The 144,179-nt window shown below is 39.6% G+C and overlaps 1 protein-coding gene across 1 annotated transcript; it reads left to right on the top strand.

Annotated features, from left to right (window-relative positions):
- The first annotated feature begins 38,404 nt into the window (after positions 1-38,404).
- LOC126426433 (putative zinc finger protein 66) lies at positions 38,405-133,491 on the top strand. Its single transcript, XM_050088350.1, has 8 exons — positions 38,405-38,492; positions 39,657-39,745; positions 54,926-54,988; positions 64,605-64,697; positions 65,620-65,700; positions 102,595-102,632; positions 131,166-132,688; positions 133,361-133,491. The coding sequence occupies exons 2-8, from the start codon at positions 39,674-39,676 to the stop codon at positions 133,489-133,491; spliced, it is 2,001 nt and encodes a 666-aa protein (XP_049944307.1). The 5' UTR covers positions 38,405-38,492; positions 39,657-39,673.
- The last annotated feature ends 10,688 nt before the right edge of the window (positions 133,492-144,179 follow it).

Here is a 144,179-nt window from a genome sequence, read left to right as displayed (position 1 = left end):
ACCATGTGACTAGTATACCTGGATAACACAGTTGTCTTTTCAAATTCGGTGAGAGAACATGCAAAGTAACTATAAAACATACAAACCAATGTTAGTGATGCTAATCTAAATTTGAAATTAAAAAACTGCGATTTTGCACTATCATGATTGCACTATCAGGGCCATATAATTTTAGCAGATGGTTAAGACCAGAATCACAATTAAAAAATGCAGTGAATGATTTTCCAGCATCGAGGAACATTAAAGAATTGCAACTGATTTCTCAGGTTAATAAACCACTATCGCCGTTTTGTGGAGAACTATCCGGTCACCACAAAATGGCTTGCAAAATTACTAACGAAGGGAGTTGCTCCTGTCTGGACAATGTTAAAACTGAAAGACATTCTTAACAAGTGCACCTGTCTTGGGTTATTGGCATTTTGCTCTACCTTTAATCTTGTTGTGTGATGCTAGCAATGTCTCAGCTGGTCGTATTTTGAGTCAGATACAAAATGGTGAAGAAAAACCAATTGGTTATACTTCATGTCAGCTGTAGCAGCTGTGCAAAATTACACCACCACACAAAATGAACTTCTGATTCTTGTTTTTGGCACCCATTACTGTCAGTGTTACCTATAGGCATGACAGTTCACAGTAATTGCAGATCGTGTTGGTTTACAGTGTCTTATGAGTTTAAAGGATCCCAGCAGTGGACTTGTTAGATTGGCCTTAAAACTCTGTGAATATGACTACATAACCAGACTTAAGCCTGGAAAGTTAAGTCAGAATCCAGGTGCCTTGAGTACAAAAATTAAGATCCTGCAAGTAGATGATGTGCTTACTGAGGAATTAAAGAAGGCACAAGAATCCCGAGACTACTGGTAAGTATATACTGCGACAAAGTCATGAGTGTATACAGACACATTGTAATGGGGAAAGTGCCACGCAGGTACACAGGGCAGGCCATTATTGGTGGTCAAAATAAAACGAAAATAAATAAATAAATAAATAAATAAATTAGGATATTAAGTTCAAAATTGTCTTTTTGCAGAGAGTGCAAGAACAAAAACCAAATGTACCTCTTCAAACTATATTTGAGGTAGCTGGACCTTTCAAAGTCTTAGCACTCTATATTGCAGGACCATTTGCCTTAACAGTAAAAACATAAATTTTATCTGTCGGTGACCATTTCTCTCACCATCTTATTGTGTGACCCACTGGAGACATGGCCGCTGAGATGGTTGTGAGAGCACTGGTAACTTATTTTGCACTACAATCTAGAAGTCCAGAGGCCATTATAGCAGACTGAGGGACAAACGTTATGGCCAATCTTATCATACAGTTATCTTGACTATTTAAAATAAAGAAGTACAGATCTACATCATTTCATTCTAAGAGTAATGGCAGGGTTGAACACATTCATAAAACAGTACCTAGAATCTTATCTTATAACATGATTAGCTTCCCCTCAGACTGGGATTGTCTATTACCATATGTGATTTCGTCATACAACACCAGAATACATGAAACCACAGTGTCGATTCCCTTTGAGGTTGTATATCACCACAAAATCCATTCATGTTTCAAGACTTATAAGCTGTTACCTGAAATGAATTTCAGCAAAGTGAAGTACCTGGCTAAAAGATTAACATTTATTTTGAAGAGAATTCAGCAGAACAATGCAGCTGAACATGGAGACAGCTCCATAGTTGAAAGGATGCTAGGATGCTGATATACCCATTAGGAGATCATGGGGTGTTATGACAAACTGCCATAAAATTGGGCAGAACTAAGAAATTTACATGACCCTGCACTAGATAATTACAGACTGTTCAGCAGAACAATGCAGCTGAACATGGAGGCAGCTCCATAGTTGAAAGGATGCTAGGATGCTGATATACCCATTAGGAGATCATGGGATGTTATGACAAACTGCCATGAAATTGGGCAGAACTAAGAAATTTACATGACCTTGCACTAGACCATTACAGATATTGTATTTTACATTGCCTGTCAACATTGAATTACAGATCAGAAGATTATAGCTCAATTTGATCGGTTGACCAAGTATAAAGATATATAGCATCTACTGTAGTGGATCCAGAAAATCTCAGAAATGTTTAGAACAGATTTTGTTATAATTTACTTTCTGTTACCCCATCAATTTACAGTCTAGGGATTAAAAACAATTTTTATCTTAAGTGGGAGACTGATGATTATGCTCTGTGTTTTCGCCTCGTGGCCTCTTCAGCCCCGTTTCACTCTTATTTATTCTTCTATATTTCATTACCTGCATCTGCAACTAAATGGTTTTGTCACATGTTTGCATTATTTCACTACAAAGAAACATTGTCACTACATAACTGTCTAGGTTGTCTGGTGTGGCAAAGTTACATTAAAATTTATGAAATTAGGAAATCTGCATTACCACACAAGTGCAGATTGTAAAAGCCAGTATCATGGATAAGACTAACGTGTTGTTAGGAAAGGTCTGCAGAAATAAGATCCCACTCTCTGTGAACCAAAACACCTATTGTTAAACCACAGCCCAAGAAGCACAATCCAGCACTGCTCCACACACCTGGCCTCCAAGTAGACATTGATGATACAGTGTAGTTTTACACTTGAGTGGCACAATTCAGCACCTTATGTAGATTCCATTTCTTCTTGGAACATACTGAAGACAGTTTGTCTCTTACACAACAAACTTGAATGGTCCCAGATTGATAGTTGAATTAACCAAACGTTGGTTCCACTTCATAAGAATCAACTAGATATATGCCAACCCCTATGTCGTTTTGGTTTCACTTGTGTTTTCTAATCGGAATTTCACTCTCCATAAGTACCAAGTAACAATGAATAGTAGTAGATTTCTATTCAAAGCATCCTGTTGCAATACTCTGGGAGATGAATTTCTGTTCTCAGCACAAATGAAAGAAATTTGAAATGTCGCTATCGAACCATTCCTGTCATCCATTCCAAAAATTAGCTTATCTCTCAGTACACATCCTGTCTCATCACTTTTTCCAGATACTAGCAACAATGAACTGTTCTAGTCCTTAAAATAGTTGATGACACAGGAGCAGCAACAAGTCACTAGATAGAGGTGCCACATGTATTATGGATTCCACCAGCCCAATATTTTATTTAACATAACAGGCCCAGTAGTGACTTCCACACTGCTTGCTATTGTGATACTCAGCATGACCTTATACTGCTGTTTCACACCCGAAGTTATGTAGCAGAACACACACAGCCACTCCAGCTTATCATGTTTCATGGCAATTTCCAACACATTGTGTGAGGTGGAGTGGAAAAGTTGAGATATAACACATCATTTTAGGGAAAATGATGAGTTACACTCTCTGTCCTAATATATGAAATGTGATTGAGATATTTCATTTAAAAAAATACTTAAGTTTCACACAGTGAATTGTGGGAGAAGTGGTTTATTAATATTTGCAGGTAATACGGGGTATATGGGTGCAGCATATCTGTAAGATGGGATGACAAGTTCAGTGTCTCCACCTGGTGTGGGCCATTAGTTCTTAGAAGTCAAACTTTGAGATGCGTTGCAACCATTAAAGAATGGTGCTCACAATAACCATAGAGACAATATATGAGCAAAAACAAATGTGTGTTTAAACTGTCATTCTGATATTATTTCTCAATCTGACATTTTGCTTTGTCAAAATGTATTTTTGTTGTGCAGTCTAATGAGACAAGACATCTATAACTCAAACAATTGTAATATGATTGTGTTAAATATATCTTAGGGGAGCTATCTTCAATGTATAAAGGAGCTTTAATTTTCTTGGTCACAGATTCCATCTCTCTCTCACCTTCTAGCACTTAAGACACTGCAAAGGAAATGAAGTCCACTAAGAAGGGCAGAAGCACATTTATTCGGATCTGATCAGCAGGTCCAAATTACAATTACTTCACATCATAGGCGACCATAAAAACAATAATATCTACCATTTACTGATCAAGTCAATATGTGTATAAACAATACCTCAAAGTTAATAAGATTTATTTTTCTGCTGCCACAAACTGTCATCTTGTAATTTCAAAATTGCTCTGAGCACTATGGGATTTAACTTCTGAGGTCATCAGTCCCCTAGAATTTAGAACTACTTAAACCTAACTAACCTAAGGACATCTCAATCATCCATGCCCAAGGCAGGATTTGAACCTGAGACCATAGCGGTCGCGTAGTTCCAGACTATAGCTCCTAGAACCGCTCGACCAGCCATCTTGTAATTTCACCTAGGATTGTTTTCTTTAATTAAACTACATGGTGTGCATAAAGCCTGCAAACACTTTCAATTATTTATAGCATTAGAACCAAACATTGTACAGATATCATACACATGTTACTTTGAAGAGAAACCCAGACTTCTTTTTTCTTTTTTTTTCCATGTATACGGCCACAGCATAGTTTGGTAATTTTGCTGATAGTCAGTGCTAGTCGCAAACATGGCCAGTTCAGGTGCAGAGCGAGCTTTCTGTCTGTCGGAGATGAAAACAGGTGGGCTACCGCTGTTCAAAGATCTTTAGAACCAAGTACAGTAAGAAGCTACCAACAAGGAAGGCTATTTACCACTGGCACAATAAATTCCACCCCATTTTCATCGTGAAGTTCATGGGTACCTGAGCGCGGAGCTGCCGCATCAATGGATCGGCTGTGCTACAGAAGAGGACAGCTATTTTATGAAATGGCCTCCCCAATCACCAGATCTCGGTCCGTGTGATATTTTTCTGTGAGTACACATCTGGTTTATGTACCGCCTCTACCATGTGATGTAGCAAAGCACCAGGAGAGAATACGAGAAGCGACTGCCACAGTCGACGATGTCATGTTGGGACAGGTATGGCAAGAATTTGATTACCATATTGACTTCTGCCGGGTCACTCATGGTTCACATATCAAATGTTTATAAAAAGAAAACTTTCAATTATGAAAGTGTTCCCAGACTTTATGTACACCCTGTATTATTATTTGGTATCTGTCTTGTAAACTGTTTATTTGTGTTACTGTTTCAAACAACAGTCTTTTATTATTGTGCTTATTTGTTCATTTGATATTGTTTTAAGTTATTTTTAGAATTTGTTCATTAAATTTAACTGAACTTGATTACCTTGCTGTTGTTGTCATACAATCAGAGGGATCACCCTTTGTTGTTTATTGTAAATGATTTATTATTTGTGCATTAGGTCACAGAAGCATCAGGTTTCCCAGTTGTCTTTTTATACTTATGTTAGTTACGTCATTTTGCATTATGTTACTACAAAATCAAAGATTTCATGTTATGTTTTTGTTTCATTGTTGACACGCAATTTTCCTGTCTCTATCAATACATAATTTTCAAACATTTATCAAACAATGGAAAATCCAGGATGGAATGTAACAATAACATGAAAAGGAACTTTGCTGCAGTCTCTGGCAACTGATTTTGAAAATTTTAGATTGTTTAATAAGTACTTTATTTTAAGATAATTTGCAATGAGTTTTTTCTAGTTAAATAATGTTATTGTTGAATCTGAAATTTTACTCTGCAGAGGCATGTAACAAGGATGAGGAACCACTACACATGTTTTGTATTTTTGTTTTTTTATTATTCATTACATTTCACAAATATTTTGCTTCAAAGTACAACAAAATGACAAATTTTATGATTACACACGAGAAGAACTCTTTGTGCTTGCCAGCACCACTATGTTTTTATCCCCTAGGTACACAAAGACCTTAAGTTTAAATGTTCATACTATTCACTAGAACGTGTTGCTCATTTTACAGTGTGTTTACTACTAAGTGATTACTGACCATCCTTGTAAAAGCTAGCATCCAGTCATATAAATTGTTTTACGGATAAGATAGATGACTCCATACCTATGTATGACATGTTAATCCAAATCTTGATTAAGAATGATGTATAAATTGGAATGGACAGTTACAGAAAGTAGTCAGCTCACAACCTGTGACTTCCATGTATTTTTCATAGTCCATAATAGCAATTATACAACCTCAAAATTAAGTAAAAATTGGTGCATGACTTTACACCACACCCATTAACAATTTGATAAACCTGCAATATGATGCACAAGGCAAATAAAAATCATGGATTAAGAAGATCCTTATATTTTCCTTTTACTGGGTTCAGTGGTCCATGAGCAAAGAGGCCAACATACACAATTTATGTTAAACTCTAATAAAATGTTAGAGTACTTGCTAATGACCTAAGCAGATAGCCTAGAGACAGCATTTGATGCTAAGTGTATACTGATACAAATATTTGCTACAAGTTACTAAAGAGTGCAGACCTGAACCAGAATCATGTTTTGTAAACAGTGCATTTCCAATTCAGGCATTTGTTGGAAATGAATGGATAGGTCTTTGTAGTAAGCTGACATTTTGAATCAATCCTAAGGCCCTACTTATATGGTACAATTGGAGAAGATCTGTCCATACCAGACAGGTACCTGGAATGAACTCCTAGTCCAGACCAATGTTTTCACTTGTTTGAGAAAAGTTTCATGTTACCCTTTTAATTATAAACTGCACACCTAAATCAGATCTTGCAATGTAGTTCACTATGCACCAAGGATGAATAATACCGCCAAACTTTACAAGGATTAACAACTACATCATTGTTCAATACCATATGCACAAATGTCCTAGCAGTACTTGTAGAATGTTGAAAATAATTCACAAATAAAGAAGGTGTAGTAGCAAAACCTTCTCTTCTGAGCAATGCTACTGACATTAATGTCTGGCCACTATGCAGAAATACAGAAATTATTTTTTCTAAATCACAAAATAAAGCTATATACAAAAGCACTTACTTCGTTGGCAGTATTTAAATACTCAAGCCACATAGTTTCACCAAACTTCTTTACAGAACTGTGTAATTCAGAAGAACCATGCAGACCTCTTGAGTCATTGTATAAAATACTGTTACTTATAACACTTTCGTATAAACTTGCAGCATAGCTATAGTTACTGCATTTAGACTGTTGTGAAGAAAGTGATGTTGATGGGGAAGCAGATGCTACAGAAGACTTGAGTCTTGCATTGTAGTGTGTATCTTGTTGGCTAACCTTCAAGTTTTCCTTAGTGGAAACCATTCTGGCTTTTTCAAGGTGGCAATCGTTCATCAGGATAAGGTACTGAAATGAATGAATAAGCATACAGTGCATTGTGTGATACAAGAGTTACTTCTAATTACACAGCCAGTATTAAATAAATTGTAATAAATTACATACCAGCATTCCTTTCTAATGCTGAAAATATAATTAATCACAAAACAATGCCCTGAGCAAGAGTGAAGTTTACATGTTTTACTGGCCCATTTTCATTAATGTTTTACACGGGATCCCGGGTTTGATTCCTGGTCGGGTAGGGGATTTTTCTCTTCCCGGGGACTGGGTATTTGTGGTATCGGTATCATCATCATCATCATCATCATCATCATCATCATCATCATCATCATTTGTGTCAGTGGCTACAATGGACTGTGTAAAAAACTGGACTGTGTAAAAACTGGGACTTTGTACGGGCACTGATGACCGCGCAGTTGAACGCCCAACAAACCAAACATCATCATCATTAATCTTTTATAGAATCAAAGTAGTACTCAATTTGTTAACATGCATTCTCTTGCAGTGCACAATTCTCAGAACATCGGAGTAGAATTTATCTCAAAAGAAAAAACCACAAAAAGTGAAAATTTCAATAAAGGTTTTATGAATTGTCTACTAGAAAAATAGGGATAATTCAGAACAACTGATATGAATAATAAACTAATTTTATGGATACATAGAAAATGTACTAAACAAGATTCGGAGCCTTAAGAATCATTACTTAATTAAAGAACTGTTGCGCACAAATCATCTGCACTAACAATTGTGAAAATGCAACCCCAAGAAAGTCACATGTGCTTGCATTTTCTACCACCATTTATGTACGCTACTATACACAAATGATTACAATCACAGCACCGAATATTATCTCTGGCTTTGAGGATTGTGAAGACCCTGCACACTGAAATCAGAAAATACAAGTGCTGCGGAACACAATCAAGGAGACACTGGACATGTTGTGCGGACTCCCTCTCCACACAGTTTCTATGAGAGTCTACAAATAGTCTACAGTGTTCAATCAAGTATCCATAACAAACAAGTTGCTAACCAAAACATATCCAGGACACATTTTCCGGTTAACGTGTCATGTGAAAGTGCAGTCAAGTACACTGTGTATATGACATTACTCAAAGAGGTTTTCTGCATTCCTTGTCACACGTGGCTTGGCATAATCCTACTGAAGTACGCTGGGCGGTGTTGTCAGGAGGAAAAGATGTACGTGGGACTCAAAAATATATTGATGCAGGAGTTGCTGTTCACATTTTCAAAACATTTACAATATAAGCCAATATGTCATGCTGTATTGAAGGACCGTCAAATCATTGAACTCTTAGTCTGCTACATCACTCCACAACAAAATCAGCTGGACATGGATGGTTCAGTATGAAAGATTTCTCAGAGATGTATAAATAACCCACGCAAATTCAATTCCACATCTAGATAGACGGGATGTTCAAATCTATTAAATGCTACTCGTAGATGAAGGTAAATGTGCCATGGCACTCTGACATTCAGTTTCAAGACAGAAGCATAGACGGGTACATGGGCAGCAACTGAAGTCTGAAGTACACGAACACTTTTATGTTTAACACTAACATTCCCAGCTACAATTTGTAGTGTATCAGAATGATTTAGCAAGTATCCTGGTCGACTATGAAGAATCAGCTGAGCAAAAGATGATCACAATAGATGAAATAGGCACAAATAATGTGTAATGCAAAATTACAGACTCTCTACACTGCTCTGTTTTGGCACAGACATTGGCAGTGAACACACAGCACCTATCAGCTGGGCACACATGTTATGATGCCTCCAGTTGAAGTTGTCACAGACTACCTGGAACACATGCCTTACCGAAAACACAAGTTTCATCAGTATGCCAAATGAATTAGTTTTTACTGTACCACTGATTGTCTGTACAGCCTTTTTAAGTCTGCAGTGTTCTAATGACTGATGTCTGTTACCACATAGCCTATTTGAGCGGCTGTTAATAAGAAGTAATGCACTTTAAACTATAGAAGAGTTGAAATGAGAGTGCATTTTAAGTCATTTTGTGGCTCAGAGCAGAGATTGCTATCTTCCACTTAGTGTTCCCTGCAAGATGGAACGAAGTCTAAAAGAATTGGATGTTTGAGCATGGCCATGGCCTGAAGAATCCAGACCGCTAGAATGAGTTAGCAATACAATAATTCATCAAGAAGAGACGTATGAGGTAACAGACAACAATCTAAAATGGTGTTCAAGGAATACTCAAGCTATGTAATGCGTACCCACAGCTTTTACCACAGCCATTTCTCAGATTTTACACTTTACTTGGTAACCATGAGGGGAGATGAAACTGTTATGCTGGAAATATTCCAAGTTTCGCAAGAAAGTATACCAATTTTCGAGAAATATTGAGAAGATAACATTTGTTGCCTGTGGCAACTGAGAATTAAAAAAGTTACATTACTTGACGCATTACACCGGCTAAATATTTTGACAATTAATGAAGGATACTGAGGAAATATTATTGAGAAGTTCACAATAACATCATTCGTGAACAAAATACTTCAATAGAGGGTAGAAAACTGGCAGCCACGAATAACAACAGCACGGATGCATTACAGATATGCAACACAGATATAACACAACTATGATTTAGAAAAAAATTTGGTGAGTGTGACAGAGAAGACAGCCTGACTTATTTACTGCTGATGGACAAAACATCTACCATCTCAGCACATCCGTCGACTATGAGACTACATGTCGAACATGCCCAGTGCAATATTCATTGCACCGGTAGCCACCGAGCAGATGTTGGCACTGTGGTTGCTAGTTATCGTCAACACATCTGACACAACATAACTTCTCACCTTAATCCTGTGAGAAGTGACCAATTACTTCTCCTATTTGTTGTGTTGCACATGACTACATATCTGTGACTGAGATCACAGGAGGAATGTCATAAATTACAGGAGTAATAATAAAAAAGAATAAGTACAAAATTTCAAAAAGTTACTAGATGATAACAGTGAAGTATTAGAAGACAAGATCCTTAAAAACTGGGAGACAAAATTAAATCTAACTTTGTGTCTACATTGTCAAAACAAAATAACAGAATGATTACTTAGAATATAAAGTTAATGTACTAGAGGAGAACTTGCCATCATGAGTGCACAATATTGCTTGTAATGAGTTTTGTCATTATTTCACAGATGGAAATACACATTTTCATACAGTACAAACTGATATTTCAAATATGAAAGAGCACGTAGAGTCTTGCAACATGAAAGAGTCGAGTCCTCAGTTTACCTTAACCGGCTTAGAGGAAAGATTGCAAATGTTTGTTGAATGTGAGGTGTAATCCACTAGAGCAAAACCACTTTTGTCGAAAGCAGTACTGATCACAAAAATGAATCTGAAAAGATTTGGGATGTGTTAGAGGAAACTAAATGAGCTCTAGAAATTAGATAATTTCTAGAAAGTCTGGCAGTACTGAAAGAATTTTTTGAAGATTTACAGCTAGGAAATAGTATGAATTTGTGGAAACATATTTCCCAAATTTAAACCGCAAACTGGGGGCGATGGTCGGAGGAGGGGGCTTTGTTCAACTAATGTATTTCTTAGGTGTATTCTGATGTTCACCACCTAATAAGGGGAATGACTTGAAAAAGGTAGACTTCACACTAGATTACTTAGTTGGAAATTCAGCAGAAGGGGTAACACCCATTCAGAGGACTAAGTCATGGAATGATTTTCAGGAGAGTATTAAATCTAAGTACTGGTCTCCAAGCACTCAAGAGAAATTGATACTAAAATTATTAGACCCAAAACAATACAATAATTCTTGGGGCATGAACAAAAAGGTTTACTGAATGGCACCTTACGGGGTCATTCCATACCAAGCGGTCTAGGAAAAAAATAACTGGTTGCTCGAACATCTCAAAAATTTGATATTTACTGTGTGAGTTCCCTAATGTTCAGTCGGCTCAAAAATATTTTAATTTCTTTTTATTTTTTATCAATTGGAAACTGTGGCCATTCTTTTTCACACTGTAAGTGGCTTCTTGCATTAACATGCGTTATAGGATTTTTAAAATTATTTTGTAATGAGTTGCCCCAGACCTTTCAAACAAGAAGCATTTAATTAAGCACACACTGGACTATAAATTAAAACTGATCACCTAGCATAATGTATTCCTTAATTTTTAATATCTCAAAGCTACTGGTCACAAATGAAAAACCTAAATTTTTTTAACAGTATTCCTCTAAACGAGGAATTTATCAGCGTTAATATTTTTTTGCTATTACATTACACATTACTGTTACTTTTTATAGAGTATCAATGGTGAGAAGCTTACACACAAAACATACACTATTACAAAAAAGGATTTTGAATTTTTTCATTCTTTGGCCAGCAATATCTTTGTTACGGGACCAGATAAAAATCTGTAAATTACACCCTTGATAGATCTTCATGATATCAAACTTCAGGACAAACTTCAACTTTGAGATTGAATGGAAACTTACAGAATGGGAAAAAAATTGAACATGAAGAGTCAAAAATATGTTTCTTAAGATCTGCAATATCAGAACTAATGGAAGAAAATAGATCAATTACATAATTTACACACAAGAATAACACATAAAATTAAAATAAATGATTACTTGTTGAATTAATCCTCTGCAGACAGTTTCACCCAATCCTCTGCAGACAGTTTCACCAGGCTAGGTGACAGCATCTGAAAGTCTGTACAAGCTCACAGATGAGCCTGTACAAGTCTGTGCATTGTCTTCCCCTTCGACCATCATCTGATTACTCAACTTAGTTAACAATGAGCTCTTGAAGTGTGGCATTTACCAGTGGAGTCTCAGTGTTCTATTGGTGTTCTTATTAATCAAGCTTGGCATAAAGGTGTGTATGGATTGTTTCCTAAAGACATTACATTAATTGAAGATTATAGTGATGAAGAAAAAGTGTTGCTTTACTTACGAATTGGCTCAGAGGTTAACTCAACCTGCAAGTACCATGAAATTAAATACTTACATAAATCACCTTTTTGACCACTCTTTCTTGGACCCTTTTAAGAATCATAACAAAAGGTCTGAGAGAAATAACATCTGATAATTTTTTTTTTTTTAAATCTGTTTTATCAATATAATACCAGGGAAGTCATTATGTCCAACATGTTATTCTAAGATATTTGTTATTAACAAAGAAAGGGATGGTGAAGGTCTAGATAAAGAATTTTGTGACTTATCAGAGACTACAAAAAAGGATCGAGATTGTGAAATCCTATACGTATTTCTTGCTAGTAAAATTAGAAAAAAGACCTTTCGTTTTGAATGCAAAAACTGAGAATGTGGCAATTACTGTCACAAAGAATTTGGAAGTTTGATTTCAAAAGAAAAGTTGCACTAAACCAGATTGAAGTTCTAAGAATTCTCTGATCAAATATGATGATTTGACAGAAAAGCTAAAAACTAAGAATTGTATTTCAGACAAAGAGGATATAGTTAAGATTATCAGTTCACTACAAAATTCTTGGAGTCGAGCAAAAGTTAGTAATGAATTTAATGTGTCAAAATAATTGATTAAATTAACATGGCAGTTAATAAAAGAACACAGAATTTTACCTGCATTACAAAATAAAAATGCATCTAATTCCATAGATGAAAACACGACTGAAAACGCTATTACATTTTATGAATGAAGCAACAACAACTGTTTGATGGATGACAAAAAAGGTTGTTTCTGTGAAAGAAAATGGTACTAAGGTTCAGATATAAAAAAAGGTTGATATTGTGTAATTTAAATTAACTATTCACTGAACTCAAAAAAGAATATCCTGAACTTAAAATTGGAAGGTCGAAATATTGAGTTGAGATTAAAATGATGTATTGTTCGAGGGGCATCTGGCACCCATTGTTGGGAACATTCATATTTTACTCTTTGATGTGTTATATGTATGGTAGTTTATGTTTTCTCCTTGATCTTAGTTATGTAAAATGTTGAATAAATGGTCTCTAAAAATGTGTGTTCCTGGCAATATGTTGTATTGCGTATTTGATTAAAATGTCATCTTTATAATCTCACAGAGGAATAATTAGAGTCAATATCTAATAGGTTATGGGCCTAGGAGAGATTAGTGAACTTTTCGTACCAAAGGAATAAACTGATAAATCAAGGTTGCTATCGTATTTTTTTGCTTAGAAACTTTCAAGATTTATTTGTTTAACTATCTGAATGTATTCAAGATGGCTTTGGGTGGACAATCACTGTTTAATTTTGAAAAGTTGACCAGTATGACAAACTACAACGACTGGACATTCACGTTGGAAATATACCTGAAACATGAGGGACTATGGGAAACAATTGCTGGCACTGAGGATGATGAGAAGAATGTACAGAAAGTATTATCAAAATTATGTTTATCTGTAAATTCATCTGTGTATCCAAAACTTCGTGGAGCAACGACTGCTAAAGAAGCATGGCAAAATTTACAATCTGCATTTGAAAATAGGAGTTTATCTAGTTATATTGGGCTATTACAATGCTCAATGAATGTACGATTAGCTTCTGAGAAAAATATGGAGGCGTATTTGTCGAAAATTATGTCACTTTCTCAACAAATTCGAAGCATTGATATTTGGTAAGAAAATGGACGATGATTTCGTAGCTGCAATTACGCTAAGTGGACTCCCAGCAGATTTCCAACCCTTGATTATGGCAATTGAGAATTCGGGTGTCAAGATTACTAGTGATTTAGTAAGTCAGCGATTAATTCAAGAATCGACGAAACGTCAAATTTCATCCACAAATGAGACCACAGATTCGGCGCTGGTAGCTAGTAAGCAGAACAGTAAACACCAGAAGACGAATATCGAACGTGATGTTCGAAATATCAAGCCTTTTAAGTGTTATTGTCAGAAACCTGGCCACAAGGCGAATGGGTGTAGAACAAAGAAGAAACCAAATAAATTTTCAAATTCTGCGAATGCAGTGAGTACTGAAAACGAAACTGTGTTAATGGCTCTAACTGCATCTTTGTATCATAGTAATGGCTGGTATGTGGATTCGGGTATTCACGACACATGATGGATCAAAGAAACTCGTTCAACACTTTCCAATCGACCACAGCTGCTAAAGTGACAGTAGCAGATAATAGCAATCTTCAGGCTATTGGAGAAGGCGATGTTCATTTTCGAGTTACTTGTGACGACAAGAATAAACAGAGGACTGTTAATGATGTTGCGTATGTTCCAAGCCTTGCATACAACCTACTGTCGGTTAGTCAGATGACAAGACGTGTATTGTGTGTATTGTTTGACAATGCACAGTGCGGTGTATACAATATAAGTGATGTAATTGTTTCTCGAGCACCAGTAGCAACAGCAACTCAAATAAATGGTATGAAGTGCACCATTACGCAAATGTTGTAGAAATTGACAGTTATTTAGATACGTATATTCCCTGCATAAAAGGTAACAACCTTTTCCTAAAGCATCAGGTAGAAGAGTAAAAGATCTACTTGACATTGTGCATTCTGATGTTTGTGAACCAATGAGCATGGCATAGTGGGGAGGATCACGATATCTTCTCACTTTTACGGATGATCTGTCAAAACAATCTTTTGGTTATATGTTAAAATCAACAACAGTGACACATTCATCGAATTCAAAGCACGAGTAGAAAATGAAACTGGTCGAAAAATCAAAATACATCGAACAGACAATGAAAAAGAGTTTGTCAAGCGGCGCACGAAGTTATTTTTAAAGACGAATGGAATTCAACATGAAACAACAACTCCTTTCACGCCAGAACAGGGGCAATGGTGTTGCAGAACGCTTAAATCGGACAATAATTGAAAAAGCAAGATCAATGTTAACAGATGACAGTCCAAGCAGACAATTTTGGGCTGAACCTGTAAACATAGCAATTTATTTGAAGAATCGATCTCCAACAAAAGCTGTTAAGAATGTCACTCCTGAGGAAGTATGGAGTGTTGTCGTCGGATAAATTTGAGTCATTTACGAATCTTTGGACATCGAGCATTTGTATATATACTAAAAGAAAAAAAAGGACGAAATTAGAAGACAAATCTAAGGAACTTATCTCTGTTGGATATTGCAAAGATTCTAAAGCCTATCGTCTGACTGATCCAAATTCACCAAAGACAATTGTGAAAGACTGTGATGTGCAATTCATCGAAAACTCAAATTGCACTTGTGGAAACAGTAATCCAAACAGTAACCCAATTGACGATAATCGTACAGACAGTCATCAACATGGAGGTAGAATAAGGGGAGATGGCGCTACAGACTTCCGCTGTACGTTGTTTTGAAGCCAGTGGGTGGGGCCTGCCGCCATCTTGGATCCCCCAAAACATTAGCAGACGAGTGTTTACAATTCTTTCGTGTTCGTTATTTCTGTCGAGTGCACGCGATATTTATTTTATATAGTAAATGTTACACTGTTTTAGTGAACAACACAGCATAAGGAATGCAACTTCAATCGTTTTTCTGGTCTTAAATGCATATTCGATGCAGTAATACGACACCAAAATATGAAGCTTCTGGCCTCAGTACTGTAATTCCTTTTTGTTTATACAACGAATAACCGAGAAGAGAAGTATGTGCTGTGAAAATCGTGCTTTCATAATCCATTTCTGTTCACTTTCATTGTGTGTGTGCCGATAATTGATAAAGCCAGAACTCCAAAACAATGATTGATAGTTTACAGGCACCGATTTGTATTCGTTGCATTTTCAAATGTTCAGGTTTGCAAGAAACTTGCCTTATTTCCTTTGGTGTCCCATAGATGTATGCAGGGACGATATAAACAAGCCAGCTGTCATGTCAACAAAGTGAAAGGTTCGTTAAATTACGAAGGAAAAGAACGGAATTTAAGATTGTCAGGCCCATCGTAGTTTACACATCTACTTTGTTTTTAAATTGTACCTACCAAGTGACATTCAGTGTGGCAAATAACAGCAATTTACAGGTTAACACGACAACACAGTGATTAATGTAATGATCTAAGTAGCCTGGACATTGATAGGGAACTTTGCTTTAACAAATATGTAAACCTTAAGTACTCATAATTTAACCACTGTAACATGTGTTCCACAGATTTTACTGAAGATTTAATTAACTACATGAAGTTACACTACTTTTATATTAAATTATCGCATTTTAAAACATTAGTCTACATTTCCAGGATATTTATTGCCAGGACTTTTCAGTTACTTGGGAATAACCAAACAATGAAAACCAAGTGTATTGCTCACCTCCAGAGAGTTCTTCGCATCGGACTGATAGGAAATCTAAAGTCAAATCACAGAAATAAAACCGTACTGTATTACTTCACAGTGCATCAGAATTTCAAGTATATATAAGAAAATAGCGAGTAAATAAGTCCACTTAGGGATGAAACGTGATTTGTTTAAACTTTAGACTACAATCAGAACGATTAGTACACCAGTAAGCGACGCAAGCCGGCATTTTTTATCAAAACACTTCACTACTACACGAAATCAAACTACCAGAAGCGAATGTTTTGGGGTAGCTAACATGGCGGATCTTGACTTGGGTCGGCTTCAAGTTTGTGACGTCATGACAACTCCTCTTATTTTTACCTCCATGGTCATCAACTAGCGCCAGCAACTAACATCACTGAAGGGGCAACTGAACTGACACAATCGTTGACAGAAATGCAGTTTATCTTGAATTAACACAAAGTGACACTGAGAAAACAGTAAATAGCAAAGTACATAGTCGCACGGAAGTTGCATAGCCAGAAATGCAACCAGAAATTAGAAAATCATCACGTGAAAGAAAACCAAATACTAAATATTTTAATGATGATTTTGCTTGTCTTCCTTGTATTTCTGAACCAAATTCGTATGAAGAAGCAATGAATTGTGGTGACTGTGAAAAATGGAAGGAAGCCTTAGATAATGAATATAAATCTTTACTTGAAAATGAAACATGGACTTTGACTGATTTACCACCAGCCAGGAAGGAAATTAATTCGAAATGGGTGTTCAAGGTGAAATAAACTTCAAAAGGCGAATTTGAACGTTATAAGGCTCGTTTTGAAGCGAAAGGTTATTCCCAAATACAAGGAATAGACTTTGATGAAACGTTCTCGCCTGTTGTTCGTCATTCTTCACTTCGCATCCTGTTAGCTTTATCAGCTGAATTTGATCTTGACATTGAACATATGGATGCTCAAACTGCGTTCCCATACGGTGATCTCGATGAACAAGTTCACATTCGTCAACCTGAAGGCTACGTGAAGAACGGCGATGAGATGAAGGTTTGCAAGCTGACGAAGGCAATTTATGGTCTAAAACAGGCGTCACGAGTTTGGAATATGAAATTAGATGTGACATTACATAAAATGAATCTAAAGAAGTCAGAATACGATTCTTGCATTTACTTCAGAATTGAGAAACAAAATATACTCATTATAGCTGTTTATGTGAACGACTTATCATTTTCTCCAATAGAAATAATAGGTGGAAGAAAGACCTGAAGAAAGGACTAATGAATCAGTTTAAGATGAGAGATCTTGGTGAACTTAGTTGGTGTCTTGGCATGAGAATAAAATGTAACAGGAAACACGGGACGATTAGTATTGATCAAAGCAAATACGCAGCAAATTTGGTATGGAACATTGTAATCCGGTTGCATATCCATTTGAACCTGGCTCAAAGCTGCAAAAATGTGAAACTAAATTGACAGATGAGGAAAACCTTGTGTTACATCGCATTCTTTATCAGCAAGCCGTAGTATCACTACTGTATTTAGATCAAAGCACAAGACTGGACATTGCATATGCTGTGGGGTTTCTAAGTAGATTCAATTCTAATTATTGGAAAATCTACTGGGAAGCGGTCAAACGAATTATGCAATACATTAAAGGCACAGTCAATGTAGGAATAACTTTCCGAAAAAGTGGAACAACTAAAACTGAAGGTTTGTGTGATGCGACAGCAGTTTCCTTGACTTCAAAACGACAACAAACCGTCGTTCTATCAACTACAGAAGCTGAGTATATGGCTCTATCAGCAGCAGCGAAAGAATCGGTATAACTTCAAGGATTGCTTCGTGAATTGTGTGTTTCGCAGAGTGAAAAACCAGTTAAGTGTATGCTGTGACAATAGAGGTGCCATTGCACTGAGTCACAATGGTGTGCATCACGCTCGAACAAAACACATTGACGTGAGGCACCACTATACTCAACATTTAATTAAAACAGGAAAATTCAGTTGAAACCTGTAAGTACCGATAAGCAGAAAGCTGATTTTTTGAAAAAGGCACTGCCTAAAGGTAAACTTTCAGAGTTCACGAATTGACATCTCGAGAACTTGTGGGGGTGTTGGGAACATTCATATTTTACTCTTTGATGTGTTTTATGTATGGTAGTTTATGTTTTCTCCTTGATCTTCGTTATGTACACCATTGAATCAATGGTCTCTAAAAATGTGTGTTCCTGGCAATATGGTGTATTGAGTATTTGATTAAAATGTCGACTTTATAATCTCACAGAGGACTAATTAGAGGCAATATCTAATAACCATAATGTTTGAATTTGTTTGTATCATCAGAATGCAAAGTTCATGATAGATGGCGCTAATCTTAAAGAGTTGACCATAAAGACTTTTTGGAAGTCCTCATTTGCAATATTAACTGTTACAACTGTATGATCATGGGAAAATGTCAAGACTGTCCAGGCAAACAAGCTTTCCTTGACGTGTGTGAAGCATCAGAAGATGATTTGATGCCTGAAAATATAAAATACAAACAATGGGTGATAAAGACAGAATGGAAATGGTGACAATTACAAAACCACACAAAGAGTTTTTTGGAGTGTTAACCAGCAAAGCTTGAAAACCTGAATTACACCATTTTATTGCCAAAGTTCAGGACCAATTTCTGAAAGACAAAAAGCAAACCTTGGCAGCTGAGTGCTTAGTTCTTGCCCACTTTTCAGAAAACAATTCCTTTATTGTTCAAGATGAAGTACAAGAGTACAACTGGATAAACAAAGAACCCACAATTCATCCCTTTGTGTCCTATTATAAAGGTCAAAATAAAATCACAGTTTTTTATGTCATAAGTGACTACCCTGAGCACAATGCTACAGCAGTGCATGCTTTTCAACTGCAATTAACAAACTAGATAAAACAGGACAGAACCTCCATAAACAAACTGATCTACTTCTCTGACTGTGCTGCAAGTCAATATAAAAACAAAACAAAAGAATTATTAACATCTCCTTTGCAGGAGAAGGACATGGATTTGATGCAGAACGGCACATTTTTGCATTATGCTTCAGGAAAAATGCATGTGATTGAGTTGGGAGTGCAACAAAACAAGCTGTCACAAAATCTAGTCTTCCGTAGACCTAAGAGAACCAAATCCTGACACCTCAAGAAATGTTTAAATTATGTAAAGCAGAGGCAAAAGATTTACCAATGTTTTTAAAATGTGAGCAAATACAAGAACTCTACACCAATATCTTGGAGAAAAGATTCAAAACTTGTCAGAAGATTAAAGGCACCTGATCTTTTCATTGTTTCATACTTCAGTCAAACAACTTGCTGAAGTGTAAGATCACATCAACATTCCCTGATAGTGAACTTCCCCAGTGTGGAAAAGATGTACCACTGACACTTAAAAATAAGGACATAGTGGCAAGGTTTTATGGTGAACAATGATGGATTGGTGAAGTTGTTAATACTGATTGTAAAAACCAATATGTGCATGTTTCATTTTACACCTACCAGGACAAAGGACTGACTGAACTTTTAACCTAATGCCAAAACTGAGTGAGGAAACTTATCTGTTGTTCAATGAACAATGTAGTAAAAAAAATAAGGTGAGAACAAGATCAATGTAATTAGCTGGCTCATTTTTTTAAAAAAAAGTGATCATAGATATGCTTAAATTATGTAACTGATATACTTTATCTATTAGTCCAGATACTGCCGACAATAAGCAAAGTCTTTCCAAGTCATACCGGTAATTTTTTTTAGTAGCTTCCCATTGAGTCCCAAGGTTGAAATTTATACTGAAGTTCTAAATCATAAAGGTCTATTAAGTGGGTAATTTTCAGATTTTTAAATGGTCCCCCAACAAAGATACTGCTGGCCAGAGAATGAACAAATTTTTTTTTTTTTTTTTAGATAGTGAACTTTTTTAAGTGCAAGCTTCTCACAATTGACACTCCATTAAAAGTACACTATGTAGTATAGCACCAAAAATATTAAGACCAACAAATTACTCCTTCTTTGGAGAAATACTGTTCAAAAATTTAGTTTTTTTTAAATTTGCAACCAATAAATCTGACCCATTAAAAATATATTAAGAAATACATTTAGTTAGATGACCACGGTTTTAATTCATAATCCAGTGTATGTTGAATTACATGCTTATTTGAAAGGTCTGGGGCAACTGCTTACTGTATAATTTTTTTAAAAACATGATGCTTCTAAATGCAAAAGAATGGTTGCAGCCCGAAACAAAATGAATGCTCTTTCTACATGATAACAAATTTAAAAAAAAAATTAGAATCCACCAAAAATGAGAGAATTCACCAACTGAATATCAGTTCCTTCTGAGATGGTCAAGCTACCAACACTGGACCACTTGATATGGATTGACCCAAGAATTAATATCTTTAAGTACAGAGAAAGATTTTTTCCCAATACTACCATTAACTGGAGTATATATTATCAGAGAGAAAGGTATAAAGAGTAAATTAATTAAAAGGGAAACAAGAGCAACTATCAAAATTGGACCATTTACATTTCCATGAATTTTATTAGTGGACTTAATATAAATATTCAGGTGTTATATGGAGCAGATTGATTGAAGAAGTACAAAGCGAATTTAGATTTCCATGCATCATCAATGAAGTGCAATGTGGACAATCACCACGACGAAATACAATTTACATCATCACCTTAGCAAGTACTAAATATGTGAGGCTAAATCACATCCGTTTAGTAAATAATACAAAAGTAGTGGAGAAAGAAAATGTTAATCAGCTACAATAAACGTCACTTACATTCATAAAAATTGTATATGAGTCTGATTTATTAACTAATATGTGAAAGGAAGCATTGTACCATGTTTTATGTACCCATGAGAAAATGTTTCCAACAAACTAGGGGTCATAGGCAATCATACATGTAATTTTAAATTTAAGAATAAAGGACTATTTTTCTGCAAATCCTAACCAGTACTGATACATTTAAAACCTTAAGCACAAGAAGATATTAATAAGATGACAGATAATGATATAGAATGCAGCATAAGTGCCTTCAACAATCCTTTACTGATAGTACGAAAGGTTACAGACAGGGTTCACCTCATGCTACATGCATGAGTACATATAGAGACTGAGGGAGATACATCAGTGTATATCAATGAACTATTAGTACATTTTGAGGAAGCGAAGTACTTTAGTTTGATGGATTTGGCAATTGGCAGATGAGATTAAATGACAATTCAAAACCATACTCAGCATTTTTATATGATGGAATAAACTTTCAGTTTAAAGTATTTCCATTTGGGCTAAAGATATTTGTTTCAGTATTTATACAAGCCTTAGGTCAAGCTCTTAGCAGTCAGTTACTGGAAGAACTTTCAATCTACGTCGATCTTTCAGCTGGTCGGTGATGACATAATCGAGGCACATGCCCTGCAATGTTTTTAAATGATTTTACAGAAACTATTTGCTAAAAAAATCATTTTTGCTTTACTTGCAGCTTTATATGTCAGGTTCATTATGAGGTGCCCAACATTTCATTACTGGTCATAATTGTTGTGATATTTACGTGGAAGTAAGACACAGCACGAAATTCGAAAAAATTTGCAATGAAAAATTGGTGTCGCTATGACTTTGTGATCGGTGCATGTTACATAATACATTGCTGTGCATTGAAATTTAGCTAACATATTGAATTTTCCTTTAAACTTGGTGAAGGTCTGTAATTGTCACCAATCTCGAGAAAATTGATCTGATGTAGCATACTCATTTGTGGTCACACAGTGCCAGCAATAATGCTAAGGTGATATATCCAGAACATTCCTCATATTTCATAAATGGTTTGAGATACCAAATGAGAGTTTGACAAACGACAGCACACAAACAGGAGAGTATTTTGCCATACGGTTATTATGTAATTCTCCATTATCTACCATATTGTTCCACTAACTACAGACATTTCCAGTGAAGGAATGTTATTTTTAAGAGCCATCAACAGCTGGTGAAGCAAGAAATGGTATGGGCTTTGGAACAACATAAATGAACTCATTACATGTTTATTTCATACTGAGGATGTGCTTTTTTCATAAAATGCTCACCTTAGTTTTCACCAGTTCCTCTCTTGATAAATTTAATGAACCACTGTGTACGGATTCTCTCACAACTGTGTCTGCACAACACGTTAGTGAGGTTAGACTGTGTAAACTCTGATGAGTTTTGGCAAAAGAAGCACATTTTAACATGGCAACAAGAAAATGTGTAGGTTTTCCTCAAAATTCCCCATTTATGACACTTCTCTGAAAGTTACAAATGGTTAACAAACAAGGAGAAAATTAATCGTTGTATTTTTGGTGGAATTCTTTTTGGATACTAACCACAGAAGAGGTGACAAATCTTTTTGAATAGGCACCATGCAAATGTGGGCATGAGGGGCGTCTCTTAATATTTACAAAACATGTGAGTGTAGGATTCAGTTTAGAATAGCACTTACCCTCCAGCACTCAGTATTTACCCTACAGTGCCTGCCCAGAGCCCCACCACCACTGATCTCCCCCATTGTCTGCGCATCTACCAGCTATGGTACTCTGCCTGCACCAGCCAAAACACAGTTCTTGGGTCACAACTGGCAGAATTTCAATAGTCCTATCTCCAGTCCTGGGTTTCTCATCTTTGAATGCCTGATACAGTTAATGCAGGTTTCCCAACACAAGTCATTTTTGTGTATGAACCCTGAAACCCTGCTCATTAACAGAAGCAAAATCCTTCTTCCCAGGCAAATAGTGGCTTATTATGTCTGTTGTAGAATATGACACCATTCACAATTGTTCACTTAAGACACATGTAGGTCTTGGCTTGGGATTCTCTAAGATACCACATCTGTTTTGCTTTTCTCACTAAATAATTAGAGGATTCACATTCATTTTCAATCCTTCGAAAGCTCCAACTTTTCAGAAGAAGTGTCAGCATCTGCATCTTCTCACTGTCTGCGGTGCTGGTGCTGAATTTCTCTTTCAATAGCTGTACCATTTCAGATTCAACATTTGTTTCATAATCTGCATTTTTTCCACACTAGGTATGTATTTACTTTGCAATAACTCAGAACTTGCTCAATGTTTTTCTGCACATATGTTTTCTTTTCCAGTCTGTTCTTTATCACTGGGGATTTGCCAAGAGATAAACTATCATTTAATGCATCTACAGCAACTTTTGGGGCTGCAGATGTGTGACTCATCTGAAGAGCAATACACGTTCGTGGTTTCCACGTGTTTCATGTAGCTGAGTCGGCCACCCACCCTTGTCCCAGAGTTAATTTTTTTCTACATTTACCACATATTTTGTAATCTGTCATTATGCCACTAATCATCTGCATTTGCACTTTACATAGATTTTTCTTACATCTGCTGTGTCCATCTTTCCTGAATGGGTTACAGCAATACATGATGATCTCAAACTTCATCTCCAAGAGGATTTGTATAATTTCAACACACAAGACCTATTGCAGCAACTATCTGTGTACACGTTGCAGACATGCTACCATCCAATATTTGTTAGGTTGTTAACGCCCCGCCTACATCGTTACCTTCCAGTGCATTGTTAGACCACCACTTTTTTTTGACAATAAACATGTTTTTCAGTGCTTTGTGTCATATTGTCAGACTCTGAACACAATTTATTTTGCATGAACAACACATTCCTGTATGTATTAATTAATACCTCATAAAGCCATTATCACCCCAACTTGACTTTTTACTGTTGTACAGTGTAACATGAAGAAGAAAATATATTATTTCATCAGTTTCATAGCTGGCATGTTTCTCAATATTCAAGGTCAAAGGTCAAGGTCACTGACGTTAATTGTGTACATTCTTCAACTATGGCAATCTCACATATCATTGAAAAGCTTGTTTCAAGAACTTTCCAAAATTACCTGATTCACTCTTGTGTCTTTATTAGAATGGAAATTTCAGCTGGTTTTGTCAGCAGTACTTGTCGAATTATCAGCACATTTTTAGAGCTTCAAGTAGCCATTACTCCTGTCTTACTTGTGCTAAAATTCTGTAATTTGTTATTTTTCATTCTCTTGTCATAAGCAATGAACACACCAAATTTCATGAATATTGAAATAGATCAGGTTGAAAATTGTACTTTTCTGTGTTTATCTGACATGGAATGACTCGTTTTTATCTTTTTTCCTTTTAATCCTTTCCTTTTCACCTTTTGTATGAAGCAGAAAACTATCACCATAATCATGATACTAAGACCTTATAATAGGAGAGCAGGTTATACAGGGTGTTACAAAAAGGTATGGCCAAACTTTCAGGAAACAATCCTCACACACACATAAAGAAAAGATGTTATGTGGACATGTGTCCGGAAACACTTAATTTCCATGTTAGAGCTCATTTTAGTTTCGTCAGTATGTACTGTACTTCCTCAATTCACCGCCATGATTTCATATGGGACACTCTACCTGTGCTGCTAGAACATGTGCCTTTACAAGTACGACACAACATGTGGTTCATGCACGATGGAGCTCCTGCACATTTCAGTCGAAGTGTTCGTATGCTTCTTAACAACAGATTCGGTGATCGATGCATTGGTAGAGGTGGACCAATTCCATGGCCTCCACGCTCTCCTGACCTCAACCCTCTTGACTCTCATTTATGTGGGCATTTGAAAGGCCTTGTCTACGCAACCCCGGTACCAAATGTAGAGACTCTTCGTGCTTGTATTGTGGATGGCTGTGATGGAATACGCCATTCTCCAGGGCTGCATCAGCGCATCAGGGATTCCATGTGACGGAGGATGGATGCATGTATCCTTGCTAATGGAGGACATTTTGAACATTTCCTGTAACAAAGTGTTTGAAATCATGCTGGTACGTTCTGTTGCTGTGTGTTTCCATTCCATGATTAATGTGATTTGAAGAGAAGTAATACAATGAGCTCTAACATGGAAATTAAGCGTTTCTGGACACATGTCCACATAACATATTTTCTTCCTTTGTGTGTGAGGAATATTTCCTGAAAGTTCGGCCGTACCTTTTTGTAACACCCTGTATAATAACCATTTTGATTTTTCCAGCATAATTATTCATAGTTTTCTTATCAGGTTGCCTACTAGACTGAAAAACCATCATGACAATGTATCTAATTGACTGCCATTTCATATGAGATGCTATTTCTCAATAATGACATGCCTCGCTACTTCATTTTCATCACTGGCACCACAGCACACACACAATGCATTAGGAACAGCATTGATGTGCCTGGTACATATGTCACTCCATATTTTGATCTACATAATATTGCTATCTCCAAAAACAGTATCAATCAATAGCTCACAGAGTAAATTTTATACATGAGATATTTCATCTACCTTTTTTCAATTACTGTAGAAGTAACATGGGGTCAAATTTCTGACACTACTCTGTTTGTTTTAGTGTAACTCAAACCATGTACACAAAATATGAATCATTCTGTATAGAAAGTGAACATTTCAGAAGTAATTTTCTGTTAATCAGTAATGCAACAAAACAAATCTGTAAGCATGCAAAACTCTGAAACCCTTAACATGGGATTATAAAAGAAAGAAGTTATTTTGAAATAACAAATGAATGGAGAGGTGAAACAATTAGTAATAGGGTAAAAGGAACTACTACTATCAATAAGTAAGATATTATGTAACAGACTACTGCACACAATGAAGTAGAGGAGTATATATGTAAAATAAGTTACAAATGTAAGACAGGACACAAGATAAGATAAAAAATACAACATTATAGCAAGGTTTATGATACATTAATAAATAATATAGAGAAAATTTATAACTGGTAGAAAATAAACTTTTTCTCGCTTGCATTGAAATTTCAATACAAAACTTTCCAAGAAGAGACTTAACTCTGTCAAAATTTTAGGTCTGGTACTAATTTTATATTAACCACAACAGAGCAGAAAGTAAAAAAGAAGTCCATAAATGGAAAAAAAGTCGTTAAGACTTGAGCGTGATGCTATGTCATCACTAAAAGCATGTACAGTATAAGTGCTATCTTACGTCAATTTCGCCTCAACTTTCCAAAGTATCTAAAGAATCAAGAGTTGTACTCTTATACAGAATGGGTAATGCTGAATATATAAACTTGTACTTAGGAAACTCGGGCAATAGCCTCAGACCACAGGGCACATACAGCTACTTCTGCATTTGATCACTTGGGCCTTAGAAACACAAATGTCTCTACAACTTCTTAAACAGTGACAACAAACTGCAGAACTCTGGGATCATGATCTAAGTTAGTGGCGTTGCAAAAGGAGTTAATTAAGACCAAATAATATGTAGAAAGGTTATCAGAAGCGTTGAAAAAATCCAGACCAAATGGAATTAAAATCATGCCGTATGTTTTATTACAGATGAAAAGAGTGGAAGTAAATACAAGTGTAGCCTTTGTAGCAAATAAGAAAATTAAAAATACTACAGGTATTAAAGGAAACACAAATATTATATTAAAACTGGTTTTAAAAATAAGAAAGAGATATACTGTGGCAATCACTTGAACCTATGGACCAACACTTAGATGCTGTTGAGGTATAACACCTCTACAAATATTTACAGTTATTTCAAGCAGAATGACCTCCTCCAAACCAACAAGCACGAATTCTGAAAACCTCCATCACACAACACCCCCCTACACTTTTTTGTATTTATTTATTTGTTTTACTCCACATACCATCCTCAAAGACAAAGATTGAGGGAATAAGGTAGATGGAATATTTCCTGATTTATAAAAACAATTCGACTTAATACTGTACCAATGTTTATTATCAAAAGTATGGTGATATGGGTATCAGACAACATTTGTGGCTGGGTTGATGTTTTCTATGTAAACAGGGTACAGCATGTTTTATCTTGAGACTCTTCAACAAAAGTACTTTCTGGTGCACACAACACAACAGCAACACCAGAAATCCTGGAGCAGGTACATAAATACCACAGCCAACTGTTTCCCTATAGATCTTGCATGTCATTCTGACGGACAAAGACAAATTGAACCTGGAAAGAAGTATGGAAAAAGATGATGTCCATACCACCGTTAAATCCAGCACAGCTGGAAAATCGCCAGGATACATGGGATTCCCATTTAATTCTACCATATGTACTGGGATATCATCAGGGACATCTTCACCAGTCATAAATGATGTGATTGGTGGTCAGAAAATACCAGAAGATTTCAAAAAGTAACACACTATCTTAATGCTGAAGAAAGCAGCATTGTGAAAAATGGAGGATTACAGACATATCACACTGACTACAATACAGCAGCACAATGCACGGCAGACAAATTAAAAGTGCTGATGAAGAAAATGATACACCCTCACCAGACATGTGCCATGCCCAGAAGGGCCACCTATGAGGCTTTAGCCGAATATAGAGAAGTCATCGGCATTACAGCAGTAAACAAATTCGACGCTGCGATTGTGCCGATGGACTTTGATAAGGCCTTCACTAGAGTGAACCACGGCTATCTTTACAAGATTCTAGAAAAACTATGCCTGGATACTCTTTCATCTGAATAATAACGAATATACTTAAGAGCACCACCTCCAGGCCATAAATAAACGGCCGTAACACAAAACTGATGGAAGTTCAGAGGTTGGTGAGACAAGGCTGCCCACTCTCAGTGGCATTATTTGCAATGGCCCTGGATCCCCTGCAGCGGAAAACCAACACCATCACTGGAATCAAGTTGCCCGGCACTACAGTGAAATGTAAAGCTTACACTGACAACATAGGATCCTTCATAAAGACAAGACAGACTTTCCAAGAATACAAGAACCCACCAAAATGTTGAAAAAGTGGCAAGGCCCAAAATAAATCCACACAAAACTTCACTCGTATTTATCAGAAACCACAAACTTAACAAAGGGAGCACATGGTACTTGAGACACACAAATGCCAGTGAAAATGGCAGCCAAAAGCTGGCAATCAGCTCTGCACAAAATAAGAGAAATTGCAAGATCTACATCTACATCTATACTCCGCGAGCCACCTTACGGTGTGTGGCGGAGGGTACTTATTGTACCACTATCTGATCCCCCCTTCCCTGTTCCATTCACGAATTGTGCGTGGGAAGAACGACTGCTTGTAAGTCTCCGTATTTGCTCTAATTTCTCGGATCTTTTCGTTGTGATCATTACGCGAGATATATGTGGGCGGTAGTAATATGTTGCCCATCTCTTCCCGGAATGTGCTCTCTCGTAATTTCGATAATAAACCTCTCCGTATTGCGTAACGCCTTTCTTGAAGTGTCCGCCACTGGAGCTTGTTCAGCATCTCCGTAACGCTCTCGCGCTGACTAAATGTCCCCATGACGAATCGCGCTGCTTTTCGCTGGATCATGTCTATCTCTTCTATTAATCCAACCTGGTAAGGGTCCCATACTGATGAGCAATACTCAAGAATCGGACGAACAAGCGTTTTGTAAGCTACTTCTTTCGTCGATGAGTCACATTTTCTTAGAATTCTTCCTATGAATCTCAACCTGGCGCCTGCTTTTCCCACTATTTGTTTTATGTGATCATTCCACTTCAGATCGCTCCGGATAGTAACTCCTAAGTATTTTACGGTCGTTACCGCTTCCAATGATTTACCACCTATGGCATAATCGTACTGGAATGGATTTCTGCCCCTATGTATGCGCATTATATTACATTTATCTACGTTTAGGGAAAGCTGCCAGCTGTCGCACCATGCATTAATCCTCTGCAGGTCCTCCTGGAGTACGTACGAGTCTTCTGATGTTGCTACTTTCTTGTAGACAACCGTGTCATCTGCAAATAGCCTCACGGAGCTACCGATGTTGTCAACTAAGTCATTTATGTATATTGTAAACAATAAAGGTCCTATCACGCTTCCCTGCGGTACTCCCGAAATTACCTCTACATCTGCAGATTTTGAACCGTTAAGAATGACATGTTGTGTTCTTTCTTCTAGGAAATCCTGAATCCAATCACAAACCTGGTCCGATATTCCGTAAGCTCGTATTTTTTTCACTAAACGTAAGTGCGGAACCGTATCAAATGCCTTCCTGAAGTCCAGGAATACGGCATCAATCTGCTCGCCAGTGTCTACGGCACTGTGAATTTCTTGGGCAAATAGGGCGAGCTGAGTTTCACATGATCTCTGTTTGCGGAATCCATGTTGGTTATGATGAAGGAGATTTGTATTATCTAAGAACGTCATAATACGAGAACACAAAACATGTTCCATTATTCTACAACAGATTGACGTAAGCGAAATAGGCCTATAATTATTCGCATCTGATTTATGACCCTTCTTGAAAATGGGAACGACCTGCGCTTTCTTCCAGTCGCTAGGTACTTTACGTTCTTCCAGCGATCTACGATAAATTGCTGATAGAAAGGGGGCAAGTTCTTTAGCATAATCACTGTAGAATCTTAAGGGTATCTCGTCTGGTCCGCATGCTTTTCCGCTACTAAGTGATAGCAGTTGTTTTTCAATTCTGATATCGTTTATTTCAATATTTTCCATTTTGGCGTCCGTGCGACGGCTGAAGTCAGGGACCGTGTTACGATTTTCCGCAGTGAAACAGTTTCGGAACACTGAATTCAGTATTTCTGCCTTTCTTCGGTCGTCCTCTGTTTCGGTGCCATCGTGGTCAACGAGTGACTGAATAGGGGATTTAGATCCGCTTACCGATTTTACATATGACCAAAACTTTTTAGGGTTCTTGTTTAGATTGTTTGCCAATGTTTTATGTTCGAATTCGTTGAATGCTTCTCTCATTGCTCTCTTTACGCTCTTTTTCGCTTCGTTCAGCTTTTCCTTATCAGCTATGATTCGACTACTCTTAAACCTATGATGAAGCTTTCTTTGTTTCCGTAGTACCTTTCGTACATGATTGTTATACCACGGTGGATCTTTCCCCTCGCTTTGGACCTTAGTCGGTACGAACTTATCTAAGGCGTACTGGACGATGTTCCTGAATTTTTTCCATTTTTGTTCCACATCCTCTTCCTCAGAAATGAACGTTTGATGGTGGTCACTCAGATATTCTGCGATTTGTGCCCTATCACTCTTGTTAAGCAAATATATTTTCCTTCCTTTCTTGGCATTTCTTATTACACTTGTAGTCATTGATGCAACCACTGACTTATGATCACTGATACCCTCTTCTACATTCACGGAGTCGAAAAGTTCCGGTCTATTTGTTGCTATGAGGTCTAAAACGTTAGCTTCACGAGTTGGTTCTCTAACTATCTGCTCGAAGTAATTCTCGGACAAGGCAGTCAGGATAATGTCACAAGAGTCTCTGTCCCTGGCTCCAGTTCTGATTGTGTGACTATCCCATTCTATACCTGCTAGATTGAAGTCTCCCCCTATTACAATCGTATGATCACGAAACTTCTTCACGACGTTCTGCAGGTTCTCTCTGAGGCGCTCAACTACTACGGTTGCTGATGCAGGTGGTCTATAGAAGCATCCGACTATCATATCTGACCCACCTTTGATACTTAACTTAACCCAGATTATTTCACATTCGCATTCGCTAATAACTTCACTGGATATTATTGAATTCTTTACTGCTATAAATACTCCTCCACCATTGGCGTTTATCCTATCCTTGCGGTATATATTCCATTCTGTGTCTAGGATTTCGTTACTGTTCACTTCCGGTTTTAACCAACTTTCCGTTCCTAATACTATATGCGCACTATTTCCTTCAATAAGAGATACTAATTCAGGAACCTTGCCCTGGATACTCCCGCAGTTTACCAATATTACGTTGACTTTTCCTGTTTTTGGTCTCTGAGGGCGGACGTTCTTTATCAACGATGATAATGTCCTCTCTGGTAAGCCGTCAGGTATTTTATCGTTTCGCCCAAGGGGGGGGTCCCTCTAACCTAAAAAACCCCCGTGTGCACGCCACACGTACTCTGCTACCCTAGTAGCTGCTTCCGATGTGTAGTGCACACCTGACCTGTCTAGGGGGGCCCCACAGTTCTCCACCCAATAACGGAGGTCGATGAATTTGCAACCATTATAGTCGCAGAGTCGTCTGAGCCTCTGGTTTAGACCCTCCACACGGCTCCAAACCAGAGGACCGCGATCGACTCTGGGCACTATGCTGCAGATATTAAGCACAGCTTGCACTCCGCGTGCGATGCTGGTTGTCTTCACCAAATCAGCCAGCCGCCGGAAAGAACCAAGGATGGCCTCAGAACCCAAGCGGCAGGCGTCATTCGTTCCGACATGTGCTACTATCTGCAGCCGGTCACACCCAGTGCGTTTAATAGCTGCCGGAAGGGCCTCCTCCACATTACAGATGAGACCCCCCGGCAAGCACACCGAGTGCACACTGGCATTCTTCCCCGACCTACCCGCTATTTTCCTAAGGGGCTCCATAACCCGCCTAACGTTGGAGCTCCCTATAACTAATAGGCCCGCCATCTGTGACTGTCGGGACCTTGCCGGAGAATCGGCCACTGGCCCAACAGGCGAGGCATCCTGTGCTGGCTCGGAAACGATGTCATCACCACTAGGAAGCACCCCGTACCTGTTGGAAAGGGGTAAGGCAGCTGCCACGCGGCCAGATCCCACCTTCGCCTTTCGGCCAGGCACGCGCGAGCCCACCACTGTCCGCCATTCACCCTGGAGTGATGGCTGACCGGTAAGATGCTCACTGCCGGAAGACGCAGCGACATCAGGGGTTCCATGTGATTCCAAGGCCATCGAAGTAGGCATAGGTCTCACCACAGTTGCCCCAACGCCACTACGAGCAGACGCCTGCGCCTCGAGCTCGATGAGCCTAACAGACAAAGCCTCCACCTGCCCCCGAAGAGTGGCCAATTCTCCTTGCGTCCGCTCACAACCACAGTCCCTACACATGACTATGTTTACCCTACTCTATACGGTGACAAATTCCCAAGATAATCTTCTGATGAGCTACTCTGATAATCAAGAAACACTCACTGAAATACGAGACGCGAAAACTACGCTAGGTTTTCCCAGAAAAACTATTTAAAAGCTAAGCGCAGCAAATAAGTACAAAAACGCTTTATACAAACAGTACTCGCTGCTGCTGGTGCTCTCGCTCTGGCTGTCACAAGACAACTGCTGATTCAAGTGACTAGTGGCTAGTGGCTAACGGCCGCGAAACAAACAAAAGACGGTTTTAGGGTGCTTTCTGTTCTAAACGATCAAGAAAACACTAAGAAATCTAACACGAAAACTACGTAAAGTTTTATCAAGAACTGTTAGTTACTATGCAGAGCAGATAAACACAAATAGAATCCCTTCCCTAGTGGAAGGTCGTAAACAAAATGCAAAATAAACGCTTAATACAAACAGTACTCGCTGCTGCTGGTGCTCTCGCTCTGGCTGTCACAAGACAACTGCTGATTCAAGTGACTAGTGGCTAGTGGCTAACGGCCGCGAAACAAACAAAAGACGGTTTTAGGGCGCTTTCTGTTCTAAACGATCAAGAAAACACTAAGAAATCTAACACGAAAACTACGTAAAGTTTTATCAAGAACTGTTAGTTACTATGCAGAGCAGATAAACACAAATAGAATCCCTTCCCTAGTGGAAGGTCGTAAACAAAATGCAAAATAAACGCTTTATACAAACAGTACTCGCTGCTGCTGGTGCTCTCGCTCTGGCTGTCAAACGGAAACAGACTGATGAACGTATTCCTGAACACAAGTCTCATCAGCGAACAACTACTCTCAAAAGTGTGGTTTCTGGCTGTCAAACTTCCTACTGCTACCGATTGGCACTTCCAAGATCAGCAAAACTGTAATGTCCTTCTTCTATGCCAAGGCAGAATTCTTCACTACGTGAAAGCGAGGCGACACAGAACTGTCTGATATAGCAGTCAATATTTGTTGATAATGTCCGCTCTTGGCACTTATGTGCGTCTGTATTTGGGGTTACAAAATTAAGTCACTTTAGCAAGCAAGCTTAGATTCAAATTATTACTATCAGCTAGTTGCATTGTTCAGTGGTTGCCACCAAAGTTGCTCATTAACAGATACTAGGTGGTCAATTCACATTTCAAAATGAATTGATATCATTGATTGGCATAGCACATGTACAATGAATTAATTAATTTCTTCGAATGACACAGGCTTCAGTTAACGCAGCATGATGTTTTGTCTGTTGAAAATTATTTCCTTTAATATTAATGTGGAATACTACATCATTATCATCATCTTTATTGTTATTCTTATTGTCCAGGGATAAGCCATACTTGGTTCACTTCTTGTGATGCTCGGTTCGAAAACGTAGGACACTACAGTTTTCCCTTAACTTGGTTTTTATTAACACAGTTTTTTTTAATATGATTCACTACTATGAATGGACACATTTGTTTTTGGGCATGATGCAGTATGAAACTGACCAACTGAGCTATATACAAAATGACAATTTCAGGGCCTACCCTCCAAATAAATTTCTTGGCCAGCCACTGTCTCATCTGTCCTTAGTCCTTTAACTGTTGTTGTTGAGTGCTGTCTTCATGTTCTGCCGGTCACCAGGTACTTTTGACGAGTTTAAGCACAGCTTGTGGGTTTTCCTTGAGCGCTATTGATGAGTTAACTTATGCCATCCTGCTGCCCCCTGACCACTAATGACGAGTATAAATGTGCAACTTCGCAGGCAGCTGTGTACTGTTCATGTATTTAAGTGCACAATAGAGCTTTGAACCTATTTTTTAGCAGTTTCTCACAGTTCTGGCTACTAAGTTGGTAGTAGTACTGTGTCTACTACGATATTATTTCACTGCATTCAATTTTACTTCATCTTACTGTTCATCAAGATTAGAATAAAAATGTTTGGGATTACGGAAATGTCCGATTCCACCCGTATGCTTTGACCAATGACGTCATCAATATGGCGGACACGACCATTCACAATGTCTCCAATATGGCGCCTATGAGGTCATTATGTAAACACGATTACAAAATCCATAAATATAATCAAACTAACGGGACCAGCGCGGGAAATTGGGTTTTTTTTGGGTGGGGACAATCTAAACACACACACACAAATAAAAATTTCCCCAATTCCACTACATTCACAATATTCACAGGAATCTGCCACTTCCCTTCATCTACATAGCTCAACCACAATTGCCGATACCACTAAAGAACAATTGACATCTAGAAAAATTCGAACACTGCGACTACACATACCATCAAAAATGGGAATCGGACCTATATAGGTCAACAGCAGCTCACAATACCAAAACACGTAGCTACGACGAGTCATTGGAATCGGACACTTCCCTTGACCTATATAACTCAAATACAACTGACGATACCAAAAAAATTGAAATAAAGTACTTCTCCTAAGATACATAAATCAACCACAAGTGCTGATAACAAAACACCAACCACCAACACATGCAGTAAATAACACTGACCCAACAACACACAAATACCCCACCAATCATCATAACATGCAAACAATAGATCCAAAAAAATGGCTACTTACCACAAAAAAGTTCCAGCGCTACATACTAGGTCAGCAACCCCAATCCCCCCACCTCCGCCAAACAAACAAACAAAAACACATCCAAAACAAACCAGCCCCCCCCTCTCCCTCAACCTTAACCCAATTAAACTTGGAAAACATATCCATACCAAACAAAAGAAGCCACAAATTAAATTAAATGACTTACCACTCGACAAACAGCAAATGACACCACAATAACATAAACACAACACAAACTTAATTCTTAACTCACTGAAACCAATTTCTGTTCTTCTATAACAGTCATGACCAATAAATGCACACTTCAAGCAGTGATAACCAAATGAACCCACTACACCACATAATACGCGGACCATACACACGCCACTTGAGGACACCTCCAACTGCAACAAGACGACAGCTACAAACACAACACACTCATAAACTAAACTCCGCACCGTCATGACGTCACACACCACAACATCCTTACGTCACAGATCAAGGCCAATGGGTGGGATCGGACGCCTCTGTTGATCCAAATGTTTTTATCTTCAGCCCTTCTATTGAATATGTTGTTGTTGTTCCATTCCATTGAGGAAGACATTATGAAGATATGAAGCATGACAGTGGGGATGAATTAGTCGATGTTGATACAAGTGGTAGCTCCTCCACAGATTCTGACCATGACAGTCTTGAAGTCATGTACCTCAACAAGTGTAACATGTAGTCTTGTGTCTACAAGATGTAATTGATAGTCTGTCTGAGGAAGAAAGGGTGGTGACAAATTTGACTAGAAAAAAAATCATTTTAGTCAACTTAATCATGCATTTGAAGACTTGTCCTGAGGACACAGCAATCAGCCAGGGAATGATCCATGCTCTCTGTCATACTTCATGTTATTTTTCAGGAAGATACTGTACTGACTAATACACAAACAGGAGGTTTGGAGTCCCTTGATGTCTGTTTTACACGTGTGAAGTGCACAGGAGTGAAAGTACCGCATACACTGCATCAGACAGACAAAAATTATAAATGATCCTCTGTTTATGGTATTGAAATATTCATAAATCAATAAAGATATTTCATACACTTGGATTTACATTTCTTTGAAGATTTTATTGCACAATTGGGCATAAAACAGATCATTTTCTTTCATTTCATGAACTGATGGTTTTAAAGTTTCCTTGAGGTGTATGAGTCTCAGCTTTATCTTTAATAATGATAGAAGCTGAAGAAATTAATTAAAATTTGTATCAGAGCCATGACTTGAACCTTTTTTCAACTTTATTCAAGTGACTGTATACATACAAATAGAGCACATTAATAAGAAATGACACATTATATTTACTTTCAGATTTTCTTTTTAAAAATTTATCCTTTATTACATTTTTGTTGACTATCTTTTCAGTGTTGGGAGTTCATTTTGGTTTTACATTTAGGATATTTTTCCATGTGTGTGCTTTTGTAATGCTTTCAGTCTTTTTATGAAGTTTTTGAGTTAGCTTTGTTGACTTCTTTCCTCATTGATGATTAATGGCAGCAAATAAACAGTTTTATGTTACTAGTGTAGGTCGGCTCAGTGACAGAGAGCTGTGACATCTCTCCCCCGCCCCCTCCCCGCACATCTAGTACAGCAAAGGCTGCCCCAGGTACCCCATCCCCACCGCACCTCAAGGTGGCACTCTGGAGCCAGTTGACTGTCGCCAACAAACCTTTCAGCTGCATTTGGACTGTGGCTAACTCCTCCTGCATCCGCACACAACAGACACAGTCCCTATCCATCTAGCTAATATGTGATTTACTATAAGAAACTTAAGGAAACCTACTGCCACACAAGGTTAACAACTACACTCTAGGTGGCAGAAAGGACACTCAACAATGAAAAACAATAAAAATTTATGGTAGAAGCTAGATCTGGTGCTTATTTTGGTGCTAGGGGCTATCAGGTGGATACTACAGGAAAAAACAGTGACCTACAGTATACTGCTAGAGGCTATATTGTGAATGTTAGTTATAAATGTTAAACAGTAACCAGCGGTAAACTACACCTACTGGTTATCCCTCGCATTTACAGTGTAATCAAACGTTTACGTACACGCGAAAATGACCTAATAAAACTATTAAAACGGCTACATTCAATGTATCGAGTCGAAATGACACAAATAAACGTAAATACTGAGTATTGTACACTGACAGATGCAGGTACAAAACAAAACCTTTAGCTAACAATAACAGTTCAGAATGAAAAGCACAAATACGAGCTCTACTTTATAGGAACCCATAGGCTCACAGTACACGATCACTAATGCCCACAACAAACTAAGGAAAATAAGCAGACGGCGAGGAGAGTATTAGCTTTCTGCTAACTAAACCGTATGTAAGAAGGGCTCAGAAGTTTTATTGTAACATTGATTTACGCAGACATTTTAGTGTAACACTAATTTACCACGTATTTTACGTCTACTTAAGCGTTAACGCTCGCAGGTTGCGCTAGTCAAACGTATGCAAGTGGCGTTAGAGTTCACCGTCAGTATCACTTTTCCTAATAAAACGTATAAAAACTGCTACCTTCAATGTAACGAGCCTAAATGACACTAATATGCGTGAATACTGAGCATCCAACACTAACTTAAACTGATTAACCCTCGTATTTAGAATGTAAACAAACGTTCACGTACACGCGAAAAATGACCTAATAAAATGTATAAAAACTGCTATCTTCAACGTATCGAGTCTAAATGACACTAATAAACGTAAATACTGAGTATTGTGCACTACTTAATTGATGATCCCGCGCATTTAACAATGTAATTTAAGAATGTAAACAAACGTTTGCGTACACGCGAGGCTGTCCTTCGCTTTTCCTATTCAAACGCAAATAAAAACTGAAACCTTCAATTTATCAAGTCTATTTCACACTAATACACGCAAATACTATAGAAAATACAGAAAAAACTGTTAATTACATATCTCGTAACACTCACTGAAAAAGACGTAAAATTTTGCTGTTGGCCACACGAGCGACAAGATTCACACTGGTTTTGAATGCATCTGCTGGTTCTGCGATACTGTCACCCTTCGTGTACTGTGTTGTCAGCAGTAACCTCGTGGTGTCGTGGAAATTTGTGTGTGACATTCTCCAGGTAATTTATAAGCGTTTATAAACTGCAAACAAGAATAAGTGAAGAAATGTGTTTCGGAAGTAAATTAACATGGTACTTAATTTCTATCACAGTAACAGTTGAGTTTGATGAGCGTAATAGTTCGCGAATATCTTGTGATGACTCTGCTGTTTGAGGCTGCTGTCTTTTTTATGTTTTAATTTTTAATGGGTACATAAGGATGAGATTTTATTCTGTATTTAATTGTGATCACATCACCTATAGTGTCCTTGGTGACGGTGTGTGAACGTTGTAATTTTTCAGGTTATGTTCATAACAACTAAATACCTGAGTTGTTTGTGCTTGTTTTTGGCCTGACCGGTAAAATCGCTACGTGTATTTAAGTAAAAGAAACGGCTGAGTGTGTGACGTGCTGTCAGGAGCAGTTTGTCTGCGAAGTAATCTCCTCATATACTTCGTGGCTAACGAGAAAAGGCGGACAGTGAAATTCAAAGGTTGTCCATGTTAGTACGGTTATTTTGACTTACTTAGCAGTAATAATGATTGTGATGATAATTTTCTGTGATGTGATGTAGACATATAGCGGCTCCAGATTTTAGGGCTAACGTAAGCATTTTTTAAAGTGCCCACAGTTACTACATCATTTCATGGTTTGAGGATGTTCGCATGAAAGGAAATGCTGCAATTCTGTTGCATTTTGTTAGTTTTCACTGTGCTTTGATTATTCGTGTCGTTAGTATTCGTGTAATCATATGTAAATACCAGTTTGTTGTAGTGTGTGGGTTTTAATGGAGTTCTGTGTAAGAGTACTGTAACATCATTTACGAACTGGCGAGATACAAGGTACAGATTAACTATAATCTGTCTAACATAAAGCATTACATGTCATCAGCACTCAATAGATCATTCATCATGTTTACAGTTAGAATGAAGTCGTTTAAGTAAATCAGTTTCGTTAGAAAATGCTAACCAATGTTTAATCTTGATGGTAATCAAGAATGAGAACTTCCGCATTGCAATGTGCAGTCTACAGTGCAGGTATTGGTTTCCTTTAATAGCAGGTAAAGATTCTAAAATGATGACGCTTCCTCTAAATTGAGCATACATCCGTGAATGAATACAGATGAAGTAAGTTTCAAGGTAATGCCTATGTTGAAAATGCATATTCACTGATAAACAATCCGTATGTCCGGATTTTCTTCATGTCCCTATCATACTGAAATTAACACAATGAACCAAGTATAGAATGAAATATTTGATGTTATTAAGTAATATCGCTGCAATCAATTGCCTGCTGTGATTGTTTGTAATGCTGAAGTTAATGCATGCACACAAAATTACACATCTTCTGTAATTGTCACAACAGGATGGTATCCATGAGCCAGTGTTACAAAGAAGCAGTAGCAACTTTAAATGCTCAGTTTCCATTGCATGTTATTTTATGATTGTTCTCACTCTTCATGACCTGCAAAATGTGAATGAGTTTATATCACTGAACACACTTTTCCTCAGCCACTTTGAATCTGTTTCCTGTGTAATCACCAGTTTACTGCACGCAATATATGAGTGAAAATACTGACTTTGAGCTATACCTCATGTTAAAAACGGAAACTGAGTGGGCCAAAAACTTTTCTTATCTGATTGCTTTTTCTTTTCAGACTGTAGAACTGAAGCGATGGACCAGGAGCCAACTAAGTGGATAAAAAAAGATGAAACTCATGAAGTACAAACTGAGTTACACTTCATAGTAAGTGGCTTACTTGTATTTCTTAACAGGGTTTCATTAATTTCTGTGTGCAGTGTGATGCGTGAATACATACAATTGATGTCATATAGCTGGAAACATGAATAATTCGGTTTACTAAACTGATGAAATTACTGTCTTAAACATGACATTTTGCACAGTGCATTGAAATAAGCCTTGTATTAAACCTCACATAGAATTGGGCAAGAGTTTCAATTTAGTGTTTAGTAAACATGGAAAACTTTTTTAATGCACAACCCAATTATACTGATAAACTGGTTGCCATAAAGTGGGTGTATTCTGCTCTGATACACCTCTTTTGAATGACAAAATTTAGAAGTGACATTCGGATGGTCACTGATCTGAGAAGTACATTTTATTTACTTTGAATATGTGAACCCTATGTAAGTAGAACTCTCAGCAGTAAAGTTAAATTTCTGACAAATATCACATGGAAGCATAAATTGTTACACAGCAGAATGAATTTGTATGTTGGCAGTAAAGTTTTGATGAAGCATGGGGCTACACATCAAATATTGACAGGTTTGTTCATAACCACTTTCTGAATTTGCTGCACATTGTTATGCATATTGTTTGTGAAACTGCCACAATGTTACAGTTACTGATGTAAATAATCTTACATATACATGTCACTTGAAATCTGATGTAGTGCAACCGGTTGTAGGGTATTCACCTATCAGCAGCAAACAAATTCACTTGGTGCCACTAGTATTTTTATCCTGCAAATGAGAATTGAGCACACTGACACAATCACGCAAACTACTTGTGAACTATCTGTGCTGAAAAAATCTGTTTCAACATCCATCTTGAGTGCAACTGCAGAAGTACTGGGATAGCATTAATGCAGCATTTGCATTTGAATATATGTGAGTACTTCATTATAGATTATACAGACTATGTGAACAGCTTGCAATTCATTTGACAAGCATTATCACAACAGTAATCCTAAACAATCACTGTAAGGAAATGATAGGAAAATATATATACTAAATTTTATTAAATACAGTAAAAGAGCGGTTAGACCCGACACAGTTCAGGCTTTGGCTTTGACCCCTGATGTAATGATGGTTTGGCATTCAGGATGATATGTATGCACAACACACATCATGTAAATGAAAAGCAGTTTGAAGATCCATTGACTTTGGGCCTAAACTGGAGAACTATTCAAAGGCTACAAGGTTAAAATGTGGTTCTAGACCCACCCCCCCCGCCCCCCCCTTGTAACATTAGTTGTAGTGGCAGTCTGATTCATAGTGCATCTCAAGGCTTAGCCTATGTTCAAAAGTGGCAGTGTGGCTGTGAGCTGACAAAGTCTAGAAATGTGAAAGCCAAGTAAAGGATATGGCAACAAATTGATCAGTAGCACAGCCTAATGTTAACCAAAACATCCAAATGGTGCCCATAACGTAACTTTTTACCTACAAGAAGTCTTCTCATACTCTGTGTGCTGTGTTAGTTGATGAACTGAACTTCCCTATGACCTTAACATTTTATCAGTTGAAAGCCACCTTCTTTGCCAAATTAATTAAATGTTAATTTTTAATTGGTGTATATTTTGGGCATGAGCACATGCTGGAAACTAATGACACAAAATTTCTATTCGGAAATTATTGAAGCATTTTAACTAAAACAAAATTGATATTTAACATATTTATTCTTCGTGTTTGTATATTTATTTCAAACATAGTCACCGTGGCACTGAACACCTTTCTCCCAGTGAGACACCAGGTTGTTGGTGTCGTCACTGTAGAATGCTTGATTTCGTTGGCAGACCCACAGCCTCACCTACGCTCGCACTAATTCATCACTATCAAAGTTGAGTCCCTGAAAGTGTTCTTTAAGTTTTGCAAACAGTTGAAAATTCATTGGCTCAAACCTGGTCAGTATTGAGGCTGATCAATAATAATGAATCAAAGGCGTCAGACTGTTGCCGGTGCAAAAAAAAAGTTGTGTATGGTCTGGCATTGTCATGCTGAAGGAGAGGGTGTTCCACATGTGGATGAACTATTTGAATTGATGCTCTGTTGTCTGACGGTTTTCTCACGTGCTGACACAGTTAAATCTCTCTCTCTCTCTCTCTCTCTCTCTCTCTCTCTCTCTCTCTCTCTCTCTCACACACACACACACACACACACACACATCCCCTGCAGTTCAGAACTGTTCATCAGGAGGGTGCTGCATACTGTGTCAGCAAAGTGGTAACATCAACAGTGTCATATGCATGACAACTGATATTAAGAACAGAATCAAAATTTTGGAGGCATTATTTTCTGGCACACTCTTGTAATAAATTGATGCATTTTACAATTGCCTCAAATGTTGCAGAATGGTTCCCTTGGCATTGCCCAGCATCCACTTGGAAGTCATAATACTAAATCCATATACACAGCAGCCAAAGCATTATGATCACTGATCTACTATCAGTATAAACTCATCCAGGCAATAGCATCTCACCTTGTCTTCTCGTCAGACACACACACGTTGCATGGAGTATCAGTAAGCATCTTGTCTTGTTGTAAAATAGGAAATGCGCACAATCTGAGTTTGACCAAGAGCAGATTTTGATGGCCTGAAGGCTTGGTATGAGCGTTTTGGAAGCTGCACAGCTTGCCAGGTGTTGAAGTAGTACTGTGGCAGTTGTCTTCAACACATGGTAAAACAAAGGTGAGACCATGGCCAGACGTTATGGGGTTGGGCAAGTACTCCTCATCACAGACGGTAGACATCATAGGTTGGGCAGACTGGTAAAACAAGACAGGCAACAAACTGTGGTGTAACTAACATCAGACATTAATGCTGGGCAGAGTACAGTTGTGTCTGAATGCACAATGCTCCAAACACTCCTAATGATGAGTCTGTGCCGCTGATGACCCACGCCATGACATCGACAACAACTGAAATAGGTATGTAACTATTGGCGCTGGATGTTGGCACAATGGCCGAGCACTGCATGGTCTGATGAATCCTGATACCTTCATCGTGCCTTTGGGAGGGTTCATTTCCGTCACCCACAAGGGGAACAGCCTCTTGACTCCTGTACTGTTGGGGCCTCCATTATACTCTGGGAAACAACCACGTGGGCACCCATGGGTCCAGTGGAGCTCGTGTGAGGCACCGTGTCACAAAAGAAGTATTGTAAACTGGTTGCAAAGCACATCCACTCCTTCTGTTGTTGTTGTGCTCTTCAGTGGGAAGACTGGATTGATGCAGCTCTCCATGCTACTCTATCCTGTGCAAGCTTCTTCATCCCCGAGTAACTACTGCAACCCACATCCTCCTGAATCTGTTTAGTGTATTCATGTCTTGTTCTCCCTCTGATTTTCACCCTCCACCCTTCCCTCCAATACTAAATCGATGATCCCTTGATGGCTCAGAACCTGTCCTACCAACCAGTCCCTTCTTCTATAGGGTGGCACACAAAATGTGCTACCATTTGGTTTTTGAATATAAACTTTATTGTCAATACAATCTGAAAGGAACATACACTATAATGAAGAGCCGTCCATGGAGATTTGTTCTAACTCAGTACATGCTCAATATGCCCATCATTTCGTTTCCTAACTTTCTTCAAAGGAACGCTGAAGTTAGTGAGTACCCTACAGCACATGTCTTCCCTAATTTCACTGAAAGCTTAAAGAATAAGTCTTCTGAACTCCATTAAATCACGTGGACATTTCAGGAAATTTTTTTCCTTTAGGTACCTCCAAAGAAAAGAGTCACATGGATTGAGGTCTGGACTATTGGGGGGCCAATTTTGTCCATCATTGAAGCAACCTGGAAACCTGAGTGAAATGATCCGCATGTTGAAATTCTCGTGTAAAAACTCCAACACAGTGTTTGCAGTATGTGGCCTTGCTCCATCTTGCATGAATCACTGTGTGTTGAAGGGCAAGGCAGTAGCAAGAAGCTGTGGAATGAATCTATTCCGAAGCATGCTCAAATAACGTTCGCTGTTCAGTTTCTTCAAAGAAAAAGGGTCCAGTAAGTCCGTGACTGGAAATTGCTGCCCACGCTGTAATCCTCTGAGCATATTGTCGTTCATGAAGCACTTGTGGGTTATCAGTGGCCCAAAAGTGTACATTTTGTTTGTTAACCGCACCATCTAAATGAAAATGTGCCTCATCTGAAAAGCGAACGTTGTTGAGTGATTCTTCTCTATCCTCCACCCACTGAGCAAACAGTAGTCTCTGCTGCTTGTGTTCTTCAGTGAGCTTCTGTGCACGGTCATCTTGTATGGGTACATGTGGAGGCCACTTTTAAGAATGCATTGAATGGAGCGACTGGATATTCCCACTTGCACTGCTGCCTTTCTACACAATTTCCCGGGACTTCTCTGTACAGCAACTCGTACTGCTTAAATATTTTCCGGCGAACAAACAGGCTTAGGCCGAGGTCGCTTCGGATCCAATACTGTTCCTTCCTGTACAAATTTATCGTACAACCTGTGAATGGTCTTCTTGCAAGGGACCCATCGTGTGTTAAACTGTTGTCGAAAACGCCTCCGAGTCACAACAAGGCTTTTCGTTTCACGAAAAAGTAACACAATTGCCGATCGTCGCTGTGTTGTCAGTCTTCCATTGTCATCCATTGCTGGATACTAGTCTCCTAGTGACAGTATCGTGAATTACATGTCATTTTGTAACTCATTTGTTTTTCCAAGCTCTGCTGGTACTGCTGTAGAGATCCCAGCGGAGTATCTAATGTGTGGTGTAAATTGTAAAAGAAACAATTGGTAACACATTTTGTACGCCACCCTATAGTTAAGTTGTGCCACAAATTCCTCTTCTCCCCAATTGTATTCAGTATCTCCTCATTAGTCACACAATCTACCCATCTAATCTTCAGCATTCTTCTGTAGCACCAAATTTCGAAAGCTTCTGTTCTCTTCTTGTCTAAACTATTTATCATCCATGTTTCACTTCCATACATGGATACACTCAATGCAAATACTTTCTGAAAAGACTTCCTGACACTTAAATGTATGCTCAATGTGAACAAATTTCTCTTCTTCCGAAATGCTGTCCTTGGCACTGCCAGACTACATTTTATATTCTCTCTACTTCAACCTTCGTCAATTATTTTGCTCCCCAAATAGCAAAACTTATCTATTACCTTAATTGTCTTATTTCATAATGTAATTCTGTCATCATCACCCAATTTAATTCGACTACATTCCATTATCCTCGTTTTGCTTTTGTTGATGTTCGTCTTGTATCCCTCTTTGAATGCGCTGTCCATTCTGTTCAACTGATCTTCCAGGCCCTTTACTGTCTCTGACAGAATTACAATGTCATTGGCTAACCTCAAAGTTTTTATTTCTCCTCCCTGGATTTTAACTCCTACTCAAAATTTTTCATTTGTTCCCTATATTGCTTGCTCAATATGCAGACTGAGCGACACCAGGGATAGGCTAAAACCCTGTCTCACTCCCTTCCCAACCACTGCTTCCCTTTCGCTCCTCCATTTTTATAACTGCCATCTGGTTTCTGTACAAACTGCAAATAGCCTTTCACTCTCTGCATTTGACAACTGCCACCTTCAGAATTGAAAGAGAGTATGCCAGTCAACATTGTCGAAAGCGTCTTTAAGTTTACAAATACTAGAAATGTAGGTTTGCCTTTCCTTCATCAATCATCTAAGATAAATCATAAGGTCGGTATTGCCTCACGTGGTCCAACGTTTCTACGGAATCGAAACTAATCTTCCCTGAGGTCACCACCTACCAGTTTCTCCATTCGACTGTAAAGAATTCATGTTAGTATTCTACAGCCATGACTTATTAAACTGATAGATCGGTAATTTTCACGCCTGTCAACATTTGCTTTCTTTGGGATTGCAATTATTATATTCTTCTTGAAGTCTGGGGGTATTTTGCCTGTCTCATACATTTTTCTGACCAGATGGCAGAGTTTTTTCAAGGCTGGCTGTCCCAAGGCTATCAGTAGTTTTAATGGATGTTGTCTCCTCCCAGGGCCTTGTTTCAACTTATGTCTTTCAGCACTGTCAAATTCTTCACGCAGTATCGTATCTCCCATTTCATCCTCATCTACGTTCTCTTCCATTTTCAAAATATTGCCCGCAAGTGCATTGCTCTTGTATAGACCCTCATAGGTCTCTTCAGTATTCCAGTAGGCAGTGTCTGTCTTACCCCTGGTCATATATGCCTCTACATCCTTAAATTTGCCCTGTTACCATCCCTGCTGAGCCATTTTGCACTTCCTGTCGATCTCATTTTTGAGACGTTTGTATTCCTTTCAGCCTGCTTCATTTACTGCATTTTTATATTTTCACCATTCATCTATTAAATTCAGTATCTCCTCTGTTACCCAAGGATATCTACTAGCCTTGTCTTTTTACCTACTTGATTCTCTGCTACTTTCACTAGTAATCTCTCAAAGCTACCCTTCCTCTTCTGCTGTATCTCTTACCCATGTCCTTCGCAATGGTTCCCTAGTGCTTTCTGAAATACTCTACAATCTCTGACCCTTTCACTTTATCCAGATCCCATCTCTTACAATTCCTACCTTTTTGCAGTTCTTTCAGGTCTGGATAGATATCTGCCTATTACACATTACAACCTTCTCCAAATGTCGGCGGTATCTTTCAGTCAGCAGACAAGATTGGCCTGTATGCTTTTGTGCTGCATATGTCCCTTCATGCTTCCACTTCACTATCTCATCAGAAACAGTGGACGAAGGAATGTTCAGGAGTGTGGAAAGCTCGCATACAGACATGTGACACCAATGAAACCCTCTCACCTGACCACATTCAAAGTCAATGAGCTCCGCGGAGCGCCCCATTTTCTCTCTCATGATGTATAATGACTACTGAGGTCTCTGATATGGAGTAGGTGGCAGCACAATGCACCAAATATGAAAACGTAAGTTTTTGGGGGTGGCCTGATGCTTTTCAGCACATAGTGTATGATGAAGTTGTGCTCTGTGCAAACTTCTACCAGACGGCTTCCTCTTTCAGTCCTTACCCACATTCCATATTCACCTCCTACTTTTCCTTCTCTTCCTTTTCCTACTATTGAATTCCAATCCCCTATGTCTATTAAATTTTCGCCTCCCTTCGTTATCTGAATAATTTCTTTTATCTCATCATACATTTCTTTAATCTCTTCATCATCTGGGGACCTAGTTGGCATATGAACTTGTACTACTGTGGTAAGTGTGGGCTTTGTGTCTATCTTGGCTACAATACTGCATTCACTATGCTGTTCATAGAAGCTTACCTGCAATCCTGTTTTTTATTCATTTTTAAACCTACTCCTCCATTACCCCTATATGATTTATAATCCTGTATTCATCTGACCAGAAGTCTTATTCCTCATGCCATCAAACTTAACCAATTCCCACCATATTTATCTTTACCCTATCCGTTTCCCTTTTTAAATTTTCTAACCTGCCTGCCTGATTAAAGGGTCTGACATTCCATGTTCCAATTTGTAGAACATAATTTTTCTGACTCCTGATAACGATGTCATCCTGGAGATCTGAATGGGGGACTATTTGACTTCCGGAATATTTTACCCAAGAGGACACCATCATCATTTAATGAACAGTAAAGTTGCATCCCCTCGTGAAAAATTACAGCTATAGTTTTTTCTTGCTTTCATTCGTTTACAGTACCGGTACAGGAAGGCTGTTTCGGTTAATGTTACAAGACCAGATCATCATTCATCCTGACTGTCGCCCCTGAAACTACTGAAAAGACTGCTGCCCCTCTTAAGGGACCACATGTTTGTCTGGCCCCACAACAGATACCCCTCCATTGTGGTTGCACCTACAGAACGACTATCTGTACCGCTGAGGCACGCAAGCCTCGCTACCAGTGCCACGGTCCATGGTTCATGTTAGGTCCACTCCTTCGTGACGATCATGTTTCCTATTGAGTATACATTTAAGTGTCAGGAAGTCTTTTCTGAAAGTATTTGCATTGAGTGTGGCATTTTTCATGAAAACAATGCACCATTTCACAAGGCCATGAGTGTGATAGAGTGGTTTCAGGAACACAGTGGTGAGTTCCAATTGATGTGTTGGCCACCCAACTCACGAGCCCTGAACCTGGTCGAACAGATCTGGGATGTGATTTAACATAACATCAGAGATCATCCCCCCTACCAGAATTTACGGCAATGAGGTGGCCTGATTGTATAAATATGGTTCCAACTTCCTCCAGTGATCTATGAAGGCCTCATTGCTTCCGTGCCACTATGTCTCCCTACTGTTGTCTGTGCCAGAGGTGTACATACCAGCTTTTAGATGAGTGATGATAATCTTGGGCTGATCAGCCTATGGCAGTTACCATTATTGAAAGAAGATTGTTTTATTGTAATGATTGTGATGGTATAATGATACTGCCACATAAAGTTCGGCTAAACAGTACATGCTGCCCACGAGCCCTGCATGGTTCACCCTCCAGTCCAGCTTCAAGACACCGACTGCCCGTGAGATCCACTGCTGTTCCTCTACACCCATTGTTGCTCCACAATGCCCACTGGTGCCACGAGCTCTGAGCTGTGAGAAGTGACATCTGCCAGGCACATGGGGCTCGAATTCGAAGAGAGCCTCCTCCACCAAACCAAAATCCCCCTTCCCCACCATTAAGGAACCCTTTACATATGCCTCTCCTTGATATGAATAATGTGCATGTGTGAGGCTTTACTCATCTATAAATTCAGAACCAGGAGGTTTGCTGAGCTGACCACCCTGACAATCTAACAGGGTCCCAACAACTGAGGAGCTATCTTGCTATCGAACCCTGACTACCCCTTTTCAGCAATATTAGGGTTTCGGACTAACACTGTGTCCCCAGCCTTTCCAATGTTCTTGAAGCAAATCATTGATTGCCTACAGGTTGACAAGAGGAAAATTGACTGGATGTGCTAACATAAGGAATACTGGAGCAGCCTCCAGGGACTTGGGTTGTGCAGTGTTAAAGATAAAATTGAGCCACATTGTCTGAGCCTTGTTGTGAAAGGTAAGCACAGCCTTCAACTTGCAGTTCACCTGGTCAGCAAAGTATGCTGGTAAAAGGATTTGTGGTCACATCTTTAATTCCATTGTCAAAGCAGAACCTCACAAATAGCTGGGAAACAGAAGCTATCAAGCATCCTCGGTGGCCTGGAAACAGAAAAAATTCATAACAAATGCTGGCCAGCTGCCAGGATGGTCATTTCTCTGCCCGGAATGTGTCAAAAAAACGAGAAAAGTCATCCATGATAACTAGTAGGTGCCTAACACACATACACTTGATGAAGTGGACCTATATAACCCATACAAAGTTAATCCATCAGGCATTCCTAACAGGTAGACTCTAAAAGCCACTTGAGGGAATTCAAGTTGGGATCAGCTCCCTTATGGCTCTCACACTCCTCCACCAACCTCTGGACAGCCTTATTCAGGGAGGACCAGGTGACATGTTGAGTGATGTTGACCCCACCAACCTCCAGGCTTGCTTATACAGGGAGTACCAGGTGATGTGTCATCTGATCTTGACAACAGTTTTATAAATGCCTAAGAGGGTAGTATGGAAATAATGAGCCAAAACCTAACTAAGAGCTTGATTGTCAGTCTCTAAACAAAATTCCTTGTGTTCAAAATAAAATCTGAATTTCTTAAGGGCAAGCAGAACCGCCAAGGCTTCCCATTCATACATAGAATATTTCATCTCCACAGGTGAAAGTTCCCAAGGTGCATTGCTATAGGACATCAACATGCAACGCCTCCCCTGCCATTCTGTTCCTCCAGAAGAATTAGGTGTCCATCTGCAAGAAGAACACGAGCTCAAAATTGGGTATGGCTAATACTAGTGGGTTACTAAGTACCACACTAATGGCTTCAGAAGATTCTGGATGACTTTCATCCCATATGAAATTTCTTAAATCGTTAAGGCACCCCACTAATTTAATAAAATTCGGCACAGACTTTCGAAAAAAAATTGTCATGCCTATGAACTGTGCCACAGCTTTCTTATTTCTAGGAGCTGGAAATTTTCGCAAATCACTAGTATGCTCCTGGTCAATTTCAATCCAATCAGTGAAACTAAGATGTCCCAAGGATGAAACCTATGTGCCAGTGTCATTTTAGATGGTTTTACAGTAAGTCCCACCTCCCTCTGGTAAACCAGAACTGCCTCAAGATGTTGCAGGTTTTCAGACAGACTAGAACTGTAAACAATCATGCCATCTAGGTAATTAGAGACACACTTGAATGTGAAATCACCAAAAACACAATCTAGAAGGCAAGACATAATGGTAACTCCCATTGAAAAACCAAAGGACACCCTGTTAAAATTGTGGAGGTTCCAATCTGTACAGCAGGCAGTAATATACTTGGAATCCTCTTTTAACATGATCTGATAATATGCGAGATTGAGATCCAGGACAGCAAAATACTGAGCCTGACTGAACGAAGTAAAAGAATTATGCAGATTGGGAAGTGGCACAGATTCCAAAACTATGTTCTCATTAACTGCACAATTACCCACAACAGGATGAAACACCCCACTGCTGCCCATAGATACTGAGAATATGGTAGAAGCATAGGCTGAAGTTGAGGGCCTGATGACGGCATTGAACAACACATTATTAATCAAAGTACATATACATATCATCCTTGATGGAGAAAACCTCTCTGGAATGTCATTTGTAATGCAAATCTTGTACTGGATTTTATCGGTGATGTCCAATCTGTTAGTTAAGATCTGTGGTAACCGATCAAAAACTTCCAGTACCAGCATCACCTCTACTGGATGAAGGTGACTGAGCTGAAATGGCAAACATTGCGGTAACACACTATGAATTCCTGTGGCAACCTGACAGGAGCACAATGTGAATGTTTCAGCTGGGTTAAATTTAAAATAAACAATCCTGCATTGACAAACTAGCACAAACCCACTACCACTTACAAAAACACACTGCAAAATTAAGTTCACTGAAAGATTTTTAGTTACTATCCACTTCACAGACCAAGAAAATTTTCCAATACTCAGTCTTGCCAACCAGAGGCAACATGTGCCCAGTGAGAGCTCAACATTGGAAGGACGGATGCAAACAAGGCAGTTCACAGGTATGGTGGAACGTCAAATGCCACAGATAATCTAAATGAGAAACTTAACTACCAGAGTTGAGGAGGGCACACATTCGTTCCTGGTTAAGTTGTACCCAAAAATAAGACAGGGGTTCCCGTACCTCGGACTTGGCACAGATCCAGCCCTTAGGCAGTAGAACACTACCGTGCCTCTTCCATTCTGTGTGATGTCGGCTGTTTGATTCTCCTTCCATGTCACCAGACATCGCCATACAAAATGCCACTCTTTGTTACACTGGAAACACATCCTACACTTTTTCCTTATGGGTGGTCCCCTTTTAAATTGCTTGGAATCTCAATCCCCATCCTGATAATGACACTTAAACCCCCATCACTGCTGGTCTGTGAAACTCGGACTTCAATAGCGGACACCAAAGCCTCTAATTCAGTAAAAGATGTGCATATATTAGTGAAGGTAATCCAAGAACAGTCCTGTGGCTGCATTTTCTGTAATATATTATTGAGTATTTGTATCTCTGTGACATGCAATTCCAGGGATGGAATGGTCGTATGCATTCATCTATGAACCTAGGAAAAAGTTCATGAGGAAACTGCAATAGCCAAAAATGTTTATGCCTGAGTAGCCTCTTAATACGAGGTGACAATTTCAGGCCAATAATTGATTTTTACAACTCCCTTGATGTTGCACTTTCATGTAAAATTTGATTGAAAACATGGCTTAACACAGGGGGTACAGCGTCTGAACAACAACATTGTCAGTGATGGCCAAAGTGTCAGCATGAAACATTAATTTGACCATGATCCATATGATGGATTTCACCTGTCTTTAAATTCTACATTGAAAGTTCCATTATAGCTTGCAGCAGTAACATTATTTGGTATGGTAATTTCCCAAATGAATTCTCCTGAGGTCCTTAAAGGTGTTCGTAGCATTCCTACTACTTCCAGCAGTTATATGTCAGTGGGAGAATCTTGTTCACCACCTATTGCTCCTAATTTGTCTAAATCAAGGCAGCTGTCCCTGTAACTGCAGAGCTAATGTACTCTGCTCAGAATAGAGATTACATTGTGCAATACCCCACAAGTGATTATCCCAATGGATCAATTGTGCCTGAATTATATGTATTTGCTTATGATGGGGCTGACTACTTTCTAAACACACTACATTCTGACACAAGATTGTCATGGCCAGAGCTCAGGCAGCTAGTGCAACATATACCTCCACGGTGCAGTTGGTACTAATCACTAAGGGGTCGTCCACAAGTTGGGCACACCGCCCTTACATGGAAGCTGACGAACTTTTAATTCATAGATAAACTGTTGATTTTTCAATGAGGACAAACTGGGACAGTTGTGAGACCCCATGTTCCGCAGTGGATACCTGCAAACACACACCTCGTGGTGAGTGACAGTATGACACCTTTCCCCGTTACTTCCAGAAAAATAACCATACTCTGTTACCAACCAAACGTCCAGCAGGAAAAGGGGAAATTAAGTGGAAGGACTGGATGGATTGGGGCTCACATGGGTCTCCATTGTTTATTAAAATGTTTTTATTTAAGAAAAATAACTAAAGTCAGATACATTAGCAGGATTACAAACACCACTCTGAACTTTCAAATTTAAGACATTACACACCTTAGTTTAGTGACAATTTAAATAAGGCAATAGTTAATGACTAAAGCTGTGTCTGACACCAGTTCTTAGATTTTAGATTCAAAATTTCCATCTTCACAAACCGCAAATGAGAAAATGCTTCAACAAATGAACAAATAATTATCTGGAAACAGATGGCACTTTAAGACAACACAGAAGCATAACTCATCTCACAGGTTAAAACTGAATAGCTATACTGGAAGACAGAGCAATTTATAGCTGCCTCGGGACCCCTAGAAAAAGGAAATTCTTAAAATACACCTCCAAGTGCATCTAGATAATTTAATAAAGTAAACAGGTGCACTGATTTCTAGAGCTACCTTCAGGCAGACAGACAGAGCAAGTCTCTTGAAATCTTGCACCAGTGAGCAGTTAAGTAATTAACAAGAGAATGAGTGTGCACAGATCGATATAACTGGCTTCAGACACAGTGAAAATACTATTAAGGCATACTGAAGAAAATCCGTAAGTGATTCAGTATGTGAATGTGCATGCATAGCAGCTCAAGAACACCCTTTAAAAAGGAAAACGAGTAATTAGTAGTCAGAACCTACTTGTAGCAGTAAATAAATAACAGGTGAGAAAAGCTCACTTCGTGACAACTTTAAAATAACAAACACTTGAAGAATTAAATCTGGTAAGCAGTAACTCGCCCTGAGACGGAATAAATTTCTTTCACTCTCCACCTCACAAATGGCCAGTGAACGAACACGAAAAACATTCAGAGCTCAGTAACAGGCTATGTTTTCACAAGTCTGGATGACATCTGAATGTGACGTGTGATTCACATAGAGATGATCAGCATGTGACCATTCTAACAGTGCTTGACAGTATGTACAGCAAAGGCACTCGACCCAACAAACCCCCAAAAATCAAAATGTACAAAATTTTAGTACAATTTTTGAATAGTGATTTACGTAACTTGAGTGAAGGCAGCCTATCGGTAGCTGGCAGTGGTGAATTCCCTGAGGCTGATATACAGAGGCAATGTTAACAGCCACAGCATGATAAGCATGCCCTGAGTCCAAGTCCAAAATAGCCAAGACCACACCAATGTACTGTCTTTCATTAACACCTGTACCTGCAATTATTAACCTGACAGAATTTTTGAAGGGCTATTAGTCACTCCATCCTGTCAATTGTGGCTGAATGGCAAATACTGTCGATGTACCCTGCATGGTTCTTATCGTGCCCCATGGCACCCCGAGCTCCAAGCCAAAGAAGTGACATCACCAGGTGCAGGATGGGAATTCAAAGAGGTAGCCCATCATGCCTCAGATAGTAATAATAATAAAATCATAATGATCATTATTTGTACTAGTATATTAGTATTATTGTAGGCAGTTAATTAATACAAAGATCAATTAATAAGATGTTGCTGTATTCTTTCTATCTTTTGCCCAGCATCTCTCTTCAAGGCATCTTCTTTGCGTACACCATTTTGCTTCATTATTTTGTCGATATACTCTTTCTGAAAGTTAAGTGGTCTACTTTGTTTCTATCTGTACGATGATTTCCAATAAAAAATTATTTTTTGGCTGCTAATTATCCAACATCCTCAACAGATCCCAATATCAGTTTAATGATTTTCTTCCTATGCTATCACTGTTTCATTTGTTCTCATTCCAGCACTTCCTTTGACATTATGGGTTTTTCAGTCTTGATATGCTGGTGCTGTTCCATAAATAATCTTTCCAGAACTTTGTCTTCTTTTGAGATCAGCAAGTAAAACCCATAGTTCAGATCCACAGAATAGGACTGGTGTAGCCTTTAGCCTGCTCTCTCTTTTTGTTCTGTTGGAAACGTGCTTGTCCCACCAAAAGGAATTCATGAAGTTAGAATAGTATTAAGTAGTGTGCCAACGTAGGGTGTGTGCGTTTAATAATTTTATCATAAATAAGCATTCAGTGCAACAAGGTTTTGATGTAACTGTTCTAGACATTTTATTATTCTGATCATAAAAGTAGTATGAGTGATGTGGCACTTGACAGTCCAGTTTCTGCTCCCCCACACAGTTGGTGTAAACTGTATTGTAATTTGATATGAACAATATTGATTTTATGAACAACATTGAAGTCATTGTTTCAGGTAGTAACTGTGTTATATTACTTCATTACACTACCATTATATGCATATGTAGATAATGAAGCTAGAAAATATGATTGAAAACAATAGCATAGGGAGAAGGCTGAAATGAAAGATCATAATGAATTTTCAAAGGCGTTGTCATTAATCAGTCTTACAATTTTTTGCTGCCTCCCATTGAAGTATACCATAGTGAAATCTTCACTCAGAATTTTGAACTCAAAAGAGAACACTTAACAGTAACTACTATTTAGTTATAAAGTAGTGTGATGGTTGAGGTTTATTTGTGTGATACATTTTATATAATATGGGAGGACTGTGACTGCTTAAAAGTACTTATTACAGTTTGTTATTTTTGCCACAGGCCCAAGATTATGCATGCAGCATGAATGTAAAAGAAGAGTTGGAGGAGGGTGTGAATAAAGAGGTAATTTTAGAATTTATATGACTACATGGAAGTAATCTTGTTGAGCTGTGGTGAAAATAGTGAGATGGTAATCAATTGTGTGTGTATTCACTTTAGCAGTCCTGTTTTTACTTTTGGGTAAAGATAACAAGGGTTACAGTATTACAGTATGCTCCAGGTTGGAAACGAGGAAACCGGTAAAATAGAATATTTTGTTACACTTTACCCATATGGATTTAAACATTATCTTTGAGCAGGTGAAGTAGTTTAGCTTGTGAGTTTGTAGAATTGCTTCTTTACATTATAAGTACAAATAAAAATTAAATGAGATAGCATTGATGGAGTTATATGAAAATTGGTACCAAGTCCCAAGACTCAAGCTATGATTTCCTGTTTTAATGAGTAGTTCCCTTAATGGTTCCGTGTATGTGAACTCCAGCATAGGATGTTTTTATTCGCCATGTGATACTGCTGTGACAGTTACAGAATCATTCAAGAAAAATCTACACGAAGTAGTGCAGAAAAAGTAGGTGATCCTAACCTACTGAGTAGAGACTAAGATGTCTGTGCATACATTGCAAGTGGTATGGACAGGCAGTCTTGTGAAGTACTTTAGAACAGTTTTCTGAAAGCTGTCGTAAGCTGCTAGTTTAACAGCCCGCACAAAATTGAAATAGTTGAAATACTGCAACTATAAACAGGCTTGTCCTTACAGATGGTATTAGTACAGAGAGGGGCTAGTGATCATGATGCCAGCACAGCAACAGTGGTAAATGAAACTTCCTGGCAGATTAAAAGTGGGTGCCGGACTGAGACTTGAACTCGGGACCTTTGCCTTTCACGGGAAAGTACTCTACCATGTGAGCTACCCAAGCACGACTCACGCCCCATCCTCGCAGCTTTACTTCTGCAAGGTTCGCAGGAGAGCTTCTGTAAAGCTTGGAAGGTAGGAGATGAAGTACTGGCAGAAGTAAAGCTGTGAGGACAGGGCGTGAGTGGTGCTTGGGTAGTTCAGATAGTAGAGCACTTGCCCGCAAAAGGCAAAGGTCCTGAGTTCGAGTCTCGGTCCGGCACACAGTTTTAATTTGCCAGGAAGTTTTATATCAGTGCACACTCCGCTGCAGAGTGAAAATCTCTTTCTGGATGGTAAATGAAGTTAACGAATCCTTTAAGAGGGCTAGGTGAATAGATTTGCTAGAAAGAGCGGGTAAGTAGTTGTTAACATCTAATTTAAACAATGAGAATGTCATTTACTTCCAATATGGTATACATAGAGGAAGATGGACAAACACTAAATGGACTGTAAATCACATGCTGAATAAGTATGTGGTGAGTAACTGGGTTACAGACAGGAAAGACCCACTGTGGTTTAATGTCAGAATTCGGTAAACACTGAGGAAGCAGACTGTTGTACACTCAGTTCAAAAAAGTATGCACACTGGTGACAGCCAAGTGCTAATGGAAATTCTTCTGTCTGTAAAAAGATCTATGCGTGAAGCATACAACTACCACCATCATACATGAGCAACAGATTTTACAGAGAACGTGAGACATTTCTGGTCAAAGACTTCTATCCAGGCAGTCATTGACCAGTCTGGTGTGACTTTGGAGGAAAGCAGAAGGTGGTCACTAACCCCTCTCTGTATTTAGTTATCAAGTTCGTGCAGGAGGATCATACCAGCATATTGTTGTTTCACTGTCACACAGACTCCTGTATTAGGAACATGGTAATAGGATCCCTGGAATAGAGAAGCAACTGGAAGAGTTGAAAACATAATAGTTGCCATGTCCAAACAGAATCACAAATCATTTGTCCAGAGAGTACTCTACAGCATTTTCCTCATACTTAGCTTGCATTTATTGCAAATCTCTCACCTAGTGCAAAGACTCAGGCAGCTGGGAAAAAGTTCAGGTGGCTTCTGTATATAAGAGTGGTAAAAGAATGTACCTGCAAAATTACAGAACAATATCATAATGATTATTTGCTCCAGAGTTCCTGAACATATCCTCAGTTCAAATATAATTAATTTCTTTAAGACAGAAAAGTGTTTATCCACAAATCAGCATTGATTTTGTGCAATACTCATCTTGGTCTTCTATCAAATTATGTACTGTGAACCATGGATGATGGGCAACAGGCTAGATTCCACATTCCTATATTTCCAGAAAGCATTTGAACAGTGCACCACTACATACTGTAACTAGAGGTATGAGCGTATGGAATAGGTTCCCTGATATATGAATGGTGCAAAGACCTCTCAAGTAACAGATGCCAGTACTTTGATCTCAACAGCAACTGTTTTTTCAGAGACAAGAGGATCATCAATAGTGCCACAGAGAATGGTGCCATATTTATATATGAAATGATCTGATGAGCAGCATTCTGTGCCTGTTTGCTAATGGCATTGTGTGTGCGGAAGGATCATCACTAAGTGACTACGAGGATACAAAATGACTTGGACAAACTTTTTATGTGGTGTGATGAATGGCAGATGCAGAAATATTCAAGTAACTGCAGATGAGTAGGAAAAACAATCCCATAATGTTGTATACAACATCAGTACTCTACAGATTGACAGTCTGGTCAATTAAATGTTTAGGTATAACATTGCAGGGGCCGGCCGGAATGGCTGAGCGGTTCTAGGCGCTACAGTCTGGAACCGTGCGACCACTACAGTTGCAGGTTCGAATCCTGCCTTGGGCATGGATGTGTGTGATGTCCTTGGGTTAGTTAGGTTTAAGTAGTTCTAAGTTCTAGGGGACTGATGACCTCAGAAGTTAAGTCCCATAGTGCTCAGAGCCATTTGAACCATAACATTGCAAAGTGATATGAAGTGGAACAAGCACATAAGGATGGTAGTAGGATGGGGAATGATCAACTTTTTTTGTATTTGGAAAACTGTGGTTCATTTGTAAGGGACACTACATATAGAACACCATAGAAGTGCCTAGTAGTAGTAATTGTTGTTGCTGTGGTAATAGATGCCATCCACAATGCACCGCTTGGTGGCTTGCACAGTTTTAATGCAAACGTACATGCACAGCAGCCAGAAAGAAGATAATCAAGCTGCAGATTCCATGTGAAATGCATTCTCAAGCTTTATAAGTTTGGAAAGCCCGTTTGTAAGGCTAATAAGTTGTTAACTGGCGTATGTGACAGAGCCAAGGATCAGTCATCTGCTTGTGTCATGAAGAGAATACATGACAGAAAGGTAAACATAAATATAAACTAGAGTTAAAGTTGTCATCAGCCTGGAGGTTTTAAACACCAGAGTTCTCTACTACACACAGTCCTACTGACTACCATGTGCTGTTACCCGCTTTCCACATCTGAACTGATTTACCCAACTAGTTACAAAGTTTTGTGGCGGTGTTCGTAGCGACAAACAATTCGCTGTAGAAACGGCTTACGAAGTCACCGCCACACTTTTAATAGCGGGCCGACCGGTCCGCTGGAACAGTGAACAGAAAGATGAAAACCCAAACACTCTGATTAAATAAAAGTCGGTACTTATCTTTATTGATGAAGATACAGAAACACAATAGTGAACTCCGTGTCTACAGAGATCTGTCTAGTTCGAGTCGGAGCGGCTAGGTCAGCGTCGGCTGACGACAAACAACAACTCTGCTGCAATGAACACACAACTGACTAGCAAGTACACAATTCGGTGGCGAGTATACAACTGAGTGGCGAATACAGAACTCCTAGCGCTCGCGACTCCAGCGCTTAAGAAGCCAGAAGCCAGCGGTGGCGCGCGCAGACTTGCGGCGATTTCCTGTCTCGCTGGCGCTGCTTATGCGGACGGCGTCCGGACTTTGATGCTGCCAACCTTTTGGCAGTGGGCTCGGGTGGCATTACTGGCTAGGATATAACACAAAGTACCTGCTGTTCAATGATCAAGGACCTTTGGATTTGTAGTGTCACAATTACCCATTGAGCCACCAAGTACTAGAAAAAGGCAGAAGCATTTAGCAGTAAATTCCAGAGCTATAATCCTTATAATTCCATATGGAATGCACTCCAAAAGTAGATGATGAACGCACCAGTGGTCACATGACCATAAAGTGTAGTTAGCAGATTCAGTTACACAAAAAAACGGTGCTGAACTGACACCTTTCTGCCATCTGAATTGTTCATTTATGGAACAGTGGTTTGCACATGTATAGAAACAGACAAAGGTCATTCCAGTTTGTAAGAAAAGTCACAGGAAATACATGCAAAACTACAGACATACCTAGTTGGTGCAAAATTCTTCTTGAATGATTTTGTGATCCTGTACGACGGCTCTTGAAAAAAAAAATCAATTCATCTGCAAAAATGGAAATGGATCCCATAATTACTGATCATGTGAAACTGTTTAGTCTGCTTCTCCACAGTGCTGCCACAATGTAGTCAGCCTGTAAAATGAGACCATAGTTCTGAAGCAGTATCTGTGGGAAAGCTAGCAAAGTTGATGTGCCTTTCAATGACTTAGTACTTCTGCTATGCAGTTAGTCATTACTTTATGCCTTAAATTATGTGAAAACAGTAAGATACATTAGAACTGAATGGTACAAATGGATAGGTGTGATGTACCTGTCATTACCACATTGTAAACTATACAAGTACCTTCTCTTGTGATGGTGTCCAACAGTCATAGCTACTCCACAAAACATATGGAATGAAAATGAATGTTTGCATAACTGCCTACTTATTTGTGACAAAAAGTATTTTAAGTATAGTTATACATGTTGGCAATATAAGAATATTATTGAGTCTGAGAATCCTACTTTCACTACTGTTTGGGGGTTACCACCAATAGCATGCGCTTTCATTTATTGCAGAAGTTTCACCCATATTCATTCTTGCCCTTTGTCTCCCCTCCACTCTTCTGATGCTACCATCCCACAGGTGTGTCATCTGTCTCTTCAGTGTACATTCCATGGCTTGCTAAATATTTCAAGGGTTTCTGCTCAATGTTTCAGCCAGCTTTGGTCCAAGCGTATTTTGAACATGACAACTTTCTTGGAGGGCATTACATTCAGGAACTACAAATACATCAAGAATTTACTGTTAACATGTTGATGGTAGTATGGTCTTTACTTTGTATGCAGTCTGACTAGCGTGCATTCATCAGAGGACCTCAAACAACTGCCTAGCCTAAAAAACGCTTGCTTTGTTTAGTGCACCACTGACCCATCAAGTATTTCTACAATTCTCCACCTCATAATGCATTTCCGGCAGTCTGCAGTTTGGGCAGTCAGAGAATCAATGAAGCCTTTGGTTGAGACCCGCCACTCATGCCAAACCAAAGGACTTGAATCAATTCTGGGAATGCTGATACAAACTGTGTGTGCTGCATGCACTCATGTGTGACACAGGGGCTCTTCGCCATTTGTACTACCTCTGAATATAAACTGAAGGTGGCCTCAGAACCCAAACGATCATCATTGGCACCAACATCAGCCACAACTTGTAGACAGCCACACCCTGTGTGTTTCTTAGCCACAGGCAGGATATTTTCCACATCTCAGATGAGGCTCCATGGCAGACATATTCAGTACACATAGGATTCATTTCCAGTCCTGGATGCCATTTCCCTAAGGAGCTCCATAATGCGTTTGACGTTGGAAGTCCTGGTTAACTAGAAAACTTCTCTCCACTTGGGCCTGTCTGGACCCTGTTGAATGAACACCTGCCAGTCCACTCACAGGGTCAATGGGTGAGGCAGCCTCCACATCACTCTCTGCCTCAAACAGTGCTAATTGTTACGACCCATCCCTCACCATTTGGTGAGCGCAACTCAGCCACATTGGGTACACCACAAGGTGTCTTGACAACAGAGCCAGTGGGCAAAATAGGTGGCACCTTAGGCATCCTATGTGATGAGCCAGATTCTCGGCCCCCACTACTACAATAGGCAGCAGCCTGAATGCTGCTGAATATGGCAAAACGCATCTTCAGCTGTTGGTGAACTGAGACCAGCTCCTCCATCTGCACACAGTGTGCACACATTATATCCATTCCAGTACTACTATTCAAGAATTAACAGTAAAACACGCAGAGAAAGCCATATATGTAGCTTGCTATTGTTCTGATGTTTCACCAGTGGAGGCTAATGCATTATTGAACTGTGTAGCTTTTCATTCAAAAGAATTAAGATCTGTGCAACAGACCATGAATACACTTTAAAGTTACTAAAATATAGGATTGCACCTCTTTACTACAAAAGCATGGAAGGAATGTAATCATAAAACGAGAGAGAGAGAGAGAGAGAGAGAGCGAGAGAGCGAGAGAGAGAGCGAGAGAGCGAGAGCGAGAGCGAGATACATATGAAGGGCTTATTTCAATAGTGGTACAAGTCCATTACCTCCACTTTTCTACCTATAATGCTTCTGAAATTAACGATCCAAACTAAGAGAAAGAAAGGTTCGTGTCTAGCAAGAAGTCATATGCTTGAATATATTTGTGGTATCTCAACTGCAGATTTTTCAGCACTCATTTAACTTTAGGACTCTGTATCTCAAGATGAACAAAAATGGACTTGTACCACTATTGAAATAAGCCCTTCATGTGTAACTTGATTCTGAAACAACCCTGATTAAATCAGGGTATTGTTAGCAGTCAAATAATGTACGGGCTTCACCTTTGTTTCAAGTAACGGTAACCTAATGCATACATGCTAATTGATTTTGAGTGCTATGGGTGTTATTTCAGGCAGAATTTGGCTGCTCAATAAAGCTACATTCAAGGAGCAGGGATTGTTGACTAAAGAAGGTCATGTAGGTTAGCCCGAGGTAAAGTTACATATTTTTGGTTAAACATAAATGGAAGGAATCACTATCACTGCAAAATAAATTTTTATTCATATCTAATCTCAACATGTCAAATATGCTTGTGTTGTCTGTTCTTTTGGACATGTCCAAGGGGACAGACAGCATTTTGATCCTGCAGCCACAATGACTCAGGGACAAAGGAAGTAGAGACATTAGTTGTCTGTGGGCATTAATTTACATCAATGAGGTTGGTTGAAAATTTGTGCTGGACCAGGAATTGAACCCAAGTCTCATGTGGACTGGGCAGTTGCAGTGACGACTATGCCATCTGGACACAGTGGTCATCACATCTGCATGGTCTACTCTAGCATGCTTCCTGTCAGACCCAAATTCTGAACTTACTCACCACTGATGCAGTGCCGATGCTCATGATCCTCGTTACACATGGTGTCTCACTGGTTCCTGTAAGAGGTAGTGTGTTGTGCATCTACACTGAAAGGATCATTGGCTGACATCACCTTAATTATATATGTGGTGTCCATTCTTTCGGATATGTCGATGTATCGTCACATCCTGTTCGAACAATCTGAACATGTTTTCCTTACTGCAATCATTTGTCCAGCGTTGTGGACATGTATGTGTGATATCAGCATTCCATCTTTGTGATCATTTCTTGGTAAAAACAATTGTCACAATATGGTATAATTTTGCTTGCTGGGATCAACCCACAACAATGGGGACAAACATTCAGCCAGTGTGATATTCCTCCTCTCACTGTGCCATTATGGTCAACACTCACTCATTGTGCAGCTTCATCAATGCATCTGAAAGGGGCAACAGTGCATACTGGGAGCATTAAGTGATTGACTACCGATACCTTGTATTTCCTACTGGTTTGAATGAAATATGCTTACCTTTCAGTAGGTAATTATGCATCCCCTACTGTGCTCTGCTGGTGTCACATACTGCAGTTTGAGCCTCTGAGACAAGCAGTTGCTGGCCATTCAAAACAAACAAAAGACAACTCTGTAATAGACTGCACGAATCCATGCATTACAGTTTTGTAAATGTGAGATTACATCTCTGAAACTTACTCATTGTTGATACATAGGGACCCTACCATTTTCCAGAGAAAATGTAGTGGAGGTCACGAAACTAATGAAAGGTCTGATATGAGTCTTAAACTCTGCTCAAAATTAGGTGATAGTAGTTCATCCGCAGCTTGACTCTATAAATTAAAAGATGTTCTCTTGCCTCACTTACAAATGTTCATTGCCTCTTCAGCCAACAGCCAAAAAGTGAGCCTAGGATGCCCTCTGAGCCCAACCAACAGATTTTGTTGTTGCACGCGAGCCTCAGTTCACAGCTGGCCAATAGAACTTACACCATATCTCATATGAGACAGTGGCAGATGCAGAAAAACCTCAAGGAGGGCTCACTAAAAATATCTTGAGCTACCTTTACTTTTACTGTAATAAAAGCTAATCAAGTCATATGGAAAGTGTAAGAAAGTTTTATTTAAACTGATTATACACATATACATGATATAAAAAAGTTAGAGTTGTGGTTCTGTACTTTAAATGATGAATTCTATGCACCTACTCTTCCTGACAAATTGGTTAATTACATTGTCAGCACGACAAGCAATGTCAGGGTGAGTGTCCAACAGAGCTAAGCCATTAAGTCGATCCTCCTTCACTGTTGACCTCAGCCATGTCTTTGTACACTGCAGTGTTGAGAAACTTCTTTCTACTGCAGCAATAGATTCAGGTAGACAAATATTTTGTACAGCGTGTGCAAAGTAGGATGGTCAGATATAGGATAGAGAGACAATGCTTGCATAACAAAAACACAATCATTAAGGGCATTTATGATCATTGCTTGTATTGAAGAGACTGTCCCATTAGTCTCTTTTTAATCACAAAGTGTGAGTCGTCTTCAAAATACAGTAGTTCGGTTAAGCACTGATTTAGTTTGTGTGCAAGATCATTAGCATCATGTTCCAGTAATTGTGATGGGAAAAGGATGTTGAATTTAAAATGATAAATATTTTCCTTCAGCAAAACGCTCTCTCATGCCAGTCGTAACATGGTCCAGTGTTGGAATAAAAAGTTACTTTCTAATATGTCATAGCATCATTATTATGATCCCATTATGATGAACGTCGAATCTAATTTTGCTTTTGCCATTGCCCAATGCCCAAGATACGGTCTTGTAAGATTTTGCTGACTGGATATGTTATGCGCATGTCACTTAGTGTAAATAGATTGATAAGGTACTCCCCTTTTCTCCCCCTTCTCTCCCCCCCACCCTCTCTCCCCCCCCACCGTCTCTCCCCCCCACCGTCTCTCCCCCCCACCGTCTCTCCCCCCCACTGTCTCTCCCCCCCACCCTCTCTCCCCCCCACCCTCTCTCCCCCCCACCCTCTCTCCCCCCCACCCTCTCTCCCCCCCACCCTCTCTCCCGCCCACCCTCTCTCCCGCCCACCCTCTCTCCCCCCCACCCTCTCTCCCCCCCACCCTCTCTCCCCCCCACCCTCTCTCCCCCCCACCCTCTCTCCCCCCCACCCTCTCTCCCCCCCCACCCTCTCTCCCCCCCACCCTCTCTCCCTGCCCCTGCCCCCGCGCCCTGTCTCCCTGCCCCTGCCCCCGCGCCCTGTCTCCCTGCCCTGCCCCGTCTACCTGCCCCGCCCCCGCGCCCCAACTCCCTGCCCCGCCCCCGCCACCATGCCCCGTCTCCCTGCCCCGCCCCCATGCCCCGTCTCCCCGGCCCCGCCCCCGCCCCCACCACCCTGTCTCGCCCCCCTCTCTCCCCCTGTATGACAGTGCCATGTAGGAACAAGAGACAGATGCCCTGATACGTCACTTTCTTGGTTTTTCAGTTTCTTGAAGACCCATTAAAGGCTGGCGACCCTAGTGTTTGCGTAAAGCAAGACCCCGAACTGAAACACCATGCTGCTGTATCTGAGCGTAATGTAAGTTTTCACACAAGCACTGTATTGTGCAGGAAGTGTAGTAAGAAACTCTAGTTATATGTGTTATTTGTAGGGTATTACCAATAGTACTTTAACAGCACTTGTAATAAGCATATCTTTATGAACCATTACTGTTGCATTAATTTTTTATTGTGATTCTATGTAATGAATGCCTTAAGTACATATTTGGTGTAAACGGAGCAAGGAAGACTTCCTCTTGGAAGTAATTGTTAATCTTGTTACATCTCTGTGTCACAGTGCTGTAACATATGTGGAACTATGACATGTGATGGGTGTATATTCTAGAGTTCCCAGTCACTATTCACTGTAGTATTTACATCATTACTGAAATCCTGCTGTGGAATTCCTTATGATTTTCCTCCAGTACACATGACATAAATTTGCATTGTTCCCTAAAGAGCAGGCACTGAAATTACATGGTGATATGGCAAGAAGCTGTGTAAATAACATTAAATTTGGGTAATTTTGATGATAATGTGTGGAATGCCACATTCATTTGATTAATGACCAAAAATTCCTCTTGTTTATGGGTTTACTGTTGGAAGATTATTTGCATCTTTATATTATCTGAGTTTAATTTTGAAATGTTGCCACACATGTATATCAGATTTGTATATGGGAGTACAACCATCCAATAGAGTAGGCCATAGTGCCTCTGAAATCAGAGTGGATTATGTGACAGGAATAGAAAGTGAAAGTATGCCAAATAAGTACTACACAATGGCTGATAGCAAAATCAGGGGCAATAGAACTGATTTGGATGCATTCTGATACATTCTCTTCCCAATTGATAATCTCTGCAAAGTTGGATGATACTAATGAGAAAAGAATATTGAGAGCTGTCATATACACACAGAAGATTGCAAGCAGTTATAATTCACAGATTGTGTTCTTCTTTCAGTCGGTTGAAGATCCATTGGGAATATCTTTGTCCACTGATTTTATCAAGGAGGATCCTGAATTAAATATAACTGAGAATACTGTAAGTATTTACATCTCTGATGTATTGCATGTATTGAAGTAGTAAGTCTTTTGTTAAGTGTGTAGAGTAAAAGATGCATTGCGGTGGAATTGTCACAGATTGTCAGTTCTCTGGAATTTGTTGTTGTTCGTAATTTTAGAGTATTCTTGTACTCCTGCACTTGACTTTCATATCACCTCTTACATTCTGACTGTTTTAAATAGAAGTGGAAGGGGATTAGTGGCTGGTATAATCCTGTTCTCAGTAGCCCTTGTTGTTATCAACTACATTGTATAATGGTTGTCTGTGATGATCGCGAAATTCACATTTAGATGAAGTGTAAGTTCTAATAGTGTAGGTGATTTGAGAAATATTCCTACTTTCAACAACTTCTGATAAATAGAATTAAAAAGAACACTGGCTGTTCTTATCTTTTGTGTGAATCATAGTTATTCTTGAGTATGCCCTAAAATTTTTTTGGGATTTGAAAAACAGAGATGAAATTTGTGGGTTCTAGATCAGCCCCGATATGTTGGCCACAACCTGTACATATTGTGGCAGCTTCTGTGGTACCTGTTGTATTACTTATAAAATTTTCATTAATAGAAAAACTCTTATAGCTTTTAGTGAATGATTGTGCATAGCTGAAGCCATGTATGGCCTCACCATTCGAGTCCTGGCAGATCTGAAGAAGAAAGATTGTTTTTTAAATATGCTTTATGACCTTGCTAAGGGAAGGAGAAGCTCACATTGATAAACACATCACAAGAATGAAATTAGACAAATATTGGGGAACATTCAACACACATTTGCGAAGGTTAGGTACTGGCTCACTCTTGATCTGATTGTTCATAAACAAACTTCCTGAAGTTTAAAAGGATTTTTCAGGCACTGAAATGTTAGCTTCTTCAGACACTGGAATGTGTGGTGATTATACAAGCATACAGGTATAGGATCCAAACTATCATGCTAGGAACAGCTCAGAGAGTATATAAAGGAGTGTAGCTGATTCACAGCTAACAGGCCAAGACTTAAATGTCACAGGGACTCATGTTATGCCATTTTAAACAAATGAAAGGGATGCATTGGCATCACAAGTAGACAGGACAGTAAGTGAAACAGTAGTAGTGTTGTTCCACAAGAAGGGTTTTACAGAAATGAGAATGCTGCACATAGTAGTCAGGGATGTGCATATGAGGAGTTTGGCTAAAACAGTGATCTGTAGGGTGTCCTAGGGCATAGCTGTAGTTGTCAAAGTGGCTGGATTGTAGTTGGTGACCACTTACCATGAAAATAGAAAAGGCCATACTGCCCTTCATATGCAACCCAAGAGATCACAGGTCAAACAAGATGTCTCCATGGCACCAGGGCCAGAGGTTCAGGGATAGTGTCCACTGCATGGAGTGCTGCTCCCATAGCAAGTGTGGAGAACAGTGTGTTGCTGATTGTGTGGTCTGGAATACCATGTCATGTGGTTGGCACTGAAATCACTGATGTTGTACCCCACTTGTTACTTTGAAAATATGTAACTTAAACAGTGGTAGACACCTGAGAGTTCTACGAATATGATGTGTGACCATAACAGTGATGCTGAGTAGTACATGCAGCTGTACAGTAAATATCTTAGCTCTGTCAGCTAGAGTGGACATGCAACCTTTGTGGTCTTAGGAGCATAAAATGCTAGAGCTTAATAATGATGCAGAAAAATAGGGCTGACCATTTTGATACTGGCACATGGCCAGCAAGATTCTGTAGTAATTGTGGAATTGGGAATTTTATTAGGTAATTGCATGAGAAGCTAGAGCAAGTTAGCAAGATAGCAAATTAATACTTTGTTGGAGAAGCAGTTCAGTGCCAGGCTGGTACATCTGTTACTGGTAGGTTCAAACAACACACAAGTGTAACGGAGATCCTTCAGAAACTCAAATGAGAATTCCCAGAGGGAAGGTGATGTTCTTTCTAGAAACACTATTGAGAAAATTTAGAGAACTGCCATTTGAAGCTGACTGGTGAACGATTTTGTTGTTTCCAACATACACAGCACATAAGGACTATGAAGGTGAAATTTGAGAAGTCAGGGCTGATTGAGAGACACATATACAGTCATTTTCACTCATATTTGTGAGTGTAATGAGAACGGAAATCACCAGCAGGGTTATGGGGTACCCTTTGCGATGTGCCATTGAGTGGATAGCGGAGTATAGATGTATGTGGAAATTCTAGGTAAAATAAGTAGCTGACCAATGTAGTAGGAGCAACAATGATATTTTTCATAGTAGTAAATTTACATATACATACATACAAAATAATCTATTACTGGTTCCCTTAATTAGCCGTGCGAGTAGATTAGCACTAGTCACAAACAGCTGGTTGTCACTACACTTCACAGAGATAAATCCCTGTGGGAGCTTCTGCCTTAAGATATGCAGTGTGGCTCACCCCACATGCATCCACGTCTTCATTTATGGAATGCAATGTGTAAATTAAAGAATGAATAAATGAATAACATTCACACCATATCTCTAGCCAGGGCAGAGATTACAGTGTTGAAAGCAAATTTAATTTTCTGAAAAACATTGTGAAACATTCAATAATAGGTGCAACCCATCAAGACAAATTAAGACCATCATATTTCACTGAAAGAAGTTATACCTGTATAAGCAATTCCTCAAGGATGTTTAAAATCATCAGATTTCACAAGACTATAACTTTATTTATTACAAAGGTACAGAATTGGGGTCAGATTTTTATTTCTATATGTGCCTGCAAAGCCTTTATTTCCAAAGGAACCATATGATTTTCATGTTGCTCACATTTTGTGTGTGTGTGTGCACATAAAACATTAAGGTACTTTTCACAGCTATGTTTAGGACCAAATTCGTCATTTACTGATCACAAATATCAAAATCCTTTTCTACACATTTAAGCATCCAGACAATAGACTTGATCCATGCATTTTCAAGCATGTCAGTTTAGGAAACTCAATGCTGTTCCCACGTAGCATCATACACTCCTGGAAATTGAAATAAGAACACTGTGAATTCATTGTCCCAGGAAGGGGAAACTTTATTGACACATTCCTGGGGTCAGATACATCACATGATCACACTGACAGAACCACAGGCACATAGACACAGGCAACAGAGCATGCACAATGTCGGCACTAGTACAGTGTATATCCACCTTTCGCAGCAATGCAGGCTGCTATTCTCCCATGGAGACGATCGTAGAGATGCTGGATGTAGTCCTGTGGAACGGCTTGCCATGCCATTTCCACCTGGCGCCTCAGTTGGACCAGCGTTCGTGCTGGATGTGCAGACCGCGTGAGACGACGCTTCATCCAGTCCCAAACATGCTCAATGGGGGACAGCTCCGGAGATCTTGCTGGCCAGGGTAGTTGACTTACACCTTCTAGAGCACGTTGGGTGGCACGGGATACATGCGGACGTGCATTGTCCTGTTGGAACAGCAAGTTCCCTTGCCGGTCTAGGAATGGTAGAACGATGGGTTCGATGACGGTTTGGATGTACCGTGCACTATTCAGTGTCCCCTCGACGATCACCAGTGGTGTACGGCCAGTGTAGGAGATCGCTCCCCACACCATGATGCCGGGTGTTGGCCCTGTGTGCCTCGGTCGTATGCAGTCCTGATTGTGGCGCTCACCTGCACGGCGCCAAACACGCATACGACCATCATTGGCACCAAGGCAGAAGCGACTCTCATCGCTGAAGACGACACGTCTCCATTCGTCCCTCCATTCATGCTGTCGCGACACCACTGGAGGCGGGCTGCACGATGTTGGGGCGTGAGCGGAAGACGGGCTAACGGTGTGCGGGACCGTAGCCCAGCTTCATGGAGACGGTTGCGAACGGTCCTCGCCGATACCGCAGGAGCAACAGTGTCCCTAATTTGCTGGGAAGTGGCGGTGCGGTCGCCTACGGCACTGCGTAGGATCCTACGGTCTTGGCGTGCATCCGTGCGTCGCTGCGGTCCGGTCCCAGGTCGACGGGCACGTGCACCTTCCACCGACCACTGGCGACAACATCGATGTACTGTGGAGACCTTACGCCCCACGTGTTGAGCAATTCGGCGGTACGTCCACTCGGCCTCCCGCATGCCCACTATACGCCCTCACTCAAAGTCCGTCAACTGCACATACGGTTCACGTCCACGCTGTTGCGGCATGCTACCAGTGTTAAAGACTGTGATGGAGCTCCTATGCCACGGCAAACTGGCTGACACTGACGGCAGCGGTGCACAAATGCTGCGCAGCTAGCGCCATTCGACGGCCAACACCGCGGTTCCTGGTGGGTCCGCTGTGCCGTGCGTGTGATAATTGCTTGTACAGCCCTCTCGCAGTGTCCGGAGCAAGTATGGTGGGTCTGATACACCGGTGTCAATGTGTTCTTTTTTCCATTTCCAGGAGTGTAGTTCATCCAGTGTTATTGGTACACATTGGTGGAGCCTCTCACAAACACCCGCCAATAAAAAAGATACCATACTGTGAGATGAAGCAAATTTCACGGTCAGGTCTGCAGACCCTTTAGCTGATCAATGCTGGTTCCAATGCAGTGGTATACCATCCGTATGAACAATTGTATTTCTGGTAATTTCCCATCTCTTCGGTTTTTTGACCATCTATGTGTTTTCTAATATTGTCAACTTTCTTCAATTTGTTAAAAGAATTTGCTCCTCTTCAGATTCAGTTCAGTGCTAATCTCATCAAACTGTTCATCACATTACTTACGTTTAGTAATAACTCCTGATCACTACCAACAAACTTCCTGCCCCATATTGCACAGCACTTTACCCTTATTAATGTTGCAGCTACCAGTTCAAGTCATCCCTTGAAGACTCATTTTATAAGATGGAAAAGCAATTAGAAATGGCCTGCTACTAGAAGAAGTAGACACTACTGGTCACACACTAAATGAAACTTACTACATCCAATTCCTTGGTGTCTGCTTGGGTTTCAATTGAAATGGGGTCCACAAATTGGTAAAATTGTCAAGTTGATCCCCTCAGCATTACTCACCTAAAGGCAATTTCAAAGGCATCTTTTGGAGTTTTCACTTGTTTTTGGAATTATCTTCTGGGAAAGCCAAATAGAAATAAATAAAATATTAATGTTATTTGTGAAAGGCAATAGGGAGTTCCATAGTGACATGTAGATGCAAAGTGTTCACATCACATTCCTACTACAAGCTTGTATAGGATAAATACTAATTTGTTCATTGCTGCCATGTCCTATAAGATTATCCTATAGGCTAGGACTGAGAGAAAGCGTGCTGGGAAGCATTTCTGCATGTAGACACTCTGGATGAACATTTATTAATTGCAGGGCAGAGAGAGATGAGTTTTTTGGTTATCTCATTCTCATGCTGGTGCCTCCTTAATTTATTATTGATCTGAATGCCTAAGAACTTAACTCTTGGAACCTCATCCAGTGTCTGTCATTGATATCTACTTGTATCAGTAAGTCATTTGAATTTGTTTGGAATTGCATGATGTATGTTCTTGTAAGTATAAAGGTTGAATTTTTGTGCTGTTGCCTGTAAACCAGTTGCAAGCATGTTCCATTATTCTCCTGGCTGTTTCTAGTATGAATGTGTTTGGCCATTATCAGTGTACTAATTATCGGCAAGCATTGCAGATTTTGAAGGCATCTCCAATGGCTTTAGCACAACATTTATGTAGGTCAGTCCTGTGGGACATCATATGTATTGTTTCCCCATTCTGTATTCAATTTTCCTCCCAAGGTATCATTTATCACTATGACCCAGTTTATTGTGCTAAGCTAAGATTCAGTTCTTGTAAGTGTAATTCATTTAACATGACAACACTTGTAGTTTCCCCGAGTAAAGGAAGATTAAGGTTTTAATGTGATGCCAATAAGTTTTCTCCACTTCTATGTGACTTGTACAGTTACAGAATGAAAAAGTCATCCCAGCATTGGGGGACTGCTGTAAATAATGAAGGAGTACATTTTGTTGATTATTTAAGACTCTTATTTGTATCTGTTATATATTACAATTAGGTAAATATGCCGTAAACCATATACCAACCAAATAATTGCTGGAAATGGGTACATATGCCTTACCTTTTTTTCATTTTATTGGTAAACTGTGTTTCCTTTCATCACTGTCTAACCAGTATGTATAATGTTCAAAACAAAACATGGTCTGTTAAGCCCAGTGTCTGAATACAGATGTTGCAAACACAGATTTGTATTATACATATCTTTTGCAACACAGTTAACTCAATGGATGTGTGCTAAGTCTTCAATGATTAATCATATTGTCTTTAGTTGTCAAGTTTATAAAGAATTTAATATTTTCTCAAAACAATTCTGATCTGCAAGTAAGGTTATGGCTGAGTAAATGTCAGAACATTCTTAATTTCTTGTCGTAAAATGATGTGGCTCTGTTGAGAGGTTAATGTAATCTGTCCACTATTGATTCTCATAATATTTGGGGAGTAGTGTTTGGGTCAGCTGTGTTGTGACAGTTAACCAACATAAAAGCTAATTACTCTTGTTGTGAAGTATCGGTTAAAGTAATTTTAATGAACAACCCATAGGGTACATTGAAATATTTTGCAGGTTATCAACTAAATTTGTTTACTTCATTGTAGAAATGACTGAACTACTAAATATCCACCAATTGGTGTTGGAAATAATTTGATTTTGTTGTATGATCAGTAGGCCTGGTAGTTGCAGTGGATAGAGATACAATTATTTCTTAATGGAATACAACAGTATAGTTACTCATTAAATGTTAGTTGAATCGAAAGTACAATTCAGCTGAGGAAAGAGTGATTCCAAGAGAAAGTTTTCTCTTCGGCAATCACGTGTTTGAAAAGTGAGTTTCACTCATTGTTATAGTAACAGTTCCTTTTCTAAATGATTGATAATGGGTTCACACAATTGGCCGTGTGGAATTAAACATAGCTTCTGAAGGAATTTCTTAAAATTATGTTTAAATCAGAAATTATTTGAATTGCACCCTTCCTTTAAAATCCAAATACATAAAGAATATGTTAAATTAGGCATGCAATAATTGAATCTAAAACTTGAAATCTTGAAGATAAAAGTCAAAAACTAATTGCATTTGGGACACTATAGATTCTATACATAGCTCACACAAATAGCATTAGTCATAATGCAATTTTTGATACTCAAAAAAACTAAAACTATACATAAATCATATGATTTAAATACACGACTCTTTCGGTTTTTCATTATATTACATTTTTTTCTTAAAAAAAAGATTCATCTTGCAACACAGTCATAGGTCCCAATTCTAAAGACATAAGTAATATCTGATGCATTTTAAATGATCATTGGTTAATTTATTAATGTTCAAATTTGTTCAGTTCTAACAAAAAGTGCTGCCACTTTTGTATTTTGTGAAACAATTGTAGCCTTTGGAATGGGTTTCAAAAACATTACCATAGGTTCTGCATTTTCAGAGATGCTATAGAAATTGTTTTATACCTCTCTCATTTAAAATTTCTACAATGACAAACAGTCCAGGATTTATCAGATCAATATGCGTATTCTTGACAGCATCTGTTGCTATTGTGTCTTCGTCTGCAGCATTTGATCCCCGCAAGAATCATTTTCCACCTCTGAATACCAAGCACATCTTTGGTGGGTTGCATCCTTAGTTACGAAAAGATGTTTGGTTTTTTCAAGCTTCAGGGTTGTTGTGACAACAATATTATGATAGCTTAAGGTAAAAAATAATAATAGTTTTGAATATGAGCAAAAACGTTTGACCTGAATGTGAGTTACATTCACTCAGTTGTCCAGAAACCATCTTCCAGTACCATAAAATATGGTTTTTACTTGAATCTGAGTTTGTGCCATTTATAAAAATCTGTAGCTCAGCCAGCATACCATTTTCTGTGTTTCATCTGGTTCCACACTCCTCTCCTCATTGTCCCACAAATAGTATCCATGCCGACTTTACCATGTCACGCAGCAAAGAATAACAGTCCATTTCCACATTAAATACTTTTGAACACAAACTGGATAATGTGTACTTTTTTTTTTCAAATATAGAAGAAGTACAGCCATCTCAACGAATTGTCAAATGTTTTTAGATGTGAGATCTTCTTATTTACATCAGGTATTATTTATATGAGAACACAGCAACAGAAACTGTTTCATGTGTTAGATCTCATTAGTGATGATGGCATGATAAAATGTTCCTGCAGCATCCAGGCACAACCTGCAAAGCCTGTACTTATTCGTGTTATGAATGAACACTTTGACTTTGGTCTTCGTTAATCATAGACACACTATCTACAAAGTCAGTCTGTAGATCTCCAGATTTGAGAAATCCATTTTGCACATATCCCCAATTCAGCAAATTGTGAGTTTTCTATGAAGCAGTGAAATATTAAATATAAAATTTCCTTATAAATTTGTGGCACTACGTCAGTGATGCTACCATTAACTTCTGCATATTTTTGTTGCCTGTCAACATCAATCCATTTTTTTCCATTTTACTTGTTTGTCAATCAACTTCATTCTTTAATGTGGAGTGAAGTTTAGGAGTTACAGTTTTTGCACTTTATACATGAGTTCGTAGTACACATGAATTATCGACAGACTGCATGTTCCAGTAACTCCTTACCTCATAAAAAAATGCTCTTTTCAGTGCATTCACCAGATAATAAGAGTTGGCATGATACCTTCATACATATATTGAGGTGTATTCAAAACAAACAAAATGTGTAATAAATGAAAGTATTTTTTATTTGTCCTATTTCTGTATCTGCCTAAAATTGCTTATAAGCTCCCTGAGCTGAAAATACCATGTAGTGTCTTTTTGCAAAACTCTGTGCATCATTGTCTTCTGATCTTTAAATAATCTGTCAGGTGCTTGACAGATTGTCATCTCTGTTGTAAAAAAATTAAACTGTTTGCTTCTTTTTTTTCTGAAACCTTGTTATCCAGTTTGTGTTGTTAATGTGTGCTTAAACATTATGGTAGTTGTTCCACTGGAACAATTAATTTGTTTGTTACTGCATATTTCCATGTTGGGCTCTCTGGATGTAGTTATTTCAATCTTTTCACTGCTTTTCCTAAAGTTTATGGGGATTAGTATGAACGTAAATATGGTTCTGATGGTTACACTCCGGTGACATGAGTGGTTGTGCATTTACATTACTTATACATACTCTTCACAACTCTTTTTCCTCTTTACCTTTATTTTAAATCTAGACATTTTCGAAGTTGTTCTCTTCCCTTTCTTCTGGAGTCTTGTGATATTTGCTTGTCTTTTTCTCTACACTGAACCAATTGTAATTGATTTGCTTACAGTTTTGCAAACTTTCTCTCTCTCTCTCTCTCTCTCTCTCTCTCTCTCTCTCTCTCTCTCTCTCTCTCTCTCTCTCTCTCAAATTTACTATCCATTATCTTTAACAGAAAGCTAGTAATAATAATAATGTGTAACAATGCACCAGCCTTCATATACAGATGTATTTCTATGTAAATTATTCAGTAAATGAAACTTTTATTGTTTCATCCACAAAATAATTCTGCCATAAATTCTTTGCTTTACAGCACATCTTTTTTAAATTGTTTAGGTTAAAGTTACCTAACAAAAAATTTAAACATTCTTCCTGACCTACCTTCTGTGTAGTAAGAATCCTTGATGTTAAATTCTTCTTTGGATATCACAACTTAATCAGTATTTTTAGTTCCATATCTGGCAGCAAACATGAAGAATTTAAACTTAAAAGGCCTCTAACACTGTAGCCAAACAAAATGTATTTTGTTACATGGTCTACGCAGTTCAAATCAGCACACAGGAAGTGTCATACTGATCAGTACATCAGGTATGTAATGTGAAGACAAAGATTCTTCATATCATTGTAACCTCTACTTCTAACTTTCAAAAAATAGATGTGGGGAAATTATTTACATTTTTGCTCTTCAGACAGGAAAATAGATACTACAGATAAACCTTGATGCAAAAACACACATAAGGTTCAGAAAATTATATTTTACTCTCGTTTTCACATTTTGGATTGGCTCAAAACAACAAATTTGTCAGACAAAATGGCTGGTCTTCACTTACCTTCAGGAGTTGAAATAGCTAGTACTGACAATACATGCACTCAAAGGTACAAGGAACTTCCCTAGCTTTTGGAATTATTATTTCCTTCATCTGGAAAGAGTTAGTAACAGATACAGGACGGTTAGGAAAGAAGGGCAGGTCACTGAGACCTAAAGTGTGTCACTCACAAGGAAACATCACCAATTTGACTTTATATTTTATACAGAACAAAACCATACAATGTTTTATGGACAATGACACACTTTTTTCTTAAAAAAAATTCTTACATCATTCAGGTGTGTCTTATACTCAAAATTAATTTTAAAATGTCCAGTGTTTGCTTTAAAATTCCTGCCAGGCTTAAAGAAGGCCATATATTCAATGCTGTGGGAAACCTATAACTATCTGGCAACACGATTCAACTGGCAACAGGAGTGCACCGATGCAATGAACATGAGCTGTAGAGCTTAACAAGCTTGTTAACACTGTCCCCCTCCTGCCCCGGCATCACAAACCTAGAACACTGTCAAGCCTATGATGTATCACAGCAGTCTACAGTGCCAGTGAACTTGAACTGAAAGTGATTTGTATTATTGATAACAGAAGAGAATTTTCTTTAGTAGTTTATTAATGAAAAAAATAGGGGTTTCATATGATGTGGGCTATAAATTGAAGATAATAGCATATGCAGACCAATATGGAAACAGAGCAGCTGAGTGGCATTTTGGTCCTCCTCCAACAGAAAGAGCCATTCGTGATTGGCTTGCCAGTAAGGAAGAACTGAAAAAAAATGAGTAAGACTACATGTGCCAATTGAGGACTGAATGCAAAATGGCCTAAACTAATCTTATATCCAGAATTAAAGCAACAAACTACTACTTCCCCATCTTGTGTTTCATTCACAATACGAACCTACAATCTGTAACCAGATGTCTGTATGATTGTGTTCTTCATGGAAGATGGCATTCCGGTGAACTGACAACTTTGCTAATGATGTCAGGGGACATATGAAACGAGGTAGTGTTTGTTGGGTAACCTCACATTCACAATCACCATGTACACAGCTACAGACAGTGCAGTTTGACACAGAGAAAATGCCTGCTAGACTTGGCATTGGAGGGCCATAGAAAGAAAGGAATCAGGACAGTCAAAAATTGATGTGGCCTGATGGCTTAGTGTGAATTGTGCTGTTGTTTCTTGGATGTAACGACAGTTCATAGAGACTGAAACTGCATCCCAAAGTCCAGGGCAGGGTCGACCACATGTGGCCTCTGAAGAGAGGACTGTTATTTGGCTGTAAGGTCACAACAGACTGCCTTTGTACTACATGGTAGCTGGCATATAAGCCTGCAGCATCTGCTGGATGCATTGTATCAAGGTAAACTGTGTGCAGATGGCTTTGGCAGAGTGGCCTTTATTGTTGGAGACCTGCTGTATGTCTACCTCTGACACATCTTCACAGAAGGCAATGTCAAGAGTGAGCAGGCAGCTTGCTTGTGACTAAGGGCAGCCTGCCCTGTCTTGTGTTTGAATGGTGGACACCATGCTGCATTCCAGGATGTCACTGTGGGTGTCACAGGTGTGTGGTGTTGCCTGTGATAGTGGGACAAGTATCATACGAACTGCTTAGTACTTCTACACTTCAGATTATGTTTGTTTAGTGTTTAAGGCATGTATTGTAAATACTAATCTGGTGGCAAGTGATGGAAAAACTTCCGTCTTTCCACTAGCATGTTGCAGCATTGGCTGTTGCTATGCTATGCCCAGTTGGCTCTGCTTTGCAAAGCAAGTTGGCCATGTTTTGCTTTTCAATACATAACACCGTCACCCATGTGCAGCTGGCTGTTCTTCTGCTCTAGCATATTTGTTGACCAATTATGGTCAATACGCTACATTGACCTTTTTGTCAAGACTCTGTCTCTCGGATTGACCAAACTATACTACCCATTAAACCAGAGTTACTGGCGACAAGTATTTCCGGCCTTATTTCGCCACTTATGTATCGTTCTAACAATTAGTTACCTTAACCCTTTCACTGAATCTTATAAATTTCCATAGGGCCCCTTGCCCTGCACCTTGACTCAGACACCATGGTACTAATTTCATTACTGTGCTTCTTGCACAATTTTTTCCAACACTCTACGTCTCACTTAAAAGCGAAAATAAATCGATTATTCTTCATACTATATCACTGTGCATTCTGCTGCTTTTATGCTTGGGTTATCCAACGCAGTGGAACCTGAACTATGGCTGGGTCCGAACCCGGTCGTGTTCTTTGTCTTTTGTGTACCAGAAGAACACCAGGCTCAGCAGAACAAGTGCCGTTGCAGTGGTTGGTATGACAATGGTGAGTGTTGTCTCATTCTGGTGCTGATTTTCACAATATGAATTTACATGTTGCAATAACGTTTCCAGGGAGATTGGTCCCTCCTGCCGGTTCAGAAGTTTGTTTACAGATTACATTAGTTCTGGCCCTAGAGTTTGATTTAAGCTGGGTGGTTTGCGGCAGGTGGCACTTCCATGGGCTCTTCTGGCCAGTACAAATGTGGCTGGGAAATGCTCGGTGAGTTATCCCTGCAATCATGGCGGACAGGCAGAAAGTAGGCCCCATTAATTTGGACGCTGTTCCATTTAATAAGAAAGCATTCACCTTTCATTCTACCCCCGTTGCTGATGTACCCCTCCACTTCTTGTAACAACTAGTTGCTACTACCATCTTGACAAAGCCCATGTTCCTCGACATGCTGAAAGTACAATTCTGACTGGGGCACTTTTTAATAGTATTCTCTTTCCTCCTTTCTCCCATTATCAATTTCACTGCACAGGAATCCTGCCCCGCTCATATTACCATATGCAGACAGACTATGATTTTCTCTCTGTGGCATTTTTGTAACTTTGCTTCCTCCATTTCTACATATCTTCCTTCATCTTTTGCAGTTAATGACAGTCGCTGAGTTTTTACTCTTACAAATTTCTTCAGTGTTCCCCTTGTGGCGAGCTATGCATGAATTATGTAGCACTCATGATGTTCTTATTTCCCTGCTACTGTTACAGAAATGGAAATAGAAACTTTTCTTCCATCAATTCTCAATGATGCTGTGGCTACTCCAAATTAAAGGGCAAGCCTTTGTGCTCAGGTTCTGAAACCAACCTCAACTCCGGCGATAGTTCCTTCTGTACTTTCCTTAGACGCTTTAAATACTTCCCTTCTTGCAACAAATTTACCCCTAGCTGGAACACTATCTTCTATGGACTGCAACCATTTTAATAACTACTTCCCTCTCTAAGACTTCTACTTGAATTTGTAGTTCTTCGATATTCTGAGTAATATGTAATACTGCTGGTTTTCTACTTCAGCTATCTGCATTCCCATGCTTCTTCTCAGTTTTATGAATAAGTTCAAAATCAAATTCGCTTAGCCTTGCTGCCCATCATGTCAACCTATTGGGAAGGATTCTTTAACCCCAACAACTATTTTAATGCTGTATGATCTGTTATTACTCTGAATGTTTTACTGTACAGATAAAATTTGAAGTATGAAAGTCCATAAATAAGGTTAACTTCCCATTCTCCATTGTGGAATAATTTCATTCTTCAGAATTCAGTTGCCTTGAGCATAAGCTACTGGATGTTCTACACATTCTACCTCTTCTGATGAGAGACAGGCTGGTGCATGAGTTTACGCATCACATAATAAAACAAATTCTGTATTAAAATCTGGAAATGCTACAGTTGGACTCAATGTTTAAGCTTCTGTTAGCTTCTCAAAAGCATGCTGGCACTGTTCTGACCACACAAATTTAGTACCCTTCTTCTAACAATTGTCAACCTTTTGGCAGTATCCACACATCCTTTTACGAACTGGTGGTAATAGTTCACAAGTCCAGAGTGACTGCAACTCTTTTACATATTGTGGTATGGGAAATTCCCATACAGCTCTAATCTTGGTCTGTGTTACATCCACCTTTTGATATGTCCTAGGTATGCTATCTATTCCATCAAAAAGTCACACTTTTTTGTACTCACTGTTAACTTCACTGCTTTTAACCTTAGGAATACTTCCCTGAAGCACTGCATATGCTGTCTGCTGTCACTTCCATAGACGATTATTCCATCAAGATACACAGCATTTCCATGGTTTCAAACTTCTGAGAATTGTGTCCAACAACCTCTGAAATGTTATACAGGTGCATTTTTTAATGAGGATGGCATCCTTCTGATTTGTTAGTGTCCCCATGGTTCCAGAAATGCTGTTTTGTGTCAGTCCTGTGATACAGGCTCTATCTGGTGATATTCATTCTGCAAATTCATTGTTGAAAAATATTAGGATAGCTCTAAATGATCCATAGTTTCTGTGATGTTTGGGAAACAGTAGGCATCCATTATGATTTTCTCATGTAGGTGTCTGTAATCAAACCAAACCTATATTTTTGGCACAAATATTCCTGCCCACTGTCGACATCACATTCTTCAAGTATTCCATCTTTCAGCTATTGATCGATTTACAACTTCAAAATTGGGTGAAAGTTGGTAGTTCTTCTGTATGGTTTGTGGTAGACTGATGACTCATTTCATATTGGTATGCAGTGTTGTGTAATATGCGTACCTGATAATGGTCCTTTTGGAAAAAATAAACCATTGAATTCCAAAAGTAGTTTTGTCATCTGTTTGCTCTTGCTTCCCTCTAGATGCTTCACTTTTGCTCCTCATACAGTTTCAGTGATGTCTGGCAATTCTCTGTGGCTGACACCCCATATGTTCCATTCGTCTTCCTCCAAGATATTCATATTGGAGATTAACAACTGGTGTGTTAATCATGTGCCCTCTGTGCTGAAATGGTACGTAGAAACAGGTATGGGCATGATATGTCTGTTAAATAAACAACCCACCTGATCTAATACTTAATTCTCTTCTAATGGTTCCATCACACAAAATTCCTGCCGGCAAGCGGGACTCAACACTGACCCAAAGAAATTTCCCAGTACCCTTAGATACATAATCAGGCGAATCGACTCTTAGTATAGTTTTCATGGTTTAATTGGTTCATCTTTCGCAATAGACTCTTCTTGCCACCTCTCTACCATGACCTAACCTAACTGAAGCATTTTTCTGCCATGTTCCACCCTATGTAGCTGGAAGTTGAGTATGGCACAATGCTGATAAGGAAATCTAATCCAGAATCATGTTGTACCCCTCAATTGAATGTGACACAATCTCTAATCATTGTTTGAATTAAGCCATATTCAGGTGGATGCCTGTGTCCACAGTCCTAATGGTGTGATGATGTCTTTATTCCCACTCCATGCAGTCTGTATTGTGGTGGGTCCAATTGCGTACATTTCACCAGATAACTACTGGTGAATGAAACATTCTCCCCTGTGTCCAATGATATCATGGAATCATTTTTGTTCCTATTCTTCTTATCCCATACATATTTTATGGCATCCACATCTGCATACAATTTTGTATCTAGTCTTACTGGGAAGACCATAGGTGGGCCAGGGGTCCCAGCTAGTGTTCAATACCTTATTTCTACCTGCTCCTCTACTTTTAAAACTGTTACTTCTTCTTTCTTTATTCACATCACCCTGAGGCTGGCAACACTTCGTCCTTACATGGCCTGTTTGTCCAAACTTGAAATGTTTTATATTAGCTGCAAACAGTGTCCATTTGCCCTGTATTCCAGTAGACAAATTGATCTCCTCACACACTGTAGTTACCGCACTGCTGTGTGCAAATCTGTCAGACACCCTGTCCACACACATTCTGACATTTCTGCATGCAGCCCTCTTAAAAAAGCTTTGAAGACCCTCTGCTATGCTTCTTGCAAAATAATGTCATTAACTTCAACATTCTGCCCCGATGCACAGGTATGTCCATTGATTTTCCTTATCCTATCTGCAAATTCTTCCACAGTTTCTTTATTTCTCTTAGTTATCACTGCGAATTCTTCCCTATAGTGGCTGGCACTATTTTGATCCATATATCTTAGAATTAACCCTTCTTTAAATTCTTCGAATATTGTGGCTCCCTTCACAGCTCCTGTATACCCTAAATATGTTTTTACTTCCTTTGTTAGTATCAGTTTTGTAACAGTCAATAATACTTCATTAGACCAACCGTGCATCTGAGCCAGATATTGAAGGTGAAGACATGCTCATTGTCGGTTGCTTTACCAGGACAAGGACCAATTAAACTTTTGTCTGACAAATCTACACTGTGTTGAATGATCGTGATCCTGTCAACCCACAAAGTTCCTTATTTTCTGCCGGTAATTGTGTTACCCTCTCGAACAATATGCATACTGCTTCTGATTGTGGTACACCTTGTGTCTCTGGTTATATTCAAGCTTTGTCCTTGACAACACTCACTTCGATAATTAACATTCACAAGACAAGAAGACAAAATACATTAACTTAATTCTTACATGTAATTATGAACCATATTGTCTCCCAGCACTGCCTAGCCGTATGGCCCAAATGATTACATGTGTAACTTTTCCTAGAAGTGATTCCATAAATTGCACTTACGACCCTTGAGGTTACACTGTGCACATCTAACAGTCACTAACTAGTCATACCTTCCATTACCTCTAAGAGTAGAAAAATCCACTGGTTCTCTATTCGCAATAAAATCTACGTTATAAAATTCACGACTGTCAGATGGCTTTTCTATGACCAAAATATAAGGATTTTCTTTTTCTTTAATTCACTGTAACATAGGGTGTAGGTTCAAACATTGCTCTAAGAAGTGATGGCAAAGTTCTGACATCAATGTTGCATGACCCTTGGATTGTCACATGTGGAGGGTGAAATGAGGTGTCGGGGCGACTGTAGATATGTTTAATTACTTTCTGTTTTCCAGCCCTCAGCTGTAGTAAATCAGGAACAGCTTGGTAGAGGCTTCCAGTTGCCTCTTAAGTGAAATAGTAGACATCTGTCATTGCTGACAGGTCAAGGAGCAAGGCTGAATATGGGGTCACTCAGTGTTGCTGTCAGCAGTCACTCTGGCTGCGACAGCGATGCAGCTGATGATGGCCGTAAACTTCCTCCAGTGAGCAGCCAGCTCCCTCATGCCTCATAGCAGGCTACCCTGTGTAGTGCTCAAACAGCTGACCCCATACTGCATTCTAGGATGTCGCTCTGGGTGTCACAGGCTTGTGGGTGTTGTTCACTCTGATATTGAGACAAGAATCATTTAGTACACAAATAGCTGAATGTTTATTCATTCCAGACTATGTTCATTTAGGGCTTCAGGCAAATATTTTAAACACGACTGGTGGCAGGTGAGGAAAGGCTCCCGACCTTCTGTTAATGCACTCCAGCGTTGGCTGTTGCTATATCATGCCCAACTGACTCAGCTTCACAACACCAGTTGGTTGTGTATTGCTTTGCAGCATGTAATACTCCCACCCACCTGCAGCTGGCACTAATACTCCAACCCACCTGCAGCTGGCACTGTTGCAGCTCACTTCTGCTCTGGCGTATTTTCTGACCAAATTCAGTTGACATGCTACAGATGAAACCCAACAAGGACTTACACCAGAGAGAGCATTGAAAGGACCTACAATCACACCAGTGTGTCACTGGAAAAAAGTTGTTGTCTACTGTAAGAGAAGACATTTTGGTCAAATCTTTCAAGAAGTACTGCATAGGTAATGCTCTGGTGGGCAGTGAAGACCATCTCTTATATGAAGAAGACAGTCGTTATGAAGGAGAAGTTCAATTTTGATATTCAGGGGACTTTAGGTCAGCTGGGTTCTATACACAGAATTGTTGTTAGCCTGGCTTTGCAATCTAATATTGCAAATTGTAAAAATGTTCCTTTTTAAAAAGTGCTTAAGTATGAATGTGTACCCTATAGCCTGCAGCATCTTATAGTCTGTAAAATATACTGAGGACCCTCACTGATCGTAATTATCCTCCCAGCCTTGTACAAAAATAAATATATCATGCTTTGTCTTTCCAGTCTCACATTGTATGGCCACAGAGGATCATTCCCCATGTAACTCAGTACCACCCAGGACTGGAGCAACTGAATTACATTCTCCACCATGGTTTTGACTACCTCTCGTCTTGCCCTGACGTGAGAAATGTTCTGCCCACTATCCTTCCGACACCTCCCCACAGTGGTATTCCACCATCCACCAAACCTACACAATCTACTCACCCACCCCTACACAACCCCTGCTTCCAACCCCGTACCTCATGGCTCATACCCCTGTAATAGATGTAGATGCATGACCTGTCCCATACATTTTCCCACCACCATCACAAACATCACCTATCCCATCAAAGAAAGACAGGGCTATCTGTGAAACTAGTCATGTGATCTACAAGCTAAGCTGCAACCACTGTGCTGCATTCTATGTGGGCTTGACACCCGACAAGCCATCTGTCTGCATGAATGGCCAGCGAAAAAAGTGGACCACCTGGTTGCTAAGAATGCTGCTATTCATGACATCCTTTGTTTCAGTGACTGCTTCAAAGTCTGTGCCATATGAATCCTTCACACCAACACCAGCTTTTCTGAATTGTGCAGGGAGAACTTCCCCTACATTCACGTAACCCTCTTGGCCTAAACCTTCATTAGTCATTGTCCTCACCCATTCAGCCTCCTGTTCCATTCCAGCACCATGCAGCCCTCATCATTCCACCATTGCACCCAGTCATTTTACTTCTCTCCTTTGCTGGTGCCCCCCTTCCCACCTCTCCTCTGCCCACTTTCTAATTGCCTGACAGCATGTAGCTGCCCTACCCTCATTTCACCTCATCCTTGCATGCTCCCCAGCAGCACTGCACTGTAAGTCACCCCTACCCAACTATCCCTCCCCACTCCAGCCTCCTCGTTACCCCTGCCCAGTCACCACTCTCATCATGCAGTGGTGCTGCTGCTCACAGTGTGGCTAAAGTTGCCGAGACTGCAGTCATGTGTGTGTATGTCATCTATTTTTGACAAAAGGCTTATGGGCCAAAAGTTTTATTTGTCACACTCTTTTTGCTGTTCCTATCTGCAACTTAACATTTCTGCAATATGACAAATGTCAACTTTGCTTCCCCCTGCAGGTCTGGGGGTTAGAATAGGCTTAAGGTATCCCTGCCTGTCGTAAGACGTGACTAAAAGGAGTCTCTCACTCTTCAAGCCTATAACTTCAGGTCCCATTTTATGGTTTGACCTGCCACTTTCCAAATTCTACAGAAGTGCGGGCCATATGGGGAAGGATGCCTTATGTGGTGCATGAGTTATCCATAGTTCCCCTAGATTGGATGTCCTGAGCCTATTGTCGTGGCTTTGCATCTCCACCTGCAATTCAACTATTTGGATGAGCACACTTTGCGGGGTACGTCATCTTCTTCCATTTTCTCCTGTACTCTTTCACCCTCATGGCAGTTTGGATTTCTCTGCGCCCAATATCCAGCACGGTAGCCAGTACATTGTGGTGGGGCAATCATGCACCCATTTGGTGGTAGTCCCCTGACAACACAGGGATCGCACTGCTGATGCCTGAGCTGTAAACTCCCCATGTATGCCAAGGAGTAGATGCCTGTCTTCCTGGGGCATCAGGACTCCTGGCAATGGCCAGCATGCCATGTGGCCTTTGCTGTCGCTGGGTGGCACCCATGGGGAGAGCCCATGATCGGAATGGGTGGCATCAGGGCAGATGACCCACAATGAATGAAGTCATCCCTTGCTGGTGACTGTAAGACACCAGCTGTCTCCAAGAAGGCAAGATCGAGTACAAAGCTGACAGATATGATCCTAAATCTGTTCCCTCCCTTGCTACACCATGGGAGAAACATAGGGCTACAGAAAGAAGATAGCCATATTCGCCTCGGTATTTAGTCTGTAGCAGAATGGACAGAGACTCTTTCTACCCATGAAGCCTCAGTTTTTTAATATCTTGAGGATAAGTTTGAGGAAGTGGCAGCACTGTCCAAGATGAGAAGCAGTGCAGTCTCGATTCAGACAGCATCTCCAGCCCAATCCCAGGCATTACTCACTTGTGACCATCTGGGCGATAATCCTGTTTCTGTCACTTCCCATAAAATCCTCAACACGTCCAGGGGATTATTTTGAATTGCGATCTCCTCTTGCAGTCTGACAAGCTCTGTGCCAATGTAGAATGGTGGGGTGTTTTTTTCATCTGGCACATTTACAGGGGACCCAAAGACAACAGGTTCACTACTGGTGCTTTCATCTTGGCCTTTGAGGATGATTCATTGCCTGAGAAGGTCAACGTGATGATTTACCACTGTGATGTTAAACCAAATGTTCCTCCCCATATGCGGTGCTCTATGTGGTGGAAATTAGGGCACATGTCTTCTCGCTGCACTTCCAATGCCACATGTCGAGACTGCGGATGTCCACTGCATCCAGATACTCCCTGTGTGCCCCTTCTCACTTGTATCAGCTATGGAAAGCAGCACTCCCCCGGCTCGCCAGACTGCACAGTACTCCAAAAGGAGCAGAAAATCATGAAGTACAAGACCCTGGACAGATTGACTTACCAAGAGGCTGAATGTAAATCTGAACGATTACAACCCATATGGTTGACGTCGACATTTGCTGCAGCTACATTACCATCGCCATCACAAGTACCTAGTTTAGGAGCAAGCCCCCCCCCCCCCCTCCCCAAATGCAGGGGACCAGTCTTCACCCACCAGCCAGAGAAGCAACAGCCTCCTCTGGCTCATCCCATGTGGAAGCGGTCGCTTGGGACTCTCTCTCCCAAGGTCTCCACTAAGGTTACAGCAGACACTCGCCAGTGGCTAAAGAGCGAAAAGCTGCTGGTCAAAGAAAACTGCACGGTCTTCCTCCATGCCTGAAGCTACTTCAGAGAAGTCCTCCCAGCAAGCCCCTAAAGAGAAGTGAGAGGGCAAACAAAAAAAAAAAAAAGAAGTCTGCTAAGAAAAAGAACCCTCAGGTGGCCTCAACACGACTACTAGCTACCAGTTCTATACCTGTGGATGAGGTGGAGATCTCAGCATCTACTGAGGACCTGGATCTCACTTGATGCCTCATCCACAATAGGAACGGATACAAATACTCAATCGGTGGCAGCAGGTGACGCTGAAGTGTAACCTGCCTCCTTGCATGCTTCATGCCTTCCCAGCCTCCATCCTCCAGAGGAACAGCAGCGGCTTTTTCCACCACCCGGCTGAGCTACAGCAACTGTTTAGGTTTACACCTGCTTTCTGCATTGCCCTCCAGGAAATCTGGTTCCTGGCAATGCGGACCCCTGCTCTTAAAGGCTATAGGGGGTATTACAAGAACTGTCGCAACTATAATAGTGCGTCAGGTGGAGTTCTTGTCTATGGCCTGAACTCAGTATTCAGTTAACCTGTGCCCCTTCAAACCACTCTTGAAACTGTGGCTGTCAGGATAAGGACAAAGCAGGAAATAGCTGCCTGCAACATACATCATCATCTGGATGGTGCAGTACCCCTGAAAGCATTGGCTACACTGATTCATCAACTCCCTAAACCTTTCCTGCTTATGGGAGATTTTATCGTCCATAACTCCTTGTGGGGTGGCACTATGCTTACTGGTCAAGTGAGAGATGTCGAAACTCGACATCTGCCTCTTAAATACTAGGGGCCCCCACACGTTTCAGTGTGGTTCATGGCACTTACTCGGCCATTGCTTTATCCCTCTGCATCCCAGGACTTCTCCCATCTGTCCACTGGAGAGCCCATGATGCCTTGTGTGGTAGTGGCCACTTCCCCGTCTTCCTGTCACTCCCCCAGCACCATTCCCCCCCAGATGTCTACCAAGATGGTCTTTAAACAATACAGACTGGAAGCTTTCACCTCTGATGTCACCATTGAAACTCCATCACATGGTACCATCAATGTGGTAGTTGATCAGGTCACTAGAACGATCGTTTCTGTGACAGAATTAACGATCCCTTGTTCTTTATAGTGCTCCAGCGAAAACCTTGGTGGTCGCCAGAAATCGTTGAGGCCATTAAAGAGCATCGACAAGCTCTACAGTGACGTAAGTGACACTCTTCCCTAGCATAGTTAATAGCTTTGGAAGGGCTCATGCTCGCATTCTCCAGCTTATAAAAAGACGGAAACAGGCATGTTGGGAGAGGTATGTCTCGACCATTGGTGCCATACGTCACCTTCCTAAGTCTGGAAGAAGATCGGACATGTATGAGCGTACCTGACTACGACAAGTGCTACTGGCACTAACATCAATTGTATGTTATCTACCGACACAAAGGCAATTGCTGAGCACTACTGTTGAGCCTCTGCACCCTCAAATGGCAGATGGAAAGGAAAGCACTCTAGTTCACTGAATGTCACATTGAACCCTATAATGCTCCGTTTACAGAGTGGGAGTTCCTCAGTGCCCTTGCACATTGCCCTGACACAGCTCCTGGGCCAGATCAGATCCACAGTCAGATGATCAAACATCTATTGTTTGACTAAAAGCACCATCTCGTTGTCATCTTTAACTGGATCTGGTGCGATGGCGTCTTTCCATCGCAATGGTGGGAGAGCACCATTATTCCAGTGCTCAAACCCGGTAAAAACCCACTTGATGTTGATAGCTATTGGCCCATCAGCCTCACCAACGTTCTTTTTAAGCTGTGAGAATGTATGGTAAGCCGACAGTTGTGTTGGGTCCTGGAGTCATGTGGCCTACTGGCTCCATGCCAGGGCACTTTCTGCCAGGGTCACTCTACCATTGATAATCTAGTTTCCCTTGAGTCTGCCATCTGAACAGCCTTTTCCAGACGCTAACACCTGGTTGCCGTCTTTTTTGATTTATGAAAAGCTTAAGACATGACCTGGCGAAATCATATCATTGCCACATTATATGAGTGGGGTCTCCAGAGCCCATGCCAGATTTTTATGCAAAATCTCCTATCGCTCTGTACTGTCCGTGTCCAAGTTGGTGCCTCCCATAGTTTGCCCCACATTCAGGAGAATGGGGTCCTGCAGGGCTCTGTATTGAGTGTATCTCTATTTTTAGTGGCCATTAACTGCCTTGCAGCAACTGTCAGGCCATCGGTCTCGCCTTCTCTGTACGCAGATGACATGCATTTCATGCAGCTTCTCCAGTACTGGTGTTGCTGAGCAGTGCCTACAAGGAACCATCCACAAGGTGCAGTCATGGGGTCTAGCCCACAGGTTCTCGTTTTCAGCTGCGAAGTTGTGTGTCACGCCCTTCTGTCGATGTCGTACCATTCATCTGGAGCCAGAACTTTACCTTAAGGATGATCCACTCACTGTAATGTAGACATATCAATTCTTACGACTGGATTTCAACATGTGGTTGACGTGGCTTTCTCATCTTGGTCAGCTGAAGTGGAACTGCTGGCAGCACTTCAATGCCCTCTGGTGCCTGAGCAACACCAACTGGGGTGCAGATCGCACTAAGCTGCCGCAGCTCTATAGAGCCCTTGTTCAATCTCGTCTTGACTATGAGAAACTGGTTTATTGTTTGGTGGCGCCCTCAGCGATATGTTTACTCTACCCAGTTGACCGGTAACAGGAGGTTTCAGGACGAGTCCAGTGACCAGGTCGGAGTCCCTCCATTGAAGGTTAGACATGCACAACTGCTCGCCAGGTATTTTGCACACATTCATAGTTCTCCGGAGCATCCACATTACCATCTCCTTATCCCATACACGGTATTTCATCTCCTGCATCGGAGGCCCAGGTTAGGGCTTATGACTGCAGTTCGCAACTGATCTTGTCTGTCTGAGGTGGAGTTCTTGCTTTTACCACCTATGCTCAAGGTCCATTCATGTACACCTCCATGGTGTACACCAAAGCTGAAGCTTTGCCTGGACCATTCACAGGGTGCTAATGGATGAGTTAACTCTGCAGCTCTCGGCTGTCACTTCCTCTCGATTCTTGACAAGTACTGGGACCGTGAAGTGGTTTACTCGGACTGCTCCATGGGTGATGGTCACATTGTCTTTGCATATGTTCATGGAGAACATACTGAACAGCGCTCCTTGTCAGACGGCTGCAGTGTTTGGACTGCAAGGCTGGCAGCCATTTCTCGTGCTCTTGAGCACATCCAATGTGCGGTAGCAAGTCGTTTCTTCTCTATGCTGACTCCTTGAGCAGCCTACAAGCTATCGACCAGTGCTACCGGCACCATCGTTTTGTAGCGACCATCCAAGAATCCATCTATGCCCTGGAGCGGTCCAGTCATTCCGTGTTGTTTGTGTGGACCCCAGGCCACTGTTGTTTGTTTGGACCCCAGGCCACATTGGAACCCCAGGAAGTGAACTTTCTGACAGGCTGGCCAAATGGGCTAAACGGAAACCAGTTATGGAGGTCGGCATCCCTGTAACTGACCTGTGATCATTATTACACCACAAGGTTTTTCAGGTTTGGGAGACCGAATGGCATAATCTCAGTATCCACAACAAACTCTGTGCCCTTAAGGAGACTACAGATGTGTAAAAGACTCCATGCAAGCCTGTCGCAGGGACTCTGTGGTTCTCTGCTGGCTCTGCATTGGCCATATATGCCCTAAATCGCTCCAGGCAAATGCCGGGATGGTTCCTTTGAAAGGGCACGGCCAACTTCCTTCCCTAATCCTATGAGACTGATGACCTTGCTGTCTGGTCTCCTCCTCCAAAACAAACCAAACCAAACAAATGCCGGCCATACATGGCTAACACATGGCTACTTCCTCTGTCGTGAGGACCCACGTCGGTGTCACTGTGGCTCACATATGACTGTCATCCACATCTTGCTGGACTGCTGACTTTTAACCACTCTACGGCAGATTTTTAACCTTCCTAGAACCCCACCTTCGGTGTTGGGTAACAATGTTTCAAACCACAGATTCAATTTTAGGTTTTATTTGTGAGGGGGTTTCGTCATACAATCCAAGGGTGGGCATTTAGCCTTCTCTCTGAGGTCGCCACCCTCCCTCCATTGTAATTCTGTCGCACTTTCTTTACATTTGTTTGTCTTCGTTGTCATCTTTTCCCTACTTGTGCTCTTCTCGCCTTGTCTTTTTGATGTGGACGTTTTAATATGTTGCAGAGTGGCTGGCTCATCCTCATTTATTATTGTGATCAGCCAGCCCAGACTATATGCTCTATGGTTTTAATACCTTCTTCTGCTTTTCTTTGTGGCGTATGTTTTCCCCTTTTTTTGTTCATTCCATTCATTTTCTTTTTAGGTGTGCTGCTGAATGTTTTTGTACCTTGAGCCTTGCTTCCGTCAGGAAAAAGAGAGTCTGATGACCCTGTAGTCTGGTCCCTTTATACTCAAAACCAACCACCCGATCAAGTTTGCTCTTTATAATATTGTTACATTCCTTCCTGGATTTTCCATTACTTGTTGTTGATCCAACATTGAAATTTGTCCCATAATTCTAAGACCATGAATAAAACTAACTGCAGTTCTGTCTTTATCAGTGATGAAAAAGTAGAAAACAAACTGCTATATTATTGAAAGAGAATGTGGAGTATGATAATTCACTTGGATATTGGGTAGTAGTATTGACAGCATGATTCAGGACTATGTGTGCAACACAGAAGTTTGTTCAAAAGAAGGATTCTAGGACATAAATATGTAAATTAAGTTAAGGCTGTACAGAGAATACCATGCCTTGATGCACAATGAAAAGGCAATTTACTCGATAAACTCTACGTAAATAGGTGTGCCAGGCAGACGAAAGGAAGGTAAGACAGACAGTACTTCATTGAAACAGGCTGCTTTCAAGTATGAAGTCCAGTCAAGAGAAGTGTGTCAAAAAACATTGCTTCACATATTTTGCATCACCCAGCAATGGAAACTCTCTCTCTTCAATGTAAACTGGAAAGTGGAGTGACCACTTCTGAAGATGGTTGAGGAAAATATTTGTGTAGGCCACATGTCATATCAAATGATGATAGGTCCCTGATTCAAGAACTCAGTTTGAGTTTCTCGAAGTAAGAATAAATCTTTGAAAGAATGTCTATACCACAATCTCAATCTGTGCAGAAATTAATGATCCTTTATGATCACAGCTTCAGATGAGATACAAATGCACAACATAGAACTTAGTCAGTTGTTATGCAAAAGCAGACTGAGCATACAAACTGCTAAAAAACAACACAGAAATGGCTACAAAGGAACAATATATATGTTACATGCGTGGACGTACAACACGTTCTACTTTGTCATAAATTGGCACATTCCATGGTATTCTGCCAGAGACAGTTGCCGTCATATAATATCATGGTTCATGACTTTGGTACTTAACTAACATGGTAAATTTAGGGGATGGATCTGGTGCAAGGTGTGGTTCAGCCAAAATAGCTTCCTGTCTGATTAAATTTGTGATGCTTGAAAAAGGTATGGGACACAAACTAATTATATGGTCTGACCACCATGTTGGGCAGAACGATAACTGGAGAATTTTAGCACTTTATTTCTATCTGGTCAACTGCAAGTACTGTGTAGAAATACATAAAAAGTTTTTATGTTAGAGTGATAGTTTCCTGCCTTGTGACAGGAACTTTGCAGTGATTGAGGAAAGAAAGTGTCAAAAGTTATGGCTCCTATAGAATGGAAGCATGTCATTGTTTAGGCCACTGTTTAGGCCACTGTTTAGGCCACTTCGAAGTTCACCATACAGGAGATGATGGAAGACAAGGGCATCGGATCTGTTGAGCTGGTTCTGAAAATGCCACCTACTTTGAAAATTACTGCTGTGCTTTGGTTGAAGCTATGCAGTGATGATCCTCAAGGCATAAGCAGTTTCATCCATGTGAAAGACATTGTATTCTGAAACATGTTTTTGAACATGAAGTAAAAGAAATTCTGTTGCATTTTGGTTTTTGGTTGCTCTACAATGGGGTACTGAAACTTGTAAGGAGAAGAAAGGCAATCTATTGGATGTGACGAAATACGGGGAATCAAAATCCAGGCATTTTATGAAAACATTCAGTGTGCCAGCTGAGTGTAATGTGCCAGCTTTGGGCTCAACTTCATAACAAACTCATGTTCTATTACTTATTTAAGACCAAAGCAATCAGTTTACTATAAATATTAGTTTGTATCTTGTTCTAATTTTTTTTATTTAATACTTTGAGACTCTAGGCAACCTTATAGTTCTAGTAGAGTGTGATATACAGCAATGCTGTATATCAGTTGCTATACACTGTTTTTTCATTTTAATAGTTACGTATTTTCTAAAACCTGTCCTTAGTGCAATTTTAAAAAGCACAACCAACTATTTTCAACAGTCTGCATCTGCAAACAATAAACATCTGCTATTACATTTTTATTAACGGTTTTTGTCGATTTCCTAAAAACTTGGAAATATACCATACAGCGTTATTCATGCTCATGCTTCATTTTGCTATGATTATGTGCATCTATCAGGTGACACTAATTGAGAATATGATTGATTGGTACCTTCTTCCAGCCACTAGGAAACTTCCATGGGCTCAGAGATGTTTGATATGCTGCTGTTAGAGAAGGAACAAGTTTAGTGTAATATGAGTGGTATTGTACAGCCATCTCGTATTGCCCAGGTGCCTTTTCTCTATTAAGTGCGTACACAGTATAAAATCAACATAAATTGATCATCTCAGAATCTGTCATTATGATGTTTATGCCGGTACTGAAAGGAGGAACTCCATTATGATATTCCACAATGAAATAGATTTGAAAGAGAAAATTGAATATTTGGCCTTGTCTGTTATCTTCAGTTTGTGTGCCAATAGGGCAACTTGATAGTGATTTCATTCCAGCTACTGACACTGTGTGCTGATTGCTTACTGTGAAAATTCAATCAAGATGTGTAATGTTAATGCTTTGAAATTGGTCCTATGATGTACTGAGTTTCAGGGTAGTGAACAGAGCTGATTTCAGAATGTCTCTCTACAGTCCCATGCATGGGTCAAGGCCATCTACCACTGAGTATCTACCCTGTTAAAACCACCAGCTGCCTGTCAGTCAAGCAACATCTAAAAGTATGAAGTTAGGCATATATTGTAATAGTTAATGTATACTTAAACAAGTTGTTTAAACGAATTTAAATGCAGTGACAACTAAATAAGGAAATGTAAACACAGTGACAAAGTTAAGTTGGATGGTGTACTGTCAATGTAAGACACAAAAATAGAAATGGCCATCCTTAAAATCATTAAATTGAATTATATAGGATCACATAGCAAGGGTGAACACTTCAGATTGAAGATAATGCAGTTCAATTATGTGAATAATTGTGAATATTTGACAGATTCCCCAGTTACATAAGCTAATGTGAAATCGGAACTAAGTCCAGCTGGGTGTTAATCATCAGTGATGCTGTGTCACTGTCAATCAAAGTTCAGTACAAAACAGAACTATCAGTTGCGCAAAGTGAAAGTTCGTTAGTCACAAAAACATACAACAATTTAATGTAATGAGAAAATTCCAAAATCCTCATGTATTGCTCAAAATCTTATCATCCATATAATTTTAGAGAGCTGAAATGACACAACTGGTTGGCTGCCCAGAGACTTCGGTTCAACTACTGTCAAAACCTATGCAGACTTAACAGTAACAGTTCACCGGCCCAGACTATGTGAGAAACACACATACAGTACATTACCAAAGACTATGAGGCACAGCAGCACTGTTTATTTAAAACCTCAAGAAACCATACCATGCTAGTCATTTTCAAAACATCTTACAAAACTTAATTAAAATAAGTGATTGAAAGTACATTGTTCTTATTGAAACTAATCAACTTGAAATAAACACCTTCCCATACTGGTCACTTTGGAAGCTTACCAAAAATTCTAAGATAAATATTAACATTAAATATCAGTGAAAACATGATAAACAGCCACCATATGCAACTGTTAAAATAAGTAAATACAAGGAAATATTACTATAGAAACGAGTTTGTCATATCAGATGAGATCATAATTTCCTGCTCATTTACATAGTGCTCAAGGTACTATGTAGCACATACCAAATTCGAAGTACAACCAGTTGAACTGGACCCATCTTGATCACACTGCATAATAGTTAATTTGTCAAAAATACCTGAACACAAATTCACTAAGGATGATGGATTTAATTTGATTTTGGCAGAGAAGCTAAGACAGCTTTGGTCTAACCTGGCACCGAAGCAGTTTATTGTGCAGTATTGCTCACTGTATATCTAGTAAAGCCAACCAATGCCCTTAGATAGTGCAAGGAGTCTCTCTACCCATTATTTGTTAGACACAATTTCTTCACTTCTAGTTGCACTGAAAATTCTGTCTCTTTGCTCTCCAATGTCATGCATTGGAAGATTAGGTGTGATGCAGTTTCTTCACTCTCATCACAGATTCTACATTTAGGGTCTTCTTCCATTATACCCATTGTATGTAGGTGTTTTTTTTTTTTTTTTAAATTCACATGACTGGTCATCAGTCCAAACATGAGGTTAATCTCTGTCCTCTTCGGGCCCAGGGTTACAGAGCATCTTTTAAAGCACAATTTTGGCATCGTTACCTTACCATGTTTTTGCTTGGTCTAGTATTCTAAGCCAGTTCCATAGTTCGTTTGATCATAACCTTGGTGATTATCAGAACAGGTACCGGTCCACTGAATGGAGTCTTTGCCCCCATCTTGGCCAATCTGTCAGCTTCTTTATTGCCACTGATCCCTGAGTGACCAAGGACCCATATTAAGTTTCCGCTATTGAATCCGCTAACTCCACCAAAGCCCTGTGACATTCTGCAATAATAATGTATTGTGCTGCAGGAGCTCCCAATAATTTGAGGGCTACCTTGCTGTCTGAATAGATGTAGATGCTATGGTCCTTGTAGCACCTATATATATTCTCCTCCACACACGCCTTGATTGCAGTAATTTCAGCTTGGAATACCAAGGCCAGTTTTCCTAGAGAGATGATGCCCTCCAGTTTTGGCTGAACCCTGTACACCCCGCCCCCAGCGCCTTGGTCTGATTTTGACCCATCAGTGAACCAGACAGTGTCCTCTGCATGGTGTCAAACTGTTTTCCCACTGCTCTCTGCTTCCAATTATTGTATTGTAAGGCTTGTTGAAGCAGTTGGGAGTTGTTATATAGTCAGGCGGCATTTCTCAAGCCATTCCTATGTTTGCCTCACTATTTTAGTGTGTAAGTCTGGATATCCCAATGTGATCCAGTTTTTACCAGTTTTGAGTGTGTATGCACCAGCTGCTGCCTTCATCTTAACCCAAAGATGTAGTGGAGGCATGTCCAGCATGACTTACATCCCAGTGGTTGGTGTGCTACTAATTCTGCCTGTTGTGGCAAAGCAGGCCAGTTTGTGCACCTTAGCAAGCTCCTTAGCTGCAGCCTGCTGTTGTACATTCTTCCACGACACTACGGCCCCATAGGAGATCCTAAGTCTAACCATTGTTGTGTGTGTCCAGTGCATAAATCAGGATCTTAGGCCCCAGGTTTTGCCACAAGGCCTTCTGGTACTCACTAGAGTACAATTCGCCTTGGAGCAAATGCTCTTAATGTGAAGGGTCCATATTAGTTTCTCATCTAAGATTATCTCTAGATATTTCACTATCCCCTTCACAGATAGAGTTTCATCGAAAAGCTTTAGATGTGCTTCTTCGTGATTAGTACCACAACAGTCTTGTTAGGATTAACGTTTAGGTCCTATGTAATGTATCAGTCTTGCACAATGTCCAGTGCTCCTTGTGCCATATTCCTAACTGTGTCAGCAAATTTGCCGGGTATTACTATGACAAGGTCATCTGCGTATCCATGGCAAAAGCATTGTCTGTAATTTAGTTCCCCAATGAGTTCGTTCTCCAGTAGATTCCACAATAAAGTGGCCAACACTCCTTGTGGACAACCTCTAGTAGTGTTAATTACTATTTTTTCATTCATCATGTGGCCTCTACCCTCCTTCCACTAAGCATGGCCCTAGTCCACCTACATATAGTGGTCACTAGGTCATGCACCTCTGTTGACCTAGCCATGGAATCAAAGGTTGTGTTACTAAAAGCCCCCTTGACACCCAGGAAGATGCAGAGGGCTGTTTCTTGAAAGGAAAGTGCTTTCTCCACCCTCCCAACAAATAGTTGGAGAGCTGTCTCACTTGATTTACCTGGTTATGTGTGTTAGTTTGAATGTAGAGGAGCCCTAGTTAGCCTCCTCTCCCCAGCATGTACATTAACTCGACTGATTGGTCTCATATCCTTGGCCTTCGTATGATCAGTTCTCCATGGCTTTGGAATAAAGAGAACCTTCATTGCCCTCCAGGCATTGGGAATGACTCCCACTGCTAAGCTAACCCTGAATAACATGCAGAGGACTCTTATAAGATTGTCTCCTATTTGTTTTAAGAGAGCTGGAAAGATTCCATCTAGACCAGGTGACTTGACTGATTAGAATGTTGCCACCGCCCATTGGATTTTACTGAAATTGACACACTCCTTGGCTGATTCCCAGTCCTCTCTTTGAGTGCCTGAGAACCATTGTCTTTCAGGGGTCGCATTCTGCTCTATGTTATCCGCCAGAGCATATTGAGGAAAATGAGTTTTGAGGAGCAGTTCCAGTGTCTCATGTGCTGTCTGTATTTTCCCCATCATCCTTCCTCAATTAACCTCCTGGATTAGTTGGTACTTTGGTGAGGATTTTGTGAAGCCTGGCTTGAGATAAGCACCTTCCCATGCTGGTCACTTTAGAACCTTACGAAACATTCTGAGATAAATATTACATTAATTATCAGTGAAAACATGATAAATTGCCGTCATATGCAACTGTTACAGTAATTAAATACAAGGAAATATTTCTATACAAACAAACGTGTCATATCAGGTGAGATTGTAATTTCCTGCTCATTTACATGGTGCTTTAGGTTACTACGTAGCACTTACCAAGTTTGAATTGCAACCAATTGAACTTGACACATCTTGATCACACTGCATAATAGTTAATTTGTCAAAAACGTTTCTAATACACATTTGATAAGGATAAGGGTGTAGTGTAAAATACACTGTCTTTTGGTGTATGGAATTGTGGAGTACATTTAGCTCTGGTCAAATTAATTGAGTAGTTCTAATCTAATTGTAGATACCCTGGAGCCAGTTGAGTTCCAGTCAAACTATGTATTCACTGTACAGTTTGATGTATTGTTTATGCTTGTGGCAGTTTTGGCTTACATGTAGTACTATTTAGCATTATTGTAATCAGTGTTTATAAAATTAATTAATGAAAAACTATACAGGGCTCTATTTAACTCCTGAAGTTGGGCTGCACAGTTTGAAATAGTACTGTTGAATTCAATTTTAGTGTTTTTCTATATAATATTTGTGAATAATATTTTATAGCTGGAAAGTGACAAATTAGCAATTGGCTATGCATCTGATTTTTTGAGAGATCAGTCAGCAGAGTTAGAATATTTGATTTGTTGCATCCTTTGTTTATTGCTGTCCCTCACTAATTTTGGCCGCATTCATCTTTTGTTTGTCAATGAGTTTATGATTATGTTTAAATGTGACAAAAATTCTACTTGCCATCATAGCACTGACCTTGGGAAAGTCATAAAATTGCTTAAAGATTCAAGTGCAAGAGTTACATGAATGTGAATTTAAATACTGCCTCACAGTTGTCGGCCTTTTCTCACAGGAAAGTAACCCCAATGGATAGTAGGTTATGGGCATTTCTCTTGACTTAGAAGGAACATAGTTCACCAGAGCAAAATATTAAATGTATAGATTTTCATGTTTCAATGTTAAATGGGAAATGTTCAGTGTCAATCAATCCTGTGCATTTGATGGTAGATTCACATTACTATCTCACATATAATATTTGAAAGTTTGAATGCATGACAGATTTTCAGTTACCTTCATTACTTGTTCAAATTAATTTCCAGTGGTGCTTACAAAGACTTGATACCATATATTGCAGTTTATAAAATTCATTTGTTTCTTCAAAAAATTGCCTCCACAATTGAGGTGTGTTATACTCAAATTTAATATAACAAGTCCAGTGTTCCAGTCAAAATTCCCGGTTGCCTTAAAAATGGCCATATATTTAATGCTGCAGGAAATCTATTTCTATCTAGTAACATTGGATTCAATTGGCAGAAGAAATGCACCAGTGCAACGAACATGTTACAGGGGTTCACAAGCTTTGTTGAGATGTTTCTCTTGGAACACCAGCTGATTGCGTACAAATCATTCTGTCCTTCCTCCTCTCTCTTCAGGGATGACCTGACCTTGGCTTATTGGTTACTGTTGTTTCATGATTTTGCTATTGACTGTGCACACTTGTTTGTGGTTGTGATATGCCATAGTCCCTAGAAGTACTCCCAATCTTGAAGACATGCAAAACAGCTTGTCTCACATCAAGCGAGTGTTCTGTTTTGCTATACTTCTAGTTCTCTGCAAGTAAACAATCACTGAGTGAATACCTCAGTCATAGTAGTTACTGGATACTATACCATCAAGGCAAGTTACAAACTTTCGAGCTAAAGGAATACATACGTACATTGTTGTTGTATGATCTTCTTTGTTCACTAGATATGTAACCACAGCTGTGTGCAGCTCTTGATGGAGTGACACTTGAATGAATTGCTCTTTTGTGACTGCATGCAAGCAGTACTGACAGCATAACAACACCACTGCAAAATGTTTCTGATCACTGCTGTAGCCTAACAAAACACTCCAAATACTGTTATCTGCATATTTGCAGAGACTCTTTGAGCTGCTTGCTTCAACTTGCTTGCAGTACATATACGATCGCTGTGCTTTACTGAGAAGGTACTACAAATATGGAACAATTTTTTTTCCTGATCAATCTAAGGTTTTACATTTATTTATGCTACTCCTTCTTCTGTACACATTTTTCTTTCCACGCACCTGACGTTCAGTTTCTATCTTGTCTTTTTGTAACTGTTATGCTGTGGAGAATTTACCAACCCAATCCTGTTTCTGTATTTGGTTTGGTTTTAAATATCTTGCTAATTTATACAGGTTTCTTGTAGGTCTTTGTGCACTCGTGTAAGGCATTGAGATTTTTTAATGGTTTTAGTACTGCTACACAGTTTTTCTTCTCAGTATGCTAAGACTCATTAACCTTGTGTGCCAAATTTTGTCTCCAGTTATTTTCCTACATATTTATCTATACTTCTGTATTGTTTCTGAATTTAAATGTTTGTCATGGTATTCTGTTTCCTAATATCTTTTCTTTTTCGTAATTTTCACTATCTTTTGTTGATTCTAAAATTAGTATTTGTGATACAGATGCGTATTCTGTGTGATACAGATGTGTATTTTGGCCAGATGACTACCTTGCAAGTTGGAGGTTCTGCAATTTTGGAGAATGAATTTTTACTATAAACATCTTCTTTTAACTGAAATGCAGAGTCCATGTTTTATAGTCTTCCTCTTGTGGTTCCATTTTCCCCACCATTTGGCTACATGACTTCTCATAAATCCTTAAATCTGTCTTTCACTGACCCTCCCACACTTCGTATTTGATAGGGATGTTGCAGTCCTGTAGTTACCCATTTCTGCTTCACTGCTGCTTATCAGAGGAGATGAGTAGTCATGCTTTTCCTACTGTTTTTCTTTCTCTCTGTTCTGTGGTTTATCTACATTGTCAGCATTTTAAATTATCTACAAAAGTTGAACAAACAATTTTGAAATTATCAATTTTCTAACCAAGTAGTATTCAACTTCTGGTAGTAGATTCTGACAACTGCTCCATCTGTTCACTATTCACTTTTCTAGTATAGTCTGAAAGAAGAATGGAGTTAGTACATTGCCTTGGCTAAAGTCTGTTCTTATCGCAAATGAGGCTGTAGTTCTTTTAAGAAGACCCGTGTTGTCTTCTGTATTTCAGATTCTTTAAGAATTTTGTTATAAAGCAGTCTTGTTTGATAGTTTAAGCTTTCTAAAATGTTACAGATGTATTCCAATGGTATTTTGCTCCTTTAGTCCTCTATCAATTTGGCCTGCACAGGACCATCCTGTCCTAAGCCATCTCTGATATATCTTGTATTTTAGAATTCTGCTGTTGTCTCCTTGAACTTTTCATGGAATTTCATTGAATCTTATGTGAACATGGTTATCAGTTATTCTAGGCCAGGAATCTTACTTTTATTATTCAGTGGTAATGGTCAATTTCAACAGATATCTGTGTCTGACTCCGGAATTCATCATCTTTTTGGAATTGTGCTTTGTTACTGGCACACAAGCTGTCTGATATTCTCAAATCATAGTCCTCGTATCTTCTTAGTGGTGTATGCTAAATGTCTTTTTCTTTGCAGTTTTCCTTTTTTCTTACATCTAGTCAGGCAGACATTCATAAATGAAAACATTGTCTAGCAGGACTGATATGGAATGTACTTATTCAAAATTAATTTGGCAGTTGTACAATTCTCAAGTGGTAGCTCAGTGTGATGTCTGAATCCTTTATAATTCCTTTTGAGGTAATACTTTTGAGGTAGTAATTTTGTGTTAACCATGTTTACAAATTCCATTTTCTTTACAAGATGGGAGTCTTTGTAATCTGTATGCCTAGAAATTGGTAGTACTTCATGTACTAATTTCTATCAAAGTCATGTCATACTGCACATCTTAATATCCACTCCCCAAGCACTAGGCATGACATTTAATAACACTGACTTAGTTCATAGTAAGCTGTCACTTGAGAATGGCATAACAGTCAAAATTCCAGTTGTGAATAAATTCATTTAATAGCAGTTTGGGCAGATAATGTTCTCATCTCCATTCCGTGCCAGTCTGAGGATAAAAGTTAAATGAAATCTGTATGTTTTCCTCTGGAACTTCATCAGATGCTTCTCAACGTTGTTCTGAGGACTGTTTTATCTTCTGCATTGTTATCCTGATCTATTGGTGCATGTGCATTAATTATTGTGTACCTCTCACCCAAATATTGAATTATTGCAGGGAGAGAGACTTCTGGAGGTAATGAAAAATTTGGATTTTGGATTGTTTGGGGGAAGAGGCAAAACAGTGAGGTCATTGGTCTAATCGGATTAGGAAAGGATGGGGAAGGAAGTTGGCCATGCCTTTTCAAAGGAACCATCCCGGCATTTGCCTGGAGTGATTTAGGAAAACCATGGAAAACCTAAATCCGGATGGTCGGGTGTGGGATTGAACCGTTGTCCTCCCAAAAAATTTGGTGCCGTTTGCAACATAATTGCCATTTATGAATGCAGAGCCTAGTTCTGTAGTAGTTTCACGAATTTCTTCCCTGTGTTCTCTGTGAAGAATCTACAGTTCTCTGATTGTAGTATTTCTTCATCTGTGAATGTGATATTTTGTAATGCCAATTTTAACTTGTCAATTTACAATGTGTGAAACTATTTGGAGGTTGCCAATATTTATTAATGTTTGTATATTTAATGGTCCAAGCCTGTATGTAGTTCTGGGGGTGAACTTAAGGTTGGGTTAAGGAGTCACCCCTCACCTCTGCAAGTTGGTCTGGGCTGCCCAGAGCACAAAGGTCCAAATGTGTCACTTACGATGATGGATTCATCTGTCATTGCATGGCAGTTTTCATAACGGAAAAAAAGTGAAAGAAAATTTTACACAAAGTGTAAGTGCATAACAGATTAAAGATGTTATTGGTCACTTTCCTTTGTGAAGTGTCTAGTAGGAAGTATGGCTACAACCAAATTACTGGCTTGCGTAGTTATTTACAGTACTGAAGACAGTGAGAAAATGGAGAATGAATTCTTACTAACATTCTGTTTCATTAACTGCAACAGTTTATCATGTCCTCTTTAATGATATTTTCAAGCCTAACTTACAGCATTTTGTGGACCAATCACATGTTGGTGGGCATTAATAGAATTCTATGTATTTACTGTCTCATCACTTGTAAATCACTGGCCATTTCTTCAAATATTTCAGGTGGAAACCTCAACAAGATGTGCATCTGATAGTGCAAGGTAAGTTTTCATAATTCACTGCAGAACTTTTTCAGAAATATAAATTTTTGTTTATTAATTGTGAGAGTACTTCAGTTATAAAATGCACTACTGTAATGATTCATTAATACTATTCCTTGCAACAACCATTATGTGACTATTCCTAGATAAATAAGGCAAATGTCTGATATCCATACAGGAAAATAAAAGTTCAGGTGGCATATCAGCAGCTGTATTGTGTTTAATGCAGAATGACACACGAAATCACTTAAATTCAACAGATTCATCTTGATGGGCACAAGCTAATATCATACTGCAGTAGAACAAGTTAGAAGAAAGGGTGAATGGCTATATATCCAAAAATTGGAGCTGATTCCCAGCCTTTCAGATTAATGAATATAGTGTTGAACACCTCTTTCAATGCGGTGCCACAGTGGTGCTTAGGTAATGCACAAGCTTGTAGTGGTTTACAGGCCACCATCAAGAAGAAATATAAGTAGCCGGTGCCACTTTCAGTAAGGCTGTGAAGACTTAACTGGTGAATCCTAATTCTCTTTGTTTCTCCTTCGTCCTGATGTTTTCCTGAAGGCTGTCCCATTCGTTAGACACATTACAGGTGACAAGGTAATGCATAATTGGCAGCTCCAGGTCAACGGGTAGGGTTCTCATGTACCCTCTGATACAGGTCAGGCCCAGAAGGGTGAGTGCCTGAGCTGTCCCAAATGCCAATTGGTCCCTCTGTCAGGAGTTTGGGGGGTGTGACCTGAGGTGCGAACAATCATTTATGGTGGCTGAATCCGTCTCTGAGGGGTTTCCCAGTTGGAAAGAGCATGCCATTGGAGATGTTGGCAATCATGGGGGATTCTTTTGCAATGTATCATCACCATCTTAGCGTGTGTCTACTAAACATAAACATAAACAGAATGAGGCTATAGATTTGAAGGCCCTCCCAAATGCACCTTGGTTCCTCATGGTATCACATACTGAAGAGGGTCATTTCTTTGCTGCAGTTAATGCATGCCTTATTCTGGAAGGTGTTGCAGTTGGAGACTGAAATTTTTCTCATTTACGAAAAAGATGGATGCAAACTTAATGCCCACATGCACTCAAAAAAAAGATTCAAATGTCTCTGAGCACTATGGGACTTAACATCTATGGTCATCAGTCCCCTAGAACTTAGAACTACTTAAACCTAACTAACCTAAGGACAGCAGACAACACCCAGCGATCACGAGGCAGAGAAAATCCCTGACCCCGCCGGGAATCGAACCCGGGCACGGGAAGCGAGAACGCTACTGCACGACCATGAGCTGTTAACCCACATGCACTCATTTTCTACCATTTGCTCGAGTAGTTTTTGCCTCAAAGATTAAGGGAGGCTGTGAAGTAATCACAGTCCAACCATACATTCCAAACTAGATGCGTTTGTACAAGTGCCAACATTATAATAAAACGTGTATCCAGTCAAAACGTGGCCAAGTGCGTTACTTTTGGCAGAGATGCTCACGAGGGCAGCTGTTCGCCTCCTCTCTACTGTATCAATTGTAATCTCGTGAATGTCCCAAGTGTCTTAATGAGCAAGCATCCAGGAGATCTGATTGAAGGCCACCAAACCCCACCCTGTCACTTGCAATTGTTAGTCAAAATCCGTGCATTTTACCATCTGGCATTTACAGTACCATTTTTGCTATGCCGTACGTAACGGAGGATATGCCCACCAAGCCTTCCAACTTCAAGTCAGTGTTGCAGTAGTGAAATCACACAGGTCACAATAGCATCCCTGTCTCCTACTACAGCTACGCAACAAGCAATCAGATCTTTACATTTGGTGGCGAAATCACGTGCTACACTACTGTCAGGCTGAAAGGACGAAAAGATACTCCTGCAAAGACTTTCTACAGCTAAAAACATACTCTTCATCTGTCAACTAGAAAGTTATAGGAACTATAACAAAAACTAATGGTCTTCTCCTTCCCTGACTTGGGGATCCACTTCAGTGGTGTTGGCATATGTACCCTTACCTGGCTGACCATTTTGCTGGTGCCCACTGCCTACCGATTTTCTGCCGTGGAATTCAGACTGACCCAGGGAGAGTGCCAATATGTTTGTGGATCTCATGGAACATAATTTTTCCAGCCTCTTCCCCCTGTAACAGTGGATTTTTGAAGGCTGGCACTGAGAAGCCACCAAGGTGACTAATCTTCATTTGTTCCCTCTTCCCCAATCCCCATTATGACTTCTCCAATGGAAAATTCATGGCATTAGATCCCAGGAGGGATTACAGCTGCTCTTGGAATTGCAGTGTCCGCTTGTTTTCTGCTTCCCAGAAAAAAAATTATCCTCACAACCCATTTGACCTTTCATGTTTCTTTCTGGTCCTCTGTGACCTTTACCTCCAAGGACAGCATTCCACCTCATGTGGGAGCCATGCTGGCCATCCATCTCATTTAACATGCGACTGCTAGCTGTTGCAGTCAGCTTTGCCCTTCCTCATTTCACCTTTTCTCTTTGCAACATCTACACCTCTCCATCATTTGCTGTTACCAAGTCGGACTTACTCTAGCTTATTGGTCAGCTCCCTCACTCCTTTTTGCTGCTTGGCAACTTCACTGCCTACCATCTGCTTTGGGGCTCTTAGAGAACCTGTCCAAGAGGTTCCCTCTTAGCTGACCTTCTGAATCATCTCTTACCACTAGAGCACCCACGTTCCTTTCAGATTCCATGCACATTTCTTACCATTTGGACTTCTCGTTCTGCACTGTCCAGCTCGCCTGTCATCTTTGGAATGTGTGTTCTTATAGGACAACTATCCAAGGATTTCGCCCCAATAATCCCCAAACAGCTTTTGGAGTTTAGCCAAGAGACAAAATCCAATAATAAGTTAACTTGGCAATACAACTTAAGATCATTTACAAAAACCTTTAAGAATGATGACAGTTGGCACCATAAAATCGGAAAACATTAAGAGCAGCAATAAACTAAAAAACATTAATAATAATGGCAACTTGGCACCATAAAATAAGAGAAATTTATTCTGCAAGAACAAATTACAATGGTGCTTTAAAAGATTTTACACCACAGACCAAGATCGAATAGTAAGTTAACTTGGCATTACAATTTAAAATCATTTATATAAAAGAACTTTGAGAAAGATAATGGCACTTGGCACCATAAAATAAAAGAAGCACAACACACAACCGATAAATATAATAAAAAAAAATTAATTTGATACAACCAAAGGGCAAGGGCAACTCCAAACACAATCACAGACGATTGAGCTCTCACACTTCAGAGCCTTCCCACTAGAAATGGTCCCCGAAATAAATGCTGAGAGCTCCCCGACATGCCTTCCACAACTGCCCATCACTTACGCACCTTGGTTATGTTATGTAACACACGACAGATAATATCAACACAAGATAAAATTCAAAAATGAAATAACAATATAACATCCCGACAGCACATGATAACCACAGCGCCGTTAACTCAGGCGCTCTTAACAGGTGCCTGAAGCCAACACACACAAATCTTAATAAACAAAACAATAAATGCCAAGCGCACATGAATAGTCAAACCACAGCCTTAGAAGTGCCATAACAACACCAAACGCGACTATTCCACCAAGTTAATAATAACACAGTGAGATAAAAATACGGAACATACCACTAAATACTGTGACAGAAAGCAAATTGACGGGATCATGTTGTTCAGGTCCCAGAAGACCATATATACTAAGCAGAAGTAATTCGCTATGCGTATACTGTCCAAAACCGCCTTCCTTAGGCAGACTTTACCTAACATGTCAAATGCCAAATATACCATACATGATCGCAACTGCGGGCAGGTAACAGGATCCACCTACATGAATTCCTTCAAAAAGGAACATACAGGCACCACCAAAGGTTACGCTGAGCAGACCAGGTGGGTAACAACCCACTCAGCGGTATAAACAAAAGATACTCCAGTTGAGCAAATAAATTAGTACCAATGAATATCGTAATGTGCCACACACACACACACACACACACACACACACACACACACACACAGCATAAACTTCCAATAACACCATCCCACATCAGAATGAAGTTTAGAAACCGCAGCTGGAGCTTCCAGCTAACCTGGCAGACGACTCCAAAATTTAGCAACTAGTTGTCTCCGGGTCAGAGTATCACAGGACCCCACTGGACCTCCACATCGGACAGGCAGGCAGAACAAGTACACCGACGCCAATTAATCACCACCGCATGGGCAGCACAGCGGCGAGTTGATCCGCCCCAGACCACTCTGCTCATATTGCGAGGTACAACCACCTTAGTGCTAGTCACCAGCAGGTCAGGCAGAGCGAACTTCACGTTCTGTGCAATATCCAGAAACTGACTACCCTCTCACTTTCCACCAGCCACCACGAACACACGCCAGCAACGTAATAGCAAATCACCACAGGAGCACCCCCCGCACTAGAACAGCGAACTATAATCGATTATAGCACGCGCTCTAAACAAGATCACACGATAGCGGCGCGCGCCGTATCAACCTGGAATGACCCACTCTCTCTGACACATACTCAAGTGATCACTTCCTGTGTGCTATCCATGTGCCGACTCCTACCCCACCTGAGTGCAAATCCAATTGGCAAATTTCTACATCTACACTATACTCCGCAAGCCACCCAACGGTGTGTGGCAGTGGGCACTTTACGTGCCAATGTCATTACCTCCCTTTCCTGTTCCAGTTGCATATGGTTCACAGGAAGGACTGCCGGAAAGCCTCCATGCGCACTCGAATATCTCTAATTTTACATTCGTGATCTCCTAGGGAGGTATAAGTAGGGGGAAGCAATAATATATTCTATACCTCATCCAAAAACACACCCTCTCGAAACCTGGACAGCAAGCTACACTGTGATGCAGAGCACCTCTCTTGCAGAGTCTGCCACTTGATTTTGCTGAACATCTCCGTAACGCTATCATGCTTTCCAAATAACCCTGTGATGAAACGCTCCACTCTTCTTTGGATGTTCTCTATCTCCTCTGTCAACCTGACCTGGTACGGATCCTACACTGATGAGCAATACTCGAGTATAGGTCGAACGAGTGTTTTGTAAGCCACCTCCATTGTTGATGGACTACATCTTCTAAGGACTCTCCCAATGAATCTCAACCTGGCACCCACCTTACCAACAATTAATTTTATATGATCATTCCACTTCAAATCATTCCGTACACATACTCCCAGACATTGTACAGAAGTAACTGCTACCAGTGTTTTCCACTGCCAAAACCTTTTGTATGAATATTTGGCTGCGTAATGAGTTTCTTACACCATCTTTACATCTTGCACCTTTCGTTCTTCCATTCATTGAAACTAGAAAATTCCTGTTGCTAATATCTGATAGGAAACTTACTTGGTCCTCCCATGTATTCTTACCTGGCTGTACATGGTACCCAGTTCCTCAGTGTCCTACATCTCCTAAGTGGTACTTCCAGGGGAGTGGATCAGACCACCCTCCTCCATTTTTTTTAAATACCATGTCCATTCATAACTAGACTGTGGGCGTTTAGTTCATTCCTCTGCACTTCTGTTCATCATTTGCTGTCTTAACACACTCCACCATCATGGAATATGTTTCACCACTGGTGGCTTTTACGCGAGCCCGGTTGAGAGTCTATGCAGAAGATGCTGAACAACTTGTCGTACTGGCATGATGTCCTCCTCAGTGGATAGGCATGCCGTTTCTCTTTCACACCTGACCACTCATCTTATTCCCTCTTATTCCATGACTCCCTTGCCTTCTAGTATGGGTCATGCCATTCATCTCAGTTACCTCGTGGAGTTCACTTTTGGCTTCTGCTTTGCAGCTTAACTTCACAGTACCTGCCACATTCCTGATGGTTGTGAACCCTTCGCCACCTTGGCTTCATGTAGCAGCCCATATTCATTGTGGACGTCATTTTCTTCACTTTTATAAGCAAGGCTCACTATAGGAAAAAATGCATAAATAATATGGAGTAATCTGTAGTCGAGGTACAAATTTATTACAATATTACACTCTACATGAATTGTACTGACTGGCAGTTGGTTCACCAGTTGATAACTCAAAAATTTTATCAGTATTATGTACCATCACTTGTCCCTCTGAGAAACCTAGTAGCCATCCTATTAAATATTTGTGACTGAAGTCCGCAATGTGTTTTGTTTCTACCTTTGATTTAAACATATTAACGTTTGCCTTCACCTCATACCTCAAATCCTTTAACAAAACGTTTCAAGTATACATATGAATTGTCAGTGTTGCAAGTGCCAAGAGGTATTGACACAATTTCCCAATTCTCTAGATGCAATTTATTATTAATTCAGTGACGTTAGCTATGCTTTCGTATGTTTCCAGCCAGTCAATGCTGTACATCGCTACTCCCTGCACATATATTGGAGGAAAATAGTTTGCGTTCAATTTAAACCAATTAGGATTAGAGTGAGCATAATTACATCGCAGATTCAAATGACGTGGAGACTTGCATACTGCTTGTTTTTATGCAATTTTCAGGAAAAATATCATGCAGAAATATCCTCAGAGGTATGAACTGAAGTCATGGTAGCGTCGAACATTGTACATCAGCTGGTTCCTATTGGTGAAGTGACAACACAGTTCTTCAGGTGGCCTTAAATCACCAAGAGCTCCATACCCCAAACAACATCGAAATTGACAGTTCCATGTTTCTTGGATTTCCACATTGTCTTAGGCAATGTATCCTTTATAAACACGCTGTAAAATCTCGTGATTTTAAGTTTGCTGACGAGTTTAACCAGATCTGTGTTATTAATCCTTTTTTCCAGTATCATTGCTGTGGGCCTTTATGTACAACCAAAGCCATTTAAATATAGGCCTTTACCTATAGCAATGGTCTCCGTGGTCATATTATGCCTTTCAGCTGCTTGTAATTACTTTTCTCTTTTTCGGGTGTTCTGTACTGGTTGAATTATATCAGCTCTCCTAGCTAATGAAACCAGTAGCTGACAGCCCAGCAAATGCAGGTATCAGAAACAGAATTATTCCACCAGCTGTCTTTGATATTTGTAGGAATGTGGGCGTTTCACCACATCATTTCCTTCCTTCTTTCTGCCTAAAGGCACCTTTTGCACCTGTCACCAATTTTTTAAATATCCCATAAGCTTTTTTTCTTCTTTAGTATACAGTGAACTGAATTCAGTAATGCTTGAAAGTTAATCCAGTACCCAATTTAAGTTCGAGCAAACATTGCCTTATTAACCACATATTCAGAAATAGCTTGTGCTGCATGAATATCTGTTCCTTGACATACCTGTGTAGCCTTATCAATGAATATTTGCTCTGCAATACGGTGATCTTTGTCTGTAGTGTAGGCAATGATGTGCACTTTGTATTCATTGTCCAATGCATTAAAGCCCTTTTCACCATAAGCTAGGTGCTATTTTAGTTTTGTTCCAGCTCCACAGAAATTGTATCCAGAGATATACACTTCTGATGGCAGATTCTCGAGAATACCACCCCCAACTTTGTTGATACGTTTCGTAGCACTCATGTCACACTACTGCATGGTTTCAGCTTTGCTTTTCGAATTACATAGCAAATTGTGGGTGTTCACTCAGCTGTTGAGCTTTGATGAGAAACTAAGCCATTTTATCAATGCTCTGTTTCTTTGACATCATATGACCCGCTCTGTGAGGAACATAATGGGTTCAAAGCTTTCCTGTAATTCCTCTGTGACTTCAATAGGTTTGCTCTTAATTCTGTGGTGAATAATGCGATTATACTCGTCAATGATTTTTGGCTGTATGTTCAGCCATTTCCACATACATTGAAGATTAAATTGCTTCCACATTCCATTTCTGATGGTCCAGTTCAACCATTTGGCAATACTAGTTTCCAAATATGAGAATGTTGAGTAGTGGTTTATCCCATTTAATTCGAATTCTGCTTTGAAATGTCTATCGTAAAATTCACTTCCATCATATGTCTTCAAGGTTGATGGGCAGTCGATTTAGTCCTGTCTGCAACAACTGTTCAGAAACCTCTCAAACCTCCTTCTCTGTCTTTACATTCAAAGGTAAGGCCCAAGCGAAATTGGAATGAGTCTGTGGCTGCGAGAACATACTTGACGCCATTATTTGATTGTAAGTAGTTTTGCATATCCAAGAGATCAGCCTGCCATGCATAATCCATTCCTCGTATTATTAGATATATTCTGCATGCAGGTCTGTAAAGCTCATGAACAACTCTCTCCACACTTACTCGACGATGCATAATTTTCGTAGCCCAGGTAAGATCGATAATATTTTGTTCATGTGATCTGCAATCTCTTCACCAGCTAAAGCTGTAAACAGTCGTAATCGATCTATGATTCCATTTAGTTACCATAATTTATATATTCTAGATGTAGATTGTTTAGTGTTTCAGGCTGAACTTCGACTATTTTACCTGCACTAGGTGGAGCTGCTAATGCTGGTTCAGTTAAAATCCTGTATTTGTCGCTCTATGAGACTTCCATTCATCCTTTTGGCGTTTTACATGCGTTGGTCGTATGTGATATTGGACCACATGTTTTTATAGTTTCAGGGTATATTTTTAACAGTGACATTTTCAAAATTATTAACTGTAACAGCCTAGGCAATCTTTCAAATTCCTTGTTCTCAATTCTTATTGCCTTCTTGGTTAAACATTATTGAGTGCTTACCTAACAAATACGGTTTTGCCCTGATGACCCCATATGTTCTTTCTTATCTCAGCACTCCTTCTCCTCCTCCTCCTCCTCCTGTTTCTGGTTTCATCCATAGTCCATGACAGCTCTTTCAGCCTGTCAGTTACTGGCTTAAATGTTGCTGAGGGACACTGATCTCGTTGCAGTTGACCTAACTTTCACGAAAGTAACTTCTGTCAAATTGTCTTCCACACCCCAGTTTTTAACATTACACTTCTTTGACAACATGCTGCTGCATACTAATCTATTTTTGAGACAGTTTACAACTTACGTATATTCTGAGACAGTAGGTGGTGATGGGCGTGAAGTGCCTTAGCTATTACATTCTTGTTCCACATATGCGTTAGTTTTACATTGACTCCTTTAATTTTCTCGTTGACACACAGGTCATATTGCTGAATTTGAGCAATCAACACCTCACCATTCATAGCACCTTCCTTGACAAGACATTCAGTTCCATTACTTTAATGTTGATTACCTCCATTTTTTTGTCAAACGCACGTGCTTTTCATCCTCCGAATGAATTTGCAACACGTGTAAATTTGTACATGTGTACAATATACTGACAGGTGCGTTTTGGTGCATTGCCTTTTTGAAGAATCATTTTGAAGTTTTGACTCTCATTCAGTTTAGTAGTTTCATCTGTAACCCGCAAGCTATACTGAGAGCTTCTCCAGCAATCCTCACATATAACGAATTCATTGAGTGTCATGTCAGTTCCTACATGTACTTGGAAAATATGCTTTAAATTCAGATTGTCCTGTTCGATTGTTATAAGGTTGGTGTATCCCAGACCAACAGCTTTGGTATGCTTAAGTATGTCTCACTCAAATAAATTATATTCACTTGCATGTGGCGAGCTAAGCAGAAATGTCGGCGGATATCCTGATTTTCCACAGAGATGTTGCTGTTTGGTTTTACATTTTTCGGGAGGTGGAATATCACTGCATTTGCTGGCAGTTTAGTATGTTAGTACCTTAACTCCATGCAAAATCTCCTGCAGTAGCTGATATTTTGATTGAAACAGAATTTTTGAAAAAATATATACATGCTCTAAGTGGACTCCCACAGGATATGTCAACAGTGTAAAAAGTAATTATTTTCCGCAGCATGAAACCCCAATAACCAAATCACCTCTAATATCAGGAAGTAATGGTCCATTCGTCTCATTCTTCAGGTTTCTACCTTCATCACTGCAGGACCAGTCATTTAAAAACCCTTGCGGTGAGACTGTTTCGTCCACTTGGTTATAGTGGTAACTGTTTATTTACATTGAAATGGAGGGTTTTTATAAACTCTTGCTTACAGATGGGTATATAAACAAACTTAAATTAGATCGTAATTCAGTGCCCACATCTGGTAATGATGATTCATACATTTCCACTTCCATCAATGCACAGAATGCATCATGGAGTCGAGCTATGGTAGTTTCCAATGAGTGGAGATTTTGGCAAGCTATCGACAGTAGAATATGTGACTGCCATCTTTGCCAACACTCTAGCTCATCCTGTACCGCATTTCATTAAAATGTTAAAAATCAGCTCCTGTAGATCTGTGCTCCCTCTGTTGTTAAATATTTTAACTGTACCAACTCTATCCCCTACAGAGATGGTATGATCACCTGGTAACATCAGGGGAGAACAAACTTTTCTGTGGAACAAGGCTGACATCTGCTTTGAGACATTGCATTGTCAGTGTCATTGATGCGAAGCGAATATTACTTTTTCATCACTAAATCGATGGTTTTCAAGAAATTCCACATACTAGAACTCCCTATTCGATATTACACTGACAGTAACATGCTTACACCCACTGGTATTCAAACATTAGGTTTGATTGAACAGCATTATGTTGACACCAGATGCCTGCTGCTGCAACGACTTCACCTTTGCTGCAAGGAAAGCATATAGTGTTTGTTAGAAGCTTATTTGCTCATTTTCTCTGTTCGTCAGCATTAATACTTAAATTGGCTCACAATGGGGACTTTTGATGCATGACTTGACGTCCTTATCCTTTGATGTTTGTCACAAGTGAGCGAATTATTTATCAATTGCTGTAAGTATATTTTCGTGACATCTACTACTATTATAGTTGTAATGGTATTATTATTGTTATTTAGCTTCAAATCCCGTATTTTGTGCACATGTGTGTATTTATCAGGCACATTTATAAGCTTTATAAACTGTGTGGTCCATAGAACCACTGGCTGAATTGCATCACTCCTTTGTTTTGTGTTACTTGCAGCGCTTAGATCGCTCAATCCAGTGGAAGCTCTCATAGTAGCAGCAGTAGTACATCAGAGTACTGAGAGCTGACATGTTTTCATAAGAAGCGACTTATTTTAAATATTGTCTGTGTTCCTTACCTTCAACTCCTATACTTCATATATGTCTGTTTATTTACCATGCCAACTCTGGTATGGACAGATATAGTAATTTCTGTGTTCAGATGTGAATGAAGTTGGTGACTCTTCGCTCACAGCTCCAGGTAGTGTTGTCCACCAATTGGTCCACTGCTGCAGTCACCTTGGGTACTGCCTATACTGAGATTGACCTCTCACTTGGTCCGCAGCTCGTGGTCGTGCGGTAGCGTTCTCGCTTCCCGTGCCCGGATTCCCGGGTTTGATTCCCGGCGGGGTCAGGGATTTTCTCTGCCTCGTGATGACTGGGTGTTGTGTGCTGTCCTTAGGTTAGTTAGGTTTAAGTAGTTCTAAGTTCTAGGGGACTGATGACCATAGATGTTAAGTCCCATAGTGCTCAGAGCCATTTGAACCTCTCATTTGTGGTCGAGTGGGAAGTCATTCCAGTGTGTGGGTGGCAGTGAAAGAATTTCCATGTTGCTGATCGGAGAGCCTGCTCAGTTCGTCAGATGAACAATTTGATTTCTGTCTATGGCTGATGAAATCCATGAGCCAGATGAAGTCGCTTGCCATGTTCCAGAGAAAGCCTCTCAGTGTGCAAGACAGGACGGGGGGTAGTATTACTGGTGATTGGAAGCTCCGGTGTTAGGTGTGTAATGGCACCATTTAGAGAAACGACTGTATAGGAGGGGAAGGAATCCAATGTGCATACTGGGAGGAGTCTTTACAGATAAGAAATGGGTGCTTCTGGATGCCATGAAAGACATGGAATAGCCAGCAGTAGGTGGTGGCTCACGTTGGTGCTAATAATATGTGCCACATTGGATTCGAAGAGGTTCTGTCAGGTTTCAGGTGACTGGCTAGTAAAGACTGCCAGTTTGTGTGCGAGATGAAGGCAGAGCTCACCATCTGAAGCATCATGGGCAGAACAGAAGGTGGTTCTTTTATACAGAGTGGAGTGAAGTCTGAATCAGAGTCCCAGACAGTTTTCAGCTGTGTGGGTTGCAGATTCCCCAACTAGCGGTCAGAAGGTGGTGGATTTACAGATTCAGCTAAATGGCTCAGGAGTCAACTACACAAAGGAAGCAGTTCCACGAGTATGCGGATGTGTAAAGGGGACTGGGCTTTTTATTTAAATTAGAGGGTCTCAGGTAAGTGCAGAAAGTGCTTCAGTTTCAAAGGCTGCAAGTAGAATACCGAAAGAGGGTAGATACAACACAGTAAGTATCGTAGCTGTAAATTGTCGTAGTTGCATTAGAAAAGAACGAGGGCTCAAAGTGCTAACAGAAAGCACTGAATCTCAAATCGTTATAGGTATTTAAATAAGTTCAGCTGAAATGCTGGCCGGAGTGGCCGAGCGGTTAAAGGCGCTACAGTCTGGAACCGCACGACCGCTACAGTCGCAGGTTTGAATCCTGCCTTGGGCATGGATGTGTGTCATGTCCTTAGGTTAGTTAGGTTTAAGTAGTTCTAAGTTCTAGGGGACTTATGACCACAGCAGTTGAGTCCCATAGTGCTCAGAGCCATTTGAACCATCAGCTGAAATTTTTGAAGAGACCTAAGCATGTTCACAAAGAATAGATGAAATACATTTGGTGGTGTAGTGTTCATTGCTGTTCGAAGTAGTTTACCTTGTAGTAAAATTTAAGTAGATAGCTCCTGTGAGGTAGTAAGGGCAGCGATCAATTAAAAGTTCTGATCTCAGATGTCATGGTCTATCCGTAAAACTACCTCTTCCTGACGTTTCGTTGCCTACTGCAGCCAACTTCTTCGGAGGTGAGTAAACGATGGCTGCCAGGCCATGGATTTCCCGTTTATCTAGTGTGCATAGAGGGCACCAACATATGTCACGTGGGGCAGACTATAAGTCTATCTCTGACTAACATTCTTGAATGAATGTAATCGATCGTCACGTCATTGAAACAAAGTCGACCACAATATCCTCTCTAACTTTAAGCCATCCCCTTTTGTGTTGAAACCATTGTGATGTTCCAGAATTTCTATAGCTTTCCTATACATACGTGCATAATAATCGATGTTCTGGCTAACACGCTTGTCTCACTAAATTTTATTTCATGACCACCTTCCTTAAAAACATGTTTTGGTACAGCTGATTTGTCAGTACATCCCAGTCTACAGTTCCTTTTGTGTTCGGTTGGCCAAAACTTTCCCAATACAGTCCGTAATATTGTGAATAAATGGAAGAAAAACTTTTCCAGCTGACAGTTGTTGCTGCATGTTGTCACATACTTTTCTTCTGGGATGAAGTGCTCGCTCGATGTCGTTGTCGGCGTATCCATTTTTCTTAACAGCCATTCGTAAATGATTTAGATCAACTTGAAAATAAACTTACTAGGTCTGTCCACCAATGTTTTAATGACACCTCTCTTCTTCCTGGGATGATGGTTCGAATGCTTATGGAGGTAATAGTCGATGTGTGTTTCTTTTGTATACACCTTATGCCCTAGAATCCCATTGCCTGTTTAATTGCTGATACGTCCAAAAAATTTAGTTGCTATTTCTGTGTTTCTCCATAGTAAATTGTATCTTTGGATTAATACTATTCAGATATACCAAGAAACCGTACAGTTCCTCTCTACTGTGATTTCATATTACAAAAGTCCCATCCACGTACCGACACCACTTTCAAGGACTTTTTCTGCCCAACTGCAGTGCTTACTGTTCAAAAAATTCCATGAAAAGATTAGCAACAGCTGGACTCAGAGAGCTGCCCATGGCCACGCCTTCTGTTTGTTTGTGAAACTCATTATCATACTGGAAATATGTCATGGACGGCCGCCGGTGGCCGAGCGGTTCTAGGCGCTTCAGTCTGGAACCGCGCGACCGCTACGGTCGCAGGTTCGAATCCTGCCTCGGGCATGGATGTTTGTGATGTCCTTAGGTTAGTTAGGTTTAACTAGTTCTAAGTTCTAGGGGACTAATGACCTCAGCAGTTGAGTCCCATAGTGCTCAGAGCCATTTGAACCATTTTTGAATAAGTTCCCTTCACCAATGCTCTGACTTGGATGAAACATACTGAACAGTTCAGAGAAAACTTGTCATTTGAAATAGGTATGCCACTCGTAGAATTAGAGTTGGTGGGGACTTTCGTCTACCCTCGATATATTGGCGAAAATACTATGTCAGTGGTTGGCATAAAACGTCGCCAAAAACCAAACTGAATGGTGTGTCTGAAAATTATTTTGCACAGTGGCGCACTGAAAGTGTAAATGGTTGAGAAAACATCTTTGACATCTTAATAACCATGGCCAATCAGGGAGCGTAACAGGTACAGGGATTAGTGACCACAATGTTGTTGAGCCATGAAAAGTTCACAAGAGTGAATACTGTAACATCAAAACACACCAAAATAAACGCATAATACATGCCCTTGAAAAAGCAGATAAAAATTCACTTGACACATCCCAAAGAGAGAGTTTCCACCCCATCAGATAAGTCTTTCTAAGCATAGTCCAGATGTGGTTTAAAGTAAAATAAGTAACAACTGAGAGATACATATCAAATAAATTAATAAGTGGTACTGACACACAACAGGTCAGACCAGTGTTTCACAAGCAATGAAATACACGTGCCAAATTTAAAAGAATGCAAAATCCACAGGATTGGCGAAGTTTTGCAGAAGCTCGCAATTTAGTGCAAACTTCAATGAGAGAGGCTTTTAATAGTTTCCAGAACGACACTCTGTGTCGAAATCTGGCAGAAAACCCAAAGAAATTCTGGTGTATGTAAAGTATACAATTGACAAGGTGCATTAATACCTTCACTGCGCGATAACAGTGGTAAAGTTATTGACGGCAGTGCTACTAAAGCGAGTTACTGAAGACGGATTTTATCAATTCCTTCACAGGAAAAGCAAAGTATTACAGAATTCTAATTAAGAATAACTGCCTATATGAGTAACTTAGAAGTGGGTATCCTAAATGTGTTGGAGTAGCTTAACACTTAAGAAAGGCAATGCCTCTGGGGCAGACTGTACACCACCCAGGTTCCTTTCAGAATATGCTGATACAATAGCTCCATTCTTAGCAATCATATGCAACTCTTCAACTGCAGAAAGATGAGTACCCAGAAGCAGGAAAGTAGCACAAATTAGACCGGAACCCAAGAAAGGAAATGTGAGTAATCCGATGAAATGCACACCCATACCACTAACGTCACTTTGCAGTAGGATTTTGGAAAATATGATCTGTTTGAACATTGTGAATGACCTTCAAGATATCATTTATGGACAAATATCCAACATATATTCAGAGAACATAATTCTTGTGAAACACAACAAGCTCTTCATTCTCGCAAAGTAATGACTGATTTGGGCAGATGACATTACATTGATTCCATTTATTTTGTTTTACAGAAAGCTTTTGACTCTGTTCCTCACAAGTGATTTTCGTTTACGTTGTGTGCCCCTGGAGTATCATCCTAGCTGTTCGCACTTATTCGTGATTTTGTACCAGGAAGGTAACAGTTCGTAATATCTGACAGAAAGTCATCGAAGTAATATCTGACGTTTCCCAAGTAAGTGCTATAGGCCCTCTCTTGTACCTGATCTATGTACACAATTTAAGAGACAGTCTGAGAAGCTCTCTTTGATTGTTTGCAGATTATGCTGTCATTTACTTTATTGTAAAGTCATCAGATGATCAAAACGAATTGTGAAGTGATAAAGATGTCTTTAAGATGTGAAAAATGACATTTGACTGTAAATAATGGAAAGTATGAAGTAAACCACATGAGTATTGAAATGAATGTGCTAAATTTCGTTACCACGATACATCATACAAACCTAAAAGCTGTGAACTGAACTAAATACATAGGGATTACACTTATGAGTAAATTAAATCATGACATTCATATAGATAATGCTCTGGAGGAAGCAAACCAAAGATTGGTTTTTTGGCAGACAACTTGGAAAATGTAACAAGTCTACTAAAGAAACTGTTTCCACTGTGCTTGTCTGTCCTCTTGTGGAGTATTGCAGTGTGGTGTGGGACATCAAAGAAATTTAAAGGATAGCAGCTGTTTTTGTATTATCACGAAATCAGGGATGGAGTGCTATGGATACGATACATGAACTGGGATGGTGGTAATTAGAACAAAGGCGTTTGCGCTAGAGCCAGAGATTTTCGTGAAATTTCAAACACGAATTTTGTCGTCAGAGTTTGATAATATTTTGTTGGCGCCCATCTATGTAGGGAGAAATTATCATCATATTAAAGTACGAGAAATCAGAGCTCACATGGAAATATGTAACCCTGCACGCAATGAGAGTGGAATGGTAGAGAAGTAAATTAAAAATTATGGTTCGATGCCCATCTGCCAGGCCCTTAATCGTGAATTGCAGAGTTATCATGTAGATATAGATCATCAGGCATCATCGTCATTTGAGGGCTTAGGACGTTTAGGTGGTGTGACTGATAATTGTCTCAGAGCCACTTGCTCTTCACATATTTACTGACACTGTTCTCATTACATTTTCTGGAATACTTTAGCAACAGCAGCAAATTTCGTCAATATCTTCATCATCAGCACTCCCGTTACAGTGTACCATGGACAAAAAGTTAATTAACTGAATATAGAAAATCGAATGCTTAGCAGTGAGATTTCTTTTTTGTTTTTAATATGTACAGTCGATGTCTTAATCAGTCATTGTCAAGATGCAAATCCTGAGAGAGTACTGTGCATAGATGTTTCAAAAAGAAAGTAGAACCTCCTACTGATACAATAGTAACAAAACATAATGAGAGTTACAGGTAGACCAGTTTCTAAACATTTCTTGTGTGGACAGGCATTTTAAACAATTCGAACATATGCAACACTTCATACATGTTAATTGCAGTAACGTCATACGACATAATGGGCGCAGAGGTGTGAGGTGCACGGGGCAAAGTGTGCTGCATGATAGTTGATGGAGCACTGGCCATGGGAGTGGAGGTGTTCATGGCTGGATGCTTATGCTCATAACAGTGATTATGCATTTGAACTGTACTGAAATCTTGGTCCTGTGCATGCAGAGCCGAGGGCACTTCGAACAGGAGCTGCTACATCTACAAGTAGCAGAAGCACAGGGAGGAGACACAAGGGTCCTCTCATCCCTCTCCTTCTCCCCTCCCCTCCCATATCTCCTTTCCATCCTGTGCACCTCAGGCACTAGTTCCTTTCCTGTTTTCTCTCTAACTCTCCCACCCTCCTTTCCTCTCTCTGTCTCCCATGTATCTCCCCAGCCCGTATCTCCAGGTAGGTTGAGATTCCTAAACTGCCAGAAAGTTCTATACAGGCTTATAAATCCATAACCATTCAATGTATTGATAAGGTTTACAGCTCGTATGAAAACAATACCGTCTTTTAACATGGAAAAATGTACTTCCACCCAATAAAAAGTTTTTCACCTTAGGAAGCGCGTTTCTAGCTGGGAAATCTGGAAATTTTTTCTTGTTTGTATATACACCCAGTTAAGAAGGTATCTCTTTCATATGAAATGAAGTGCCTATTGAGAAGAAATGCCGTGCACAGGTGGTACAGCCGTTTTACTGCATTGCAGGAATATCATTGAAATAAATGGCTGTGAAGAGGCCCCATGTCAATAAATGTGTTGAAGAATACAATCAAGGAATTTGAAGAAATAAGTGAATTGGGTGGTGCAGCAGATTGCCATAGCGGTTGTTGAAGTTGCTTTTAGCTACACCTAATCATGCAGCAGATGCCTCAAATTCTGCAGTAAATGCTAGCGTTCTCACAGGATATCTCTCTCTCTCTCTCTCTCTCTCTCTCTCTCTCTCTCTCTCTCTCTCTCTCTCTCTCCTTCCCTCCCTCTCCCCCCCTCCCCCCTCCCTACCTCCTTCCCTCCTTCCCTACCTCCCTCCTTCCCTACCTCCCTCCCCCCTCCCTCCCCCACCCTCCCCTCACCCCCACCACACACATGCTACCTCTGACTGCCTCCCCCCCCAGTCAACAGTTAAACAGATTTGGTGACACATTTTACTCTAGTATCTCTAGAAGGCTCTTAATGTGCTGCTAAAGAAGTCCCAAGATAGGCTACAACACTTTCATTTTGCGTTTATTTTTGGCACACATGGAAATGAGCGACTTTTGGCTGGGGAATATTCTTTGGATGGACAAGGCATATTTTACTCTGCATGTGGCTGTGAATGCACAGAACTGTCACATATGGGGGTTTTCCTCCCAAATCTTGTGCAGGAACATCCACTGCTCCCAGCTTATGTGATAGTGTGGTGTGATTTCACAAGCCCCCTTCATTTTCAGTCAGTGTTCCTAGAAGATAATGACAAGTTATGCACCTCTTAGGAGTACAGTGACATCTGAACTTTATAAGGACCTTGTTATGCAGCGTGATTCCGGCATTTCATGAAAACACATGTACCATTATTTTGATGGTATGTCATTTGTCGAGTGAACCATTGGTTGCATGTAAACTTCAGTATCATCTGTATCATATCTAGACAGTTTCAAGATATGTGGCCTTCGAGATCCTCTGATATAAATTCATATGACATGTGGATGTTGGGATATGTGAAAGATTTATTGGGGATGTATCCAGATACCCCTGATCAGTAAGTTATCATATGATGACAGTCAGTCTGATTACACAGTATATGATGTAGACAACTATTAACTATGTCATGTCAAGGATACATCAAGTTGCAGAGGCAGTAGACCATTTTGAATATGTAACTTCTGATCATATGCTAACAAAGGTACCAGAACCACCATTATCATTGGTCTGATCGTTCTTCTCTTTTCCTGCCTGATACCTCATTCTCACTGCTTATAGCACCATATTTTCACCTGGTGGCAGAAAGTGAAAAATTACTTTTCAGCATGCTCGTTGAGGACACCAGTTAATATACATCCTACAATGTTACAGCATCCTGCAAAGTATAGAGCCCACACTGCAGCACCCAGAACACTCTCAGTTTAATTAAAATCAGTTAAAACGCCTCGGATCGATTTCTTGTTATGAAAACAGGGTGCTTTTCAGACAATTTTACGCTCAGTAAATTCCTAATAAAGTTGCTATGACTTCTAGCAGATACCACACTCGTTCTATGATTGCCACTCAGCAGGGGTTTTTATCAACAGCTTGTGTTTATTGTTATTACAGTATAATAATTATGGTGACCTCTGTCAGTGTCTCTTACAATATGCAGTGTGCCCCATGTCTCCCTAACCATTCAAACCAGTCGGATCAGACTTCTTATTCTCCATGAGTTCTGTCCACAGCTCGTGATCTAGTAGCTAACATTGCTGCTTCTGGATCATGGGATCCTGGATTCGATTCCTGGCTGAGTTGGGGACCTTCTCTGCCTAATGACTGGGTGTTTGCATTGTCCTCATCATTTGATCATCATCATTCGTGACAGTGGCTACATTGGACTGTGTAAAAAAGACTGTAAAAATTGGGCCTGATGACTGTGCAGTTGAGTGACCCACAAACCAATCATCATCATACATGACTTCTGAGAGTAAGAGAACTGTACTTCAACGTATATTTCGGTAAATGATTTATGAAGTTGTGGATGACACTAATATTCATCAAGATTAAATGATGGAAATTGGTGATACAAATTCAGAAAATGGCTTGTTGGTGGTGGTGGTAGTAGTAGTTGTGAAAATAACAGAGGACATACTCATATCACCATGACTCCTTCTTTTATTGTAGGGGAAACTCAAATGGAGACATGCACAATCCAAGCAATGTTTATTCTAGACAATATAACAGTGCTTTGCAGATTCCTGCCCTGTGACTTAGTGGTAATGCGTTGGGCAGGAATCAAGTCATTGAACTAGAAATCAGGTGTACTTTTCCCTGAAGATATTTTAGATATTCAACAGTGATGAAACAAAATCTTGATAATATAAAAATGTTCAAAAGAACATACCTTCTTTGCGTGATATTAATGTTTCCGAGATAAGATTTAATAGGCTTGCTTGTATTCACAACAGTCTCCAACCAAGTGCACTGACTATCTTTCCTTAGTAGGTGGAACCAGATATAATAGTTTCACGGTGATGTAAGAAACGACCCACCAGGGTAGCCGAGAGCACTAACACACTGCTTCCTGGACTCCTGTAGGCGTGCTGACTCCGGATCGAATCCATCTGGCAGATTAACGACGGAGGGCCAGTGTGCTGGCCACCCTGGATGTGGCTTTTAGGTGGTTTTCTACACCCTGCTAGGTGAATGGCAGGCTGGTCCCCACATTCCACTTCAGTTACACAGCTTGCAGACATTCGCATTTTCCCATGGATTACACTGGATGGAAACAGTTGGGGTACACTAATTCACTAATTATGTCCCGGAATGGGGGGAGGGACATTGAGAATGGCGACCCCATCGTAATACTAGCCTGTATAATATGTAATGGCACTTTGCAACCAGCCTCGGCCAAAAGACTGAGTAAACGTTGCGAAGTCCCATTGATCCCCCAACCCAACTAGTTGTTGGGTAGAGGAGTACTGGCGTAGATAAATCGAATGTAAGAAACTGTTATTGTTCATAATGACAGCCCTTTGGTTGGAAAATTGAGAGAACAAAGGAAGGAATAAAATAGAGGTAACAGCTATCATGCCAAAATTTTTAACAAATGTGGTGTAAACCATCAGCAGTGTTGCAGTCCAGGCTGTAGTATGTGTGTTGATAAAATACATGTGCACTTCCATCATCACTGCAACCATAAAAAAGAAACGCAAAGTATATCTATTTAAAAAAGCTGATAAGAATGCTCTTAACGCCCTCTTAAGAGACAGTCTTCACTCCTTCCGATCTGATCATGTAAGTGTAGAAAAGTTGTGGTATGTTTTCAAAGAGATAATAGCGACAGCAATTGAGAGATAAATACCACATAAATTAATAAGTGATGGCACTCATCCCCCATGGTACACTAGGTGGGTCAGATCGTTGTTGCAGAAGCAACGAAAAAAGCATGCCAAATTTAAAAGAGCACAAAATCCTCAAGATTGGCAAAGTTTTACAGAAGTTCGAAATATGGCGCGTACTTAAATGCGAGATGCTTTCGATAATTTCCACAACGAAATTCTGTCTTGAAATCTGGCAGAAAACCAAAAGAGATTCTGGTCATACAAAAGGCACACCAGTGGCAACACACAATACCTTCACTGTGCGATACCAACGGTGAAGTCACTGAAGATAGTGCCACTAAAGCAGATTTATTAAACACGGTTTTCTGGAACTCCTTCACCAAAGAAGACGAAGTAAAAATTCCTGAATTCCAAACAAGAACAACTGCCAAGATGAGAAACATAGAAGTAGATATCCTCGGAGTAACAAAGCAGCTTAAATCACTTAATAATGGCAAAAGCCTCCGATACAGACTGTATACCAGTCAGGTTCCTCTCAGAGTATGCTGATAAAATAGCTCCATATTTAGCAATTATACACGACAACTCGCTCACCGAAAGATCCGTACCTAAAGACTGGAAAATTGCTCAAGTCACACAAATACCCAAAAAGGGAAGTAGGAGTAATTCGCTAAATTACAGGCCTATATCACTAACGTCAATTTGCAGTAGGGTTTTGGAACATACACTGTATTCAAACATTATGAAGTACCTCAAAGAAAACGATTTATTGACACAGTCAGCATGGTTTCAGAAAATTTCGTTCTTGTGAGAGACAACTGACTCTTTATACTCTGAAGTAATAAGTGTTATCGACAAGGAATGTCAAATTAATTCCATATTTTTAGATTTACAGAAGGCTTTCGACACTGTTCCTCACAGGCGTCTTCTAACCAAACTGTGTGCCTATGGAGTATCGCCTCGGTTGTGCGACTGGATTCGTGATTTCATGTCATAAATGTCACAGTACGTACTAACTGACGGAAAGTCATCGAGTAAAACAAGTAATATCCGGCGTTCCCCGCTATTGTTCCTGATCTATATTAACAACATAGGAGACAATCTGGGTAGCCGTCTTAAATTGTTTGCAGATGATTCTGTCATTTACCGTCTTGTAAAGTCATCACATGATAAAAACGACTTACAAAGTGATTTACATAAGATATCTGTATGGTGCAAAAAGTGGCAACTGACCCTGAATAAGGGAAAGTATGAAGTTATTCCCATGAGTCCTAAAAGAAGTGTGCTAAATTACAATTACACGATAAGTCACACAAAACTGAAGGCTGTAAATTCAACTAAATACTTAGGGATTACAAATAACCTAAAGTCAAACGATCACATAGATAATATTGTGGGTAGAGAAAAAGGGAGAGAAGGAAACGTAGTAGGTGAATATGGACAGGGGGTAAGAAATGAAAGAGGAAGCCGTCTGGTAGAATTTTACACAGAGCATAACTTAATCATAGCTAACACTTAGTAAAAGAATCATAAAAGAAGGTTGTACACTTGGAAGAATCCTGGAGATACTAGAAGGGATCAGATAGATTATATAATGGTAAGACAGAGACTTATGAACCAGGTTTTAAATTGTAAGACATTTCCAGGGGCAGATGTGGACTCTGACCACAATCTATTGGTTATTAACTGTATATTAAAACTGAAGAAACTGCAATGTGAATTTAAGGAGATGGGACATGGATAAACAGACTACATCAGAGGTCGTACAGAGTTTCAGGGAGAGGATAATGGAACAATTGTCACGAATGGGGGAAAGAAATACAGTAGAAGAAGAATATGTAGCTTTGAGGAATGAAATAGTGAAGGCAGCTGAGGAACAAGTAGGTAAAAAGACGAGGGCTAGTAGAAATCCTTGGGTAACAGAAGTAATATTGAATTTAATTGATGAAAGGAGAAAATATTAAAATGCAGTAAATGAAGCAGGCAAAAAGGAATACAAATGTCTCAAAAATGAGATTGACAGGAAGTGCAAAATGGCTAATCAGGGACAAATGTAAGGCTGTAAAGGGTTATCTCACGAGGGGTAAGATAGATACTGCCTACAGGAAAATTAAAGAGACCTTTGGAGAAAAGAGAGCCACTTGTATGAATATCAAGAGCTCAGATGGAAACCCAGTTCTAAGCAAAGAGGGGAAAGCAGAAAGGTGGAAGGAGTATACAGGGTGTTACAAAAAGGTACAGCCAAACTTTCAGGAAACATTCCACACACAAAGAAAGAAAATATGTTATGTGGACATATGTCCAGAAACGCTTACTTTCCATGTTAGAGCTCATTTTATTACTTCTCTTCAAATCACTTTAATCATGGAATGGAAACACACAGCAACATAACATACCAGCGTGACTTCAAACACTTTGTTACAGGAAATGTTCAAAATGTCCTCCGTTAGTGAGGATACATGCATCCACCCTCCGTCACATGGAATCCCTTATGCGCTGATGCATCCCTGGAGAATGGCATATTGTATCACAGCCGTCCACAATACGAGCATGAAGAGTCTCTACATTTGGAACCGGGGTTGCATAGACAAGAGCTTTCAAATGCCCCCATAAATTAGAGTCAAGAGGGTTGATGTCAGGAGAGGGTGGAAGCCATGGAATTGGTCTGCCTCTACCCATCCATCGCTCACCGAATCTGTTGTTGAGAAGTGTACAAACACTTCGACTGAAATGTGCAAGTGCTCCATCGTACATGAACCACATGTTGTGTCATACTTGTAAGGCACATGCTCTAGCAGCACAGGTAGAGTATCCCGTATCAAATCATGATAACGTGCTCCATTGAGCGTTGGTGGAAGAACATGGGGCCCAATCAAGACATCACCAGCAATGCCTGCTCAAATGTTCACAGAAAATCTGTGTTGATGAAGTGATTTCACAATTGCGTGCGGATTCTCGTCAGCCCACACATGTTGATTGTGAAAATTTACAATTTGATCAGGTTGAAATGAAGCCTCATCCTTAAAGAGAACATTTGCACTGAAATGAGGATTGACACATTGTTGGATGAACCATTCACAGAAGTGTACCCGCGGAGGCCAATCAGCTGCTGATAGTGCCTGCACATGCTGTACGTGGTACGGAAACAACTAGTTCTACCTTAGCGCTCTCCATTCAGTGACGTGGTCAACGTTACCTTGTACAGCAGCAACGTCTCTGTCGCTGACATTAAAGTTATCGTCAACTGCACAAAGAATTGCCTCATCCATTCTCCTTGTCGTTCTCGGTCTTCCCCAGTCGCGAGTCATAGGCTGGAATGTTTCGTGCTCCCTAAGACGCCGATCCATTGCTTCGAACGTCTTCTGTCGGGACACCTTTGTTCTGGAAATCTGTCTCGATACAAACGTACCACGCCACGGCTATTGCCCCATGCTAATCCATACATCAAATGGGCATCTGCGAACTCCACATTTGTAAACATTGCACTGACTGCAAAACCACGTTCGTAATGAACACTAACCTGTTCATGCTACGTACTGATGTGCTTGATGCTAGTACTGTAGAGCAATGAGTCGCATGTCAACACAAGCAACGAAGTCAGCATTACCTTCCTTCAATTGGGCCAACTGGCAGTGAATCGAGGAAGTACAGTACATACTGACGAAACTAAAATGAGCTCTAACATGGAAATTAAGCATTTCCGGACACATGTCCACATAACACCTTTCCTTTATTTGTGTGAGAGGAATGTTTCCTGAAAGTTTGGCCATACCTTTTTGTAACACCTTGTATAGAGGGTCTATACAAGGGCGATGTGCTTGCGGACAATATAATGGAAATGGAAGAGGATTTAGATGAAGATGAAATGGGAGATACTATACTGCATAAAGAGTTTGACAGAGCACTGAAAGACCTGAGTCGAAACAAGGCCCCGGGAGTGGACAACATTCCATTAGAACTACTGATGGCCTTGGAAGAGCCAGTCCTGACAAAACTCTACCATCTGGTGAGCAAGATGTATGAGACAGGCGAAGTACCCTCAGACTTTAAGAATAATATAATAATTCCAAGCCCAAAGAAAGCAAGTGTTGACAGATGAGAAAATTACCGAACTATCAGTTTAATAAGTCACAACTGCAAAATACTAACGCGAATTCTTTATAGATGAATGGAAAAACTGGTACAGTTCGGCCTCTGAGAAGATCAAATTGGATTCCATAGAAATATTGGAACTCGTGAGGAATACTGACTCTGCGACTTATCTTAGAAGAAAGATTAAGAAAAGGCAAACCTATGTTTCTAGCATTTGTAGACTTTGAGAAATATTTTGACAATGTTGACTGGAATACTCTTTCAAATTCTAAAGGTGGCAGGGGTAAAATACAGGGAGTTCAAGGCTATTTACATTTTCTACAGAAATCAGATAGCAATTAAGAGTAGAGGGACATGAAAGGTAAGCAGTGATTGGAAAGGGAGTGAGACAGGGTTGTAGCCTCTCCCCGATGTTATTTAATCTGTATATTGAGCGATCAGTAAAGGAAGCAAAAGAAAAATTCGGAGTAGGTATTAAAATCCATGGAGAAGAAAGAAAAACTTTCAGGCTCACCGATGACATTGTAATTCTGTTGGAGACAGCAACGGACTGGGAAGAGCAGCTGAACGGAATGGACAGTGTCTTGAAAGGAGGATATAAGATGAACATCAACAAAAGCAAAACTAGGATAATGGAATGTAGTCGGGTGGTGCTGAGGGAATTAGATTAGCTAATGAGCCACTTAAAGTAGTAGGTGATTTTTGTTATTTGGGGGGAAAAATAACTGACGATGGACGAAGTAGATAGGATATAAAATGTAGACTGGCAATGGCAAGGAAAGCGTTTGGAGAAGAGAGATTTATGAACATCGAGTATAGATTTGTCAGGAAGTCGTTTCTGAAAGTATTTTACGGAGTGTAGCCGTGTATGGAAGTGAAACATGGAGGATAAATAGTTTGGACAAAAAGAGAATAGAAGCTTTCGAAATGTGGTGCTACAGAAGAATTATGAAGATTAGATGGGTAGATCACATAACTAATGAGGAGGTATTGACTAGAATTGGGGAGAAGAGAAGTTTGTGGCACAACTTGACAAGAAGAAGGACCGGTTGGTAGGACATGTTCTGAGGCATCAAGGGATCACAAATTTAGCATTGGAGGGCTGCGTGGAGAGTAAAAATCGTAGAGGGAGACCAAGAGATGAATACACTAGCAGATTCAGGATGATGTAGGTTGCAGTAGGTACTGGGAGATGAAGAAGCTTGCACAGGATAGAGTAGCATGGAGAGCTGCATCAAACCAGTCTCAGAACTGAAGAAAACAACAACAACAAACCAAAGACTGCAATTCATTGCCAGAACACTTAGAAGGTGCAACAGGTCTGCTAAAGAGACTGCTTACACCACGCTTGTCCACCCTTTTCTGGAGTGCTGCTGTGTGGTGTGGGATCTGCGTCAGGTGGGACTGACGGATGACACTGAAAAAGTACAAAAAACGGCAGCTCGTTTTGTATTTTCGCGAAATAGGGGACATAGTGTCAGAGACATGGTATGTGAATTGGAGTGGCAATCATGAAAACAAAGGCGTTTTTCGTTGCGACAGGATCTTCTCATGAAATTTCAATCACCAGTTTTCTCCTCCGATTGGGAAAACATTCTGTTGGCACCCACTTACATAGGGAGAAATGATCATCACGATAAAATAAGAGAAATCAGGGCTCGCACAGAAAAATTTAAGTGCTCGTTTTTCCTGCGCACCATTCGACAGTGGAATGGTAGAGAGTGAGCTTGAAAGTGCTTCATTGAACCATCTGCGAGGCACTTTATTGTGAATAGCAGAGTAATCGTGTAGACGTAGATGAATACTTTATCAGTGTACCTGCCACACGAAATGCTGTGCAGTAAAGATTAGGGATATGACAGAAGCACCCAGTATCTACACAATGCTTTCATGGTGGTCTCTAAAACAAGTGATAAATAAAAACCTCAAAATTTATTTATTGCTAAAGCTTTCCAGAAATTCTTTTTCTTATTCTGGTTGGTTTATGGTTGACTGGCATATTGTAAAATTTTAATTGTAAGTTTTATTTCTAGTACTTTGACAAACAGAAAGGTAATTGTTCGAAATCTTATTTGCATATTTTTCTGATGTGTTTTATCATTATTAGTGTTCAGTTACTTCACTTACATGTGTATGAAAATACAAGTTGTAAATTATTGAATTATATAAGCTACAAAATTTAGTGATTCAGTTGTCAACTTCTAGAATCTGACACACCATGATACCAGTTACATTTTAAAAAATCGTGTGATCCAATTAATTGTTCAAAAACACTCGAAATTTACCAGATACCATGCCAAACTTAACTATGTACTCAACACAATGCAAAAAAGTGAAAAGGTACCGTCAGAACAAAAGAAAACTCTGGAGCCTGCACACCTTCAGTAGTTTGTAATCTTTCATATCCCCCTATGTACATACTGGGGACCTGAAAAGCATTACAGTTCTTTTCTGTGGGAAAGGGTTTAACTGCAGGTTTAATAATGAAACCCAGATACTACAGGTGTAGCTCATGCATCAGCTGTTATCACTGCCACTCAGTGTGTAGTGTTACCCTTCAGTATTTAATGGGTGATGATGTGACCATTTGTGTTTGTGTCCTTCAGTCAATGGTGTTCTGCAATGGCAGGAGACCAGATGTTGGGAAGATGTAAAAATTTTCAACAAGGCTCACTCCAGGTGTACTGGAAAATTTACAAGCATTTCCATCTGTTTAGACAATATTTCCATTTGTGAAAGGCTTCATATAAGTTGCAGTGCCAAAAACAGTTTTAGATTAAAACCATCTGCAAGTGTGTCATTCACATTCATTCATCAGTATGCAAATTTATTCCCGTGATTGATGTCACCTTGATTCTTGTTCATGAACAGTCATTGTCCAGCTGATCAACATCCATTGTAGATAACGAATGAAAATATTGATGCTTGCACTAGTAATTGATTTATTTGGAATCAAACAAAAAAAATCGTTTACCAGGTGAAATAAATTTACCATTCGTAGAGGTGAAAGTGTTGGCGAAACAAGGAGAATGCACTTACAGGGCTAACATAATCGAAGAGGAACATTTAGAAATTATTTCTCTTAAATAAATCTGAAATACCTTGAACTTAAAAATTTTGAATTAAAACATGTAACTGATTAATTTTTTGATACATTTCATAAATTGTTGTAGACTATTGACTTGTAGCACTGTATTTTAAAAAGATTGTAACATGTGAAAGTGAAGTATTTTAGTTCTAATCTAAAAATTTCAGATCAAATCAGCAGTGACTCAGAATAATCATTATTGAATTTCCTCTGGTTATTTTCGTTTTAAACCACTTTTACCTCATCAGTTCCTTACTTCTGGTGGAATATTATAATTTTAAATCAGTAACAGTTACTGAATATGTCAATTCTTATGCACTTTTATGACTTGTGACCTATAGTACTGGATTTATGGTCACTCAAATATTGTTTCTTTGTTGTATATCTCAATATTTAATGTTATCCTCCTCACTCTTCAGATTTACTCAGACTACTGGTGGGAGTTGCAGCATATCATGTGAAGAAACTTGTCACCATAGACTGGTCCAGGATGAGTTGATGATAGACATGGAGAAGTCAACACAAGGGTTCAGTACCAATACAGAAGATGTGACTATTGATAAGGAATGCTCAGTTGCCACCCAATATGACTGTAGTATGAGGGAAAAGGAATTACATGTATATAGCTGTAATTTCTGCCAACAGAGCTTTTCTTCAAAATACAGACTCATAATGCATGTGTTTATGCACATTGATGGAACGCAACCACCTTCGTATGTTTGTAAGTGGTGTGGTGAGGTATTTCACAGTAATGTTGGCTTGAAAAAGCATATGACAATGAGTGAGAATTGTCAAGTTTTAACTGCTGACAGTCATGAAAAATATGCACATAGTGATGAGCATCAAACCACTACCTCGTTGGATAGCGAGGCAGAAGTTTCTGTCACAGAACACAATGACCAGTCTTCATGTAAGGAAACTTGGAAAGATTCAAAGAAGCCCTCTAATGACATATGTAACACACATATGACAAATGATAGAGAGAAAACAAGTAATTATGGAACTTTGTCTATAGCTGTTAATGTCAGCGCCCAGGCTGATCTACTTACTGCCAACAGAACTGACAGATGTGGTATTTGTGGCAAATTGTTTGCTAGGTCAGGTGATCTCGAGAGACATGTTTCCATTCATACTGGGAAAAGACTTCACAAATGTGATATTTGTGAGAAATGGTTTGCCCAGTCACGTTATCTAAAGGCTCACAAATTAATTCACACTGGAAAGAAACCTTACATGTGCCAGATTTGTGGGAAACCTTTTACTATGTTAGGTGGTCTTAAGAAACATTCATTACTTCACACTGGAAATAAACCTCACAAATGTGAGATTTGTGGGAAATCATTTACTATATTAGGCAATCTTAACAAACATATATTAATTCACACTGGCAAGAAACCTCACAAATGTGAGATGTGTGGGAAAGCTTTTGTGTTTTCAAGCTATCTGAAGGCACACTCATTAATTCACAATGGAAGGAAACCTCACAAATGTGAGATTTGTGGGAAATCTTTTACTATATTAGGTAATCTGAAGAAACATCTATTAATTCACACTGGAAATAAACCCCACAAATGTGAGATTTGTGGGAAATCTTTTGCTAGGGCAGATCATTGCAAGACACACACATTATTTCACATTGGAAATAAACGTCACAAATGTGAGATTTGTGGGAAATCTTTTACTATATTAGCCAATCTTAACAAACACTTATTAATTCACACTGGAAAGAAACCTCACAAATGTGAGATTTGTGGGAAATCTTTTGCTGCGTCAGGCTATCTCAAGAATCATGTTTTAATTCACAGTGGAGAGAAACCGCACAAATGTGAGATTTGTGGGAAATCTTTCACTATGTCAAGCCATCTCAAGAAACACGTATTAATTCACACTGGAAAGAAACCCTACATGTGCGAGATTTGTGGGAAATCTTTTACTATGTTAGGTGATCTAAACAAACATGTATTAATTCACACTGGAAAGAAACCTCACAAATGTGAGATTTGTGGGAAATCTTTTACTGTATTAGGCAATCTTAACAAACATGTATTAATTCACAATGGAGAGAAACCTCACAAGTGTGAGATTTGTGGGAAATCTTTTACTATGTTAGGTGATCTCAAGAAACACTCGTTAATTCATACTGGAAATAAACCTCACAAATGTGAGATTTGTGGGAAATCTTTTGCTAGGGCAGATAATTGCAAGACACACTCACAATTTCACACTGGAAGTAAACGTCACAAATGTGAGATTTGTGGGAAATCTTTTACTATATTAGGCAATCTTAACAAACACTTATTAATTCACACTGGAAAGAAACCCCATAAATGTGAGATTTGTGGGAAATCTTTTACTATGTTAGGTGATCTCAAGAAACATGTATTAATTCACACTGGAAAGAAACCTCATAAATGTGAGATTTGTGGGAAATCTTTTACTATAGTAGGCAATCTTAACAAACACGTATTAATTCACACTGGAGAGAAACCTCACAAATGTGAGATATGTGGGAAAGCATTTGCGTTGTCATGCTATCTGAAGGAACACACATTAATTCACACTGGAAAGAAACCTTACATGTGCGAGATTTGTGGGAAATCTTTTACTATCTCAGGTAATCTCAAGAAACATTCATTAATTCACACTGGAAAGAAACCTCTCAAATGTGAGATCTGTGACAAAAGTTTCACTTACTTGGATACTCTCAAGACACATGCATTACTTCACGTCAGAAAGAAAATGTAATTATGTGTTAGTTGACACAAATAAGTTTTCGTAGTTGGTGCCCTGGAGGCCTATAAAATAATGTATGTACCAGGGGACAATAAATTGTACTTTCGGTGAAATAACTTTAAAATCTAGTAGAATTGTGAAAAAACTTGTAATGATGTGTACTATAGAGTGTTAACAGATAATGTGACAAAAAATTCATATATGTAGCTTCAGATGCCATGAAATCGTATTACCAAATACTCAAGAAACATGAATCAAATATGTTTTTGTCATTAGCACTGCTGCTTTTTCCTATTATCTTGTGACAAGAAGATTGTGAATTGTGATAAATCCTTACATTTGTCAGTAATCATAAGTATCTTGCAATATTCAGTATAAGGCCAAGGAAATGTGATGACTTGCTGCTTAATATTCCAAACAAAGTCATCATGTAGTACATGTAACTCTGTATTTTAGAAATAGTGACTGTAAAAAGCACTTGCTTCATTGAGGCTAGTAAACTCAATACTGGAGAAACATGATTATAACAATTATTTTACTCAGATATGTTTTCGCAAGAGACTTGGTGTGTCATTAATAGTGTGTACATTTGTGTTCTGTTGGTAGTAATCCTGCATTAGTAAACGTAACAACAAATATAAGAACCTGCTTAATAGCATATTTGGCCACCTTTGGAATACAGTAGTTTGAAAATTCTAAATGATATGGACTTGACACATCATTTACATGTTTCTGGGTGTATGTTGCACCAGTTGTATTCCGCACGTTTAGATTAGCTAAACGGTATGGTCAAGACATCAGTGTTAGTTACCATGCTACTCAGACCATGCACATGTGACATGGACAATTATCCTGCTGAAAGATGCCTCCACTATGGGAGACCACACCAGGAATGAAGGAATCCATGCAGTTGCAATAAATGTCACGTAGTCTGCAACTGTCATGATGCCTTCTGTTGCTAACAGGTGTCCCACAGGAGCCAAAGTGACTGCCCCCATAGCATAATGGGCCCTCTATTTGGTGCCATTCATTTAGATGATAGCATATCCGGATGTGCAACTGACCTGGTGTAACAGGAAATGTCACCCATCCTGACAGTTAACATTTGAATTGACCCTCACTCCAGCCTCAATGATCCCTTGCCCACTGCAGTTGCAAGTGAACATTTTGGTGGAATCGGTATGGAAACATACAGTGACCATATGTTCCAGAGCCACACGTTCCACAATGTACATTGAACTGTGAGTTCCAAAACGTGTATGGCTGCCCCAGCGTTGTTTTCTGTCATTAGATATGTCACATGTTGCCACATACCCAGCTTTACAGAGCAGGCAAGCTTCTGACCTCCATACTTTGTGAAGAAGTATAGATGTATTACATCTTATCATAATGTTATGGACTTATTACCTTTCAGCCAATTTCCTCAGATGTTCACAACACTAGCATAGATCCATTGTACCAACTTTTGAGGTGCTAGTTCCCAACTGCAATGCCACTTTAACTTGCCCTTTGCTAAAGTCATTTACATCATTAAATTTACATGTTTGCAGCTCATCTTACTGATAGACCAAAAAGTGTAAATATCTGGTCTGCTTATATACTTGTAAACTGCTTATCGCATCATGTGCATACAACATGGTGTTCATTCTTCTCATGAACAGTGTTCATGACATTTTTGCCCATCAGTGCATCTTCATTTAAATGGGTCAGATGCGGAAATGTGTAATCTAAGAAATTCATCATGCTTGGTTGCCATTTACACTAGTGCACAATAGCTATATTTTTTTGTGAAATATTTTTGTTTCACAAAGCTCTGTACATAATTCAGAGATAATATAGGTAAGTGTTATCCACCAAAGCTCTTAATTACTTGTTCAGCATCTAATACTGCGTAAGTTCTACAAAAAAAAAAAAAAAGAAATAGGTAAACAAACATTAGGTGTTATGATTTGATTCCAGTTTTTTTTATACACAAGAACAACACGTGAGAGAGCTCAGAACGTGAGCACTAAATATTTCTTGTATTATATTCAAAGATGATTCCATTGTGGATATTTTTCTTAATTTGTGGTAAATATACATGAGGTTTTTGGAAAATTGTACTTATGCTTCAGTTTCAATTTCAGAACGATTGTTTGTAATTTTGATTTCCTACCTATTTGTTATTGTCGAAAGTGGTTTAGTATGTTTCATCATATGTGTAACAATGGGAGATAGTTAGAATTAAGTGATTGGCACTGTTCTGTGTTGCTACACTTCAGCTGTGACACTTTGTAGTGATATGATTACATTGTATTTCATCTTTCCCATGATAGTACATCCACAACTGCTGTATTGGTTATTCATAATAGACAACATCCACATTCATTTGTATTAAATATTATTTTCCAATAAAAGGAAAGAAAAACCGGCTTTCTGGACAATAGCCTTATATTCCAATGAATCTGAAAATGTACTACAAAGTGTGGCGACTATACATATTATGAATCTCTAAGAAACAGTAAAATTTGTAGTAACATGTTAAAAAAAGGTACACAATATGGACTGGATATCTGTAGGCGTCAGCTAAGGATGGGTCATATGGTGTTTCTCTGGTACACGAGATGTACTCAGAAAATAAACATATTCAGTGGTTGTGTGGAAAACCACCCAAAGAACTGAGTCTACATAAACACTGTACATACCAACAAATTAAAGAGTGTAACTGCACCTATTAAAATAATAACCTGAGCTAATCACTACAGAATAAACTGTTGTATAAGAATTGTCAAGGACAAGTCAGTTGTAGGTTGTGGATCCAGGAGTAAGGGTAATCAAGCATATTGTTTAAAAAAAACAACAATGAGGAGTACTTTAAAACAACTAACTGGTATTTACATCAGAACTTTACTTCTTAGCCACTAACAGACTGAGGGGCATAGTGCTGGAGAATGGGATAGAAGCACACCTCTGATCAGACTGAAAGCTGGTTGCCAATAGTGAGCCAAATTTATCCCGGCTATGCCCTATGGCCCCATGTGGCCATTAACAGCGGTATCATTGGTTGCTGGATGGTTTTCTAGGTTTTCCTCACTAAGGATGCTTCTCGGAAGTGTCTCCCCATCAGTATCCTCACTGTCAGAATTGTATGAATGTGAACAAGGTATATACAACGGTAACTGATACAGAACTAGCCCCTGACTAGCCACAGCTCTGAAGTGAAACGTATTTCATAAAGTGTTCCCCACTCGGTCTAGCAATGTACCACACACACTTCACTCCCCCTCCATAGCAGCAGGCTAATTATTTCAAAATTACAAAAGTAGTAGTTTGATGTTTGAAAATGCTCCTTTGGACCGGTGGCTCTTGCTGAAGGATGCAACGTTATAATAGGGGAAACAAATAATTTCCAAAATGCAGTAAAAAAAGTGGACATGAATAGAAAACTAAAAGTATTTAAGAAGTGAGAAATATTACTACAATAATTTAGATTTCGAATTGGCCAATTTTGGCTATTGTAGAAATAATTTTGGCTATTGTAGAAATATACGCAGCCAACTAAAATGATGCACTGATACAGTGGTGTGGTGGTGCCGAGGCAACAGGTGTGCTGACTTTGTACTGAGCCAATAGGGACAGCATGAGGGCTGCCAAGATACATCAGCTGGGCAGTGGCTAAGCTGGTGCAATGGTGATGCCATTGGACAGTGATTGAGTATTGTGGTTCAGAATGACAGCATTGGGGCCAGCAAATGTTGTTACCGGTTGTGAAGGTATAGCCTCACAGATCATGAAAGGCTGCAACACTGCATCAAATGGGCGCATCATCGAAGGTTGGCTGGTTATTTCCATACAAAAGGAGGTCTAGCTCAATAATATTAATAAGATTTATTACTTTTCCTATAATCTCTGCAGTTTGTAGTATAAAAGTTAAAATTACAAAGTTATTGAAGGATACATTACAAACTGATTATATATCCATAATAAACTAATCTCATTAAGACAACTGTAACACTTTCATCGTTTTATTAAATCTTATTTCATGTACTTAGGTTGACAGCCCTGTAGCCAGGCATATGTGCGTGTATGAAGCTCTCACTAAGTTAAGCGATTAATATTGAAATAAGAGCTAATTTAGTTAATATTACATTTTAGACTAGTGCATCTAATCTATGTATTGAAGGTTTTGCTTTTCTAAACGTAATTACATCGAAAAGGAAATATTTTGTAAAGCCCGGCAGTTGCGTTGTTGTTTACATATTTTGGCGTAAATTTCGTATGAGTGTAGATATTTGTTTTTGACTAGACTTAGCTCTTCAAAGTTAAATTAATTCGTGTCTCTCATCCAGAATTTGTGTAGTTGATTAAAAGTTTCTGAGCCAAGTTTATAACTTTGTTTACATTAGTGTTCAGTTGCATACTGGGACAGGTTAAAACCTATTGTGCTGTTGAAGTTATTTTCTGCTTTTGTGTCATGTTTTACTATCAAACCATGTATGACAAGTGTGGTGGTTGCCGTAGAAATTTGAAAGAGGGAGTGGTCTGTGTAGACTGTAGGTTGTGGTTTCATTGGGGAGAGTGTAGCGGAGAGGAAACAAGGATAGATAATGAGGCTCTTCCATGGCAGTGTAGGTTACATAGAAAGGATAGAAAAATCGTGGAACTGGCGGCAAAGATTTGTGCCCTTAAGGCTGAATTAGAAATCGCGAATTCGGAATTATGTAAGCTAAGGGAGGAAAAGTACTCTGGGCGCTGGTAAAAGGGAGCAAGCAAAGGGCGGAAAAGGGAAACGGTTGATAAAACTTATAAAATTTAGTTAGGAAATCAGTTTGGCTTGCTATCTGAAGTAATGGAGGAAGGGCCTCATCCAGATTTAGTTGAATGTAGGTTGAAGCAGAATATTAGCTTAAAGAAAAAAGACAGGTCGGGATCAAACCAGAATAGGAAAAGAAAAATTCTGCTTATAGGTGGCAGTCATGGGAGGGGTGTGGGCCAACAGCTACAGGAGAAATTAGGGAAAGAGTACCAGGTCACAAGTTTTGTGAAACCAAGTGCTAGCCTTAGCCAGGTGACAGAAAACTTATGTCAGCTATGCAAGGACTTTGAGAAGGAAAATCGGGTAATTATAGTTGGGGAACAGTAAGCAGCCTGGCTATGAATCCAGGGTATAGTATTAGGAGTCACCTGGATAAAATAGGAGCAGAAACTGGGCACACGAATGTTGGGTTTTTGGAGGTATTTCAGCGCTATGATCAGCCCTGGGTATCGCGTTTTAACACTGAACTGAACAGGATGCTCCAGAGACCGGCAAAGTCTCACATGAGTGTTGGTCCAGTTGATGCTATTGGTAGGTGGGGCTACACTACACATGGCCTGCACCTTATTAGGAAAGGGGAAGATAAATTAGCTTCTCTATTAGCAGATACTGTAAGGGGGGCCACAGTCACACAAGGGGTGATCCCTGTGGTTATTGCGACCAAGGCAGACAGGTCCTTTTAGATTAAAGTCAATTTCCAGACAGACAACAACCAAGGAAAATAGAAGAAAAGAAACTTCATGCACAGCAAACAAGGATAAAGGTAAGGATGATATCAACTTCACTAAAATATCAGAGGAATAAAAAAAAGTAGGTGAGCTGATAATGTATGTAGATGATCTCGAAAATAAGAATGAGATTCATATACTTTGTCTGTCTGAGCACCATGTAACTGTGGGGATGGAAAATGTCAGTATAAATGGGTATCATTTAGCAATTTACACTTGTAGTTCTAGTATGGATAAAGAAGGAGTTGCCATTTTCATAAACAAAGGTATAAATATAGAACTGTTGAAGTGAGCAAATTTTGTGTTGATCAGCACTTTGAGGTTTGTGCATGTTAACTTCAGCTAGATAATGTTGATATTAGCAACAGTGTACAGGTTTCCACTAGGAGATTGGGAGCTATTCATAAAAAAGTTTGACTCCCTATTATGCTGTCTGTCAGACAAAAATAAGAAGTTATTAATCTGGGGTGATTTCAGTGTTAACTTTTCTAAGCAATTCTGATAGGAAAAGTGAACTAGAAGTGTTGTTAACAACATATAACTTAGAATCAGTAATCAGTATCCCTACACGTATAGCTCAAGACAGTAGTACTCTAATAGATAATGTATTTGTACAGCAAGAGGATGTAGAACAAACACATGCCTTCCCTGTGGTACATGGATTATCTGACCATGATGCACAACTGATTAACTTACAAAACATAACAGGATGTACACTTCAGAAACCATTAAGTAAAAGTGTGAGGGTGTTCAACCCGGTATCTATAGATCACTTCAGAGAAAGTTTAGGAAATGTAAACTGGGAAGATATATATAATGATCCAAATGCTAATGATAAATGCAGCATATTTCCTAATAAATTTATATCCCTTTTTGAACATTGTTTTCCAAAGAAAATTACTAAATGTAACACCACAATATTTTTAAAGAAACCTTGGATTATTGTAGGTATTAATGTGTCTTCAGAAAGAAAAAGAAAACTGTATGAGACAGCAAGAAGTAGTTTTACACTACAAAAATTATTGTAACACACTGAGAATAGTTGTAAGGAAATCAAGAAATATATATGTTAGAGAACAAATTAACAACTCCAGCAATAAAATCAAATCAATATGGAATGTTGTTAGGAGGGAGACAGGAAAACCAACCAGTGGGGTAGGTAGTATTACTGATAAAGAGAATGAGACCATATTAACCAACATTACACAGGTAGCCAATGTATTTAACAATCACTTCTTAAGTGTAGGAGAAAAAATTTGTGAGAATAGTTCAAAAGAAAAAGCCAGGCAGCACATGGAAAAGTCAGTTTTGAAAAATTTTAGTCGGATTAGGTTTCATCTAACAAACTCTTGTGAAATAAGGAAAGTTAGTAAATCATTGAAAAATAAATGTTCTTTAATAGTAGACGACATCAAAATAATTTGGAGCAATTACAGTTGATATTTTGAGTCACATATGTAATGCATCACTGACTCAGGGAATTTTTCCAGACTGGTTAAAATATATCCATTGTGAGGCCTCTCTACAAGAGGGGGAAACCACAGATGCCAATAATTACCGGCCAGTATCCTAGCTTACAGCATTTTCAAAAATGTTTGAGAAAGTAATGTACTCAAGAGTGGTTAGCTATCTCAACAGTAATGGGATACTTAGTAAATCAAAGTTTGGATTTCAGAAATGCTGTTCCACTGAGACAGCAATATGAAATTTCACTCTCTACATAATAGAGTGTTTAAATAGTAAAATGTCACCAGTAGGAATATTCTGTGACTTATCCAAAGCATTTGATTGTGTGAACCATGACATTATGTTAGAGAAATTACAATCCTAAGGTATAAATGGAAAAGCATATGAGTGGTTTAAGTCATATCTACAGAACAGGAAGGAAAAAGTCTCCTTGTAAGCTTCTAGTGATTTTAAGGAGTTTGCCACTTCATCTAACTGGAATGAAATTACATTAGGTGTTCCACAAGGTTTGATCATGGGTCTCCTCCTGTTCTTGATGTATGTGAATGACCTCCCTTCTTATGTGAATCAAGATGTTGAACTGACACTGTTTGCTGGTGATACAAGCATAATTATTAATCGAGTAAAGGAAAGTCCAATAGAAAATGATACAAATAAGGTCTTTTGAAAAGTTATTAATTGATATTCTGTGAATGGGTTTCCTCTGAACTTCGCAAATACACAGTACATCCAATTTTCTGCTGCAAAAAGTTTAATTTCTTCAATAAACATAACACATCAAAAGAAGTCTGTAGCCAGGCTAGAGCGTACTAAGTTTTTGGGTGTACATATATATGATAATCTTAATTGGAAAATTCGTGTTTTGGATCTCCTAAAGCGACTAGGTTCAGCAACTTTTGCAATCAGAATAATTGCCAATTTTGAGTATGTAGAAATTAGTAAGCTAACGTACTTTGCATACTTCCACACTCTGATGTCATACAGAATAATAATCTGGGGCAACTCAACACTTAGGCAAACAGTATTCATTGGTCAAAAGAAAGTAGTTAAAATAATGTGTGGGGTTCATAGTTGCACATCTTGTAGGCATCTGTTTAAAAGGTTAGGAATTCTTACAACTGCTTCACAGTACATTTACTCAGTAATGAAATTTTTTCTCAACAACATGGACCAGTTCAAAATCAACAGTGACATTCATGATTACAATACCAGAAAAAAGAAAAACCTACACTATCCTTTACTTAACCTATTTTTGGCACAGAAAGGGGTAAAATATGCTGCTATAAAACTTTTCGATAAATTACCAGATGAAATAAAATGTCTGACAGACGGCAGTAATAGTTTCAAAAAGAAATTGAAATCATAACTCCTTGACAACTCCTTCTATACCATAGATGAATTCTTGAATATGAGTAAATAAATCTGGAGATATAATATATGCATTTTGTGCCATTTAAGAGGATGGGGTAGATAATAGAAATATTTAGGTAATGTAAACACTATAATGTAAATAAAAAAAGCAACTTGTTTCCTGTGCGCATTTCTTGTGCATTTGACACGTTCCACCTCATAATAGTTTTTCCGTGCCATTGATCAATGGAACACGTAACTAACTCAATAACTAACTTAATTGATATTGGTTATTAAATCCTATATCATTTGTTTGGTCCTTAACTAAGTGGAATTTAATGCTCGCCCATGTTGCAAAATACGCTGAATAACAAAATTATACAATGGAAACTACCTAATACATATTAGCATCCCATCTCCTAATGCTTAGTCATAAACGAGAGTCGTGACTGAATTGCGCCAGGATCCAAAATCCACTTAAGTATAAAATTACCCAACAGCAGATGCTTGTGCACCACTGGTTTGGTGATCTGAATAGTTCACAGTATCCTGGATTACATATGATCCATATAACCATTCTGAGGACAACTACAGTGACTGGAAGATACATTCCAGCTTACTCCACTCAGTGATGTGTGCAATGCCGTGGTCAATGGTAACTTGCAATTTTCCCAAGCTAGTATTCATCAATGGTTTGCAGAAGGTGAGTCTTTGATTTTTTTAGATTAGTGTAGGCAGGCTGTCGATTGGGTGCAAGCACAAAAGGTGTTTCAGGAAAATTAGAAGAAAAATTTAAATGCTATTCTGTGTGTAAGTTAAATGAGCAAATAACCTAATGGTGGGTGTGATACATCATAATAAGAACATTGAAAAACAGTCTACCGTTAGAGAAACTCGAGAAGTCTGGATTGTAAATGCATGGTCACAGCAGAGAACTGCTATTATAGTTGACTGTGCTACCAAATACAGTAATCTGTTTTGAGTGGGCATAAATAAAGATTTGTGCATTGCAACAACAATGTGAGAGCAAGAGAATTCTGTAGTTTTCCCTAAAAGCAATGCAATTTCACAATGCACTAATGTAGAGTTATAAGGTACGAGGCTTGTAATAATTAGTGTGAATGCACAGTTGAAACTCGAACTACATGGCAGAGTGATGGACAACCCTTGGAAACAATCAGGATGCCCGTTTGCCAAACATTGCGTTCATAGGCAGCCACACAGGCGACAGAGAAAGAGAAGGTGATAACACTCAAATTTGCGACTGTTACAAGTTATGGGCAGGGATATCTGCACATTTAAAACATATGTAGATCATAACAGTTGTACAATAGCAGCAGTGCAATAATACAGCAAGGTTGATTCCTAGATGGAGTAGATCATTTGCATGTGTACTGATGCATGAAATGAATTATTAGTTATGGTTTGCTGGAAGGTTTCAGCTGGCACTAAGTTAGGGCTGAGGCTCTGTTGCAGTCTTGACTGAATGGTAGTGTGCAGGGTGTTAACATGCAACTGTTGCGTGGGTGTTACACAACAAGATCTGTAAGGCTTTGGTTACTTCCAAAGTAGCAGTCAGTTTGCACAGTTCCCTGTGTGGAGTTATTAAGTCACGCTGGATCGCGTTTTTAAGTTCTTCGTATTTCAGTATTAGCACAGCGGCTATATTATGGATTTGTCAGTTGGTAACCAAAAGTTGTCTTCAATGTGATTGAGCTGCACATGCCAGGATACTAGGATTTCATGATACTGCGTAACAAAGAACGAAGCTCGCTGGGGAGCTTTATCACATTGGTCATCATCAGTCTGATCAGGGGTACCAAATTTGTTTTCAGCACAGCTGCACTTCTATTAAACCAAACTTGCATAGCAATGCGGAGTGGTACTGTGACTGTGACTGTTTGTTCACAGGATGAACAGTGTTTGTAATGCAGTGAAGGAGAATTAAATCTGTGAAAAGACAGAGATGGTAGTACACATTGTCTGGTCGTTTCTGCTTGCATGCTGCAAGAGATAGCACTCGTGTAGAGGCAACAGCAACAGGGTACCAAGGTTCGACGGCATCGCAATCAAGATGATTGATTGATCGGTAGTATTTATAGAGTGTTCACAGGTGCTAGTTGTCTTGAAACTTTGCAAAAGTTTAAAAGATCATTATTCTTTTGAAAAAATACTGATGAAGTATGTTGAGCAGGGCTGAATTTTGAGGGGACTGAATTCACAGCCAGTTGTTTTTGGCATGCTTTTAGAAAGAACAGAAGACTTTTTTAGCCTGGCATATTGCAGAATTTGCTCAACAGTTGGCTAATGTGTATGATTTACTGTAGTGTGCTAATTCTATACTTTGTTGAAAAAATAAA

Source organism: Schistocerca serialis, chromosome 11 (genome assembly GCF_023864345.2).
Source record: "Schistocerca serialis cubense isolate TAMUIC-IGC-003099 chromosome 11, iqSchSeri2.2, whole genome shotgun sequence".
NCBI classification, from domain to species: Eukaryota; Metazoa; Arthropoda; class Insecta; order Orthoptera; family Acrididae; genus Schistocerca; species Schistocerca serialis.
Note: the sequence above shows the minus strand (reverse complement) of the source record. Positions and strands in the feature narration are given on the sequence as shown.

Bases quoted from the DNA above. Each gene is read 5' to 3' on its own strand.
- LOC126426433 (XM_050088350.1), top strand. From the start codon at position 39,674: ATGGACCAGGAGCCAACTAAGTGGATAAAAAAAGATGAAACTCATGAA. The intron at 65,701-102,594 runs GTAAGTATTTAC...CAAATATTTCAG, and splicing joins TAAATATAACTGAGAATACT to GTGGAAACCTCAACAAGATG. The intron at 132,689-133,360 runs GTGATCTAAACA...TTACTATCTCAG, and splicing joins GAAATCTTTTACTATGTTAG to GTAATCTCAAGAAACATTCA.